Consider the following 142018-nt stretch of genomic DNA (forward strand, 5'->3'; position numbering starts at 1 on the left):
TTGCTACACGTCAACATAATTTCTAATGAACTCCTGTTGCTCAGCAGAAACTATGTCCTAGAAAACGACATGGGTTTTTGACTTTTGCTTAAAAACAGCATAATCATAATTAAAAGACCACTGAGAAGAGTCGGCCAATCACAACGAACGCTTAGATCACCCTAAGGAGTAAATCGCCTAATAAGATGAATGAACAAACAGACGGACACATGCAAAAAGAGGGACAGGATTCTGGCGCAGAAAGAGAAAAAACGAAGGTAGTCAAATGACTCAACAAGAGTAAAAAAGAAACAACAAAAAACTACTCACATAAAAAGTTTTAAAATACCATCACATTTGGGGCTAAAACACAAAATCAGACATATAAAAAAGCCCATTGAGACTGTGATATTGGGCTATACCAATAAAATTGAATTGAATTGAATTAAAACATTTTACTTTTTCTGTATATTTAATCTAGCCACAGGGGTTGCAAGCCAGTTGCCTCTGTGCCGGTCCCAAGCCCGGATAAATAGAGAGGGTTGCGTCAGGAAGGGCATCCGGCGTAAAAATTGCCAAAATAACCATGCGAATCATCCACAACACTTTAGACATACCGGATCGGTCGAGGCCCGGGTTAACAACGACCGCCACCGATGCTGTTAACCTACAGGGTGTCGGTGGAAATTTGACTACTGTTGGTCGAAGAAAGAGGGGAGGCAGAAGGGCCCGTGGCCAGAGAGAGAAGGGAAAAGGCAGGAACATAGGTTTGAGAATAGGGACTCTTAACGTTGGCACAATGACAGGGAAAGGCAGAGAGCTGGCAGACATGATGGAGAGAAGGAAGGTAGATGTACTGTGTGTGCAGGAGACAAGGTGGAAGGGCAGCAAGGCACGTAGTATTGGAGGAGGATACAAACTGTTCTATCATGGTGTTGATAGGAAGAGAAACGGGGTAGGTGTGATTCTGAAGGGGGAGTTTGTAAACAGTGTTCTAGAGGTGAAAAGAGTCTCAGACAGGATGATGAGCCTAAAGTTAGAAATCGAAGGGGTGATGGTGAATGTAGTCAGTGGGTATGCGCCACAGGTTGGCTGTGAGTTAGAAGTGAAGGAGAGATTCTGGAGTGAGTTGGATGAGGTCATAGAGAGTTTTCCCAGAGGAGAGAGAGTTGTTATTGGAGCAGACTTTAATGGGCATGTTGGTGAGGGCAATAGAGGTGATGAGGAGGTGATGGGCAGGTTTGGTGTGAAGGAAAGGAATCTGGAGGGACAGATGGTGGTGGACTTTGCGAAGAGGATGGAAATGGCTGTAGTCAACACTTACTTCCAGAAGAGAGAGGAACATAGAGTGACATACAGAAGTGGAGGTAGGAGTACCCAGGTGGACTACATCCTATGTAGACGAGGTCATTTGAGAGAGGTTATTGACTGCAAAGTGGTGGTAGGAGAGAGTGTAGCCAGACAGCACCGCATGGTGGTGTGTAAGATGACTCTGGAGGTCAGGAAGAAGAAGATAGGGAAAACAGAAAAGAAGACCAAGTGGTGGAAGCTACAGAATGAAGAAACTTGTGAGGAATTTAGGCAGAAGTTGAGACAGGGTCTGGGTGGTCAGGATGAGCTTCCAGATGACTGGGAAACTACAGCAGAGATTATAAGGGAAACAGGCAGGAAGGTGCTAGGTGTGTCATCTGGAAAGAGGAAAGACGGTAAAGAGACTTGGTGGTGGAATGAGGAAGTACAGGAATGCGTCCAGAGGAAGTGGTTGGCTAAAAAGAAGTGGGATGTAGAAAGGACTGAGGAAGGTAGACAGGAGTACAAGGAAGCGCAGCGTAGAGTGAAGAGAGAGGTGGCAAAGGCCAAACAGAAAGCTTACGATGAGCTATATGACAGGTTAGACACAAAGGAAGGAGAGAAGGACTTGTACAGGCTAGCCAGACAGAGAGACAGAGATGGGAAGGACGTGCAACAGATAAGGGTGATTAAGGACAGAGATGGAAAGGTGCTAACAACCCAGGAGAGTGTACAGAAAAGATGGAAGGAGTATTTTGAGGAGCTGATGAACGTGGAAAATGACAGGGAAAGAAGGGAGGAAGATGTGGTTGTTGTGGAGCAGGAAGTAGCAGAGATTGGAAAGGATGAGGTTAGGAAGGCTCTGAAAAGGATGAAGAGCGGAAAGGCCGTTGGTCCTGATGACGTTCCTGTGGAGGTATGGAAGTGCTTAGGAGAGGCAGCAGTGGAATTTCTAACAAGGTTGTTCAATAGGATTTTAGAGAGTGAGAAGATGCCTGAGGAATGGAGGAGAAGCGTTCTGGTTCCGATCTTTAAGAACAAGGGTGACACGCAGAACTGCAGCAACTATAGAGGAATAAAGTTGATGAGCCACACAATGAAGCTGTGGGAAAGAGTAGTGGAAGCCAGGCTTAGGAAGAAGGTGGAGATCTGTGAGCAGCAGTATGGTTTCATGCCCCGTAAGAGCACCACTGATGCCATTTTTGCTTTGAGAATGTTGATGGAAAAGTACAGAGATGGTCAGAAGGAGCTGCATTGTGTGTTCGTAGATTTAGAGAAGGCGTATGACAGGGTGCCGAGGGAGGAGCTGTGGTACTGTATGAGGTCGTCTGGAGTGGCAGAGAAGTATGTCAGAGTAGTTCAGGACATGTATGAGAGAAGTATGACGGTGGTGAGATGTGCTGTAGGTCAGACAGAGGAGTTCAAGGTGGAGGTGGGACTACACCAAGGATCAGCTTTGAGTCCTTTTTTGTTTGCTATGCTGATGGACAGGCTGACAGATGAGGTAAGACAGGAATCTCCCTGGACAATGATGTTTGCGGATGACATTGTAATTTGCAGTGAGAGTAGAGAGCAGCTGGAGGAACAGCTAGAGAGGTGGAGGTTTGCTCTGGAAAGAAGAGGCATGAAGGTCAGTCGTAGTAAGACAGAATACATGTGTCTGAACGAGAGGGATCAAGGTAGAAGCGTTAGGTTACAGGGGGCTGAGGTGAAGAAGGTGCAGGAGTTTAAGTACTTGGGGTCAACAGTTCAGTGTCATGGGGATTGTGGAAAAGAGGTGAAGAGGCGAGTGCAGGCAGGTTGGAGCGGTTGGAGGAAAGTGTCAGGAGTGTTGTGTGACAGAAGAGTGTCAGCAAGACTCAAAGGAAAGGTGTACAAGACAGTGGTGAGACCAGCTCTGCTCTATGGGTTAGAGACGGTAGCAGTGAGACAGAGACAAGAGGCTGAGATGGAGGTAGCGGAGATGAAGATGTTGAGGTTCTCCTTAGGAGTGACCAGGTTAGACAGGATAAGGAACGAGTACATCAGAGGGACGGCTCATGTTGCCTGTGTTAGCGACAAAGTCAGAGAAGCCAGACTGAGATGGTTTGGACATGTTCAGAGGAGGGATAGTGGATATATTGGTAGAAGGATGTTGGAGATGGAGCTGCCTGGCAGGAGGGCAAGAGGACGGCCAAAGAGGAGATACATGGATGTCTTAACAGAGGACATGAAGTTGGCTAATGTTAGGGTAGAAGATGTCCATGATAGAGTGAGGTGGAAAAGGATGATTCGCTGTGGCGACCCCTGATGGGAAAAGCCAAAAGAGAAAGAAGAAGACTTTTTCTGTATATTTCCAAATAATAAAATAAAAATGGAATAAAAGTAAAAATTTAATTGTCTATAGTATTTGTTAACCATAAAGTTATCCCTGATGTACAAAAAAAAAAAAATCTGGAAATCTGAGTAGAATCAGTAACTTTAAAATCTCAAATTTGCACAAGTAAAAGTAAATTTTACCTGAAAGATACTCAAGTCCAATTCAACTCATCCCAGCCAGCTTCTGCGTATTGATCAGAAGCAATCATCATAGGTTAAAATTGTTCACTTCTAAAAAGAGAGTATTTTTGTTTTTATTCATGTTTTATATTTATCTTATTTTAAATGTAAAGTACAAGGCAGAAAGAAATGTAAATGGGAAGCTATCAACACAGGGCAAAACATGGATCGACAAAAAAATTAAAAGATTTAATAGTGAGTTAAGTTAATTTTAGATCTATTAAATGAAACAATTTCTTGAGCTTGAAAAATAAATCAAACGTTCCTTTTAATTTACTGAGGTCAAAACTGATAATTGATATAATAAAAAACGGAAGGCTTTTACTTTGAAATTTCCGAGATTCCACGTTCTCTGTTATTTTGTTGGTTTTTCACAAAAAAAAGGAGTGATTTGTGTTGAGTAGTAAAATCTCCTTCCCGGCCGTTTAACACAGTAACAGCTGGGCGTTCCCAGCAAACATTAAACTGTTCAAACTGTGGGAAACTATCGGTTTTTTATGCTTTGTATTTTTTAAACTTTATTTAAAGTTTAAAAAACTAACAAGTTATTAATTTTAGGAGAATTCTAAATAAATCAGATTTCAAAATGTCCCCCATATTAGAACACACTTGTATTTGTAATATGTACTGATTCTAATTTTAAGCATGAACCTTTTTGAAATTAAAAAAAAGCATACAATTATAAATAATATAAACCTGAGGCCATGACAGAAGTGCGTCTTCAATAGACAATAGTCTGAGTACAAAAGACAGATGGTAGACTTTACCCCTCCTACACACACGTGCCGTACACACAGTTTGCAGCATCATTTAAAACAATGACACAACAAGAGCCTTGAAACCAACAAAGAGCCACCACAAATGTCCTTTCTATACACCGCACCACATGCAAACACACACAGATGAAACCACATTTCCTGAAATTTACTGGATTAAATTTCACTTTTCAAGTCTTGAAAAATCTTCTAAAGAGCAACAATCTTCTATTAGAGCAACAGAATATAGGGTGAAGCCCAAAGAGGTGCCATCAAAGAACAAAAACACCTCAAGGACCTTCCACAACTACTCTGTGCATACATTTTATTTGAAATGACCAAATACATTTTTTGTTGTTGTTTTTTTTCCAGAAAAAGCCCTGAACAATTCTGTTTTAAAATTGAGATATGAACTAACATTTCTGAAGCTACGTTCACACCGGGCATTTGAAACGCGTTTTAAAACGAGCTAAACTTGTATGTTTAGCTTATGGGTTCACACTGGACAAGCAGGGAGGGGCTTCTTGTTCTTCTTTCCCTTTTTCTACTGTTTTCTACAGCATGTGCGCCACTTACAGTTGGAAGAGGCTTGGTACTAAAGGTCAAAGAAGTCTAAATCTTGTGATTCTTGATCTAGGATTTTTCTTTCGTAGGTCTATAGACCTTTTTCACACTTCCGCATTTTTCGACCGGAAATACGTCAATGACGTGTAAAACAACTTCCTGTTAGCGTAGCAGCAGATATGAAGAATGGCAGAGTCGAAGAGTTGCAGTCTCTGTTGCGTTCCAGGCTGTTCGTCTTCCAACCAAAAACAGCCTTACCTTTCATTTCATTATTTTCCTGTGGATCCAAACCTGAAACCCAAATGGATATAGGCGATCCGAAGAGATGAAGGGCATAGTTTTAATGTAAACACAGGTAGCAACCTCTGCTGCCGGCACTTACTAACTTCGCTCCGGGATTGTGGTGCGGCTGCGTCGTTCGTCGCCTGAAGAGTGGTGTTGCCCCGAGTATTTTCCCTTGGAACAACTTTACTGATCCTTTGAGAAGGGAGTCAGTATATGACAGAACCTCAAACGTCAGGCTATGCAGCTAAGCTGTGAAGATACTAGCGACATGGTGGCTACGCTAAGACAGTAAAGATGGATCACGACTACGTGACACACCCACCTGCAGGTAAGGTTGTTCATAATGTGTTTGGTTAACGTTAGTCAACTATGTGTACCGTTATTGGATAAATGCATTTCTACCTGAACAAATTAATATTTATAATAAAAGATGTTCATGCTCTCACCTATTTTAATTACATGTATTTAATTAATATTGAGTATTTTGTCATTTTGTAATTTCCTTAACAAAAATAAATGAAATGTATTTGTAATTAAATACTTAACATACTTTTCAAAACATGATTACTGTGTTGTGTTGAAAGGTAGCATTAATATATTAAGACTGATTTTTAATTTCTTTATCTTCACAGGTGCTCTGGATGAGGCTTTGGATTACATCCATGACTTAGAAGCCAAGTTCCTTTGCTGGAGCCAGGAGACGATGTCATGGCGGACAAAAGTTCCTCGTTCAAGACCTCCTAACTGACATTGGATCTAAGATCATCATTCCACCTTTTAAGCTTTCAGCTCAATTCAGCAAGGAGGAAACAGAACAAACCGCAGCCATCACCCGCCTCAGAATTATGGTGGAAAGAGTGATCAGTAGGATAAAGTCCTTTCACATCAGGAACTCTCTGTGCCGCTCACACTGATGGGCAGTGTGAATCAGATCTGGCTTAACCGCCGTGTTTTGGCAAATTATCATGGACTTTTTTGTTTTGAAGAGTGAATTAATGTTTGGTATGTAAATAATGTATAATGTGCAAATAGTATGGAAAAATTTAGTGTTTCCACATATTCTTAAAATCTAAATATAATTGTTATATTCGTAATATTTTTCTGTTGAAATGTGACTGACTACACAAAAAAATTAGATGAACAAATAAAACAATTTTGGTCAAAATTGTGCCTCATTTAATTTTTTGGTATGCAAATAACATCAAACATTTACAATAAAAAATAACATTACAGATCAACAGTAAGACAGAAGGCTGAACTGATTGTTAAAGACAAGATAAGTGTAATTTAAGGTATGCATTCATGCATTTGCCACAATATATATCCAAGTTCTCTTTCATTCCATCTCAGAAACCCATCCAACCCAGCCATGAGAGGTTGGGGCTGCACCTGGCATAATCTGCTTCCAGATGCCATCATATGGATCTGGCTGTGGTCCTACACAAGAGAAACACAACACACAAAAGTTAGACATAAGTGCATAACTACATTTCAATTTAATTCATTATATCTGCTGTAACCATAATTTGGTTAGTCATAAGATTAAAAAAAAAAAAACTTAACTTGCTCACAAAGCAACAAAAAGTTAATCACCTGTATGCCTTGTACAGTGTGGACCTCTGACCGTCCCTGCCAACTGTTTTGGGTTTTTGCACCATCAGCTCACTAACCGGTTCAGGATGGATTCCCTTATAAGTAAAAGGCAGAAAGCAATTAAAGTCTGTAGTAACTACTTGGGGTGTTTTTATAATAATTTAGAGTTGTTATGGATACACATACGTTCTTAAAAAATAATGACAATATGATCACAAACCCACCTGTGCCATCTTTGCAAGCCACTCGTGCAGGCCAGGGGGGGTGGAGCAGCCTGCAGACCCAGCTGTGAATAATGTGCGGTCTGGAACAGGATGGCAACTATGTGATTGCAAAATCCTTTAGCAGCCACACAACTGCAGACGAAAGCTTTCAGGTTGGCACTTTCTGCGTCCAGTGATATCTAGACACAATAAATTATATAGGTTAAAATTAGGACATACTTATGTTGCTACATCAATGTTCAGAATGACATGAAACTATAACTGTCAATAGGGTGACCAGATTTGAGTTTGTAAAAAAGAGGAGTGAAGTGAGTTTGTGAGATATTTCATCGAGAGTAATTGGTGTTCAGAGCTGCATACATGAAGCAAATATAATTACATTTCATCTATGTTCAATGTTATTTTATTATATAAGTATCAAAAGAGAGGACATGTCCAGGAAAAGAGGACTTCTGCTCACCATACTTTCAGAAAAATAATACTAGTAAGTGAAGAAAGTGCCGCAACCGCAGCAAAATGAACACGCATACGGGCAACTTAACATTTCTTATTTACAGCTTCACCAAATTTTTGGGTGTTATTTTAATCTCATGCCTTTTCACTTAAACATACACACAACATATTCACTGCGATGCCTTATATTACAAATTAATAACACCAGGATTTACAGTTGACGTAAACACACAGAGTTACCGGTGATGCGGCTATGGCTAAAGCTAGCTGAAGCTTACCTTGGTAATGGTGGATAAACTCTTCGTGGACGAATTTATATCCCATGTCCAATTTGTTTCCTTTAGTGGACGATTGCATCTTCACACTCTTCATCACATCGGTGCTGGTGAACTTCGGAACACAACTCAGGCTCTTCGAAAACACTCTAGGCTCTGCCATTCCTCCGCCAGCGAAGCACAAACCGGAACTAGGTTTACACGTTGATGACGTACTTCCGGTTTTTGCGAAAAAGGTCTATTGCAGGCTGCACGGTGGAGCAGTGGTTAGCGCTCGTGCCTCACAGCAAGAAGGCCCCCAGTTCAAGTCCTGGCTGGGGGACCTGAAATAGAACATCGACGGGGGACCTTTCTGTGTGGAGTTTGCATGTTCTCCCTGTGCATGCGTGGGTTCTCACCGTCCAAAAACTTAATTAATTGGCAACTCTAACTTGTCCATAGATGTGAGTGTGAATGGGTGTGTGATTGTGACCCTGCGACAGACTGGCGACCTGTCCAGGGTGTTCCCTGCCTTCACCCATAAGTGGCTGGGATAGACTCCAGCAACCCCGTGACCCCGAAAGGGACAAATGGAAGAAGATGACTGATGAAAGAATGAGCTCTATTACAAAAAATATGAAATACTTGGTGTCATAGAATTCCGGCAAGGCACAAACGGCAATTATTAATTTCTCCCTTGTATTCAAATTTTAGACGGTTGGTATTTCTGTTAATCAAAGGGGGCATCTTTGGGCAAATCTGAGTCTCTGATTAGTCAAAGTTCAACTGATGTAACTTTCAATACGCGTGCATTAGTTACACGTTTTGTACGTAGAGCCTGAAAACACGCAATTCTGCGTATTACATAGATTGTTCAGCAATTTTTCAATGCTTGACCACATGTTGTAGAGGCCGGTGTGAATGTAGCGGAAAACTTCAATCTCATACCTTTTAACTAAAAAAAATGTCTGGAAATGTTGTTTTATTTTGCTTATTTGGTTTTTGGAAATGGGATTGTGTGCTAGATAAGATCCCACAATGTCATAAAAGAATAGACTTTGAATTACAAAGACTCGGAACATGTGACTGCAGAGAAAATGTGCTTGTCCTGCTCGAGATGTGACCCTGAGTGTGTGCTGGTGTCATTTAGCTGCAGCTGCAGCAGCTGACACTGCAGCTCTGCACAGAGCGTGAAGCCCATCTGGACTGCATCACCGTCAGAGAAAGACAATAGGTCTGAGAGGAAACCGGGGGGTGTTGTGTGTGGTTTAAACGTCCTATAGTGAGTCAGTTGAAGAGCAGGTCAGGAAAGAAAAATTAACTAGTGGGAACAGCTGCCTTCAATGACGTGATGTTTTACTTAGAACAGGGGGGCTTTGAGGAACAGGGGGAGGGGCGGAGGCTCAATGATGAAAATGACAGGACCAGTCGAGAAGTTTTTTGTATTTTTTCAAGTTAAAGATGAACTTTGAACAAGCTCTCTCCTGATTAGTGAGAGTGTTTGCTATAGAAACACTGACTCGGACCAATACTGACCAACTATCAGGGAAATGATCCCTTATTTACCCACTGTCTCAAATTTGATCCACACAGGCCGAAGTAGGGCCTGCGGTTCTGACACGGTCCGTCGCATCACCACCAGTGCTGCCGGTACACGTCGACCTATGGAAGCTGTGGTAGATCTGATGGGGAGCAGAGCAGACATTTCCTAACATGGTGTAACTGGATTATAACCAATTATCAACACTTTTACATTCTGGTAATACAGCAAGTAGTCTTGTAAAAAATGAACAACAGATGAATTATTCTCCCTATAAAGTTTTGAAAAATAGCTAAACTTCTACTGTCCCCAGTGGAATGATGAATTACAGGGCAGAAAACATGGACCTAGTTATATCCAATGGGGTTTTAAGGGTCATGCCAATGAGAGGGGGGTCTCTGAAATGTGTGGATCAAATCTATGTATGGTTATGCAAGAAACTAAACTGCTAAATGAATGATCATCAAATCATATCTATTGTCTTCCTCCTGTCTGTTTTGGCCGCCTTTCAACAAGCAGCTGTTGTCCAGGCAGCTTGATCTGCTCTCAAGAGTGCAGTGTGAAAGCAAAGCAAACCAAACTTTGATATCAAAGTGCTTTTTAGTCTTTAAAAAAGTAACTGTAAGTCATAACTCAAATAGTCAGAGTATTAAAACTGTTTTATTGGACAGAAAGAACTCAGTATTAATGTAATTTACTTTCAAGCTCAGAAAAGGCCCCACAAATTGAAAAGGAAGTTTCTAAAATCAATTAAAAAAGGTCCGTATGAAAGGCAATGTTATCCTACTATTTAACTTTAGCTAAAGCACACATAACATTTTTTTAAAAGTGTATGTCATAAATTTACTACTTCCCTGATAGTAATTTGGTCAAAACATGAAAGAAAACTTTTACTTTTACTGAGTTATCTGTACAAGCAGAGCTTTTTTCCTGAGAATTCTCCTAAATTCAGTAACTTTGCAACGAATGTTAGTTAAAACACCAACCAGTTTTCCACACAAGAGATTTAACAAACTATCAAAGATGTAAAATTGCCCAATAAAGGTTCAAACTCCCCAAATTCCTTTAGGAGAGGCAGGAATCCAGATGCTGGTTGATCTTTGGCTCCTGCACTTTGGCTTGGCACACTGGACAGCTGACCATCAAGATGGAGGATGAGGCGGAGCTGCTGCCTGGTCTCTCAGAGGTCTGAGATGGGCAGGTCAAAGGTGAGGCACAGTTTGAAGCAGCGGGTAGTGTTGTCCTGACCGGCACAGCCGAAGCTGCTGAAATCTTTTGGAAAAAATCGAAGATGCCGGCTGAGCCGCTTTGGTCGTCCCGCGACCTCTTCCTGGTAGTTTGGCTTCCACCTGCAGCTCCTGATGCTCGGATACTGTCGGGTAGAGACCTGGTGCCTTCAGAGACGCCTCGGTTTTTGGGCTTTTCAGTGATGCTGGAAGAAGTTGACAGCCTGTCTGTTGCTTTATTTTCGGGTTTAGCGCTCTGACTATCAGAATTCCGGAGGGTTGAGTTCTTGAAAAGTTCCTGTATGGACTTCTGTTTCTTTCCATCAGCCCCTTGGTCACCACTGCTGATCCTGACTTTAGGGATTTTCACCGGTGAGCCGTTAATGTTGATGAAAGCTTTGGTGTTCCCGACAGACCTCACAGGGGGATTTTTCCCGGAGGAATTGATGAAGGGTCTCTGGGTTTTCGGAGAGCCGAGAGTGTTGACTGGAGATGTAGGGGTCAGTAATTTTTGAGGGGAGGAGACAGGAATTGATAAAGGTGTTTTCGTAAAAGCTGTTGCTGCATTGGGAGGCGCAGAGGAAGATGGGGAATTTTGAGAATTCCCTCCTAAGAGGATGCCTTTTCCACTAAACGGGATGATGTTCCTGATATCCTGCGATCCCGAACCTGAGAAAGAAAGCAGAGAGCGTTAAGGTTTACAAAGAAGCTACTATAAATTCAGGTCAGACTTCGTGCCTCGCTTTTTTACGAGATGTAAAGTCAGGCAAAAAAACGGGAAAAACCCAAGTTCATCTGAAAACAAATTCTAGATTTTTTCTAAACTAAGAAAATGTTTTTTTAAGTATTTAAATGAAAAAATGAACTTAAATGAAGTAAAACCTCCACCTTTGTTTGCTTAAAATCTAAATAAATGCAGAAACAATTTTTCTTTTTGAATGGACATTTTAAAGCTTGCACTGTGGCGCTGTCGCCTCACAGCAGAAAGGCCCTGGTTTGAATCCCAGCTGCTTCCTTTCTGTGTGGAGTTTGCATGTTCTCTCTGTGCATGCATGGGTTTTCTCTGGACACTCCGGCTTTCTCTACAATCCAAAAACAGGCTCAATAGCTTCATTAGTGACTACATTGTCCCTAGGTGTGACTGTGCGGCCCTGCGACAGACCGGTGACCGGCTCAGGGTGTTCCCTGCCTTTGCCCGACTGTAGCAGAGTAGGCTCCAGCAACCTCGTGACACACAAAGGGATTCAGCGGATTCTGAAGATGGAGGGAAATTTTTTTTGAAAATCTTTGAAAATCCACATTGCACAGCTTAGATTCCCACTCTGATTATCGTTTGATCTATTCTAAAAGTGGTCTTTTGATAATAATTATGCAGTTTTTTAGCCAAAATCAAAATAAGGGTGTTGTTTTCTAGGACAATTTCTCCAGAGCAGCAGCAGTAAACCTGTCCCTAGTTCCCATCACATGCTCAACTGCTAGCTTACAGCCTCTCACAATCCCAACCTAACATTAGCGGTGCAACAAAAATGGCGAGCAATATCAGAGCTATGCAGACGTACAGTTTGGATTCAGATTCCAGTTCGGATGATCAAAACAAAGACGTCCATGGATCTATTTGTCTGACAGTGGATGCATCAGAATGGAGCAGAGCAGGTAGCTTTTTATGTTAAAAACATGGTCAATGGCGTATACTTATAGCGCTTTCTATCCTCTTTCGAAGGCCCAAAGCGCTTTACAGTCACACACACATTCACACACTGATAGTGGCTCCGCTGCTGAACACTGGCGCCAACCTCCCACCAGAGGCATGGTGGGATTTAGTGTCTTGCCCAAGGACGCTTCGACACATGGGTGTTCAAGGCCTGCAATCTTACGATCATGGGTTGACCGCCCTACCGCTGCACCACGGCCGCCCACAAAAAAAAGCCCACAATTTTCATCAGAGTGGGTCTTTGAAGGGTTCATACCAGAGCTGTTGTCGGTGACAGAAGATAAAACACGCTCTTCAAACTTCTGTTGACGTAGTAAACATAATTCCCTCTGATTGAGTCAGGCTTGAGGATGAGGCTTTGTGCTGCAATGCAACACTTTACGATAGGAAAAGCTGCAAGAATCCGCTGACTCCAGTTGATTGCTTAACCGGTCAAACGGTTCCGGTATCTCATGGAGCGTTTGTTATTTAGGAGTCACCGGCGACAGCTCCAGTGATAAAGGTCTAAACAACAGGAGAAAGCTGCTTCTGTTTAATACGTTAAAACACGTTTCTTTACCTTTAGCCGTGTTTGAGGTTTTACTAGTTCCTAAAGACTTCTTCCCGTCCTTCTTGCCCTTTTTGCCATAGCCATCGGGTTCTTTGATTTTGGTGTACGTCCCCCCACACGTCCTCCGGTGATCCTCCCACCAAGGGTCCAGGGAGGAAGGAGCTCGGTTCATGGCTCTCTTTACGTAGCCGAAGTAGGGCCTGCGGTTCTGACACGGTCCGTCACATCGCCACCAGTGCTGCCGGTACACGTCGACCTCGTCGTGGAAGCTGTGGTAGACCTGAAGGGGAGCAGAGCAGACATTTCCTAACATTCTCTAGAGAGCATTCAGAGCCTATTGAAAGTGCTGGAAAACTCACCGTAATCTTGGTCCCACTGGCCTGGTTGATACGATTCATGTGTTTACAGAACTCTGGCCCGTGGCCGTCTCGGTCTCGGTTGTTTTGGGTCACAAACAGGAGGGCGTGAATCATTTCATGGAGGAGAGTCTGCAGAAACAAGCATCTTTAGTGCAAACACAGCAAACAGGGTCAGCTCAGTGCAGCAAGTAACTAATCTGAATAAAAAAAATCAGCTTTTGGATCTTGAGTTCAAATATGCACAAAGAATGGTTTTCGAATTAAAAGAAAATAATTAACTGGGTTAAAGCTTTTGTTTGCACAGAAAAGGTTTTTTAGCCTGGTTAAAAAATTCGATAACAGGGTCCAGAGTGGAGTCTTTTCTCAAACCACAGAAACATCATTTTTCCTTTTCATCCACAAACCAAACAGTTTTTTAGTGGTTGATGGTTTTGCCGTGGCTAAATACTTTTAATTTTCAGCCAAATGTTAGTCTGTTGCACAAAAAAACTCTGTATTTACGTTTTTATTCCTCCTTTTGTAATATTGTGTATATATACTTTTCAGAACTGGACTGACTGAGTGTGACGTCACTCATGGTTTACTTCCAGCTCCAACCAAATGGAGTCAATTCAGTCGCCATATTTTTGCGCCGCCATGTTGGAGCCAGACGACATCAGTAAGCAGTGATTGGTTCAAGTTGGTCTGAGTTGACGTCTCCATGGCAGTTGCTCTGGCCAATCAGGAGTGAGGTTGCTGAAGCTCCACACCCCTACTGCTTGAAAGCCGGCTACACAAAACCTGTCAATCAAATGTTTCAAACGTACGACACATGACCATTTTATTTTGGCACCAGTTTATAATTGTAATTATTTGCACTAAAAAACAGAAAAAAGGGGTTATGAAGATAATGTTAAAAAAGGAATCCTATCATGAAAGGTTATTCTGACCAATGGAATGACTGGGATTTTGTCTCCTTGGAGCCAGCAGGTACTTCCTGCCTGGAACGCCAGGGGGAGGGGCCACTTAGTCCAGTTCCCATGTACAGTCAATGGTTGCTAAAATGCTCCATTTCCCCCTGCCGGCCCGTCACACACACTACAAGAGTCCTTTCATTTCCTTCTCTAGAACGTTCCAGACTTTCTGTGACTTTCTTTACGATTGTGTTTAAGCTTTTTATCTTTTTGTTTTTTCCCGGGACGTCCATTGTCTTTAACGTCACTTGAACATATTTCAATAGCAACTGCAGTACAACCATCCTTTTCAGAGGACCTGACGTTTATAAGACCCACTATAGGGAAAATTGTGTTTTTGGTTTAGCATTTTTATGATAATGGAGGACATTTATTAATTAAATTAAGCTTAAAATCGCATTTCTGAGTATTTCTTTATTCAATTTGTTGTCAATCAAGAGCAGAAGAACAAAACGCTGTGGGGATAAAGCTTGACGTAGAAGCAACAACCGGCAGGTCACAAGTTCCCTGCTCCGTTCCATTCTGATTCATCCACTGTCAGGCAAATAGATCCATGCACGTCTTTACAGCTGTACAGCTCCAATATTGCTCGCCATTTTGGTTGCATAATGTTAGGTTGGGGTTATGAGGGAATGTAAAGTAGCAGCAGAGCTCTCAGTTATCTATGACGGGAAAAGGGAGACCGGCTAACTCTGCACCGACAGACCCGCCCCACGACTCTGAGGGGAATTTCTAATGAACTCCCGCCGCTCTGCAGAAACTGTGTCCTAGAAAATGACACAGGTTAGATTTTGCTTGAAAACTGTATAATCATAACTGAAAGACCACTGGGAACATTTTTAGAATAGATCAAAAGATGATCAGAGTGGGTCTTCAAGTTCACATCTGGGTTCAGGTGAGCTTTAAGAACTGAGAAACCATTTGGACACAAAGCAAGAAAAACATTGCGCTGCCCACTTGACTTACTAAATATGAATTCAAATACAAAACTACATTAAAAAACACCTGTTTTAGATGTTTGATCACTAAATTAGAACCATACTGTCTATTCTTGTTGGAAGTAACACATAAACATCAGTACTTTATAAATCATTGTAACTAAAATAGATTAAGATTTTTGTTTTGAAAAGAATGTGAATATGTCAGTGATTTAAACAGAAGTGAGGAGACCAGATCTAGTTATTATCTAGTTTTTAAGTTGTGACTGAATTTTCTCCGTATTTAGTGCACTAGATAGAACGCCATTTTGTCGGGTGGAATTGGACATCGCCACAGATTTGATGGTTTTTTATATTCCAGTTCAATCCAGTTGACTTCATGGGAATAATCTGGATCTGAATAATATGGAATTATCACAGTTTTGAATAATTTAGCTCAATTGCAGGATTCTTCTAGGAATTTAGTTCCCATTGATGAAAGTAAGTCCTTCCCAGTGCATGCTGGGACATTGATTAGGGTTTTAATTAACAGAATTTCTAGCCAGGGATTGGCTGAGCTGTGCCAAAAGGTAAAGCTCTCAGTTTACTGGTAATTTTACACCAAAGATCATGAGCTATGAGTCATGATCGGATGGAAAAGATCTGGAAAACATCAGCGAGTTTCCTCCACGAGGTGATGGAGTGAGGAAAAGAGCTGGTCCTCCACACCAAAAGAGGCCAGTTCAGCCAGGAAGCCTCCCTAAAGAGGCAACTTCGGAGCAGCTCTCTGCGACAAGCACTGTTCTAACTTGGATCTTTAAAAAATGACTGATTTATTAGTAAAAACATATTGTAAAATCCCATCCACCTCCACTAGGTCTTTCCTGGGTCTGAGCTTCAGCAGAGGTTCACTGAGTCTGATGGAACACAGTCCACCTCGACCTTCATAGGAGCAAACGCCAGCACACCTGCAAGAGGAAACCAAAGAGAGTAGAAGCATTTTTTTAGACATAATTGCCATCACTGATCCAATGACATTACTTACACCCAAAATCTTCAATATAACCTTAAATTTATGTATCTATTTGCATTTATTCTATTTTATTTTATTATTTTATAAGCTGCTTGCACTGTGGGGCGAGAGGAAAGTAATTTAATCTGTGCTGTTAATCTGTATGTATGCTGCATACTTGACAATAAAGCTGACTTTGACTTATTGAGCTTTTTCTTCAAAATCTGTCCACTTTATTTGAGAAAAAAAAATTTTTTGCTTTCTCTAAAGCTTTTATTTCCCTGTTTCAACGTTTCCATTAAAAATCCATTGTGTTTTAGTTTTGATCTAAATCGGTGAGGTCAGTTTAGGCTCCGAAACAGCTTAAACCAAATGTCCAAAGTCAGAATAGACTCACAGGGTCATCCTGGGACTCCACTTGACCTCCACTCCGCTGAGTTTGCCCCAGAAGAACATGTCATTGAACTCCAAAAACATGGCTCTAACATCAGGGCTGGGATCCAGCATCTCCCAGGAATCATCCACGATGCTTAGCGGCCGCTCAACGCCGGAAGTTGGCTTTCTATCCCTGGCCCCACCGGCAAGCTCCACTTTCCGCTTTTTGCTGTTGTTTCCGAACTCCCCTTCGTTAAAACTTAGAGATGAAACCAGTGAAGATTCATATTCATGGTCAAACTGCTCCTGTAGCTGAACGGCGAGCAGAAAGTCCTCGTCCATCACTGCTGCTATTTTGCCATTTAGCTTTGGCTAACCCGAACTTCTAAAAACCAATCAGTGCGCCAGTTGTACTACATTTAGCAGTGTAAACTCATAAAGAAAAAAACGAATTTATGTCATCATTTTTTCGCAAAACGGACGCTTAAACATAAAAACGGAAACAATTTAATAAAAAAGAGTAAGAAGCTGGAGCCAACAACTTCCTGTCATCTTCCACAAACCTTCCGGTAATGTTTTATTTTATTTTTTTCACAATAAAACATATTAAAGTTTTTGTTCAAAGTATTTTGAATATCTAAACGTAGGCACGTATGTGTTTTCTTAGTATATTATTAATTGAAATTGAAAGCCGCGTAGCTTTTAAGGAAATTGTTTTTGCATCAATGCAATTTTACTCTGTCTTTTGGTCTAACCTGCTGTCAAGTTCCGCGAAGTCCCGTACGTGATTGTTTTTCAAATTAAAAAAATGAGTTATTAAAGGCGTTTTGGTCCCAAATATGGTTACTTAATCATTTTTGTCTATTATAATGATATGTTTTAAAATTAATTGTCTAAACTAAAACACTGTGATATATATATAACATGGGCACTTTTTTATGCTCAGTATATCAATATATATAGTAAAAAGAAAAATTCAATAGTTTAATTTGGGTAGCTTTGACGGTGATCTTTTTTTTATAATTCAATGTAATTATTTTGTATGCTTTGGTTACCACTTCCGGTAAAGATTGCAAGCATCGCTAGCACAAATATTAGCGATGGGTTCTGGGAACTTTAGTAAACATATATCTGATATTTAAATTAAATTATTCAATTGTTACAATTGAATAAAGTTTACGAATCATAATCAAAAATTTATATTATCTTATGCCTAAAGATAATCAAATAATTTTTTTACGATTTTATTTTTAAACTTTTTCTGATCACGTGACGTTCGGGTGTTGCTGCTTACAGCTTCCTGTTGGAGTGAAAGCGGATGTAAAAGGAGCTTCGATGCACTCGTCTTGTTCGTACATTTCATAGCCATTTTACTAATATTTCGCGTTCGTAAATAATTGCAAACACAGCTAAAGATGTCGGAAACAGGGAACCGGCTGCGGAAACTTCTCGAATCTCCCAATTTCGATCCGCAAACGTACGTCAAACAGCTGTCACAGCAGTCCGACGGCGACAGGGATCTGCAGGAGCATCGGCAAAAAATCCAAAACCTGGCCGACGAAACGGCCCAGAATTTGAAGAAAAATGTCTATAAGAACTACAGGCAGTTCATTGAAACCGCCAAAGAGATTTCCTACCTGGAGAGCGAGATGTACCAGCTGAGCCACATCCTGACGGAGCAGAAGAGCATCATGGAGAGCATCACCCAGGCCTTGCTGTCCACAGACAAGGATGAGACCTCCAAGGAGATGCAGGCTGCTTTCCCCAAAGAGACGGAGGAGGTGAAGCAGAGGGCGCTCACCTCTCTGCTGGAGAAAGTCGAAGGAGCCAAGAACATCATGGACATCCCGGGGAGGCACCTAGTCTACAACGGAGACCTTTTTGAGTTTGACGTGGACAACATGTCCCCCATCCAGAAGGTCCATGCTTTCCTCATGAACGACTGTCTGCTGATCGCCACCTGGCTGCCCAACCGCAGAGGCACCGTGAAGTACAAATACAGCGACCTGTACGACCTGGAGAGCTTCGCCGTGGTCAACGTCAAGGACAATCCCCCCATGAAGGACATGTTCAAGATCCTCATGTTCCCGGACAGCCGCATCTTCCAGGCAGAGAACAGCAAGGTCAAGAAGGAGTGGCTGGAGATCCTTGATGAAACCAAAAAGAACAAGGTGTCTAAGGACAGACACAAGAAGGAAGAGGAGGCTCCCACGTCCCCCATCAGATCTGAGGTGTCCACCAACCCTTTCGACCTGGAGGACGAGGACCCAGCAGATGCAGAGGAAAGCGCAGAACTTGGTATCGAGTGGATTCAGGAGCTCCCCGAGGACCTGGACGTGTGCATTGCCCAGAGGGACTTTGAGGGAGCCGTGGACCTGCTGGACAAACTGAACGAGTACCTGAAGGACCAGCCCTCCACTCAGAAGGTCAAGGAGTTGAGGTCCAAGGTGGACGAGCGGGTGCGACAGCTGACTGAGGTGCTGGTGTTCGAGCTGTCTCCGGATCGGTCACTCCGTGGTGGACCTAAAGCGACCCGACGTGCCGTGTCCCAGCTCATCAGACTAGGTCCTGGTTTGGTTCTTTTCTTAATTTCCAGAGAAACAGAGAAGAGATGATGTTTGACTAACTTCCAAAACATTTTCTTTAGTCCGTTAAAGCCAAAAAAAAGGCAACATTTTTAATTCAAACTTTTATTTAGGAGCATCAATGTCGTTTGTTTTGCAAAAAAAAAAAAAAGTGTTCAAAGCCCACTCTTCTGGATCTGTCAGGCGGGGAAGTGATGTTGAAAAAAAGTTTCTTTTAATTTAATTTTAGGTTTTGAAGGTCAACATTTTAAGGGACCAACCAGTGTAATCCTGCTTTACTCCTGTTTGGGGTAATGGGGTCACTGGAGCTAAACCAACAACTCTTCAGTGAAGGCGGGGTTCGCCCTGGACAGTTCGCCTTCCATCACAGGGCCACACAGAGACAAACAAGTTCACACATTCACACCTAAAGGTCAATTCAGAGTCACTAAAGCTTTAGCCACATGGACCTGTACGGGGGCTGACCTGTACAGGTGCCCTGGGTTTTTGGGTTGTCCAGGTCTGTGGAGGGGAGTAGAAAGTAGACCGGCCAGTTTAAGGCGCATCTTAACAGGAGCACAGGTGTGTCTTGCAGTTCCCTTGAAAATGGAACCTACCATTGTGTATGGTAAGCATATTGTGAAGTATTTGTAAGGCTAACATAAGTTACACGCACTGATAACATACGGGTGATGTTGCCGAACACCGCCCAAACTGCCACACTGTAGTCGTTATTAACCCTTGTGCTATCCAAGGCACTTTAACATTGGGAGTTGGGTCATCTAGACCCACTAGACAGTTCGCTGAACCTTTTTTCTTCAATGATTTGTGATCTTCACTGGTGTCCATGGATTACATGAAATCTTTCCACCTTTATCCACCTTTGTCATGGTAGGGAGAACATGTCAATGTAAGGGTGGGGTCATCTAAGACAGCACAAGGGTTAATGAGTGAGTACTGGTTCCTTACTGACTCCAAGCAAATGCTGACATGTAAGTGTCCGTAGGACAGGACACTCACACAAACTACACCATTATCATCAAATTTCTAATGCTACGTTAACACCAGGCTTGGAAATGCGTGTTTGAGTGACCACTTTCAATGAAAATTCTATGTAAGTGCTCACGTAAAAGCCCGTTTTGGGCCTCCGCGTTCAAAGCTCTCTCGTTGACGCGTCTCTACGCAGGTTTTTAGGTCAGTTTTCAGGCTCTACGTACAAAACACGCAATCGAACGTGTGCTGAAAGTTTAACTAGTTGTACTTTGACCAATCAAGGACTCTGATTTGGTAGTGAGGTATGAGTAGCATCCTTTTCAAAACACTGAATCTTGGAGGTGAAATACTAATTGCGGTTTGTGCCCGGCCAAAATTCTATGACACCAAGGCCTTCCTTTATCAAAATAGAGCTGTGAAAGAAAAAGCCTGGAGCAAGATTGGCACCGCTTCAACATTTCGCAGGAAGCATCTTATAACTGTGCGCTACTATCGGGTAGCGACAGTCCAGTATGAGCACGTATGCTGAAAGTGCGTTCAAGAACCCGCGTTCAGCGCCATGCATGCCCAGTGTGGAGTTAGCATAACAGTCAGGCTACACAGAAGGAGTGCGCACTTATCACTTGAACAGCACCGTGCGCAGGATTTGGGGGGGTAAAGAAAACTATAAAATACGTAGAACATGGCTGCGTCTCACCTACTTCACCCTTCCTTTCCCTTATGTTGTATAAGTATTCATTACCACCTGTTGCCTGCAGCATTCCCAAAGACAAAATGTGCAAGAGCACTTGGCTGTACAGCCCCACACAGGTTTGCCTATTTTTCTACCACAGGGCAGTTGTGTCCAAGGCTTTACCACCTGTGTGTATTACTGCAAAAACATGGACTCCATTTTGAGTAGATATCTATTTTTCAAGTCTATTGAAACCCGATTTTTATGGTTATTACTTTTTTTACATAACTATTGATGTAACCTAAAGAAAAGTGGATTTTGAGTCACTAAAATAGGAATCGATTTATGCCTATTACAGGCCAGTCCACCAAAGCCTGCGAACTGTTTCTGAAAAACCGAGCCGCGGCAGTCCAGACGGCCATCCGGCAGCTTCGCATCGAGGGAGCAACGTTGCTCTACATCCACAAACTCTGCAACATCTTCTTCACCAGTTTGCTGGAAACCGCCAAAGAGTTTGAGATGGACTTTGCTGGGAACACGGGTTGCTACTCTGCCTTTGTCGTCTGGTCCAGATCTGCCATGAAGATGTTTGTTGACGCTTTCAGCAAACAGGTAGACAACATGTTACCAAGAATGTTGATCGTTTTCTGATCTACTCCTTTTTTGTTTTCTATTTTAACAGCCTTTATGTCAAAAGACAAGTTCAACTCTTGGCTGATGATAGTGTGGTTTATTGTTTTGTCCTTCTGCCTCATCACGACTTCAGATTTTTTTAAAACAAACCTAACTTTGATAAGAATTATCACACAAACAAAGCTTAAATTTTCACTTAGATCATCTTTTGATATATTACTCTTAATTTTTTCTTTATAAATGCCATCCAACATCAGAAAAATGCTACAAGAACATGTCAAAAAACATCATTTTCATTGTAGTGGGTGTTTACTTATTTCAACGAGAATGTTAATCATGTTAATCACATCTGTTGCCGCCTTTCTTCCAGGTGTTTGACAGTAAGGAGAGCCTCTCCACGGCCGCAGAATGTGTCAAAGTGGCCAAAGAGCACTGCCAGCAGCTGACGGAGATCGGCCTGGACCTGACCTTCATGCTGCAGTCGCTGCTGGTCAAAGATATCAGGGCTGCCCTGCAGAGTCAAAAGGACATTATCATCGAGGCCACCAAGCACCGCAACTCCGAGGAGATGTGGAGGAGAATGAACCTGATGACCCCCGAGGCTTTGGCCAAGCTCATGGTATGTTTCTGTCGCTCTTCTATGCAGTAAACGAGGCTGATAATAACACAGGTTAAAATATATTGAGATTGAGATTTGCACACCTGGAGAGGTACAATAGGTAATATTTTAAAGTCAGGGCTGATGGTCAGGAGGCAGAACTATATGAATGTCGTGAAAGGAGGACATGAGGTTGTTAGAATATGGAGACAGGAGGAATAGAAGAGTCAAAAGAAAGTTTATATATAAATTGTCCTTGAAAATAAATATTTTATACACATTGAAATCTTTCTAATGTTCATTCTGTTTTTTGATTATAAGAGTTTAGCATCCTGCTAAAGCAGAAACTACTGCATTCAAGTCTGGTTCACTCCACAGTTGTCTATATTGCTGGTCTGACTGATACAGACTGGTACTGGATCACATGGTACTGGCCACAGAAATAAAAACTCACATTATTTCCATTTTATTTGTTTTGTGATTCTGGGGGAACCTTCAAGTTAAGGGGAAATCTATCTATATGACATTTTAATGGGTCATACATAAAATGTAGTGTACGATATAAGTTGAAAGTGGCTGCAGATCTCTGAAAATTCAATGAAACAAAGTTTCTGATTTGGGAAAACTTATTAAAGAAAAATGTACGAATTTTCCAGTGTTTCCAGTGGTCCTGCTCGGAGCAGGGAGCAGGGACCCGCCCGGCATATTTTCAAATTGCATTTGTCCTCCATCATCTGAAAAATGCCACAAGAACAGGATAAAAACACCATTTTCCTCGGAGTGGGTCTTAACAAAGTTTCATTTAAAGAACGTTTTCAAACAGTGCTGTTCATGTGTCTCTCTTCCTGCAGGAGGAGATGCACAGCTGTGGCATAAGCTTCCAGCAGTACACAGGAGACGGCTGCTGGGTGAACCTGAGCTACACCATGGTGGCCTTCACCAAGCAGATGATGAGCTTCCTGGAGGAAGGCCTTAAGCTGTACTTTCCCGAGCTGCACATGGTGCTGCTGGAGAGTCTGAGGGAGATCATCCTGGTGGCCGTGCAGCACGTGGACTACAGCCTCCGCTGTGAGCAGGACCCAGAGAAGAAGTCCTTCATCTTGCAGAACGTCACCTTTCTCCACGACACCGTGCTGCCGGTGGTTGAGCGCCGTTTCGAGGAGAGCGTTGGCAAGCCAGCCAAGCAGCTGCAAGACCTGAGGAAGAGCACAAGACAGGTGCGGGTCAACCCGGACAGCACCACATCTTTGGTCTGACACCTGGAGGAGCCTCTTCAGCTCAGTTCTTACCACAACACTTACTGATGTGATGCTGCAGGACGGAGAAAAGTCCACAGAACACCAGACACGTAACACTCAAGACTCACATGTGGTTACACTCATTTCACTTTGCACAAATGCTAGCAGGAAAGAGTGTAAACTCTTTTCACTTTGCTGTAAAAACCTTTCTTGTGATTAAAGATGTTTGCAAGCACCTGTTATTGATTTCATACATTGACGTTTTTGCTATTTGACACTTTATTGTTGTTTATTCCACAAATCCTATTCATAATGCAACAACTACTTAAATACCGCAGTATATGAACTTATCTAAAGCATTCAAATAAAAATATGTACTGAAATATTTGACAGAATGGTTAGATTCATGGTTATTTTGCTCAAATGAGTGGTTTCTGTAGATTCACACGTGGAAATGGTTCAATTTTATTTCAACTTAAAATTCGTTATTAATATCTATGTTCTTGACAAAAACTTGATGTAACTGTTTTAGGACCTAAAAGAACACAAAAATTAAAAAATGTACATCAAAATCAATTTCTTCAAATTACAAATGTTACCACTCATTTGTGGTTTTGTCGCCCTCTTGTGGCAATTCTGGAAAAATACACTAATGTTTCTACAGTGAAGTGTCTTGCTACAAAACCTATTTTAATGATTGAATGCTATAAGCACTCATTATACGGAAAAACACATTGATTAAGATGCCAATAATGATAAGAGCTGCAGCTGAAAAGTTGATGAAATAAATGTTTTTTTTTCCCTAAATGACGGCTATTCTGTTGTGTTCATCTCCATGGCAACCATTTTATGTTTTGGTCGCTTGGGGATAATAAACAGATCAATGTAAGTTTTAGATGAATCAGCAAAATGGAACTTTTGGATTTCCTTAGCAATGGAGGTTTTATGCTAGCCACGCCCCCATTGCATATATGTCAGTCAGTGATTGACAGACATATAAGCAATAATTATAACCATAATTACTCACAAAAAGAAACTCTAAAGTGGTTCGGACTATTCCTCTAAAAACCTGTGCTCTGAGCACCAGCCCCTCCCAACCCACCAAAACGAGTGGGTCCTCACATTTTGATGTCACAACATGAGAACAGCCTCCTCCAGGAATAGTCTGCGCTGCCAGTGCCAGGCTAACGGACACACACACCCTCTCTTTTTCCGTGGAGGTAATATATTATCATATATTATATATATGGAAATATATGGACATATATATATATGGAAATAGTTTATTCTGAAAGGCTTACGACAAGCATGATAGAGGCCCTTTAAAATCTATGGTAAATGGCGTATAATTGTACAGCGCTTTTCTACCTTTCTCGAGGGCCCAAGGCGCTTTACATTCACACACTGATGGTGGCTCTGCTGCCAGACACTGGCGCCAACCTTCCACCAGAGGCAAATTTACTGTCTTGCCCAGGGACACGACACGTGGGAGGGCAAGGCAGGAATTGAACCTTCAATATTCCAATTCGAGGTTGACCGCCCTTCCACTGCCCCACAGCCACCCCTATAAATGGATGGCGATGGATCTATGGATGATGATGAGGAAAATTCTTGTCTTTCACATGTAGTCCCCAACAAAGATTCAAATTAGCTCTTGTTTTGTTAACATTCATGAGAAGTCAGTTGAGTTTCACAGCCAAACAGATCTGAGGGTCAAGGAATGGAAACCAAACTGGGTTAATGAATAGAAACAGAGGTTAGTGAAGGCCCCTGAGGGACTGAAGTCACAGCTGCTGTCTGCTCAGTTTAAGGTTACAGGATTAAATGAGCTTCAAATGGTCCCAGATTTTTATTTTTTGCACACACACACACAAAAGAAACCTCGGCCAGGATCCATGTGATTTGTTGTCTCCAGCACAACGAGTTTTTACTGATACAATCAGGCCTTCTTTGTCACTGCCTGGCAGGCAATAACAAATGCAAAACTGCAGTCATACAGTAAGTACGTCAGTTAAAGATCTAAACATAGAAGTCGACTGACATTTAGCAAAGACATTTATTGAAATGGGAAAGTTGTGTTTGAACAGGAACCTTTTTTGTTCAAAAAAAAAAAAAACTCTTAGAAGCTTTATAAATGTACACAAAACAAAATTAAATAACCTGGAAAATGTCACACACACACAAAAATACATTTGAACCCAAATTAAGTCAGAAAGAGCTCTGAAAAAGGTGGACTAAAATATGTTAAAACATAGGTACATTATTAAAAGGGTCTCAAATCGTGCAGTTATAGTTTCACTTAAACTAATGTTTTCTTTTAGTATTTAACATACTGTTTCTGATATTGTTAATTCCACTCCATGTCAGCCATCTTTAAACCCTTGTGCTATCCTTGGCACTTTAACGTTGGGAGTTGGGTCATCTAGACCCACTAGACAGTGCTCTGAACCTTTTTTCTTCAATGATTTGTGATCTTCACTGGTCTCCGGATTACATGATATCCTCTCCACCTTTGTCATGGTAGGGAGAACACGTCGATGGTCATCTTGACCCCATAGGATAGCACAAGGGTTAAATGAACATTTTAAATCATTCATTTAGTAATTTTAATGTAAACAGTACAGCTTTTCTGCAGCAAACTGTTAATTCACTAACTTAGCTTAGATAACTTGCCACTTATGTCTCAGTTTGAATTTCTAAGTTTTTAACCTATGCGGGTGTTTAGCTTTTTTTGTGGAATTTGACAGTCTTGACAATTCACCTTCTTTTTATGATATTGCTCAATATTTTTGCAAATTAATTTATTAATGAGCTGTCTTACTCATTTTACACTGATTTAAATGCTTATCAGTTTTTTACTTTAAAATGTAACCTTAAAATTACACATGGGAAAGGAGGCGTGGCTAATTTTTAGCAATAATTAACAGGATAGATTCCAACTGTTTTACACCCAATTGCGGACAGTAAGTAGAGACGTCATATCAAACAAGACAGCCAATGTAAACCAAGGGGTCACGTGATCCATTCTATTATGCTCACAGGTCAAAACCACAGACCCTCTAAGGCGCATGCGCAGATCATTGCGGGGAGCTGTCCGCGCCAGTAGGTGCTGATGTGAAGCGGTTTCTCTCGAACCACCAACACGGTCGGAGCGATGGATGAAGAGTTGAAATGTCCCGTTTGCGGTTCCCTCTTCAAGGAGCCCATCCTGCTGCCATGCTCCCACAACGTCTGCCTCATGTGTGCGCGGAACATCACCGTGCAGACGCCGGACGGAGAGACGCCGGCGCAGAGCCGAGCCTCGGGCAGCTCGGACTACGACTACCTGGACATGGACAAGATGAGTCTGTACAGCGAGACGGACAGCGGCTACGGCTCCTTCACGCCGTGCCAGCTCAAGTCCCCGAACGGCGTGCGGGTCTTCCCGCCAGTCCTCCCCCAGCGGCACTGCTCCCTCACCTGCCCGCTGTGCCACCGGAGCGTCTCTCTGGACGAGCGCGGGCTGCGGGGTTTCCCACGGAACCGGCTGCTGGAGTCCATCGTGGCGCGTTGTCAGCAGAATCGCGCCTCCTCTTCCTCCTCCTCTTCATCTGGAGCGCCCAAGTGTCAGCTGTGCGACCGGAACCCCGTGGACGCCACGGTGATGTGCGAGCAGTGCGACGTGTATTACTGCGGTGCGTGCCAGCAGCGGTGCCACCCGTCCCGCGGGCCCCTCGCCAAACACCGCCTGGTGCCGCCGCCGAGGCAGGCAGCGGCGGGCGGCGCGGCGATGGCACCGGGCGGCGGTCAGCAGCCGCCCGTGGCCGCGCGGAAGCCGGCGACGTGCGTGGATCACGAGGCGGAGAACTTCAGCATGTACTGCTGCAGCTGCAGGGCTCCGGTCTGCACCAAGTGTCTGGAGGAGGGGAAGCACGGAAAGCACGACGTGAGACCGCTGGCCGTGATGTGGAAGCAGCACAAAGTGAGTGGACCCCCCACACGAATATATCTATAATTACAATAGTGAACACATGTCCTTATTATTTTGGATCCCAGCTGTGATGCATCCTCTGCTTGATCTGCTCCACAGCATTTGGCAAATTCCTGCTGATTTCCATCCAAATATCTTCGCTGACTAGCTTTGTCTGCCAGATGACATCAATAAATCACCTCCTGTTTTAATTAAAGAAGGATTAAAGTGATTTATTATCCACTTTTTTTCCTTTTTTGTTATAAAATATAAGATGATCCTGCTTTAGTGCTGAAGTCAGAGGAAGTTCCTCTTTTCTACAGTTATGTTTTGACTAAATCTATATAAATCAAGTTCAATCTCTGGCAGTTAAATTTCATTTTTTTATACTGAGGGAAATCCAGTTTTTAGTAGAAGTGAAAAGGACAGCAGGAGGGACCCTCCCACTTTTGTAATAATTTAAAGTGATTCAGATCAAAATTTAAGGACCCACTGTTCAACTCTTTGCTGATGATAATGTGGTTTATTGTTTTGCCTCATCAGGACTTCAACTCTTTTTTAAAACAAGCCTTCCTTTGATAAGAAATGTCACACAAACAAAGCTTAAATTTCCTCTCTTATAATTTTATTTATTTATATTAAAGTGTTTCCAGTGCTCTCTTAATTATGATGGTGAACAATATCGTAGCTATCCAGCCGTACAGTTTAGATCCAGATTCCAGCTCAGATGAGGAAAGCAAAGATGTACATGGATCTATTTGTCTGCAAGTGAATGCATCAGAATGGAGCGGAGCAGGGAGCTTGTGGCCTGCCAATTGCTGCTTCTATGTAACAAATATGACCTTTTTCTAATGTGTGTTTTTCACCTGACTCTTATTCACAATAATTTTAATAAAGAAATAACCAAAAATCATATTTTTAGCTTAATTTTCTTTGTACTTGTCCTCCACTATAAAAAAATAGATCATATAAAATACACCAAACATAAATTTTTATTGGAATTGGGTTTTGAAAAGTTTAATTTAATAGTTTCATGTTTTTCTATTCTAACATTTTATGATAAAATAGAGTGAAGATGAGTGAAAAAGCAGCATATTTTTTTTATAGAATTACAGTAAATGTGATTAAAAACAAATCAAAAATATTAAAATAGCATTTTCCTTTAGTATATAAAAAATCACAAGATTTGTGTAAGAATGTATCAATTTTTTGTCCATTTTAAGTAAAAAAAAACACTCACAATGACTACTGTTAAAATATTTGGAAAGATTTCATTTTTACTGTGTTAAAATTAGGATTTAAAAATATTTTCAAGTCTCTTTGATGATAGTATAGAAAATCCACAGTTTTCTTTATAATTGACCTGAAATGTTTTTGGGATGTTTTTTCATAATACACTAGGATAGTGTTTACTATGCGCTCAAAGAGATACCAGTTTTTGTGTTGCTGAATTTACCAGAAAACACAAAGAAAGAGTTTTTGGAATTTTCTGATTAACAACAAATAAATGAACAGCTCAACAACTGTTCTACTGCCTTTTTGATTGTATTGCGTCTTGCATCCATTCCTTGTATTCTATATTATTATTATTATTATTATTATTATTATATTTTTATGTTTCCAAGGTACTACTAAACTGCATTCCATGAGTACCTCTCTATTTTTTTTGGCAAGTAAAATGGTTCTTATCCTCCCAAACATTTCATGGACTTATTGACCTTGTGTTGATTCTGCATGCAACAAATAAAGCTTCATTATTATGAACCCTAACCCTAGAAAAATATTCAGGAAGAAGCTTTTATTTTGAAAAGATACAATGTTTTTGGTATTAAGTCTTCCTGTTGGAGAAAATGCAGAGAAGAAATAACTAACATGTTTTTTATAGGACACTTTTAGTGTAATTTCTGGGACATCACTTTACAGTTAAACAGTAATATTAAAGGTTGATATTTTTTGGAGAATATTTATTATAACCTTACTCAAGTTATTGTTCTCAACCAATTATTTTGCTCCATGTTTCTTACCTGTTTTGCATAAAAATTGCGTTAACATCAAAAAACTGTTTGGGTTTGTCCACATGAAGCAAAATATTAGCAAAAATTAAAAAATAAAAAACCACTGTGCTTTGGTAGCCAAAATTCAAAATTAAATACACAAAAAAAATATTTTCTGGGAAATAAGAAAAGATGAACACATGATTTAGTTGCCTGAAGGTAGGAACTTCAGGCAGATTCAAATTTGAGGAAGTACACCTAAATATGTGCTTAAATAAAGAATCAATGTAAAAGTTTTACATTTTAATCTATTACACATTTGACAGTACCTTACCTTCATACATTTAATTGAACTGAACTCCTGTATTTTTTTAAACTTGTCATGGTTTGAGTTTGTTTTGTCTTGGTTTTTGTCTTAGTTCTTGTTCTGTCTTGTTTGGTTCTGTTTCCTGTTTTATTTTGAAAGGGGTTCTTGTCTTGTCATGTCTTGAGTTGTACTTCCTTTGGTCCCCATCTGCCCTGATCGTGTTCACCTGTGTCTTGTCTGCCCAGCCTGTATATAAGTCTTGTCTCTGCCTTCCTCTTGTGCTGGTCCATTAACGTTGCTAACGTCTCGTCCCTGACTCCCTTCATGCCATGTTTCATGTTTTGCTCACAGTAAGTTTAGTTTTAGTTTTGTTATCCTGCTCTGCAGCGCTTTTTGTTTGTGATTAAATCCCCTTGCCCTTGAACCGTGTTCCTCTGCATTTTGGGTCCTTCACGCTGCCACAGCCCTCCCCACATGACAAAACTTGTATTTGAAAAAAGAGCAAAAACGAAAAATGTTGTAAATTGGCAAAACTTGTGTGAGAGAATAAATATATAGCTAAAGGGATGCATAGCAGAGGAATCAAAGTGTTGTGTGCCGCATGTTTTGTAAATAAAGCCTGAAAACAGACTTAAAAATGAGCAAAGCGATGCACAAATGTGAGAGTTGAACCTAGGAGCCCGAAACGTGCGTTTACATAGGCTTTTCATTGAAAGCGGTCACTTGAACTTGTGTTTCTGAGCCTGGCATGAACGCGACATCAGAGGAATCACAGTGTTGTGTGCACCAAACAGTGCAGTGTGAAAGCTCCCTAACGATTGTCCAAAGAGACGTTTGTCCGTCTTGTGTTGGCTTCCTCTGATTTTGTTCCTCTTTGTTTTTCATAAGATCATCCGGCCAACGTGCGGCTGTTATCGTGTGTGTGTGAATGAAAAAGCCTTTTCTGCCTGCCTTTTACTATCTGGGTCATTGTGACTAATCTCTCTGTCTGTCTTTTTTACGCAAGCCATTCTAGCTATCATTCATCCCCTCACGAATCTCCATTAGCCGTTTCAACTTGACTTGTGTGGATTCGCCATTATTTTTTTTATTGAAATATAATCATTGAAAAACTCTTTAAGACACAACCACACAACGATGCGATGCACAGCTCTTCACAAAACAAAGAACAGAAAAAAAAGTATACATATATAAAAATATAAAAAACTTTCATGAGGGTATGTATGAGGGTATGTCTTTGACTAAGCCAATTATGAAAATCTTGCCAGAATCTTTGGATCACTGGACATGAAAAGACAAATGTTGGGTTGTTTCTGGGGCTGTATGACAGAAATCACACGGATCAACCTCAAAGCCAAATCTACTCCTCAACGTCTCTGCCGATGGGTAGTAATTGTTTATAATTTTGAACTGCATTTCTTTAATTTTGGGGATCACTGGCCATTTTATGAATTTCCATAGTTGAGCACCTGATGTGACAGGTGTCTCAGTTATTTTATACTTCACTTTTCAATTAAAGTCATGGTATAATTGACATTTAAAGGATTTGTTTGGATTCACCATTATTTGTCTCCTAAGAACATCTCCTATTCTTTTTTTTTTTTTTTGTCCTGTCCAACAGCTGAGCAAACAGATGAGAGCTGAAAGGCCTCTTGTGTTGGACATATTTTACTGTTGCAACAGGGTTTATGAATCTGTCACAGTAGGTTCACATTTGATTTAACCCCTTTTGTAATTTAGGCAAAAATATATTCATCGTACTTATATTTGTAACAATTTTTTGTTTGAACTGATGGAAAAGAAAAGGAGGGAAGAAGAGAGAGGGATGTTGGGGGGGGGGGATTATAAAAGGGGGGGGTAAGTCCATGAAGCAGCATAAAGCAACAAGTTGCTGGAAGTTTATAAGCATTGCGGTTAGGTTTAGAAATAATACAAATCTAAAAAAAAGGGGGCGGGGCCTGCCCACACACACTCAAATGTTACAAACATACCTGTTGGCTCCAAAAATGTTCACATACAAACGTGTCAACATGTACACAATACTAATAATTTTCCCACACGCATACTTATGCCTTCAGACCAAAACGTGAAACATTTCATTCAGTCACGCAAACTATTTGTTCAGAGGTGAGAAAGCACCTGTGCTCGAGTGAGTGTTTATATTCTTCTGGGGTGGAGGATGGAATGTAAATGGAAGGAGAGAGAGTGCCCAGTCATCCCCACACCAAGACCCCCGACACATCAGCAGCGGGAGCTAGTACTCCCCAACACCCACATCCGCCACCAAGGCCAGGGCCAGCAGGATCGCCACAGGGGCCCCAAAGCCTGAGAGCAGGGAGGCATGGGGGGACAGAGAGTGCAAGCCCCAGCCCAACCAGAAGAGCAGCCCCCGCGCCGCATCGGGAGGGCCCAACGCGGGGCCCCGCCCCAAGAGAGCACCCCCAGCCCCAGACGAGCAGCCCACCATTACCCAGGAGTTCTGAGCATCCCCCCTCTGCGACCCCTAGGCATGGGCCAAGGCCCCCCAAGGGAGACCCGCCCCACACTCCAGGCAGCCATCCACCCATCCCACGGTTTGTCCAGGAGAGAGCGAGCCAGGGGCCAGCTACCCCTGCTCAGGAGGAAGATGCCTAAGAGAGCTGGGGGTCCACAAGGAGTGTTGTAACCGTGGCCCGACCAGGCTCACCCACAATTGGAATTTTGGAGAACGCCGCTGCTCGAGGGCAAGGGCCCACACCACAGGGACCAGGACACCCCCAGGCTCAGATGTGATGTGATCACTGGCTCCTGGTCTTGCCAGGGAACTCAGGGATCCCTCTCCCTGCGTGGAGAGAGGGTGCCGGCAGGGAGCCAGCACCCAAGGGACTCGGCTGCCATTGCCAAGGGCCTGGTACCTCCTGCCAGGGATGGGGTAGGGTACAGATGGTCAGAGGCCTCACCTTCCTTGTATAATGTATGTATGTTTGTGAGTGTGTGTATGTGTGTTGGAGTGTATATTTAGGGTGGGAGTTTAGCTCAGGTGGTAGAGCAGGTCGTCCATCAACCGAAGGGTTGGCAGATCGATCCCCGCTCTCCCCAGCCAGCTGTTGCCCCCCAAGCGTGGCCAGTCTACAGCTCACCACTCCCACTACGGGATGGGTCAAACTGCAGAGAAAAATTTCCCCATTATGGGATAAATAACAGTAAAAATATATATATTGTTGAGGTGCAGTTAAAATTGGCAGGCATTGAGAGGACATCTCCTGATTGCTCACATGTCTAAGGTGCAATTAAAACCAAGAGTGGGAGGACCTGTTTCCATACGGCAACCATGGGAGGGGGACCGCGGCCAAGTAGCTCATCCCCCCAAGGTGCGTTGCAGGCTGACCCCCCTCCCCCCATCACCCTACCAAGTGATTATATAAGGTAGGCAGGTATATAAGGTAGGTTGGCAACAGCTGGTAGACTGTCCCCCGGTGGTGAAACAGCCTCCACCCAGCATCGGGCCCTGCTCTCCTCAGTCCCGTGGGCCCCATCCCCCGAAACGTGCCGACCCCCCAGATAAAGCTTTCTATGAAGATTTATCTGTGTACAGAATATCCTGTAAAGCACAGTGTCATCAGCGTATTATTTATCTTTTGATAAACTTCATTAGTTCTCCTCTGTTGTTTTAGTTTAAATATGACAGATTTAAACTTTTTGACTCACTTTTTTGTCTATACAGAGAAGCCTTTATAGTCTGTTGAGGGCTTAATTTCAGTGTTAGCTTCTTTCTGGTTCAATAGTTGGTCAAAATCATTCTATAGACAAGGCACGGCAGTATTTCTCCCAGAGTCCCTTGTGGTCCTGCTGGTATTATGTTTTGCACACATCTTTGAACAGCTCTGAAAAGCAGTCTTGCATATTTGAACACTTTTCCAAATTCCTCCTTCCTATATGCTGCATTACAGCGTGTACAACTTTGTCTTGTTCCCTCTTCTCCATTGTCTTCATTTCCTCTCCTTTTTTGACAAACATAACGCTTTAATGGCGGTGGATCACAGTGAATGTTGTCAAGTGTGTTTGCCGTCAGCAAAATGGTGGGCTGATTAATTGCATTTATTATGCTCTGTTTGGTAGTAGCCAGTCAAACTTTTGTTTAACAAAATAGAAAATCCATACATACTTTGTAAATACTGTCAATTGTATGCTGTTATCAAGAATGCAAGACTGTCTGTGTTTGTTTTTTTCAATGCTTTTTATGCAGTCAATGAATTATGTTGTTGTTTCACGCCACCAATATCAAGATTTAGCTTGTCTGATGGAATGTCTGCATAATTATTTTTAGTGCAGAAGCATCCAGTGCTCCATCTCGATTGCAACTCTTAGTCTTATCCACTGTTTTCATACAATGCTTTTTGCAAATGCACAAAAACTAAATGTGCTTCTTGCATTCCTGCTAATCTGATGTTGATCTAAATGAGTTTGTTTGAAAATCTCAAATAAAAAAACCAGACCAAATTGCTTATGTAAGAGTTTTCTGGCACTACTCTCCACGGACTCCCTCAGAGGGCATGAAAATGCAAAAGTGAGGCGTAAGGAGTGCTAAGGAGAGACACACTGATCCACTTTCCTGCATCAGTCAAGCAGAAAACATGAAGCACACACTGCAGATATGCATGAGCTATCAGTGCAGAGCATTTCCAGAGGCAGAGTTAAATAAAAAAAACAGAAATGCAGAGTTTCAGCTTTTCCTGCTGAGTGTTCCACTGTCCAGGTTGTCATCTTAAGTCTTAAATGGGACCCTTCAAACTGGTTTTTGATGTGCTAAATCATCGAGAAAAAAGGCAAAAACAAAAAAACTGATAAGAAATGACTTTGGTTTAAAAGTTTGAAAGAAATCCTTTTTAAAGCTTAAGGAGGATAAGCTTACTTACCTTTAATACCTGCAGACACCACATATGGATGTAGAAAAAAACTTTACAACCTTAAGACATCTTAATAAAAATCAAACCAGTTTGATTTTCTGTGGATTTGCTGAATCAGGACCATAAACTACAGGTAGATCAATTTATGTTACATGTAGCATCAAAATTACATAAGATAAACAAGAATTGGACAGAAAATCAAGACTTTGAGCAAAAGTTCAGCTCACTAAACCATGGTAGCCCTTATGCAGAACACCCCTCATGTCCATATCATTTTGGTTTTCCCCCGCGAGTGTGCGCCTGAGTGGAACAGTTTATTTTGTCGCTGCACCACCAGTCCTGACTGACATCGACACAGCTGGCATTTTGAGTAAATGTTTGTCAGGTCAAACACAAATGAGATGCTGTTTGTTCATAAATCAACATTTTGGCGACTCGTGTTGAACAAGTGTTTTACAGTCAGCTCATTCAGCGTGGACGTGTGACACAAATCTGTCACATGTGGGAGAGGAAATGGAAGACGAAGGCTAATGCAGACGGTATGCCATCTGTGTGGATCATATTCCAACGCAGAAAAGCGTCATTTAGAGCTCTCAGTTAGCATTTTTGTCACCTAGTTTTATTTCGCTAACATCCTGACAAAACATTTTGACATCTGAGCTTCGTGCTGCCTGTTTGCTTAATATATGATGCATTTTGTGAGGCTGCCACAACCTGCAGCCACAGCAGCCCTGTGAAATATGTGCCATTTCATGCATCAGAGAACAGAATTCTGTAGCATCTCTAACAGATGCGTCCCCACTTCTTTGACAAACGTCTGCGGACGTTTGCTTTTAGATGAAAACATGAAGAAATCTCTTCACTTGTCTCAGGAAAAGTCACTGTGGTGGCACATTGCAGACAGCAGGAAGGGCAGTTGAGTTGAGAACAGATCTGTGCCGAGCGCCTGTGCCTGACGAACCTCATTCCAGACTGTAGATGCTTATTAGTTCGGCCTCAGTCATCTCTCACCTCAGGCGACAAGAACACAGTGGGAACTGTGGTAGTGAGCATGCAGTACTGTGTGAAAGCTCCTTAAATTATTGCAAAAACCCTGATATTGTGGTCTCCATACTATACAGTATGAGGGTGTTTTCAGACTGGAAAAGTTTGTTGGTCCTGATCGAGTCCACTTAACCTGGTCTGGATCCAGTCCTGAACTTTACATTTGGTCTGTCCTCAGACTGCCTTTCAACAAGACATTTCTGTTTTGAACCAAAGCTTGTAAACAAAACAATGTGAGTAAAAATCTCTTTGGTCATTGGACAGGAATTACCAGTACAGGGCATAGCAACGAGAGAAAGAATAATGGAAGTCCTACACTTTGCAGTCCTTGTTGACATAGGTCACTTATTCAAACTTTATATTTCACCAACCAATTCTGTATCAGCGTCAGGTTCAACACTTTATTTTCTATTTTGGTACGGTGGAGGCATGCTGAATGGTGGTTACTGAGGAGGCAGCAGCTATGAAGATATGCGGATAATGAGTTGCTGTGTTTCCTCGTTGCTTTGTCCGCCCGCGGCTTATGTTTCCTACTCTGTTTACGTACGTCCCGTAATGGCCAGCTATAGTCGTCTGATCCAGTTGTCCCGCTTTGAGAACGAAGTGAACCAAAGCTGAGTGAATGAACCGAGACCACCTCAGAAGATGGGTCAGAGTGGTTCCTGGTCACGGAACAGGGTCCGCTTGGGTGTATTCTGACTGAAATGTGTTCTGGATTATCAAGGGAAACTTTGGTTCACTTTAAGCGGAAAAAATGTGTCCAATCTGAGCAAACCCTGAGATTTAAAAGAGCTATCATGCTGTTTTTAAAGTTATTGTAATTCTAATTATTATATCAACCTAAGTCTGTCCCGCAAGGACTATGTTGCTTTCTCAATTCTTCCTTCTTACTGCGACTGTGAGTGAAAAATTAGCCCTCGTCACAATTTTGGGCATATTGACCCCCCCCCCACCACCACACACACACACAAAGTGATGACATCACAGCGGGTGATGCTGTTCAAACAATGAATAGAGCCAGAGTACCTTTAAAAAAAGAAGACACACATGTCAGGGATTTTTATTTACTGAGCATCTGCATCGTGTCTCCTTGTTTTGATGTGGTTCTGTGTTGTGTGCTTTTTCTTTTCTGTATTTTCACAATTTTCATTCATTTAAGTGACTTTGTGGGTTGATAAATCTACATTAATCTTTTATCGCAATCACATATTTGTTCTCATTCTATACTATTAGACTTATTTTTCTACAAAGGTTTGAACTTTCAGAGTTGAAACAAGAGAGAAGTGTGAAAATGTTCATGTCTGAGAAAAGCGTATCAAGTGTGTACTGGTGGATTTAACAACCTTAGACATCTGTAATAACTGTTTTAAATAATAATGACTACTTTGTGGCTTTTGGTTATCGCAGGTTATTTTTAGAACGCAACTCCTGCAATGGACAAGAGAACACTGAATTTTTTGTTTTTATTTCAGACAAGGATGAAGTTGACGTCCGCTTTGTTGCTTCAATTTTGACAGTTAAGGGTAAAGTTAATGGGTTCTACACAAAATGAAGAGACTAAAGAAAGTTTAAAACAGCTGGAGATATTTTACAGAGGATGAAGATGATTTTTCCCTTAAGAGATATAGGAAACTGGACCCTCCCCCCCAAAAAAATCAGAAGCCAACTTCATCCTCGTCCATAGCAGAAAAAGAATAGAGACTCACTGCTGTAAACCAAATAAGTCAAATCAAACTTTGAGGTTGAGTTGCAAAAAATAGATAAAAGAGAAACAAAACAAATGTAAAAATACATATTTTTAAATATTTTCTAATATTTCTTTCTTTTCCCACTATCCGTCTCTTATAATGTGAAAGTGAAAGGCAGTTCATTTGGATTTCCACTGTCGATGGTTCATTAAATGATGGAGCTCCTAAAGGTTGGATGCTGCATCCATCAGCTGATGTCTGCACAGAGCATGCATACAATCACTTTATTATTAGCAACAGCAGAAATATCAAACATGAGGGGGCTGCAGCAGATCTGTGTAGGCAGTAATGATAATAACCAAACAGGATGGTTCATCTTTATTGGGGAGAAGGCAGTGACTCAGAAGAATAAATGATGCCTATGCTCTTGAAATTTTGCTTCACTTCTTAAAAGAAAAAAGGAAAAAAAAGAAGGTTTAAATGGATTTAATGCTTAATTTACAGAGTTTTTCTTAACTGTCACTCAGTCTTCCAGTTACTGAAGTTTTATTTCCATATGGAGGTTTAGTCCTTATAATATGACTAACAGATAAAAGTTCCCAAGATGTCAGGGGCATGCCACGCACCACAGCAGCGTTTGTGCAGCAGGACTTCAGCAGTGAATGTAGGTTAATGCACTCTTTGCTGCGCTTCCACTCCTTTCTGCTAAAGCGTCCTCTGGAGAGACGCCGGCGTACATGTGTGCATGCGCCCCCGATCTATTTCGGGTAATGGCGCGAGGGCTGATGCCAGACTTCTGAGGAGCGTGTGGATATCCTGCATCGAACACTGTTACCATGGTTACTACCATCAGCTCCCCCTCTGAACGGGCAATCAAATTAAGAGTTGAGTCTTTTTTGACTATTAATACCCAGAAGCCTACATTACTACATTTACATAAACAATGTTATCTTATGTAAAAAAACGACGGTTACGTCTTCATTACCTGACATTTGAAAATTATCATTGGTTTAAAAGAAGGGTCTTCATTCTGCTATGGATTACTGCTCTCCTCCTTTATAGGCAAACTGTCTTGAGGGGCGGGGTGTTTAAAAGCGACCATCAACCTCCTTTTTTACTCCCCAATGTTCCTCTTTGGTCTGTTTTGTTGGAGAACTGGCATTTTCCTTTTCAAGTCAGTTTGTATCCATTTTTTGACTCAGTCAGACTGCTTACTGTAACATTTAGGAAAAAAGTTCACGCTCGAAGAGCTGCAGCTGCTCTGTAAAATCCCACTCCAGTCATCTTTTGATCTGTTGTAAAAGTTTTCCCAGTGGTCTTATAACTATGATTATGCCATTTTTAGCCAAAAAACAAACAAAACTGTGTTGTTTTCTAGGACATAATTTCTGCAGAGCAGCAGGAGTTCATTTGAAATTGTGCTCTACATATTTCACCTGGGGCAGAACCAATTTGGGGCTAATATTATATTTAAAAAGTAATATTGTCTTAAAGGAAAGGTTTGCTGTGTTTTTTTTCTTCAGGATTGCTGAACTTCATTGGGATGACTTCGTTTTCCTGTTTGGGGTTAAACTAAAGGATGTACGGGGGTGAGGATGGGGACTCACATTGCAATATAACCATTTATCAACATGGTTCTCTATGAGCCACAAAATAAACAAAAAAGAAAAAAAGAAAAACCAAAGTGATTGAAACAGTATCAGCATTTATTTTAGCTCTTTGAGGCAGAATATTTCTCTTTTTCTATTTAAAGCCCACAAACCAATGCAACATTTGAATCCCAAAAAGTTACTGAAATTAATGAAAATGGTTAAAGTACAGAAAAGGAAAAGCACACAGTGCAAAACCACATAAAAAAAATGTTAAATCAAAATGAGTCTCAATAGGAGTTAAGAGCCCGAACTGAGTTTTTAATGGTTAGTTTAAAAGAGTCAAAATGAAGGGGGGCAGTGAAATCAAAAGTAAGGGGAATTGAAGTGAGTCGAACAGATGAGACGGAAACAAGACAGATAAAAAGACCTGGGAATTCAAGCTGGTACAGAATTCGGAAGAAGTTTGGTGAGGTACAAGGGGGTCACTTTGTGAACGACCTTGTGGGTGAAAAGTAATATTGTGTACTGAATACGGTTGGTGATTGGCAGCCTGCAGAACAGGTGTAATGCTGCGTTCACAGCGTCAAATTCGTGTCGGCTGCCTCTCTTTCACCATGTAGTAAATTCCCTACACGCTGCCTGTCCAAAAATCTGTTCATAGCTTGATGCCCCAACCACGTGTGGGAGGAGCTACCAGCTAATATTTTTAGCCTGATCGCTACAATCACAGGGGTGTCTGTGATTATGCCATTTATAATACATGAAAGACACAGATAATGCTGAAAGATCAGGTTTATTTATCATGAAGAGTTCTACAAAAACATCGGTAATCATTTCTCCATGTCTGGTCATGAGATCAGTGTGAAATGTTCCTGGTACAGGAAGCTTTACTCCTGCTCCCAGAGTTGTCTGTATGACAGCTGCTCAAATCACGCCGTAGGACCTCAGATCGCGTCTATACCCTTGACTTAATATTAAAACTGGCCTCTGCTGCGCGAGTCACATTTGTGTCTTGCAGTTCCCTCGAGGTTCATACCTCGAAGGAGGTAGCCTTAAGATGTCCCTTAAGGCTACCTTAAGGGACATCTTGAATATGGCATGCCTGTGATAAGTGTTTTGGGAAGTATTCGTAAGAATAATGGAAGTTACAGCAAATATGATGGACTACTGATGCTGCTATACGCTGCCCTTACACCAACACTAGTCATTAGTGCGATGCAAGTACAGGCTCTTTATTGACTGTGCACAAATGCCGCATGAACAGAATGCGCAGATAGATGGTAAATGGTGCGTACTTAGATAGAAGGCCCAAAGCACTTTACAGTCACAGTCCCATTCATCCATGCACTCATTCACACACTGATTGTGGCTCCGCTGCCAAACAGTGGAGCTAACCTATAACCGCTAAAAGCAATGTGGGGCTCAGTTTCCTGCTAAAAGACACTTCGACACAAGGACGCTCAAAACAGGAACCAAACCTGCGATCATTCAGATATCGACTGCTCTACCTCTGCACCATAGCGGCCCCATAGTGATACAGTCAGGCTTCGTAAAAGGAGCGCGCAAGGAGAACGAACTTTTTACTTGAACATCAATAACGGGCTCCTTTCGCAGTGCACAGAATTTGGGGGACACGTCCCTGGGGAGGGACCATGTCTCTTGGAGAGACTATGTCTCTCGTCTGGCCTGGAAACAGCCTGGGGTCCCCCCAGAGGAGCTGGAGGAAGTTGCTGGGGAGAGGGAAGTCTGTGCATCTTTGTTTAGAATGCTGCCCCTCCGAGCCGGTCCTGGATGAATGGAAGAAGACGGATTGATAAAAAAGGAAAGATCCAAAATGCAAAAAATTGTGCATTTTGTGGTACAAGCACCAAATTTTGCATTAATAGACGGCAGCCATCTTTACAAATTGCCACCATTTTGGATTTTTTTCATGGCTAATATGCTTTTCTGAAAGAGGGGATCCTAAGCTACATCCGTGCCAAATTTGGTGCTTGTACCACAAAATGCACGATGTGTCCGAGAGATCAACCTGACCGGTTCCGCTATGACCATAACGTGTTGTACGAGTGTTCGCTACGATCTGTCGCTCACATCATGAAAAAATGTACATGAACAGGCTCATTGAGTGGTCTACAACCTTGATATTTTGAGGGGGTTACCTGCATGGGCCGTACAGGTTTGCCCATTTTTTACATGCAAACAGCCTGTATCCACCCGTAAGGGCATTTGTGACTAAGGCTTCATAAAGAGTCTTCTGGGGGAGACCAAGTTGTGCTAATGTTGTCAGTCAGAAACTTTCAAATTAAGTCATTTGAGAGAAAATTAGCAATATTCAGTGATCTCCAGATTTTCTGTATTCCTACAAAACCGATTTGATAAGTTGGCATCTCACAAAAATGAGCTGTACCTTTACTCTTTGATCTTGAGAAAAGAGTTGTTGATATCTTTTTATAATGTTGTTATAATTGTTATGATGAGTTCTTCAGTGGAAATCCTTGGAGAACAAGCAATAACTCTGCTCTGTTATCTAGAGAAAACAAGATGTTAAATCTTGAGAAAATGAGCTGTACTTTTATTCTGTTGTCTTAAAAAAAGAAGTGATACGGACACAGGACAATTGGCACTACACTTTTATTATTTTAGTATCTCAAGAAAACAGTTGTTATTATCTTGTGATAATGAATTTCTAAGTTAATATCATGACATAACAAGCAATCATTTTATTTTGTTGTCTTGAGAAGCTGAAAAATTTGTTAGCTGACATGGCTCTTCTTGACTTCCACAGAGAGGGAGAGGTTTCATTCCTTAAAAAAATCACATTTGTTCGAAGTAGATCTAAAATCACACATAGTGACGTCTGCTTGTTATGTGGTGTGATTGACAGAGATTCTGCATAGGTTCCTGTGTGGGAAAACCGTGACGCACAGAGTAGAGGCGGCTGCTTCCTCCTGCTTGAATGTGGGCTGCAGACAGACTCACCCTGCTGGGTCCTGGCTTTCTGTTTGGCTTTACATGCTTTTTTTTAATCCAACACAGTGTTGGAAATGCTTATCTTCTATATTCTAACAATAGCCGTCATTTACATGGTCCACCTGTGACCCATCTGTCATCTGATATTGTTTAAAATTGATGTCCAACATTTAAAACATACTTGTTGGAAAATAGGTCACCGTCCTCATGAATGGATTGGCAAACTGAAAAAGCTGTGCAGGTTTAAATCTGAATTTGAGAGGAAATGAAAGAGATAATGGAAGGTAACTGAAGGTGTTTGGCCCCTCCCCCTCTGCATGTCCCTGGGGTGCTATTTTTGACAAGGTCAACACTGGAATCAAACAGCTGACAGGCTGAACACACACGAGCTGCCCATTGTTCTGCTGTGTGTTGTTCTCCCAGCGGTCGCACAAACCATCAAAAGCTTCTGCTTTATTGGATTTTTTTGGACGTTGCAACAATCGAATCTAAAATTGTGTCATTAAATTACATAAACACGAAGCTTGGAACATTTTATATTTGTTTGATCAAAATTCTTTATCACATCCAGATCTATTGTTATCTTTTTGTTATTTAGCATTTAGGATTTTGGCTTTGCAGTTGGAGTCTATGGTTGTAAAGAAAATGGACGGTAAAATGTTAAGTGGGAGACACAAAAATTGGCAAACATATTTTTGAATCAGTCATGCAAAAAGATCTAATGGTTGCCATGGCCTATCAACTTTGTGAAGGCTGCCATTTTGATTGAAGTTGTGACATAACATTTGATTACGTTGAGTGCTTATTCAACTCTTTATTAAATAATATCCATCAATGGCTTTAATGGTGTATTTCCTGCAGCTGCAAAAGAACAGTGGTTACATTTTTGATAATTTTGTTAACATAAGTATGAAATTTTCTATTTTAACTCTTAAAAGATGAACAGAAAAGCCTTGACATAATGGTAGAGGCTCAGCTAGTTGTTATTTTCTGTTTCCTCCTTACAGTATGTCAAGAACAGGATTTCAGAGCTTTAACTGTACCTAAAATTATATTTCTGGAGTACCGGTAAATATGTTATTCAGACTTTGCTCCCCAAAAGCATTTCTGTTAGCAGCCATGTTTGCACCAGGGCTTAGTTGCTGCTGTTTACTGAGCAGGAGGAAATCAGCTTGGTGCTTCCATGAATGTCACTGCTTTCTGTGAATGTCACAGAGTAAATGAATAGTCCTGTGTTGGATGCATTATGGCGTAATAAGATAATGGCACTTGCTATTCAGAGCGAAGTTCAGAGGTGCTGACAGCAGAGAAAGAACAATTAGATTCTTTATTGAAGGAGTCATAAAAGATGAAAGAAAGGTCAAAAGAATGAGGACAATGGAAAAGGAAACAAGACAGCACAGCAAGAGCTTCATTGCATTTGAGATCAATCTTTTTTTGTGTGTTTTTTATTTCCGTCTCCTACACAAGCCTCCAGGATTTCTGTGTTTCTCTTTTGTTCTGAAACTCCTCAACGGGCTGCAGCTCCCTTACTGCTGAAGGGGAAATGTCACATTTCAACACCAGCATTTTTCTCTGGTGTCTGCTGTGGACTGACACATTAGGACCAAAGCCAAGTTTCTTCCTGGATCCTGCGATGAGGGAGGGCCGCCACTGACTTTTGTTAATGGAACAATGACACCACAAACCCAATTACATCTATGACCCACTGAACCATATTGAAGTGGTCTGAATGAACAGAGAGCTTGAGCCAGAGCTTATTTTATCTACCTACTGCCAGCTCAACTATTTATTCTTTCAACCCCCCTTCCTCCCCCCTCCTGCTGACCTGCTGGTCACAAGTTTATCCCTTAAGTCAGCAGCCAAGCCTGTGGCTGACCATGGTGAGAAAACTTGAAACACACCGTGAGTTCTTTCCACATGCTCACAAGTAATTTTAATAAGAAATATTTCCAGCTTAAGTTAAGTTATGAAAAACAATGTTGAGTTGGGGTTAGGATAAAAATATTGAGTTGATTTCCTGCACCAGTAAAATTAAAAATATGTTTAAAAATGTGTAATCTGTCAAAAATAATCAAGAAAAGATTGTTAGTATCTACTTCTGAAAATTCAGTTTTGGAGTTTTTAAAGTCAAATTTGAGTGTTTCCAAAATCAATTCTCTAAAGGGGACCTTTGATGCTTTTGAAAGTGCATTAAAAACAAAATATCTGGATTTTTTTTTTTTACATAAACCTGTTCACTCCAATATAAATGACTTAACCTCACAACAGAAATAGCCAATATAGTTTGGTTTCAAAAGTGTTTTTAAAGCTGTGGTTGGATGTTTTCTTCTAAAATTAATGATTTAAGAACTCTATGAATTTGAAAAACCCTGCATTGACATCTCTAGTTATTGTAAAAATTAAAGTTGACTACTTCACTGCCTTTTGAGAGTTATTTTTACAACTCCCACGATAAACGAGGGACCACTATTGTCCCTCAAACAAGAGCTAACTAGAAAGGAACAAACAACTTTCACATCCTTGTGGAAGTCACCTATGTGACATTTTACAATCATTTCCCCTTTTCATGTTTTCCCTGCTGTCAGTTAAAAAAAAAAAAAACCTAGTGCCAAGTTTGTGCGCCAGAACCAAGCCCTCAGCTGCTGCTGGGCCAAAGCTCATTTGTTTCTCCGGTTGTGGTGACTCCTTGCTAAAGCAAAGCTTCTGGGAAAAACAAAACACAAGTGGACCAACAGACCAGTGTGAGAGCGGACTGTGGTTTAGTAAAGACACAAATGCTTCCCTGTTTGGTTCTGACTTACAGTACAGACCAAAGTTTGGACACACCTTCTCATTCAAAAGGTTTTCAAAACGCCATTCAGTTTGTGTCTTATACTGTAAACCCTTTTTTTTACCAGACAGAATCAGTTAAACACACCTGCTTTCCTTTTTTGGGACCAGAACATACAGTACAGACCAAAGGTTTGGACACACCTTCTCATTCAAATGGGTTTTCTTTATTTTCATGACTATGAAAATTGTAGAGTCATACTGAAGGCATGAAAACTGTTAAAATAACACATGTGGAATTATATACATAACATAAAAGTGTGAAACAACTGAAAATATGTCATATTGTAGATTTTTCATAGTAGCCACCTTTTGATAAGATTACTACTTTGCACACTCTTGGCATTCTCTTGATGAGCTTCCAGAGACCCTGAAATGTTTGTCACTTCACAGGTGTGCCCTGTCAGGTTTAATAAGTATGATTTCTTGCCTTATAAATGTGGTTGGGACCATCAGTTGTGTTGTGGAGAAGTCAGGTGGATACACAGCTGATAGTCCTACTGAATAGACTGTTGGAATTTGTATTGTGGCAAGAAAAAAACAGCTAAGTACAGAAAAACGAGTGGCCATCATTACTTTAAGAAATGAAGGTCAGTCAGTCTGAAAAATTGGGAAAACTTTGAAAGTGTCCCCAAGTGTCACAAAAACCATCAAGCACTGCAAAGAAACTGGCTCACATGTGGACCGCCCCAGGAAAGGAAGACCAAAAGTCACCTCTGCTGTGGAGGATAAGTTCATCAGAGTCAGCAGCCTCAGAAATGGCAGGTTAACAGCAGCTCAGATTAGAGAGCAGGAGAGAGTTCTAGCAGCAGACACATCTCTACAACAACTGTTCAAAGGAGACTGAGAATCAGGCCTTCATGGTAGAATATCTGCTAGGAAACCACTGCTAAAGAAAGGCAACAAGCAGAAGAGACACACAAGGAATGGACATTAGACCAGTGGAAATCTGTGCTTTGGTCTGATGAGTCCAAATTGGAGATTTTTGGTTCCAACCACTGTGTCTTTGCGCGACACAGAAAAGGTGAACGGATGGACTCTAGATACATGGTTCCCACCGTGAAGCATGGAGGAGGAGGTGTGATGGTGTGGGGGTGCTTTGCTGGTGACTCTGTTGGGGATTTATTCCAAATTGAAGGCATTCTGAACCAGCATGGCTACCACAGCATCTTGCAGTGGCATGTTATTCCATCCAGTTTCGGTTTAGTTGGACCATCATTTCTTTTTCAACAGGACAATACGGTGGCCCAGAAGGGTCACAACACAACACATTAACTTTATACACAACACACTAACTTTACACACAACACATTAACTTTACACACAACACACTAACTTTACACACAACACACTAACTTTACACACAACACACTAACTTTACACACAACAGATTAACTTTACACACAACACATTAACTTTACACACAACACATTAACTTAACACACAACACATTAACTCACAAAACAACACAATAACTCACAACACAACACAATAACTCACAACACAACACATTAACTCACAACACAACACAATAACTCACAACACAACACAATAACTCACAACACAACACATTAACTCATGGCCCAGAAGGGTCACAACACAACACATTAACTCACAACACAACACATTAACTCACAACGGAAGTAAAGCAGCAATTGAAGTGCTTTTATTCTGAAATTTCTACTGGGCTGAGCAGCTAACTACCTAACAGAAAGTAATGTCACAGTGAGCTGTGGAGGGAGCTGGACGTGCGCTCCTCTCCTCTCCTTTTTTCCGCTCCGTCCTCTCACACAGGCACGTGCAGTCCCCAACACACACGGACACACAGGACGGAGCGGAAAAAAGGAGAGGAGAGGAGCGCGCGTGCAGCGACAGAGGGGGGTGTCAGAGCGGAGGGAGGAGTGTGTGTTCATATTGTGTGTGTTTAGAGGAAGGAGAACCGTAGTAAAGACAAAGTTTCTGGCAACACTGCTGCTAGCTTCTCTTGTAGCAATAACATGCTCCCTCCACAGCTCACTGTGACATTACTTTCTGTTAGGTAGTTAGCTGCTCAGCCCAGTAGAAATTTCAGAATAAAAGCACTTCAATTGCTGCTTTACTTCCGTTGTGAGTTAATGTGTTGTGAGGTAAGTTAATGTGTTGTGTTGTGACCCTTCTGGGCCATGAGTTAATGTGTTGTGTTGTGAGTTAATGTGTTGTGTTGTGAGTTATTGTGTTGTGTTGTGAGTTAATGTGTTGTGTTGTGAGTTATTGTGTTGTGTTGTGAGTTAATGTGTTGTGTTGTGAGTTAATGTGTTGTGTTGTGAGCTATTGTGTTGTGTTGTGAGTTAATGTGTTGTGTGTTAAGTTAATGTGTTGTGTGTAAAGTTAATGTGTTGTGTGTAAAGTTAATGTGTTGTGTGTAAAGTTAGTGTGTTGTGTGTAAAGTTAGTGTGTTGTGTATATAGTTAATGTGTTGTGTGTAAAGTTAGTGTGTTGTGTATAAAGTTAATGTGTTGTGTTGTGACCCTTCTGGGCCACCGTAGGACAATGACCCCAAACACACCTCCAGGCTGTATAAGGGCTATTTGACCAAGAAGTAGAGTGATGGGGGGCTGCGCCAGAGGACCTGGCCTCCACAGTCACCTGACCTGAACCCAATGGAGATGGTTTGGGGTGAGCTGGACCGCAGAGTGAAGGCAAAAGGGCCAACAAGTGCTAAGCATTCTGGGAAATCCTTCAAGACTGTTGGAAGACCATTTCAGGTGACTACCTCTGGAAGCTCATCAAGTCAATGCCAAGAGTGTGCAAAGCAGTAATCAAAGCAAAAGGTGGCTACTATGAAGAACAATATGACATATTTTCAGTTGTTTCACACTTTTTTGTTATGTATATAATTCCACATGTGTTATTTTAACAGTTTTCATGCCTTCAGTGTGAATCTACAATTTTCATGGTCATGAAAAGAAAGAAAACCCCTTTGAATGAGAAGGTGTGTCCAAACCTTGGTCTGTACTGTATTTTTCTGTTCCCAAAAAGGAAAGCAGGTGTGTTTAACTGATTCTGTGTATTAAAAAAAAAGGGTTTACAGTATAAGACACAAAATGAATGGCGTCTTGTGAGCACGCCATGTCTTGAAACAGAACCCTCACCCAAAACCAGTCCCCTCTCAGCCTCGTGTTCTTTGTGTCCTCCTGGACCCTCACAGTGAAAGCTACGATTCAATCTGCATTTTTGTAACGAGCAAGGAAAATCAATGAATGAATAAAACATCCACTCGGAATTGGATGCAGGGAGTCGACAGGCTGGTTGATGGAAGTAAATCAGAACTTTGACCTACATCTGCAGCGAAACAAACCAAGAATCAGGATGGATGTAAAAAAGAGGAAGGGGTGAAGCAGACGGGCCCTCACTCGGGACATCCGTCATCCCCCTCGTTAGCATCTTCGCACACCACCACACCACCACACCACCACCACACACACACGCACACATCCAAACACAAGCCGGACAGCTTGCTGGGCCAGATGGCCTCTTGCAGGAGCAGAGCGAAGTGGGGCCGGCTTGGTTTGTGAATTACGATGTCCGTCCCTTTTGACCTGATGCAGCACATGGATCACAGAGGGGCTGGACGGGGATGAGATCACCATGTGTGGTGTGGGGGTGGTGTGACTGTGGGTGCAGGGGCAGATTTCACATCGGATGTCAGACAAATGTTTGACTTCTCCGGTTGGAGAAAAAGCAGAACTGTGGTTTTAAGTAACCTCCTTTCTTAAGTTACTTAAAGTTCGTAGATTCGGAGGTTACTCCCTTTGTATCACATTCTTTTTTACTCTAGGATGTTCATGACATGTCTCTCCAGTAAAGAAAAGGCAGGTGGGTGTGGCGCCAAAGGAGCCGACTCATCACAGCTTGTGTTTCAGCGTGCCTTCTTTGTCCTGTCTTTCCTAATTTAACCGTGATGGATGAGCCTGCATATGTAAACAGTACCTCCTTCTTACACTCAGTTCCTTTTGTTTGTATTTATATTTCAAAATTTGTTTAACATCTGAAGACTTTTGTGTTAAAATGTTGCTTTTAGGTTAGGGAAATTATTAAAATCTGGCTTAGAAATTAATCTGACGGCAGATCTCATTGACTTTTCATGTTTTTAAAATGTCCAATTTCTTAGAAGTACACAGAATGGAAAGAAAAGATTAATTAAAAAAATGTTGGGCATACATTTTGAATATTTAAACAAGATTTTCTAATATTTCTTTAAATTTGAGGAAAACATAATTTTTTATTGGCATGTTCATTTCATTAAATTCCAAATAATTTACACATTTAATCACTGGATTGATAAATATTCAAAGAGCATTCCTGTCAACTTTGAGCTTAATTTTCTTAATATATGTCCTCCATTTTGTGAAAAATGCCACAAGAACATGTTAAAAACACCAAAAATACCATTTTCATCAGAGTAGGTCTTCAAAAATAAAAATTCAAACAAAAACGGTGCCTTTAAAAAAATAATATCAAAAGTTATTGCTAAATTAAAGGAGAGTAATCTTTCAAGTACTTTATGAGCTATAAATTTAAGGAAGGACAATCTTTTTATCATTTATCATTTATTTATGAGCCGTTTATAGGACCTTTAGGTCCTAAATAAAGCAAAAACGTAGCAACAGCAGGGGAGAAATGCATAAAGCTGAGGCATATTTATGAGCTATGCAGCTCAGATGCTGTAAGTGGTGCCATGAATATTTTATCTGGGATAGTAGCTGCAAGATCTAGATATCATGAAGTCCAATTACTGCTTTTACCATTTTTCAGCAAAAGATAAAGTAATATTTAATATATAAATATATCTTAAATTTTAAAATACAAATTGACTTTACAGCTTTTTATTCTTTGGATGTTTGCACAAGGATTAATATTTGGCCTTGTGTAAAGTCATCCGTTGAAACGCAAATTTAATATTTTAGAAAAAAGTACAAATTGTTCATAAATGTTTACCTATTATGATGGTTAAACACCTAAAGCTAATTTGATCTAAGACTGCAGTTATGGAAGCTGTTGTAACCAGATCTGTTCTGTTGTAGTTGTATTTACCTACATTTGTATCAATGCATTGGTGATTTTCAAAATAAAATGGCAAATGCCGTTTTATTAATTTTCTCTTTTATAATCTCATTTGATATCTGATAGAGCAGTGTGCCGTGGAACACTAGTGTGCCGTGGGAGATGGCCAAGCGTGCCGTGGGAAATTGCCCTCATTAACTGATCTAAAAACATTTCCCATCTCCAGGATACCAGCTCTTTGTTCATCCAAACAGGCCCTGATAAAACACTGGGTAGTTAGAAATATGAAAGATCAAAAAATATTTTTTTCTTTGTGTTTATTTGATTAAATTTTGATAAGAAAGACGGTACCGTGATTTAGCCGTAGCGTCAGCTGTTTTTGTAAAGGTCCCGCCCCTTTAACTGTCTCCACCAATCATTCTTGGATGCTTAATCACATATCATCAGTCTGACCAATCAGAAGTGGTCAAAGTCTTCACTTCCTTGTTTCGATTCTGCTCCTAAAGTTGCTTAGTTCCAACATAAAGACCAGCTAAAGCTCGTCTTTAGCAGTGAAGCTTTGCGTGGGATCAGGTGTCAGACCGTGGAACAAGTGAACAAAACAATGAAGCTCAGAGACCCGAGTCTGCCTGGCGTTCGGCGGCGGTTTGCATGATGCATTGGGTTAAAGTGACAGCATCTCAGCACACAATGACTCTTCCTTTGAAATCTTGAAACCACAACGAACACACATCAAGCAGTTTTTAAATCTTCTAACTGAACTTTTATTACATCTTTTAGAAAAAACAGCTGCAGTTTCCAGCTTTTTCTGCCACAATTATCAAATGCATGTGAGATTGTGGAGGGACTGTAGATCAATACAGACTATGAATTTCTGTTTATTATTTTTTTATTTTATGTTTCTGTGCTGGTGTGCCGCAGGATTTTTATCAAGGTTAAAGTGTGCCGTGGCTCAAAAAAGGTTAAAAAACACTGTGATAGAGATGGCAAAACTGATCCTTTTTAAAATAAAAAAAAATAAAAAAAGCTATCCAGAATTTTGGCTTTTAGAGCTGGTTCCCATCTAGGTTGCTTCAGGCAGGATGAGAAGCAATCGGAGCATGGAGAACGGTCAGATTACATAAGCATCCTCTTTAGGAAAGCTTCCGTGCCTCAATGGATGTGCTGGATGCATTAGTTTTAATCTTCTTCTTTCTCAGTTCGAGAGCTTTAGAACTAAACTAAGTAAGCACTGTAACTCTGAAAGATCATGTTGTGGTGACTGATCTCTTGCAGGTCTTCTTGTTAAACAGAATCTAAATAATACATTTCAATTGAATTTATATTTATAGCCTGCTTCTCTTTGGGTGTTGCAGTGCCAGCTTTCCCAGGCTCTGAATGGGGTCTCAGACAAAGCTAAAGATGCCAAGGAGTTCCTGGTTCAGCTCAAGAACATGCTTCAGCAGATACAGGTATGAAGTCTACTCACCATGTTATATTTATATATATATCAAACAAAGCAAAACTGGCCTTTACACTTGGGATCAGGAGGATAAGTCAACAAAAACTCCACATTCTGATGCCCTTGTGTGTATTTTTTCCCTGTAGTCTTTGCTGAAGTACAGATTAAAGTCTGTTTGGAAGATTGATTTATTTTTCAGCAGCACGTGCAGACTGTTGAGGGATAAAGGCTCTTTAACAAAAATGGAGCCTTACTCTGTCTGACAGCTGGGGAGATTGATGGATAAAGAGAAAAAAATGAGAGCAGAGTCGGGGAAAGATTTGCAGTTTCCCTGAGGGGACGAGGAAAGACTACAAACCTCTCAATCTAACACTTGGTCCTCTGTGCAGTCTGCCTAAAAATTCTACTTTATTGCCACAAAAACAATCCAAAATAAACCTGAATGCTGTCTGTGAATAAAGAAATTAGATCTTTTGTGATCTAAATGGTATAATGATGTGGTCAAAACTAAATAAATTTATTACACACAAACACTCGCAAACACACTCAGTGATAAACAAACTAGCACGTGAATAAAGTTTAACAGCTTCAGAATTTTCACCAATTAAATTAAGTTGCATAGAACCAAAGTTAGCAAGAAAATAATACTTTTTTTTATTATAAAAAGTATCTCTTTCTTATTGAAAATATTGTGTGCCAATTATTTTTAAATGTTGGGGGTTGATGGCACATGTTGATGCAACGTTAGCACCCAGAAGTATTGAAATGCCATATTTAGCAAGTATTGCAAAATTAGTGGCAAAGTTATGGGGCCATGAAAAATCAACATTGTGATCTTTTAAGTGTATTATAATGTTGATTCCTTACAAAAAACAACTCTAAAGCAGAATTTTAATCCATTCACACATTTCTGAGTCTTCCTCTAAAAACCTGCTCTCTGAGCAGCAGCCCCTCCCAACCCATTAAAACGTTCGGGTCCTCACATTGTGACGTAGATACGTGAGAACAGCCCCTTCCAGGAAGAGTCTGCACTGCCAGCTCCGCCCCCAGGCTAACACACATGTTTTCTCCACAGAGCGGTGTGGCAAAGGTAATATATTATCATAAACGTAGATTTACTCTGAAAGGCTTCAGAATAGCATGATATAGGTTGGTCTACTACTTTGAAATATCCCAATAAAGTAAGTTTGCTAATGGTAAATTTAGCTTGTTAGCTCTGTTAAAATATTTGTAAATATAAAAAAAAGGACTGTAATCCTAAAGTAAGCATGGAACTTCTTTAAAAAAAAACTTAAATAAAGTAACATTCTTGTGTTAAAGTTAACATGCTGCTTTTTTTAGATTGTGACACACCAACAAAAACAACTCTAGACGTCACAGTTGGTTAAGTGCGGCACTGGCACGCAGGAAATAAGGGTCTGATTCCCAGGGTGAGAACTATCCAGTGTGAGTCCTTGGGCAAGACCCTCCACGCCACTGCTCACCTATGTAGCCACAAGGGGGCCCATTTCTTCCTGTGCCGGTCCCCAGCCCAGATAAAATACAGGGTTGTGTCAGGAAGGGCATGTGGTGTAACAATCTCTGCTAAACCACCTGTGAATCAGTGAAAACTGATTTGTTGAGGCGACTCATGATGGGATATGCTGAAACAAAAACATTTTTAGTGTCATGTTGATATTCACATCAACGGTGTTGTTTTTCTTCGTAGGAGAATGGAGTGGAGTTTGAAGCTTGCTTTGTGGCACAGTGCGATTCTCTGATTGAGGCGCTGACCAGACAGAAGGCTAAACTCCTCACCAAAGTCACAAAGGAGAAGGAGTACAAACTGAAGGTACGATTGTGAGATGTTTGTCCACGGAGTTTTAGAAACTGAATTACGCTTCACCATCTAATCTAACACATCTAACACAATCTAACAAGGTCATCTTTGTTATATTTGTAATGTTGACTAAAATGCAAAAAAAGAGAAAATGCAAAGTGTTTGTTTTTATTAAACACCATATTACCATCTAGAAAAAGCTTATAATTTATGTCAAAGTTAAGTTTAGTTCTGCTTGACCTATTTTAGCATAATTTCTACAATGATGGTTTCATTTAGTAATTTAGTAGCCTATGTGAAGCATTTATTGGTAGCCCAACTTCTTTTCCATTTCTCTCTTTTGTTTTGATAGTTTAGATCAAAAATCTTTTTTATTTTTTTTATTTTTGAACAGTGATCCTTTTTATAGCTATTAGCAGAAATTTAGAGTTTCAACAGGTTAACAAAGGCTTTTTTTATTTAGATTAATGGTGTTATACTTAACCATAACCTTCCTAACATGCTAGAGAGGCAAATTATAATCAAATAGATGTGAAAAACCTGTGTGGGTGTAAACTTTGAAAGTGACTAACAATGAAAGTGATGTGGGAAAATAATAGTAGGGAAACTAAAATGAATTATTAGGAGGAAAGTTCAAATACTTTTTAATTAAACTATGAAACAACATTTTTTAAGTTAAGTTAGAAAAACAAGTTTTTTTGTGGTCTGTCTTTCTGTTTTTTATTTGCACGTTTCCTTTTTCATGATAATTTGTTTCAAAATTACAAACATATGTATCCATGAAAACAAGGAAGAATCTGGCTCAGGTTGTTATAGAGATGGCGGCTGTTTGGTAAGGGGGACCAGCGTCTTTTTCACAGACATGTGGAGCAAGTTTTTCAATGTGCATAAATGAGCTCCGCAAATGTCAGGAGAACAGAAAATAAATGCAAGATTTACTAAACGGCTTCTCCTCGTATGTCATTATGTTTACACAGGGTGGTGGGATGGAGGGGGGGGGGGGGGGGTAGGTATAACGTGATCTGCAAGAAATTTTCCATCAGCAAATAATGAAAGTGTTTTTAATTAATTTCCTCCATGGTCGTTTCATGGTTAGACAGGGATTCAGCAAACGCTTCATGGTCTTCAGTTTTAGTTTAGGCAGCACTTGTCAGGTGAATATTTGATTGTAATCTAATCAGAAAAGGATGGTAATCACCAAAAACTGTGGTTAATTATCTCTCAGATTCATTAAAACCCCTGCCTCCTGGGAAATGTATCTAAGATTCACTGAATTTAGAAAACCTTTTAGTCAAACATTTTTTCTACGTTTTCTGCTTCTAAAAAGGTTTGTTTCAATTTTGTGCTCTAAAATGCAAAATGTTGGACTGTAACCATCAACTAACAGTCTCTATTAGGCTCTATTTGAGACATTAGACATCGTCTGAGCCTGTTTTTTTAACTGTTTATTTTGATCTACTTATTAATAGATGACGTTCATTTGAAATCAGTCAACAACCTCAACATGTGGTTTGTGTCTTCTACAGGTGGTGCGTGATCAGATCACACACTGTACCATGAAGCTGCGGCAGACCACCGGCATGATGGAGTACTGCTTAGAGGTCCTTAAGGAGAACGATCCCAGTGGATATCTGCAGGTTTATGACCCACTATAGCCCACTTAAAGGAGCACACGTTCACAGAATATGTTCAGCATTTTCACACACGTCCCGTCAAGCGAATACAACAATGAATGGATCTTGCCTAAACATTTGAACATTTTGTGTTGCACTACCTTTGGCAGAAAATGTTCAGGCTTTGGTGTGGTTTTATTTGTAAAAGCTTTTTTTCCCAAAAACTCTTTTCATTTAAAAAAAACTTGTGGTTCACTTTTGTATTGGACTTCTTTTCGGACAATTTATATAGCGCTAATGGAATTCCCTCCGTGGAAACAGTTTAGAAATTTATTAGACTTGTTTCTAAAGTACAATACATCTCTGCTAAAACTTAAATAAGACCTTAGTGTCCAGGATGACATTACACCACTAAATAAATATATAAATCATTAATAATTTAACTGTTATGACCAAAGTATTTCATTCATTCATTCATCTTCTAAACCCGATTTGTCCCTTTCGGGGTCTCGGGGCCGCCGGAGCCTATCTCGGCCAATCGTGGGCAAAGGACCGGTCGCCAGTCTGTCGCAGACAAAAATAATAATAATAATGGATTAGATTTATCTGCGCTTTTCCAGACACTAAAAGCGCGTACAATGTGTCCTTTATTCATTCACTCCTCATTCATACTTGGTGATGGTAACTACTGATGCAGCCTCAGCTGCCCTGGGGCAGACTGACAGAGGCGTGGCTGCCAGTTCGCGCCTACGGCTCCTCTCACCATCACCGGGACATTCATACACATTCACACACCAGTGGACCACTGGATACAACAACAGTTGACTGGGGCCGGAGCGGGGATCGAACCGCTGACCCATCATTGGACGACCTGCTTAACCGCTTGAGCCAGTGACGCTAAATTTTTGTGACTCTAAATTATTTACACGTTTTTTAAAGCTTTTTTAAAAAACTAATTTTCTAGAATGATTTTCAACTTGTTTTATATGCAGCTATGAAAGACAAGAATATCCATATGGAAAAATACTTTCTTCAGCTCGTTTTCTCAAGAAAACAAAATTCCTTTCCCTCAGATAATAAGATCTTAAGTGGTTATCTAGAAAAAAAACTTTATTTCATTATCTGAAGAAAAGATTGGTTTTCTTAAAATAACAAAATAATATGTCATTATCCTGAGAAAACACGTGATGATTTTATTCCGTTATCACAAGAAATATGCGACCTTGGGAGCATTTCGGGGCAGGCAACTCTGGCAGGTTTTACTTCGGTTACTCCGCCAGGGCGGTTCAGTTAATCAACTCACCTGTGCAGCGTCCTATTTAAGTCCAGGTGTGTAAGCTGTTCATCCTTCTTTACTGAAGCGCCTACATTTGTCGCCCCACCCTCCCACCCGGCTTCCACCTGTGAGCTCCGTTAGAGTAGTTATTACCCAAAAATTTATGGAAACTTTTCTCATGGAATTGCACGGAGTCTTATGCCAAACTAAAGGAATGTGAAATACTGACTAGAGGAATGTGAAACTCAAAGTTAAAGGAATGTGAAATGCCAACTCGAGGAATGTGAAATGCAAAGTTAAAGGAATGTGAAAGCAAAACTAAAAGATGAGAAAATTAATATTACTACTGCAAGAGTTGTCTGACTGAAATACAATTTTCTCAAGATAAGGAGATATTAAGTGATCTTCTTGAGAAAAAAAGCGATGATTGAGATCTATTATCTCAAGAAAACATTTAGGTTTTTTTGAGAGAACAAAGATATTAAGTTGTCATCTCGAGAAAATGAGTTGAAAAAATATTAGCAGAAATAGTAGCTTCAAATTTGAATATTTCATAAGTTGGTGATGGCTGGTTAAATGGTTTGTCTTCCATTCTCATCAGCACCGCCAAGAGTGTAACCTGTGTAATTGCATTTAATTAAAGAAATGATGCAAAAGTATGCAATATCGGCTATCCTGTTACCTGTATATGGAATTATTATAAAAATGGATATTGCTCATATTATAAAGTTATAACAGCATTTCCAGAGTCAGGCTCTTTCGTATCAGTAAGTTCAGTTATGTAGAGGATGAGGGGGGCGGAGCTTCACCTCCTTCGGCTTTGTGTGTCCACAGATCTCAGATGCCCTGATCAAGCGTGTCACGTCCTCACAGGACCAGTGGGTCAAGGGGGCGCTGGAGCCCAAGGTCAGCTCTGACTTTGACCTTGTCCTCAACACGGACTCGCTCCTCCAAACCATCCTGCAGCTGGACTTCTGCCACGGCAAAGGTGAGCTCCATCGCAACAACCAAAGCGTCCTGACTTTCACTTTCAAGCATCTCCTTTGCTTCTCATGTTCTGCTCATGCAACATTAAAAAAAAACTCCTTCTGCTGCAGTCCCAGTGTTACGCTCATGAATCCATGTTTGTTTTGATGTGTAATCAACATGATGCATATTTCATGCATTTCATGCTGCTCCAGCAGCAGAAAGAGGTTGTTTTTCTTGTAGATGAGCAGTCAGCAGAGCTCTCTAATGATCTCTTTATTTGTGTGTCAAATTGATTACCAGATCTAATTACAGAAAAGAAAACATATAGTATGTTTGAAATAACAGGAAGTAGAATTCTTCAGCCCTGAGGACATGTGGCTGTGAGGCAAGAACACCTGCTGGCCGTCTGTCAGGTCAGCATGCACTTCAGTGAGCCTCTCTGTAATCTGAGTTGCAGTCAGCTTTGTAAGGAAGAAATGTGGCTTTGATCATCCGGCCTTTGTTCACCCAGGCTGGTGACATGAAACTCATTTCCTCACCTCTCACATCCCACAGAACAAAGCAACAGAGTTGAAAGGCTAACGGCGTCTCTGCTGATTTACTGTTTTGCATCCTGAGCAGCACCATGATGCAGCAGGCAGTCTGGTCCAATGAAACGGAGATTTGTCATAAAAATGGGCACAATGCTCAGCTTCAGTATGTTGTCTGAGGGATTCAGTCTAGTTCAGAGGTCTGTAACCTTTAACGCCAAAAGAGCCTATTGGTCTAATTTCATACTGACCAAAACCCAGCGAGAGCCGCAAATTCCCACTTAAAAAATTAGATTTTATTTTTGTTTTTCTGGTCATTTAGCTATTCATTTATTAAATTTAGCTTTATAGTAATTGAAATGTAACAGTTTTATAATTTTCTATAATAATTTTCTACATTAACTTTTTTTTACTTTTGACGGCATATGCAAGTTCCTTTCAAAATAAAATGCAGCCTCTGTCAAATATGAGCAGATTTACGTGAATTAAATATTCAATAAAGGTAAACATGATATTCTATTATCATGGCATTCTCCTACTTTGTCTCCTTTTATTATCATATATAAACACGACAACGCATAAACAATATAAACATGAATATAATTATAGGACAAATATCTATATGTGAAATGTAGTTATGTGCTTTAAAGCCCCACTCTGATGATCCTGTGATCTATTTTCAAAGTGTTTGCAGTGGTCTCTTATCATGATTATGCTGTTTTTAGACAAAATCCAAAAAACCTGTGTTGTTTTCTTGGACATAGGCAAGGCAAGGCAAGTTTATTTGTATAGCAAACATAGTCACAGCAGAGCTGCAGTAGTAATTTGCCTCTCGAGTTGTGGGCTGGACCGTTGGCATTGAGCAACCTTGCCCCCCTTCCCGGCCCCCATAACTGAGACTTCTTTGTTTACATTGTCTCTTGCTCTCTTACAGACCCTCACATACCCCAACCTAATGTTAATGGTACAAGGAAAATAGCGAGCAATATTGAAACTATGTTCTTTATCCCTTGTGCTATCCTAGGCACTTTAACATTGGGAGTTGGGTCATCTAGACCCACTAGACAGTGCTCTGAACCTTTTTTCTTCAATGATTTGTGATCTTCACTGGTGTCCATGGATTACATGAAATCTTTCCACCTTTATCCACCTTTGTCATGGTAGAAATAACACGTCAATGTAAGGGTGGGGTCATCTAAGATAGCACAAGGCTTAAATATGTAAGCCACCAAGAAGTCAGGTCGCTGGAGTTAGCCAAGTACGACGGGTGCGGATGCAACTCTGGACCCCCCCCATCAGCTAACGCCTAGCAGCTGCCTCAGAACTGGTGGGGATCAGGGGAATCCAGCTGTTTAATTAAAACAAAGTCTTGGCAGCGGGCGCTGACCATGGTGCTGATGCTATGTGATCTCTGCTCTCAGCTCAGAATGTCAAGGTGGAGAAATTTAATATACGTGATTGGCGTGGTTCATTTGTGATACATCTATCAAAATTTCATGTAAAGAAGACAACTTTTCTCACTTTTTCCAGATAAATTCACGAATGACCATTTTTTTTATCGTGCAATGTGTGCAAATTGTACATGGTGGCAGAGTGACACGGCCTTTAGAGAAAATGACCTTTTTTTGGATGATCTACATGAGTGTTGCTTCTTGTGAAAATGTAAACTAAACAAGAATAGTCACTGTGGTTTTGAGAAGGTAAAGATAATCCCATAGTCTATTTTGCAAAAGTGGTGATGGAAATCTTTAAAGGAGAGATGTCTGTGGGGTGAGGTTGTGGAATAATATGGAGGAAAGTATCAAAAGAAGTAAAAATGTTACACAATTTAAAACAAATCAAACTATACATTATAAAATGATAAACCAAACAGGACGATGTATGGACAATCACAACTTGTGAAGTTGTTTTGGTACCTTAATGCTATTTGGTATTTTATATTTTACATGTTTTATTTAATGCTTTTGAGTTTATATAAAAAATGATTGTTTGTGAAAGGTGTAAAAATGTATGTATTAGTCACAATAATATTGGGGGGGGGGGTGAATTATTTTGATTTTTCTTCTCCTTTTTCAATAATTTTCTCACTTAGTGTTTGTCATGTTTATTTGACTATTTCATTTTATGTTTGAAAATAGAATTATGTCAAATCTAAAAAGGAGCTCACCAGTATCCCTGCAGGAATGGAAAGTTTGGGAATCAAACTTATGCGAAGTTTTAATTTTGATGTAGAGCTCTAAAGGACAGGAAGAAAAAGAAAGCTTGGAGAGGAAAATTTGTTTTACAGAATGAATGTTTTATTATAACATCCATCAAAAAAAAAACAGCAAAGCAGTTTCAATATAAGTCATGACTTTAAGGAAAATCTCATCTCATGGGTAAAAGTTAGTCCAAACTAACCTACTGCTTGATCCAAAGTGATGAAAATGTGGACACAGGAAGTCCTTTGTGTGTTAAACCTGAAGCTCCTTGTCAGTCGCTCTGTGCCGCCATCCATGTGTATTAAAACATTCAAACTCAATCATGCTTTCAGATGTGCAAGAGAAGCCATTATTGAAACAAATGCAGGCGGCAGACAGTTATGAGGCTGAGATGGAGACTGAGAGCCCAGGAGGTATTCCCTTCCTTGAATGCCTTTTGTCCCACCCCCACCCCCTCACTCCCCCACTCCTAAAAAGCCTCACAGTCATTCTAGCCTAAAACTCAGTGGTCCTTTTGTTCTAAGAGTCTGTGGTTTCCTCTGCATGGTTATGCTTTGTATTTACCTCAATAAATGACCCCAAAGCAGAATGACTATTTTTCCCTTCCTGAGGTATTTGTTTCCATTTCTTCTGTGGTCACCATGTTTCATGCATTCTTATAGACAACGCTTATATTCAAATTAGTACTTCTGTACTAATTATGTATATATTTTTTATGATTTCTACATAATCTAGAATTATCACAAGAAAATTAACGTTTGTTTTCTTACATAAAAGTGTTTATTTCTGCCTAAACTTGATCTAATCTAAAGTGTATAAAATTATTGCTATGATAGCATCTAATAACTTTTTTGGTGCTAAAAATAAAACAATGTGTTTTTCTTTAAAGGCAACAGCAGAAATAGTCTGTGTTGTTTTGTTTAAGTTGTTTTTTATTAAAGTTTTCCGAAATGAGGTGAAAAAAGTGACCCATCATATTTAGTGATGAGGGTTTTTTTGTGTTTTTACTGTGATTTACTGTTTGATCTTCAGACGTCGTGGTGTTATCGTTCAACAGCAAACATAACTTTTTAAAAGATAAAAAAATGAACAAATTATAATTAAATGTGAATAAACAAAAAACAGTAGTTTGTATTGCCTACTATTTAATTATCTTTGACTTAACTCTAAAGGTTTTTAACACCACAGCTAATGTGGGCGACGGCAAAATAACGCACTCTTTTTGAACTACTCTTTTCAACCTTTTTTTAGCAATTATTGTAAATCTAAAGGGTTCTGATACAGAGAAAAGCGGCTTAGTATGATTTGCAAGTGAAGTGTTGCATATCGGTCCAAAGCCGCTTTTCTCTGGGTCAGAATCAGTTGATTTACGTCGATTGCGTAGAGACGTCACTGGTGGAAAGTGTTGCACATCAGCGCTAAGCTGCTTTTTTCTGCTTGCTGGAATTACGTCAATTATGTAAAAGATTAGTTCAAAGAACAGGAACATTGGAACTAAAGCTTTGGTGTTAAAGGGTTAAATTTTTTCAGCTAAATTACATGTGCAGTTCCTAAAGTTTCACATGACCTAAGATGAAGTCTCACTCCAATCATAGTTATCTATTTTTAAAGTGTCCCTAGTAGTCTTTTAATTATGATTATGCCATTTTTAGCCTGAATCGGAAAAGCTGTGTCGTTGTCTAGTACATACCGGTAGTTTCTGCAGAGCAGCAGGAGTTCTTTGGAAATTCACCTCTTAGTGGTGGGTGTGACTGTTGGCACAGAGTGAGCCTTCCTTCATTTCCCATCATCCCTTTTTTTACATGCTCTCCCACTAGCTTACACCCCAAACATAAAATTTGGGGTGCAACAAAAACGGCGAGCAACATCAGAGCTATCCAGCCATACAGTTTTGAGCCAGATTCCAGCTCAGACGAGGATAAGAAAGACATTAATGTATTTATTTGTCTGCTAGTGGAGAGATCAGAATGGGACTATTAGCATTGACAAAATTGTATAAAAATAGTTTGACAGTTTAATGTAAAAGTTCCAGATTGACTACATTTTAGTTTTGATGTTTGTACTGACTTGAACTTCTCCACATGAGCGTGTTTTTCTTCTAAGAATCAGAAAAGTCTCTGATAGAAACGAACCTGGTGTTTGTGTTTGCCCTCTATTCATGTGTCTATTGAGCAGAGAAATTCATTCATCTCACACCACAGGGTTAGACAGATATGCTGCTTCTGACAGTATTTGTAATGAACCTGGCCTTCGGAGAACTCAATGATTTCAGCTAAAAGTCAGTCGGCAAAGGTCATATCCGTCTAGCCCCGTGCACCTTCTGCACCTCCACCCAGCAGAGCATTGCACATCCTCACGTAGTCATGTTTAAGCCTTCCTCTAATTCCCAGCTGTTGCCCTCAAATTGAACCTGGAGTTATTTGCTCTTGTGCTTTTTTTAAATCTCCCAGTAGATTGTCATTGCAGCTTCTATTTCTATCCCTTGAACTGTAAAGTCCCCAAGGAAATGACGGCATCCATGTTTGTCCTTCCTTTCTCCACATCCAGTGTTTACTAGCCCCTTCCTCGTCTTTATGTTCATTGCCATTCTTCTGTGCTTTGTAACATTTCCATCAAACCTCTGTCTGCACAGTGGAGCCCGGACCTTCAGTGCCGGCAGCTCCCCTTCTTCAGCTGGAAAAGTGCTGCACCAGAAACAATAGTGCCACACTGGCTTGGAGGGTTACTGTGCCGACCAGCAACCCTATTGATGGATACATCCTGGAACTGGACGATGGCAATGGAGGACAATACAGGGTTGGTGGAAGTGCATCATCTTTACTTGAGTTTCATCGTTTCATCCATCTAGACCCGTGTTGTTGGGGAACTTCAGACCTCCACATGGTTTTTGTCCTGAATGGTTTTTAGATGCACTATATTACCAACAGTATTGGCTCACCCATCCAAATGATCAGAATCAGGTGTTCTAATCACTTGGTCTGGCCACAGATTTATAAAATCAAGCCCTCAGTCATGCAGAATTTTTCACTAACATTCATGAATGAATGGGTCGCTCTCAGAAGTTCAGTGAATTCCAGTGTGGAACTGTCATAGGACGCCACCTGTGCAACAAATCCAGTGTTGAAATGTCCTCATCCTAAATATTCCACAGTCAACTGTCAACTCTATCAGAACAAAATAGAGGAGTTTGGCAACAACAGCAACTCAGCCATGAAGTGGTAGACCATGTAAACTGACAGAAAGGTCAGCGGATGCTGAAGCACATAGTGTAAAGAGGTCAAAGACTTTCTGCACAGTCACTTGCTACAGAGCTCCAAACATCATGTGACCTTCAGATTAGCTCAAGTACAGAACGCAGAGAGCTTCATGGAATGAGTTTCCATGGCCGAGCATCTGCATCCAAGCCACACATCACCAAGTGCAATGCAAAGCGTCGATGCAGTGGTGGAAAGCCCACCGCCACTGAACTCTAGAGCACTGGAGACGCCTTCTCTGGAGTGATGAATCACACTTTTCCATCTGGAAATCTTATGGATGAGTCTGGGTTTGGAGGTTGCCGGAACAACGGTACTTTTGGGACTGCATTGTCCGGGTGTGAAAGTTGGTGGAGGAGGAATTATGGTGTGGGTTTGTTTTTCTGGACTTTGGCTTGACCCCTTAGTTCCAGTGAAAGGAACTCTGAATGCTTCAAAACATTTTGGACAATTCCAACCTCCCAACCTTGAGGAAACAGTTTAGAACGGTCCCTTCCTCTTTCAACATGACTGTGCACCAGAGCACAAAGCAAGAACCATAAAGACATGGATGACAGAGTCTGGTATGGATGGACTTCTGGTCTGCACAGAGTCCTGACCTGAACCCCATAGAACACCTTTGGGATGAATTAGAGCAGAGACTGAGAGCCAGGCCTTTCACCAACATCAGTGTGTGACCTCACAAATACACTTTTGGGAGAATGGTAAAAATTTCCTAGAAACACATTCCTCAACCTTATGGACAGCCTTCCCAGAAGAGTTGAAGCTGTAGCAGCAAAAGGTGGACCAACATCATATTGAACTCTATGGGTTAAGAATGGGATGGCACTTCAGTTCATATGTGATTCAAGCAGATGAGCCAATACTTCTGGTAATATAGTGTATTGTTGGCGGACATATTGCTAACTATCTGGATTAGGTCTGTCCGTCGTAAGGTGTGCAAGAGTTGTAATTTCTCATTAAAAGAAAATAGTGTTAAGTTTTATTTTATTTGTAATAATACTTTAATCTTCTCCTCCAGGAGGTGTATGTTGGAAGGGAGACGGTGTGCACAGTTGATGGGTTGCATTTTAACAGCTCCTACAATGCCAGAGTGAAAGCCTACAATACCATTGGTGTGGGTCCATACAGCAAGACGGTAGTTCTCAAGACGTCGGATGGTAAGTTGGTGCAAAGGAAGCTTTTACTGAACCAAAGGAGACAATATATCTGTGACGACTGTCATTCATCCAGGATGGTTCCTTATCATATAAAGTTTTGAAAATGTTCATCTGGTCGTAAGTTTTAATTCAGAAACTGACAGTCTCTTGTAAAAGAGGGAAAACGCCAAAAACTAAGTCCAGATGAGCCCTTTTTAAAAAACTTTTGGGACTACAAATGGGGCAATATTTGTATTTCTGCCTTTTAAAATGGGAATACCATTTCATGATTGGTATTGAAATAGTTCAGTGAGATAACTTGGTAAACCTACAGACGTGTATTAATGTGTCCAAACATTATACACAGGATAGTGAACAGTGCCCGGCTTATTGACTGTAGTTTACTTTGTCTAATTTGACAAACAGGCTAGTGGGCGGGACAGAGTTCAGTGGGAAGAGTTTTGTGTCAATATTCACACCCAGAATAATGAACAGACTGGAGCTTTGATAAAGTCTAAACAGGTAATTTAAAAAAAAAAAAAAAAGCTGTTGACCTCCCCTACAATGATCAAGAATAAAAGAAGGAAAAAAAGATTCAATTTTTGAAACCAGTATGTTTATCTTTGGTGTACAATCAGACATCTTAGCACAGAAGCATAGAAGTCAATCTGAGGTTTTCCATTGACTTCTCTCTCCAGTCTTCAACCAGCCTCTAGTGGCCTTTTGAGGAACTGCAACATTTAGAACTTCCTGGTTTGCCTCATATTTGAGAAAAATGTATTCAAACGAAAAAGACTTAGCCTGCAAATACATTTTAGTGAAAAATAGTAAATGTGTTTGTACTTTTTGCGGTATAGCTTGTTCTGTATTTTCAGTCACAGTGACAGTAGTACGGTTTTGTTGTTAATGCTTATTACTGTTGAAAGGTCAAAAATGTTCATGCTAGCTTTTAAACCAGTGGACTATTTTATTTGATTTAAGGCCCGTACACACCGGGACGAATATTCGCCAGGCGTTATTCGCCACGTTTTTTGTGTTGACACCCAGGCGATTTTCGCTGACGATGAGCCGACCGAACATGCAATTTCATTCCCTTACATTAGATGTAAAACAGAAATGCTCCTGTACACAAGGTGGCGCTGCGCAACTTTACGCTTCTTAAAGTCGCTTTTCACTCAGAAGGAGAGAGAAAGTATTTACACGCTTGTCAGAATCAAACAAAGAAAACATGAATATTTCAAGCACCAGTTGCTCCAACTAGTGCTTGGTTCGGGGTATATTTGAGAATTTCCGTCATTATTTCTTCGCAGCAGTGTAGACGCTACTTGGCGTCTATCTTCTTCGCTGGTATATGTGCTCAGAAAGACAGTTTTGTGTTTGAGCGCCCCCAAGTTGTGTTTGACTGTAACTCCAGAAGCTCCAGACACGTGTGCAAAAGCGCCATTCTCATTTGTCGTATAGTGGCGCGTGGCGTTTTTTCGCGTCGGTGTGCACACTTACGGAGCCCGTGTCCTGACATTAAGATATAAAAATATATCTTGTACCCACAGATTAATATCTTGTTCCCACAGATTATTATCTCGTTCACACGAAATACTATTCCGTTCCCACCAGATACTATTGCGTTCCCACAAGATACTATTGCGTTCCCTCAAAATACTATTCCGTTCCCTCGAAATGATTAACTCGTGCGAACGCAATAATTATGTCGTTCGAACGCAATAATTATTCACGTCATAAGTCATTCAGGCAGATATGCTCTCTGTACGCCGGCAAATCTAAGCCGCTTTCAGCGGTAACTTCCGTGTCTCTGTGACCCATATTCGTTCAAAAAAGGAACATGAAAAACAAAAATGATCACTTTATTACTGTCTCAATGAATATAAGAAAAATATCAAAAGATTTATGATAACTAGGCTGCTTTGTCATACGATAGCTCCTGCTAGGCTACTACTAGTGCCGCCGCAGAGCTCTTTGATGTATGCCGGCATTTGGGCAACTGGCTGGTCTGTTGACAGACAGCTGATATTGTAGTTTAGGGTCGAATAGGAATATTAATATTCAGGACTTGTCTTTTATTAACTTTAGCAGTCAGTCGCTTTACATTCGAAGGCTATTAGGCTACATGCTAACTGACTAGCCGATCATATCCTGTTATTAATTTACGTCATAGATTTACAGCAGATACCTTCACATTTCTGTCTGTGTGTGTCTCATTACATTGCATTGAAGACACGGAAGATGTTAAGAGAACAGATTTATTTATTTTCAAAAGCACAAAAGCATCCATCGTATTCACGTTCATTCACATGATGATGATCTGGTACGCCCTCCGGTCATCTTGCTGCAAAAGCCGCTTCCTGCCGCTACTTCCGTGTCTCTGTGAGCATTCAATAGGGGTAAAAATAAAAGCAAGAATGGTCGATCTGTTATTGTCTCGATGAAAATCGGAAAAATATCATATTAAGCTGGCTGCTTCGCCTAAAAAGCACTTACCTTTAGCTCGTAGCATAACAACAATAGCAGTACGTCACGTTTCCCAGCATCCTTTGGTGCCAATCATTGGCCAATCACCGTGTCCCTGTGACCAAGGTTAAACAACAAGACCAATGATTGAATGAATAATTATTGCGTTCGAACGGATTAATCATTGCGTTCGAACGACATAATTATTGCGTTCGCACGAGTTAATCATTTCGAGGGAACGGAATAGTATTTTGAGGGAACGCAATTGTATCTTGTGGGAACGGAATAGTATTTCATGTGAACGAGATAATAATCTGTGGGAACAAGATATTAATCTGTGGGAACAAGATATATTTTTATATCTTAATGTCAGGACACGGGCTCCGTACACACTCACGTTGGTGCCCTTTGTTTAGTCACGAGGCGTTAAACGTCGGCGAAAATCGCAGGCGAAATTCGTCCCGGTGTGTACGGGCCTTTACACACAGAAAAAATACTGCCATCTAGTGTTTGGTGGTATGACTACAGAAAGGGATGACCAGCTTGACTCCCTGTAAAAAAATGATCTTAAGAATTAGAATAACATTTTTTTAAAAAAAAATTCTTATTGTAATAAAACTTTAAAATTTTGTTTTACTGAAAATCAAACATAATTTTTAAAAAGAGAAGTATATTTATATATATACATATATATATATATATATATATATTTAAAAAATAAATATATTTAAATATATATATTTAAAAAACAACTAATAATAATAATTCAGCTTGTACATTTAGAGAGCATGAAAAAGAATACGTAAATCAAAAAACAAATAACAATTAATGAGAGAAGTTTGCTTAATATATGTTTTTCTTTCTTACAAAATGCTGACGGGTGTTTTTATTTTGCAGTGGCGTGGTTCACCTTTGACCCCTCCTCCGCTCACAGGGACATTGTTCTGTCCAATGAAAACCTGACAGTCTCCTGTAACAGCTACGATGACCGCGTGGTGTTGGGCACCGCCGCCTTTTCCAAGGTTACCCGTCTGTTTTGTACGACTTAAACTGGGTTAAATGGCTCGTTTTGTATAAAAGTGACTCACTCAGTTTGAGTTTGAGTTAAGATAGCCAATGTTCTCTTTCATCTCAGGGTGTTCACTACTGGGAGGTCAGGATCGATCGCTATGACAACCACCCAGATCCCGCCTTTGGGGTGGCGAGGATCAACACCATGAAAGACATGATGCTGGGGAAGGACGATAAAGCTTGGGCCATGTATGTGGACAACAACCGCTCCTGGTTCATGCACAACTCCCACACCAACAGGTAGGTCTTTGAGAGGCCATTAAAGAGTCCACTCCGGTAAACAGACTTCTTTAGTGTGCTGCCATATCTTGTTGTTGATTAAAACCCAAGTAGGGAATAAGTCTGTGGCATTTATTTTAAATAATAAAACACACGGTTAAGCCTGAGTCACAGCTGCCCTCATGGGTGGATACAGGTCGTCTGCAGTTATAAAATGGTCAAACCTGTACCACACAGGTGGCCCGCAGGAAATATCAAGGTTTTTGTCCAAAATATTTATGCCAACTTTTACTATGGGCATGCTGCGGACAACAAGTCATACCTAACACTTAACGCACAGGGGTAGGTAAGGGTGAAGCAGGTGAGACACAGGCGTGTCGTTCAAATTTGTCCTTTTGTCAGCCCCCACCAAATACTGCGCACTGCGCTGTTCATGTGATAAGTGGGGGCTCTTTGGGTAGACTATACAGGTTTTTTATCCCACTGACAGCCTGTATCTAGCAGTGAGGGCTAATATTTTACCAACGACCGGCTTGTGGGTAAGGGCACCGTACGACAGCGTCACCTGTGTGCCATAAGTGCGATATTCGTTTGCGTTAACTTCACGATACACTGTCCACACGCATGGCAAGTTTGTAGCATTTTAAAAATCTTCCATCATTGTTTAATTTCTCTTCAAGAAACATTTTTAACATTTTTAAAACCCACAACATAGAACTTTTGAAGTGTATTTTCCATGATAGAAACTACATTTTGTATAGGTTTTTTTAGGCTGCTTTTTTCCTTAAACCTGCCAGAAACAAGCGACTGTGTGTTTCTCCATCCATCTTTGTGGCTTTTGGATTCAATCTAAATCACAGAAGAATCTCCTGACATGGATGACACTAGGACCTGTGTGTTCAAACACACCGAGCCCCAGAGAGCAGCAGAGGTCGACTCCACGAGGCATTAAACCCACATCAGCATATATGGGACATATCATTGAGCTTTTATGTATGAAGAATGTCAAAAATGACGGATAGAGCTATCGTTGCAGAAGAAAAGTCTGATTGGGGCCGAAAAACACAAAAAACACATTTCTTTGTGGTCATAAACCATCTGTCCAAACTTCTGGTTTGATGTTTTGAATGTTTCCTCACAAACTGTCTGCCTTTGCGTTCAGGGCAGAGGGAGGCATCAACAAGGGCTCGACGGTGGGAATCTTGCTGGATCTGGTCAAACGCACGCTAACGTTCTACATCAACCAGAAGCAGCACGGACCGACCGCCTTCGATAGCCTGGACGGCGTCTTCGTGCCGGCAGTCAGCCTCAACAGGAACGTGCAGGTCTGTAATACTGAGTAGGAGAGACCAAATTTAACCTGTCAAGTTTGGTGTGGCCCTGCGACAGACTGGCAACCTGTCCAGGCTGTACTCTGCCTTCCGCCAACAGTAGCTGGGATAGGCTCCAGCAACCCCATGACCTCCAAAAGGATTTAGCGCGTTTGGAAGATGAATGCAAGGATGGACATGTAATGTTTTACTGGACTTTTTAAAATCTATGCAAAAAAATTCTCTCGACAGTTCAGACTGAGAATGTGGTGTAGACCCATCCCATGATGCATTTCAAAAGCAGGAAGGACTGCAACACTGTGCGTGCTTATACATTTGAAGGTAAAATGTAAAAGAGGTATGACACTCGCTCAGCTATACCCCAGCTACTGTCACACCGAGCATCTGCGAGTGGGTGGAGCCTCATGGTAGCTCCTGCACAGTAAGAACAGAAATGGCTGAACAACACAAGTTTCAAATTTGAGTCACTAAGTACAATCAAAATTTGTCACTAGGTGTTTTTTTTTTTTAAAGTTGTTGCAGAAACTTTGAAAAGTCGCTAAATGTAGCGAGAAAGGAAGGGAAAAGGGTGTCCCGCCCACAACTCAGAGACAAATTTCTAATGAACTCCTGCCGCTCTTCAGAAACTATGTCCAAGAAAATGACAGGCTTTTGATTTGGCCTAAGAACTGTAGAATCATAATTAAAAGACGACGCTTTGAAATCTAGTCTAAAATATGATTGGAATGGGTCTTCAATAAGCAAACATATGTTCTCTTCCCTTTCTCCAGGTCACCCTTGTGACGGGCCTTGAGGTACCAAAGAATCTCAACCAGTGAAAGCCCCCCCCCCCCCCCCCCCCCCCCCCCCAGGTGACCCTTTGACACCAACCATCAAGTTTAGCCTCGGTTCAGCCCCACATGGGGCTTTTCCCAGAACGATGGGCTGCATCTTATGTCATCTAGAACAGCGGTCCCCAACCCCCGTGCCGGGGACCGGTACCGGTCTGTGAGTCAATTGGTACTGGGCCGTACAGAAAGAATAAATAACCTACATTACTTCAGTTTTATTTATTTTGGAACCTGAAAGATGTTTTATTTTGAAAAATTGCCCGATCCTCTGTTCCATCGGTCTATGTTACTGTTGGCGCTCTTCTTGGTCATGTGATAAGTTACCACTAGAATAAAACCCAGGAGCTAGCAAAATGAGGAATTTAATTTTATGAATCCTAAATATTTGGGTGTGCGCTGAGGTTTTTATTTGGTGAACATGTCCGCACAGATAAGTGACATAATTTGGGGAATTTGTAAGATTTTTGCCCCAACAGCTCCTGGATGAGTGCTGGTTTTCCTATTTTTCCAGCTTGTGACATTCCGGTTCTTGTAGAAGAATGTCTGAGACCAAACTGACAGCAGACATGCTCACTGTGCAGTAACGTGACACAACAGTTTTTGCAGTTAGAGAAATGATTCGACAACATTGGTTCTGGTTGTGTGTCATTGTCGGGTTTGTTTAAGCACAATGAATGGAATTCTCTCTGCTTTTCATTGGAATCTTGTTGCCATCCAAAGCTTCCTCCGTACAACAAAAAGTCAAGTATGAAGACCGCTTGCTGTTCTTGTCAAAAATCTTCAGAGAACGTTGGAGCTGAATTCTTTTTTATCACTTTGACAAACCTACAAAACCTGGGAATTGAGCTCCTGCAGAACATCTGATTCTTTTTCTTAAAGGTTCCCCAAAATTCTCCAAGATGTAGGAAAATGTCACATTCCAACGGAAAGGTTAGCCAAACCAACAATGTTTATGTGATGGCAAAGTATTAACGATAAATTCCTCTTTGTGAGCACACAGGACAAGTAAAAGAAGAAATAAAGATTTTCTCAATTTTTGATTACCATGGCAACACGACTCAAATTCAGTGAATACATAGACTTTATATTTCCTACAGTTTCACTGCGTTTAACCTCGCCAGTTTTTTTTTTTTAAATGTAAATGTAAAAAGCAAAGTTTGATCTTTTTAGGGAACAAATAGAAATAATTGTTAGGTTTTTTTTGCTCTGCAGGATTCTGGAAAATCAAATACTGGCCTTTTTTTATGTTCTTTGAGAGACTGACAGCTACAGTGATGCATCCAAATGAATGAAAACTGTGTTCATTTCTCTGAAACATCTCACAGTTTTGGCACCTTTGACGAGCTGAAACGAAGATTTCTGGAGGCCTCATCAGGTTAAACTGCTGCTACGGGTGGGAGGGGCTAACAACCACAACACTGTGACTGCAAGGCCATTAGAAACACACCGTTTATATAAAGTACGTCCTGTCTCGCTTTCATGAGGCAAAGACAGAAATGTTTAGACTTAATGAGTTTTGCTGAAGGTGGTCTGTGATGTGTTTCTGTCCCGCACAAAGCATGAGTGTGAGTGTGGTGTAAATACTGACATGTGGATCATGATGTCAAATGTTACGCATGGACTAGGCATAGAAAAGAGTTTACAAACTGTTTGTGTTTTAAATATTGACTGTTTTTCTAATAAGTGATGTGAACAAGAGAGATTAGCTCTCCCTGCTGTTCAGCCATGGATTTTGACAGATTTACCAAACCTGATATAAAAAGGAAAATTGCAACCGTTTAGTAATTGGTTTTCTATGGAATATTTTTTTAAATGATGCCAATAACCCAATTTCTAAACTTATAATCAGGAAAATAAAGTTATTATTATTATTATTATTTTAGTTTTTAAATCTTGATTTTAGGAATTTTGAACAAAACATAGAAGGGAAACATGAAAAGTATTGATTACTTCTACAAGTTCCAGGGTTTTTTCAAAATAAAAGTCCCTAAATTAAGGGTTTAGCTTCAGACCTTGAGGACTCCTCTCCTATTTTTCTAGATATTTTCTACAGTCAGAGTAAAAAGTATCAGTTCTGTAAAACATCACACAGCATTCCCTTCATTCCCCAGAAGTATTGAAAGCTTCTTTTAATACTTTGACTCATAAATGTATATATTTATGTACAGTAATCTGCTAAGGACTTTCCCCCATGGATCAAATAATTCTTGAATACATTTATTGGTAATAAAGAATAGGAATAAACTGGAAAAAAAAGTTTTATTTTTGGCCTTTTTAACTCCAATAAGGGTCTTTTGCTGCTTTGATTGTATTTAAAGTGAAAAAAAAGTGATCAAATTGAATGATCATTTATTCTCCAGGAATTCTGACAAGCTCTGAAAAAATAATGAATGCAGCTGACGTCAAATTTATTAACGACTTTTTTATTATTATTATTTCCACATTTTTGATTATTGATTTGAAAAAGACAATTTTCTAAATGTGTTTTTACAAATATGAGGTTCTAGAAGATTTGATTCTACCTCTAACCTGTAACTACGTAGTTGAGTGGTTATTTTAGTTAGTGTTTGGTTCCTCTCCCCTCCTCTTCACTCTGCTGGTTACCTGAAGCAGCAAAAATAGGGGTGGTGGTTCCCTCAGGGTCTGGAGCTGCCCACCCCTGCATGGAAAGAACAAATACTGAACATTTTTAAAGATGGCTAAAGGAGGAAAAAATTGTTCTTGTGTAATAAAGTTGTGTTTTGAATGTGGAATTAGGCGAAAATCCAATGTTTTCTTTCGATTTCTTACTGTTTTAACTCAAATCATATTCCAGGTATTTTCTTACAAAACATTTGATTATTTTTTTATTTTTGTTCACATTTCCTGCTGAAACTTCTAAAAGCTGAGAAAATAAAACCGAAACAAATGTGAACTTCATAGATATAACAAGTTTATGTATTTGTTCAGTTATTAATGTATATATAATTTATTATAAAAAATATTTATTGCATGTTTGAAATGTAACTTTTTATTTTGGCATCTCTTAATTTGTACAGTAATAAAATGTACATATATGGAAAAATGAAATTAAAAGAATTCAAGGTTGAGGGGAAATGTTTTGCTGCCCTCAGGTGGTCAAAAGGAGAACCTGCAGGTTTCTCTCGAGCAGTAGACGCCCTTTTTTTTTCAACATTTGCGGTTTTCATTCCCTTTTTTTTCCCTCTTCATGCATGTTTAACATGTGACACAACCCTTATATTAAAGCAGGAGTCAGGAAGGAGGTCCATCTTGACCCTAAAGATGAATCGGGGGGCATTTCCTCCTGTGGCGTTCTTATGGTCACGTCCTTGCTGTCGTTGACCCCAATGTGACCTGACATTAGTCAAACAGGTCAAACCTCCATCCAAACTTGTGTGTGTGGATGGTCAAAAAAGCACAGTAGAAAATTGACTTATTTTAGGATTAATATGGCTCTATTCGTGGTTATAAGACACGCCCACTTCTTCCTGACATACGAGTACATGAATGTGACATTTTCCTGATCCATCTCCAAAATATGGTGCTGATTTAAAGCATGTATGTCATTGCCTTTTTCTTTAGAAAAAAAGATATTTACCTAAAGACATTGAAGAAAAACTGTTTTCTCTTTGTTTTGTAAGTTTAACTTCCTGTTTTGGGTAAAGAAAACTGCAGAAAACCTTTATCAAATCCACAAATGTTTCCCTTTAAAGTCTTTTACATAAAAACCTTTATTCATTTCAATCCCCTGATGTAGAAGTTTTGTATAAATACATGGTTTGTACATCAAGAATGCAGGAAAAAAACGAGTGTCAAAACAAAAATGTCTTTTTTTGTCATTTATAATGAAGCCAATAAATTAACTGTGATAAAATTAAAAATGTTGTTTTTTTGTGGAGCGTTGCATTCAGGGTCCATTTGGAGAAAAACATGAAAAAGTCTTGGGTTCCATTTCGGGTTGTTGGTGCGAATGCAGCTGCAGTTTTACTGGATTAATCCTCTAACCTACAAACAAAACAAAAAAAAAACAGTTTCTATTTTTTCAATTTAAGTTTACAAAATAATGTCTAAAGGCTCTGGAATGCACCTCTTTTCCTTTATCTCCGGCCTTTGATTTTCTGGATCTCCTTGGAGCTCAGGATCAACATGCCGTTCTTGAAGCGGCCGACCTGACCCGATGCTGAAGCAGCAGAACCAGCGGCTCCTTTTTTCTTCTTCTTGTTATCTCTGAAAGAAGCGGTCAGAGTTTAGGATCCCTACAAAGATCTGTTTTTAGAGACTTAAATGGGGCCTTACCCACCTTTGACTTAGCTTTTTCTTTTTCTTGGTGTCCTTCACATCAGAAGAAAACGGTAAGAAGTCTGTTTTTTTCTAGAAGGGTCTGTGAATCCAGCACTTACCGGCTGAGGCTCCTCCTTTGCCTTCTGCTTCTTCTCCTGGATTTGCTGCTGCAGGGTTTTGTAGTTCACGTATTCCCTCTTTGGAGGCTGGTTCAACATCAGTTATTGGTGGGGGGCGGGGTCAGACACATTCGGTTGAGATGCAGGTGGAGCGAGTGTCCTCACCTTGGCTCCCAGCATCACCGCCCGGTCCTGCTCGAAAACCCGCTGCTGCTCCTTCTTGTAGCCCGTGATTCCGAAGCGGTGGACCTCCAGGCGAGCCTGCAGACACAAGGACAGGGATCAAACCCACGGTTCCTGCACACCGAGAGGAACCGTGAAGACTGGGAGATGGTAGACCTTTTCCAAGCTGAGCTCCACGGGTGACGATTCTCTCTTCTCTACGACCTGAGGAGCCTGAAGCTAACAAGATAGAATCAGAAGAAAACCAGAGGACACGTTCACAACAGATCCACTTCTAAATATCTGATCCCTTTATCTTTTACCATCTTTTTTTGTAGCTTAATTCTCTGAAAACACCTGAGCTTGTTTTTGAACCCGTTCCTCGTTGGGACTCATTCTAAAAGCCATTCGGAACCCTTAATGTCAGGAAATGTCAGACTTGAGGGTGAAGCAAACCACAGATGGAGGTGAGACATTAGGCTGCAGGGTGATGACCCAGCTTTAACTTGGTGAAAATCCAAAGTGCGTCTGCTGTGCTGCTTAGAGGAAGAAACGCTGCATTCTAGGATTCATCAAGGTTCTTTAAGTCATTTATGGTCCCCGAACAACAGGCAACAGTGGATGCAGTTTCAGAAATTCTACTAACTGTACTCCATGGAATAAAATTATTTCTTAAAATGTGCGTAGAAGTGCTTCATTTTTAAGACAGCTGCGGTAAAACTATTTCAATTATGAACAGCAGGGCTGAAGCACCGCCCCCATGTGATGTCATTGCGTTCTAGCGTGATGGCGCAGATTTCTGCAACACCTTTCAGGCTTCAGCCATAATTACTTTGCCTTAAAAGACATTAAAATGCTTGTCTAATGGCAGTTAAGTTATTATTTAGTAACAGGTTACTTATTGGCAAGTAAAACTCCTCCCCCTCAGCTGCTTTGGTCTCCAAAGCTGCCAATGTTTGTGTCGAATTTTGCAGCAGAAGTAAAATTTGGGAAGTGGCGCCATCTGGCGGACACCTAAAAGACTACCATATTTATCATCACTCAAAGCAACTGAAGTTCTTTTGTGGTGTCTGTGTCCAAACTTTTGGTCTGTACTGTAATTCAGATGTCTTAAATTATTTTCCTACAAATTTTCTTTATTCAAACATTTATTCCAAAATGCAATTTACCTTCAACAAATGTATTTTATAGTTTAAAATGTCTAATTAACTGTTCACGTTTAAACATTTTCATCTGCATCTCTCGTCTGAATCCCTCAGCTGCTCCTGTTCGGGTGAAAACAGTGAGTGTTAGCAGAGCTAAAGCTGCTTACTGCTGGTTTTCCCTGAGCGAGAGCCTGACGGCTCTTCCGTTTCTTCGTTGGGTCCTGGAAGGTCACCACCTCCACCTGCTTCTCCTGCTGGACGTTTGGACCTGAAGATTTGACAGAAGAGGAAGATCTGAGCGATGAGACAGTCCTTCAGATCAACCTGCAGACTCTGACATTCACTACCTGGTTCATTCATTTTGTGTTTCTGTCCATCTTCTGCTCCAATTTCTGTGCACTTATTTAAATTCTCCTGCAATCCTGTTAACTCCTCCTCCTCTTCTTCTTCACACCTTTTTCGTTTCTTCTTCTTCTTGGGTTTCTTTTTCTCAGCTGGCCCTGCATGATAAAACAACAAGATCACATATACAATCTGTGATCTACTTCAAAATAAAATCATTGGCTTTTGTGTTAAATTATTTCACATTAAACCCTAAAGTTGATCCAATCTAAATTTTATTTAACCAGAAAAAAAAACACATAAAAACACCAACTTTTCAAGATAACGTTAGCAACTAGCAATAAATTAGCCTAAAATCAGGGAAAGTCTTTGCAACTGGAGCTGTATGCTGGAGTAAAATGTTTTTATAAACATCAATAATATTTAGCTAAACTTTTAAATTATGCGGACCAGCAACAAAACCAGCTCTCACTGCCAATCCACTGGTGTTCCCCTGGGTTGTGTCCTGGGCCCCCTTCACTTTTCTGGTTAGTAAACAAATCTCTGAGCTCCATCGTTAGTTCAACACTAGCGGCTCATGTTTCTTTTCCCCCCCACCAGGTGATATCTGTTACCCGTCTAACAAATCAAGAAACTCTACAGAAAGAAACCCCACACATATACGGGGAGAACATGCAAACTCCACACAGAAAGGTCCCCCATCAGTGTTCTGTTTCAGGTCCCCCAGCCGGGACTTGAACCGGGGCCTTCTTGCTATGAGGCATGAGGGCTAACCACTGCACCGAGCAGATTTCACAAAAGTACAGAATTATTTAGCAAGAGCACAAATTTTGTAAATAACAACAACAAAAAATAATATTGCTCATGAACTTCAGTATACCATTAACTAACATGTCCTAATAAGGACCATTTCAGTCAATTTTACTATTTATATATTTTTTTAAAATGACGCACATTTTACAGCTACACTAATATTGTACAACAACAATCTGATCACTTTCAGATATCTTAAATAATCAGACAGTTTAACTGATAAAGATGAGCATCTGAAAAACATTAAGATAGTTTCATTCATCTCACTTAGAAAAATCTGATTCCTAAACCCAGATGTATCCAATATAATTAAATTATTTTTCCTGCATATCTTTCAATTTCTCTGATTTACTTTGTTTTTTTACATCTGAAAATGTTTTAAAGTGATCACAGCAAATGCTCCTAGTTAGTGTTAACACAACAAGATCTGCTGTGAAGGAAAAAGACAAAAAAAGTACAAACAAACCCTGAAACGAATCTAGAAATAGACTAAAAAGTGGTGATTTTTGATGCTCAGATTTATTAATGGATCTAATTATTGCTGTTATCGAATTAATAACAGTTCCCTGAATGTTGGAGTCATTCCTACAGTTCCTAGTTATAACACTAGGGGGCGCCACGTACACAAGCGTTTGATTTAAAATGTCAAACTTATTTATATAGACTCTTTTCTTAATAGACTGATGTCTTGAAAACGTTTTATTTGAAGAACTCGTCATTTAAATACATTTTAATATTTGCGTTTCAAAAATAGTTCATATTTCCTCAGAGAGCGTAGTAAAACTAAAAACAAACTATCTAAAAAGATTTGCCTGTGTTTATTATACATATTTTAAAGAATTTACTTTATTAGCTGATTAAGAACAATTTATTAGGCTATTATCACAGTTTTTACTGTCAACATTGTTAAAAACAAAACACAAACGCCCATCATCTACATCATCTACTAGCTGACTAGCTGAGCTAACATCGATTAACTAGCTAAAGTCGCTTACCGAAGTCGTAAACAGCATCCAGCAGACGTTCAAGACACCACGAATGCGGGTCCCCTCTTTCCCCTGAACCCGAGCTCATTTCTACGAGCACAAAGTCAATTGTTTTACAGAAAAAAATGTGTTCTTGTTGTGATGCATGGGCGCACGCGAGGGAGTCTGTGTGATATGTATTTTTGACCCTCTTCGGCGACCGTAGAAGGAGATGTCACTTATTAGGTTTGCACTCGGGTTTGTGAAAAGTTATCAAAGCTCATTTAGCAACCAAGTCACCAACTTGAAACTGAGGAATTGTCGGTGGGCGTTAAACCTCACTGGATGCTAAATTTTAGCGCTTTAGTGTGACACAGAATGGCGTCAAAAGTTGTTTATTCGGTGAGTGTGTTGTGCTGTCTTGCTACTAGCTTTAGCTAGCTTCCCTCCCTCTGACGATCAATAATTGACGTTTCATTGATACTAAGTATTACATTATCTTTTTTTGTACGTGATAGTTTGTATTTAGTCTGAACTGCTGTTAAGGGTCGTTTTGTTTCAAACTGGCCGTTAAAGCAACTAAATCAGCGTAACTAGTTTCAATCAACAGCTTAAGTTTTTCTCGAATAGTTAATGATTTCAGCTTTTCTGGCTCCTATATCTGATTGGATCTATTTACAGTGCACTTTCAGAACTCCTGTGTTATTATCAAGGAAGATTTGTTGTCAGGTAGAACTGGATTACACAAGTATAGTTTTTTTTTATTCAAACGTGCTTTTACTTTAATTTTCACTTAAGTGTAACTGCTGGTGTAAAGGCTGTTGCAGGTTTTCTTCTGGGGATCCTTTGTGCCAGGGGTTGTCGCTTCCGTCTGGGGTTGTTGCCCTTTGTGGGGGTGGTTGGGGTCCGGCTTTGCAGCCTCACGGCTGTGGAGTAGACCCCCATTGCTGTCCCGGTCTGGGTGGGCTCTGTCATGTGGGGATGTTGCTTTGGCCGAGCTGGTTCCTGGTAGGAAGATATTCCCTAAATACAGTTTCCTGACAGCAGAGAGCCTTAAGTTTCATTTAGAAGCTACGTCTATAAGTAATCATTGATTGTGTGTGTTAATGGAGGGGGAAAGGCTGGACTGGATTTCTCTCTTTTTTTATTGATTTATTTATTGTCTGATTCTATTTTTAATTGTTAACGATTTGGGTTGGAATTTTATGAATAAAGTTTGACTGGCTGTTATCGGGGTTAATTTGTGATTAAGTCATACTATATGACGTGGTATTAGCTGCTGGATTTGATCATTTTTACAGTTTTTTTCCCCAGATCTTTGCAGATTTTAGGGAGGTCCAGATTGAGTCCTCATGTCATTTTAGATGTTAGGAAACCGAAGCTCTTAACCTAAAATTACAATTTAACGTCAGAAAGCATAAATCATTATCTTTACGCTGTGATCCCAGACAGCAAAGGTTGTTTTAGATGAAACTACAGAAACATGCAGTCGTTGACTTCACTGTTGTTTTTTCCTGAGCAGCCCAGAGATCCCATGCTGAAGAAACGAGACGACTTTGTGGACGTTTTGGAGGAAAGGAGGCGTTCCAGCGACCTGAGATATGCCCTCAGATGTTACTCCCCGGTTCTGTACAAAGGACCGACTACCAGCAAAGCCAGTGAGCTGAAGACGATGGTGCTGCAGTCCGATCAGCTGCATTATGTTGTCAATCAGGTACATTTTGTTTCACCTAATTAATGACTTGAAGGCATGTATGTATTTACTGAAAATTGGGTTCAGATGTGCAAACAAAGTGGGGAATGTCTAGTGTTTACCTTTCCACCATGTCAGATTTTCTTTTAGTATAAATTGGCAGAAAAAACATAAAAAGCAAAGTTTGAATAATCGCATACGTTAATATGAATTCGACAAATCATCTCTAACGTCACACATTTGATTGTGGACAGAGAAAATGAAGCCAGAAGTGGTACAGCCATGTTTTCTTAGCTAAACTTAGCAACGGGAAAAAACAACATGAGATTTTCCGATGAAAATTGTGTTTTTGGTGGACCACAAGCTCCCTGCTCTGCTCCATTCTGATGGATCCTCTTGTAGACATGTACATCTTGGTTTTCGTCAAAACTGTACGACTGGATGGCTCCATGATTGCTCACCATTTTTGTTGCACTGTTAATGTTAGGTTTGTGTGTGAGGGGCTGTAGGCTAGTGGGAGAGAGTAAAAACAGAGAGCTCTCAGCAATGGGTGATGGGAAAAGGGGGGTTGTCCCCATTCTGAAGCAATTTACTAACAGTGTTTAACTTCGACCCTTTAACATGGAAATGATGAAAAATTGGGTCATTTTCAAACCAGCCTCCTGTGGTCATTTCAGGAACTGCATCAATAGTGCTTCAAGGTCTGCTTTTAACTTTCCATCCATTTCCTCTGATTTACAAGATCATTTGCAAAATATGTAACATATGTAACATTCATATAATTCACTGTTTGTAGTATTTTGGGGTTTTTCTTTGTATTTTACATGTGTTCCCCCCCCCCCCCCCCCCAAAAAAAATCCAGCAATAAATCACCTTTCCATGACAGAGAAACATGAATTTGAAGTGGATGATGAAGAAAATGAAACGATGTTACAAAGACTGAACCCTCATTTTAAGATGTGCTGCTTTTCATGCGTTTGACCCGACTGAATGAAGCTTTTCAGCGACTCTAAGGCTGGTTTGATAAATAATCGGAGCCTTTTGATTTCCACAGCGAACTACTGTGCGGCTTGTTGCATAATCAAGTCGACTTTTCTTCTTTTTTTTTTTATATGAAGCATTTATTCTTTGAAATCCTAACCTGAAGTGTCTCTTGGTGCCTAAAAAGGCTCTTTAATGAAATTACATTTTTAGTATTTAATTACTGCCAAGGATTTGAGGCTATTGGATTTGATTTTTTTAATACAGTTGACTAAAAATCATTATTAGTCAAATTTTCTTTTCAAAACTAGTTGTAGTTTGATTATGGAAATGTTTTTAAATAATCAATAATTTAAACAAAGGTGGCTCTTATCTAAAATAACGTCATATTTTAGAAACCAACAAACATTTGACTTAATGCACAACAAATGGATTTATGGATTTGTAACTGAGTTTCAACACATCCTTCCTTTTTTTTTTTCCAAAGTAACTTTATTGTTCCAAAACACTGGGCACTTCTCGTCCAGGTTTCCAGAGAGTCGGGCGTTCCTCTGGATGACGTCCAGGCGGAGGCATCGGTCATCCTGGAGGAGATGGCCCACCGCCTGCAGCTCAGCACCGTCCGCTTCTTCGCCTTCACCCTCAGTAAAGTCTTCAAGGCGATATTCAGGAGCATCTGCGTCAACGAGGAGGGCGTGCAGAGGGTGAGCTGCCACCATGTCACACGCTCACAGTCTAGAAGGTGCGCTTTCTGATCTATCTTCGTGTTGCGTTTAGCTTCAACAGGTCGTACAGGAACACCCGGTGGTTCTGTTGCCGAGTCACCGCAGCTACATGGACTTCCTGTTGATGTCGTACCTCATGTACACCTACGACCTGCCTCTGCCAGCCATTGCTGCTGGCATGGGTGAGAAACCTTCTCTCTGAGAAACTTTGAGGTGTTCCCGCCAGCAGCTGTCATGCGTTTCCTCTCCTCCAGACTTCATGGGGATGAAGGTCGTTGGCGAGATGCTGCGAATGTCCGGAGCCTTCTTCATTCGCCGCTCATTCGGCGGGGATAAGCTCTACTGGGCCGTCTTCAGCGAGTATGTCAAAACCATGCTGAGGGTAAAGATCTCACACGTCCCCGTCTGTGTCCCGTCTTCCCCCCACGGGCGTTTATTCACTTCCACTTCTGCTGCTCTAGAACGGATTTGCACCACTAGAGTTTTTTCTGGAGGGAACCAGAAGCCGAACGTCAAAGTCTTTGACTCCAAAGTTGGGTAAGAGCTGGGAAATTCCTGTTTTTGTTCCATCTCCTGGTCTGATATGAAGAAGCGAGCGTCTGCGGACTCAGAGACATCCACAGAAATCCAGTTCTGTTGTTGGGTGCTGCTCAGACTACACGGTCTCTTAAAAAACACCTCATCATTTTTCCGAAACGTAAAAGCTGCTTTAAGAACATGATTTCAGGAATTTTTCTGCAACTGTTTTTACTTAAAAACAGTTATTTCTGCATGGCCGAAAGTTTGCACCTTTTTATTCCTCACGATAGCTAGGACTGTCGATCATTGATCAGGTGGTGATCCAATTCACAAATCCAGATCAATGATTCACAGATCAAACTGTGATTCTTACTTTTTAATATATTGTTGAATGGTTGCTATGTGTGTCTTTACTGGATGTTTGAAAATGTAAATATTATGTATTTAATCACCATCATTTATACCTTTTTTATTTAAAACATTAGATCAAAATCAGCCAAACATAACAGATAAAAGACCCAAAGATTTAGAAACAATAAAATGATATTTATCGCAATGTCCCATTTAAAAAAACATTCTGTCAACTTCCTGGTTAACTTCAGCAGTGAACAAACCATAAACATCGCTGATGTTTTCTATCATGGAACAACAAATCCTGAAAATGTTCTCCACAGTTTTTCCGTCCTCAAAGTTAACTAGAGAACTCTCAGTCCTTTAATCTAAACTGACGACGGTGTTTCCAACAGACGACATTTATAAACAGACTTTTTTCACTTTTAGTGGAAAAACCTAAACATGCAAAATTTCACGGAAAAAAATCTGTGATGCTGCAGAAGGTGAGCCGTGATACAGCAAGGCACCACTGTATTCTGCAATTTTAGAGCAATTTACTACATAAAGTGCATTTGTGGTAGGGCTGTGACGATGAATTGATAAAGGGATTAATCCAACCAGATTTAACTGTCTGCAAGTAATTTTTAATTAAATCAAATCAAATTCACCTATACCACTTAAAAAAAAAAAGTTTCTAAATTAAATAAATCCATAATTAATGATAATGGAAAATCCCATTGGACTGAGACACAGTAGGTTTATTTTGTCATACCATAAAAACCAAAAAGTGCATCACAGCGGACAACGAACATACATGTGATGTCATCAAAACTGATCAACCGTCATTCCAGTCTAATGTGTGGAAACACTTTGAGTTTAGTAAAGTCATGTGACCATACAGTGTCTACCATGCTCCCTTTGGATTCTTTGGATGTGAAAAAACAACAGTGGACTGAACTTTAGGAAACTAAAATGTGAATGGATTTGACATTCAATCTAGTTTACTTGTTTGTTTGGACACATGGCGTATACTTATATAGCGCCTTTCTTCCTACAAGGACAAAGCGCTTTACAGTCACAGACCCATTCACCCAGTCACTCACACAGTCACACACTGGTGGTCGCTCCGCTGCCAAACACAGGCGCCCGCCTACCACCAGAGGCAAGGTGGGGTTCAGTGTCTTGCCCAAGGACACTTCGACTCATGGGCGTGCAAGGCGGGAATCGAACCTGCAACCTTACGATCATGGGACGACCGCCCTACCGCTGCACCACGGCCGCCCACATAACTAATTTAAACTTGATTATCTTGAAGAAAAACAACGAATCTAGAAAACTTCACTGTTCAGTAGCAGGAATTTCTCTGGTGTAAGTTTTGGCTAAAGATGTCCTGGATCCACTTTTAACCACAAATTAAGATATGAATCAAATCGTTGTTGAAACAAATCATTACATCTCTAATTTTTAGTATATTCTACTGCAGGTATAAAGAACAGCGCTATATGGCTAGATACCATTTTTGAAACACAGATACGTCTGTTATTAACGTTTAACCTCCAGCTCCCGGCTTGATGCCTCCAGACCTTTACCTGGAGATCGCAGACCAGCATCCGCTCTCCCACAGCGCTGTGTGTTTTTGTCGCGGTGAAAACGGACGACCCGTTTCCCTTTCATCGTCTGTTCCCTCCAGGCCTGTTGAATATAGCCATGGATCCATTTCTGAAGGGCGAAGTGTTCGACGTGAGCCTGGTTCCTGTCAGCATCAGCTATGAGAGGGTCCTGGAGGAGACGCTGTACGCCAGAGAGCTGCTGGGTGTCCCCAAACCCAAAGAGTCCACCTCAGTGAGCCTTTTATCAGTGATAAGCTGCAGAACAAAACATGTTTGTGTTTTTGGTGAAGCTAACATGAAGGATCCTCGTTTCCTTCTCCAGGGTCTGTTCAAAGCCAGGAGAGTCCTCAGCGAGGACTACGGCAGCATCCACGTCTACTTCGGCCCGCCTGTGTCCGTCCGGTCTCTGGCCGAGGGCCGAGTGAACCGCAGTCAGTTCAGCCTGACCCCGAGGTGCAGCTCACTTCAACCGGGAACCCAAAGAACCCGTCTGCAGAATGTTGACGCCAGTTCTGTGTCTCCAGGCACATCCCCCGGAGGCCCAGTGAGGACGTTCACAGCTTTGTCAACGATGCCGCCTACAGGCTGGTTCGAGCGCAGGAGGAGAACATGGTCCTGAAGCCCTGGGTCCTCCTGGCCTCCCTGCTGCTCCAGAACCAGGCTGCGGGGCAGAACCGGGGGGTTCCTCTGGACGAGCTGATCCAACAAGCTGTGTGGCTCCGGGATCTGTGTCGGCAGTTTGGAGCCTTCCTACACTGGCCAGGTATGGCACATATAGAGAGCCGGGTTCAAGTCCCTGCTGTAGGATCCTGCTTAGACCACCACCGCCCCCTAATCTGATTCTTTTAGTCTGGTTAGAGCATCAAACAGACGGTTCTGGAGGTCAGGATGTGAGTGCTGGGATCTGTCTGCTACACTTTTAAAATCCCACTCAGAGCTTTTTAGATTAGCACAAAAACAACTACAGTTTGTTAAAAAAATAAGACTTAGGGAACGTTTTTATTAAAATTAATAAGATTGAAAAATACATTTTTTAAAAGAAACAGAAAATAAGCAAATAAGTTAAATAATGTTAAAAACCTCATTTGACTTTTTTGACTTGTTCTGTTTCCTTTGAGTTTTTTTTTTTGTGTTCCTCAAACCTCACAGTAATTCAATTGTTTCCTACGTTTGATCTTTTCCTGCTCTTTGGTCAACTGGAATACATCTGAACCAGTAAAAACAAACTAACAAAGTTAATCTTAGTTTTTTTTTTGGTCTTCCTTTAGACCACATTCCTTCCTCTGAGGTGGTCTCCTCCAGTCTTTCCCTCCATGGGGGTCTTGTGAGGGTCTCTGAGGACAGAGTCTACCTGGCTTTGGAACAAGGTTTGTTTAGGTCTTGGTCTAGATCAGTGCTACACCTACACATCACCTTTGTTTCCTTTTTTCATTCAATAATGGAGATTTTTGTTTTCAAACGGCCTCTAAACTAAGTTCTGGAGTAGAAGTGAAGCAGAAGCCCTGATGTGAATCTTGCAGAACCTCACTGCAGCCTCACAGCGGAGGAGGAGCTCTTGAGCCAGGCAGTAGTGGTGCTCTCCTGCGCCTCCTACAGGAACCAGGTGCTGCACGTTTTCTTGCGACCGGCGCTGCTGGCGGCAGCCATCCACACGGCGTCTTCCTCGCAGAAACGTAGGTCCCCGCCTTGCTGCTCCGCCCATCGGCGTGTTCGCCACTTCAGGGAAAGCCGTTTGCTCACGAGCATTTGTGTTTCCAGAGGAGGTCTACAGCAGCTTCCTGTTTCTGAGAAACATGTTCTCCAACGAGTTCATCCTCTGTCCCGGTGCCGCAGTGCAGGTGAGGTGGTGGGAGGAGCTTAAAAGAGGAGCTAAAGAGCCGCTTTCATCTGAAGCCGTTCACATGTTTCAGGACTTTGAGGAGGCGTGTTACCTTCTGACCAAAGTCGGCGCTCTTCACATAAACCAGCACAAGGTTCTGACGGCGGAGAGAGGACACAGAACCCTGGCCTTCCTCACCAGCATTTTGGATCCATTTCTGCAGGGGTACCAGGTCCGGATCAACGCACCATTTAAACAAATTCAGTTTCGAAACGATCACTTAGTTCAGGAAGTTAAGGCTCTGAGTTTTAACGCTTTAATTTTCCATTTTGAAAACTTAAATCCTACAAAAATGTTTTTCTTCTCGGGTCCAGAATCACATTTGAATTTTTGATCCATTTAGAAGTTTTTGGTTCTTACAAAATCTCCTCATTTTAGTAGATTTTTTCTCAGATTTTCTGTTGGATCATCTCTAAAGGAATTTCCTATTATTAAATATTCTTTAGCTTGTTTAGAAGCAGAGTGTTTATTCATCATAACATTTAAGTCTTTTTAGCACATCCTTATTTATTGATATAATGGTTCAGCTTTTTTCAAATTTAACTTTTTTTTTTAAATAAAAGTATTTATGATTATCATGTTAGCTGTTGTCTAACATTAGTTAAGCATTAAGCTCAGTGTGTTTAAGCATCATCAAAATGAGGTTTTAAACAACACCGCTGTAGTTTTTAGGGTGTTTTTTCCCTCTAACTTTCTTGTTTTATCTTTAGATATATCTTTGATAGTATTTTATTTAATTTTATATTAAATTCAGTATTTTTGACTAAAGCAAAACCTTTAAAAAAAAAAGCATTTTTATAATCTCTGTTTTTTGTAGATGCTTTTTTAAAAAGTATCCGACACTTGTATGCATTACTTTGCATTATTGTTCTATATAAAGTTATTATTACATTACTTGATGCTTAACAAAGAAATAATGAAGTGCACTTTTCTTATAAAGTGTTGCCGTTTATTCAAAAAATCCAAATGGGTAAATTTTTTACCTTAAATTTCCCCCTTTTAAGTTCTAAATAAAAGTTTTGACCTCAATGTTTTTAAAAGTTGTTAGTTGATTGTGGTTTGTGCTGCTGGTGTTTGTGGTCTCAGATGGTCTGCAGCTTCCTGTGTGAAGACGCCACACAAGCTCTGACTGAAAGACGGTTTGTTCCAGCTGTCCAGGCGTTTATCATCAAACATCTTCTCAAAGGTTTTTTACTTTTCTTTTTGTCATTGTGAGTCTTTGTGTGTTTTTGAAAGTTAATCCTTAGTGTCTTCAGGCAGACTGAGGTACCCTGAGGTGTTATCGTCAGACCTGCAGAGGAACGCTCTGGCAGCTTTGCTGAGACTTGGAGCGGTGCAAAAAGTTCAAGGGTGCGTTTTTTTCCCTTCACCTGTGTGTTTGATTTTTAAATATGGATGCGTTGACTTTCTTTGGGGAAAAAAGATGGCTTCTCTGCTCACAGATGGTTTTTTTCTCTTTCTAAATAACTGAATTAGAAAGAATCTAGGTGAAAATGCTGTAACGCAAATTGTTTTTAGGAAATGAAAACTGCCCCCCCCCCCCTCTGTGATGTTTACCACTGAATATTTTAACTTTTGGACTGATGGAATGAGAAACTACAAACTCTGTCAGTTATAAAGCTTTAATTCATCCCATCCATTGACTGTAGAAGAGAGGTGGACTGAGCAAGTGTGACATCACTCATAGAAAATGGATTACATCTGGTTCCAAGTGTATTCAGTAACCATTTTTTCACAATATGGACGTCGCCATGTTGGATCCAGACGTCATCAGTAAACATTGATTCATGGTTTCTATGGTGACCACTCTTGGAGGGATCCTGTTAGAAGTCCACACCCCCACCACTTGAAAACAGGCACCTGGCTGGTCAGTTTATATTTTGAATAACTTGCAGAAGAAAGAAATGAGGATTTTTCTGACCAATAGAATGACTGAGTAACAGCTGTTTATTTCTCTATATAAGGCTATGGGATTTTGGCTCCTTGGAGCCAGCAGATACTTCCTGTTTGCACGTTAGGGGGGGAGGGGTCACTCAGTCCAGTTCTCATGTACAGTCATTGATCACATCTGAAGGTGGTGTCTGCTGTGAATGATTTCCGTTTCAAATTTCTTTAATATTTCCCACCTGAAACCTTTGTGTCCTCCTGTTTGCTGCTTTTAACCCTGATGGTTCGAATCGACTCAGTTTCACTGAGACCCCTCACCTCCACAGTCCCCTCGGTGCTGAAAGACGCTGCAGAAACCGTCTATTGTCTTGTCTGTCCAGTCGGAGCGGTTTGACTCTTCTTTCTGCAGCTGTTGTTAGTGGTTGTTGCTGAGCTGAAGCTCCCTAACAAAGAATTTAGTTTCTCAACTGTCGTCTTCCCGAGCTGGTTGTGAACGTTTGGTTAGTCATTTCTCTTTCACGTAGACCTTCTGGATGATTGAGGGGCGGGGTTTGGGGGGGGGACATGATTTCAGGTGCACAGCAGACTCCAGGTTGCTGTTTGTGCATGAAAGCTTTTGGAAATTTTGAACATTTTCTTGCATTTGAATATCTTCAGATTTGGACAAACGTCATTTTTCAGCTCAAAATCCATCCAGACTTTATGAATGAGGCCCGTCTGTCTTTCCTTTGGTGGGATTGTCCAGTTTAACTCTGAAAATAAAATATTTTTTATCAGTTTATTTGTCTTTACAGGGGGGAGGAGTCTGGCACTCTGAAGGTCAACCGCATAATGCTGAACTCCCTGGAGGACACTCTGGGTATGAAATGAGATGCCCATAAGCATCATCTTCAGCTGCAGTTTTCTTTTTCTTTTTTTTTTTAAATAATAAAAAAAAAATAAATTAAAAAATAAATAAATAAATAAATAAGAAAAATAATAATAATATAATAATAAAAAAATAAAATAAAATAACAATGATAAAATAAATTAAACCCACCCAAGTGAGCCCCTTAACCCCTGCTGTGAATGCAACGTCGACCCCCGGGAGGCCAGCTGCAGTTTTCTAACAAATGTCACTTTTGTCTTCTCAGGAGGAAGACTCTCCACGCAGAAGGCTCTGCGAGCTCACCTGTAGCTGCCACCTCACAGGCCGAGGAGAACGCCACTCAAATCTTTGCTTCTTCCCTTTTTTTCAAATACTTTTTTTAACCTAAAGCAGAATTTTCTAAAACTAAGAGCTTTCTTCAGAAATGCTGGTTTACTCTTTTACTTCTCTGTCTGACTTTGGTTTGTGGTTTTTTGCACTTTATTCTTTTAACTCGCTGCTTGTTTCTCGGTTTGAGGCAAATAATTGAGGTCTGTTGCCAACAAACTGCAGATGAATGGAATACACTGGAGGAACAGTTACCGCCTAAATGCCAAACTGATATATTTCTTTGCAAATCTGTTTCTCATATTGTAAGAAGTTAACATTGATATTGTTTATACTTATTTTGTACTCACAGGAAGTATATTGTGCAGCATTTCTGTGACTGATCAAATGTCTCTGAATGAGGGATTTTAACACTCAGGTTTTCTCAGTGAAGTTTCCAGAATTTGTTTAAAACGTGTAAATGGAGGTTATTTTTCTGAGGATTTTTGCTGTTAACTGAACAGATGGAAGTGTTCTGAAGCAAATGGCTTGGAGAAAGAACAATTTTTCCAAAGAAATTCCTGCAAAAAGCAATTTTTATGAATCCCAAAAAATGTAAACCTATTCAACTTTATGTTGATGACTTTATAATGTTTCTTAACATTTATTCAGACGTAGGAGACGGAACAGGTTCCCTTCATGGTACTTTATTTGCATAAATATGGGCTGAATATCACATCTGATTTTGATTCCTGATCATTGAAAATGAACTAAAACCTCATAAATTCCGATGGAGATATTTGTAAAGAAAGCGGTATTAAATGTTCCAGAATGCACAGATCTACTGGTGAACGCATGGCCAGTGTTCAGGTTTGCTTTGACTTGTTTTTGTGTGTGAATGTGTGCCTTTAATTGTTCAGGTTCTGAGGCCTTTTTATGTTTAATTTGGAGAAAAGCAAATGTGTGTTAATAAAAATGGTTTGCAATAATTTTTCAAGTGCCAGAAATTTCTTCTTTCTTCCACAGAATACCATAATTGATTTTTTTTTTTCTAAATAGCAATGACAACTTCTTTGACATTTCTTCATTGAAACATACACAAAGGAGAAAAAAAGCATGGTTTTTGCAAAGGACATAAAAAAAGAAATTACCAAACATAAATTGGTACCTCGTATTTCAAGGTGCAGGGGTTGTAAAACAGTCTTAAAATGTACATTTGTCAATTTCTTTTTTTTTACTTATCCTATGGGAACGTAAGCTGAATTTCTTTGTTGGGGAAATAATAATGATCTATTTTCTGTTTACTGTTTTGTATTTTTTCTTATTTTCAACAAACAAAAAAGTATTCATCCACCGATTGGGCAAGTTCTCCCACTTAAAAAGACTAGAGAGGCCTGTAATTTTTATCACAGGTTTACCTTAATTATGAGAGACAAAATGAAAAGAAAAAAAATCCAGAAAATTACATTGTCTGATTTTTTAAGAATTTATTTAGAAATTATGGTGGAAAAAAGGTATTTGGTATCCCCAAAAGGTGTGATTCATCACTCCAGAGAGGGAGTCTCCACTAGTCTAGAGTCCAGTGGCGGCGTGCTTTACACCACTACATCCGACGCTTTGCATTGCTCTCAGTGATGTGTGGCTTGGATGCAGCTGCTCAGCTGATATCCCATTATCTCTTTGTTTACAGACTCTCTTGCTTGTATCCAGCCCTTTACAACCCATACTTAACATTACCGGTGCAACAAAAATGGCAAGCAATTCTGAGCTATCCAGCCGTATTTGGATCCAAATTCCAGCTCAGATGAGGAAAACAAAAATGTGCATGGATCTATTTGTCTGAAAGCAGTGAATCAGAATGGAGGAGCAACAAGACTTTGGCTCGCTCACTTCAGTCGCCGCATCACAAGTGAACTTTTTCCAACAGCATTTTTTCCATCTGCTCCTGAATTATCCCGGTTTGAATAAAGAAATACTCAGAAATGCTGTTGTAATCTTCAATTATTTTATACATTTCCTCCATCGTGAGAAAAATGCCACAAAAACACTTTAAAAACATCAAAAACCCAATTTTCATTTGAGTGAGTCTTTCAGAAGGAAGTGTTTGTCTACTCCTTTAGTAAAAAGGGATATACATGTAGTTTATTTTATTATGTAGAGAACAAGTAGACTATGACAAGTATACCGTTTATAGACCATGGATGTGTAGTGAAGTACATTTACTAACTAAATAGTTGAGATTTCTCATTTTAAGTTTCAGTATTCATGAGCTTCAAGTATACTGGGCCCCTTTAGTAGAGGCAAAGTACACTTCTAATATGGAGCACTTCACCTTGTCATGCAAAGCATCAGTTTTAACCCTTGTGCTATCTTAGATGACCCCACCCTTACATTGACGTGTTCTCCCTACCGTGACAAAGGTGGATAAAGGTGGAAAGATTTCATGTAATCCATGGACACCAGTGAAGATCACAAATCATTGAAGAAAAAAGGTTCAGAGCACTGTCTAGTGGGTCTAGATGGCCCAACTCCCAATGTTAAAGTATCCAGGATAGCACAAGGGTTACATAAATGTTTAGCAAAACAATTGGAGGAATGTAATTATTTTACAAATGTATAATTTCATTTTTCATGAAAATTTAAGATGAGTTTTTCCTCAAGAGGTTCCACTTACTTTGCTGCATTTTCATTATTTTAAATCATCACAAGCTAAACTTCTGAAGAACGCAGAACTTTTTCTAAACACTGCAAACCAAATGAAACAAAGACGAGCCTCTGTTTTTGGTTTCCTTTATTTGTACATTCAGCAGTTTACAGAAACTCATTTGTTCAAAGGAAAAGGGTTATGATTGATCGTCTCCAGACTGTGAAGACCAGAACCCCCCACCCTCCATACTCCTGAGTGTTCCTGTCCTTATCTCACCTCTGTTCCCTTGCATACATAAAATTACCCCTTCCCCCCTCTTGATCATTAGCATGAGCACAATAGCTGGAAAAAAAAGCGCTGTTCTTTCATTCCCCTGGCGAGTTTGACCTGTTCCAAACAAATCAGTTTCATTTTTCATAACTCAGAAGATCCCTCGGGTCTCTAGGGACTAAATACCAAATGTCGTTGAGACGATCAAGTGTTAGCAGCGCCCATTTACAACCTGCGGTTAAAAGAATAAATACATGTGAAACAAAAGCAGCTCAAAGCTAGAATAGGTAGTTTGGAAATTAAATGAAAGAGGGTACAAAAAATAAATCTGATCTACATTCAGTTGGACAGGAGCTTGGAAACACGTCCATCAGCGTTTGCATCGGATAAAACCTGCTCTTTAAACCAGAAGATCCCCGAGATGAAGAACCTACAAAGTGATGGAAACCCTGCTTGGTCTGGGGTGAAACTGGTTTGTTCCAGTTGGGGATGATATACTGTAAAAAGGAATTCCAATGAACGAGAAAGGCCTGGACTGAAAGAACGGAGAAGCAGCTTCAGACTAACCCCCCCCCCCTCTTTAAAAGACTGCTTTGAACTGCTTTTCGCCTTGGGGGGGGCAGCATGCAGGGTTTCAATGGCCCCGACTCAGCGTCTTTTCAAACACGTGCAAATGTTCAGGAGGGAGGAATGGTCTGGGGTGGAGGGGGTAGAGGAGGGGGACACATTGCTGCTGTTTTTCATGGGCTAGTAGGTAGTTTTTTTCAATATTGGGGCAAATTATTACAATTACACCTGGCTGGGGCAGGTTTCTAGTGCACCAGAAGCTTGGCTCACCCATGGACCAGTGACACGCCGTGGTGCAGCGCTCGCTTCCACATGTAGTAGGTGGAGCGTGCAGTGAACGGGAAGTATGAACGGAATTCCTTAAAGGTGGGGAAGGACTTCTCCTCGAAGCGTTGCTGCAGGAAGAGCTTCGCCTTGGCCTTGAAGTTGGCCAGCGCCACAACATCCATGCCATACACATGCTCATCCACTGGTGCATTTCTTTGAAAGATTTGCTTTGAATGCGCAACATCAAAAGAGGGGAGCGAAGAAGTCTCCGGGTGTTTGTGGGCCATGGCGACTGGGAGATGAACGGGATTCTCCAATATGAGATTTTCCTTGGACGAGCTCTCCAGACTCTCTGGAGCACTGGTCTCCACACTTTGGCCAATCCTCCCTTTGGCCTTGTGGTTTTCGCTGCTGCGCCAAAGCCAATAGAAACAAGAGGACATGGACGGGAACTTGAGCTTGAACTTTGTCAGAGACCATTTGGACTTCTGAACGTGTAACTTTGCCAATTCTCGGAGCTGCTTTTTGCTCAGGTACGCCAACCTGAAGCTCCTGTGTTTTCTCCTGAAAATCCGAGCTTTGGGCACAAGGGTCTGGGTCTCGCTGGATATTGCTGTTGCCCCGCTTTTAGGACTCTCGCTTTTGTCGGCGTCCGAGCTGTCCTCGCTGCTGCCAACAGTTCCTTTGTAGCCCTTGTTGAAAAGCATGGCTTCTCTTCTCCAGTTGTAGTAGGTTGACCTGGAGATTCCTGGAAAGTTTCTCTTGAATATTCGGAAAGGGAAGGAGGTGTTCATGGTGATGTAGTTCTGCAAGCAGCGCTTGGCTTCCTGCATGTGCGCCACATTGTGAGCTCGCTCTACGTCCAGCTTGCCGAGGTTGAGGCCGAACATCCTGGCAACGTTGTCGTGGTGCTCGGCTTCGTCCTGGTTGGCTTCGGGCGATGACCAGGCCTCCTGCTCCGTGCTCTCTCCGGGGCTGATCTCTCCAGCTGAAGAAGACGTGAAGTTCCCTCCGGTTTTCAGCAGCTCTTGCTTCCAGTTATAGTAAGATGACCTGGAAATCTCTGGGAAAAACTTCTTAAACTGGTGCAAAGGAATGAATTTGCCCTCCAAGTAACAAGCCTGTAGAAAGTACTTTGCCTCGTACCGGGCTGCTGACTTCTTACAGTGTTCCTGCGTCTGCCTCTTCCAGCGGTAAAAGGTCCTCTTGGTGATGTTATACTTGTCCTTGAGGTTCGGGTAGGACAGCGGCTGGTCACGGCTCGCCTGCTCCTTGCTGTTAATCTGAGTCGCCCTGTGTTGTAGGTCAAGGGTGACAGACATGTGGGAACTCAGCTGAACTAAAGCCACAAAGTAATTTGGCCGGAACAATGACTCTGCCTGCAGCTCGCCGGACCACATGACATGTATGGTTTGAGGTTCCGAGCGTTCAGGTCTGGCTCTAGGGCGTATGAGTCTGTTGAAATAGGGTCTGATCTTGAGGTTGAACATAGGGTAGATGGAGTAGATGTTGAACTGAAGAACCGACGACAGGGCGTACACGTGCCACATGTTAGCATAAGAGCCAGGGAAGCAGGAGGCCTTGACATCCGCGTCAAAGATGGCCTCCAGGACGGCCGCCGGCAAGTTGACCATGTCTTCAGACTCTTCTGCACTTAAACTGAAGCGAACAGCCTGGAGCATCATCTTTGAATCGATCATCCCAGACAAGTAGTAACTCTTCCAAAGCACCATTTCCACCACGGTCCGCACCTGGCAAAAAAAAAACCCAACATATTCCAGAGCTGAAAACACCTTTAAAGACATAATTTGGGACAAAAAAATGTTCAGAAGGATCACAAAACCGAAAAAGATAATATTTTTGGGAGAACCATAAGGCTCAGTGTTAGAATAACTTTATTTTTTAACATTTACATAATTTATCTTCTACGATTTCCCAAATAATTCATGCTTTCCCATACTGAATCTGTTTGTGTTGTGTTTTGAACTTAAAGAAAAAATGCCAGATGCCACCGTTTGATTTAAAAAAAAACTGAAAAACTGTAGCAAAACATGTGGATTGATTTAAAGAACGGCTGAGTCAATTCTGACCCAAATACATATTAAGAAAAAGGGGAAAATGTAAATATAATGTTGCACATTACAGAAAAATAATAAATACATCCATCAGATGAACTGTTTAAAGGTTGAATTATGTCTAAGTGTGAATCACTTTCTGCTTACCTGTAGCTCCAAGCTTAGTGCAGTGGAACCCACAAGCAACATGCTCACAGCATCAAACAGCAAGTTGCCTTCCCCATTGCAATTCAGCGGCAGGAGACCCTTGGGTGCATCAGCAGGGTACAACCCCTGGGCCTTTTCGTCCACGCTGACCCACTCTGGCAGCTCCTGACAGGGGGCTGCTGGGAGCTGGAAGGGAGCAAGGAGTTGCTGGACCTCCAGAGCGAGTCCGGTCACGGCATCCAGGCCGGAGCTCTCTGTGGCCTCCTGGAGCTGCAGCAGGACGGACAGCACCACATCGTTCCTCTGGACCATTCCTGCAGGTCTGGTCAGACCTTTGGGCACTGCTGGTACAAACAAAACAACATGAAACAAAGACTCATAAGATCTGTAAAAAATATATATATAATAAAAAAAGGATTTTAGCAGAATACCATTTAGCATCAAAACAGAGAATAAAAGTGACACTTTTTTTCACATCAAATGTTAATGAGGAACTTGAACATCAGCTATTAACATCAGTGAAATAAAACTATCCTCTTTTGTTAAATGAGGGCCCTTTCAGGCTGAGGGACCCCGGGCCCTTTGGCCTGCACACCTTTACAGGCCCCAAAGCAGGGCAACTGTGACCACAAGGCTTCAATTTCGAACAGTCCACTCACCCTAACTACATAAACTAATACAATTTTAAAAATATATATTTATACATATATATAAACGGTAATTTTGTTTTGTGTACAGGTATGCAGCAATGTGACTGCGCGGAGGAATACAGTCTACTTTTCTTAGACCAAATTTATAAAATGAAGTCAAACATCCCAAAAGCATCCGCTTAAATGTAAGAAAAGGACAAAAAAAATGTCTTTAAATGAAACGAGTCGCGGCGGGGCTGTTTTGGGGGGCACGCGCGTCTTACCTGGGCGTCCGCAGGTAAACATGGGCGTCGGCGGAAGCTTTCACCGGCACGGTCTCTCCCGGCTGCTGTCCGGGTTGTGTCGTCCTCCGCGGCGCGCGGCAGGTTTGGGGAAGATGAGCGGCGCCTCCCATAAGGAAATCGGTGATCCGCTGCGTGGGTTTGCCCCCCCTCCACCCCCCTCATCCCTCAGTTTGAGAAACACCTCCATCTTGAACCCTCCTCTTCCTTCAAACAGCCAGGGTCAATTTCAATGTGAAGTGTTAACAAAAGTTAACCAGTCAGGGGCCACGGAGCCACATTGGGGGGGGGGGGGGGGGGGGGGGGGGGGGCTGCTGAGCTTTTTGTGTGCAGCAGTTCACTGTCAATGTTATGAATGATTTTGTTGTTTTAAAATAAACCTCTGAAGGATTGAACATGGAGATCAATGTGCACAGAAAGGCCACGGTTCATGTAGAGCGGAGCTCCCGGGCTCTCTGGAGTTTGTGGATTGGGGGCGATGTGTTCAGACAGGGTGTGGACATGAGCTTCATGAGACCAGATGAAGGGCCCCTGAGCTGCAGCTCTGCATTGTATCCCCCTTTTGACACCTCCTTCTCTACCTTTTGCAGGATTTCAGTAATCAAGGCCTTTTGTTCTGAGCATGCACAACAGCACCCCCCCCCCCCCCTCAATGAGTGTCCTCCAACCCCCCACAGCATGGCTGTAGCATGGACCCCTGACACACATTCACACACTGAGGACGGCAGCATTTGGCCCCCGGTGATGACTGCTCTGCAAACACTCTGCAGACAATCTGGTGCCTGAGTTCACTGGAGTTCAAGTAAAAACAGATCCATAACACAAACATGACGAGGCTCTTTTTTTTCTTCCTTTATCTCATGAAGTCAGTTTGTTCCTAATTAGAACTGTTTTTTTATTTTCAAAACTTCAACAATTTTATCATGAATTGTTAGGTGAACACCTTAACCCTTGTGCTATCTTAGATAACTCCACCCTTACTTTGACGTGTTCTCCCTACCATGACAAAGGTGGATAAAGGTGGAAAGATTTCATGTAATCCATGGACACCAGTGAAGATCACAAATCATTGAAGAAAAAAGGTTCAGTGCACTGTCTAGTGGGTCTAGATGACCCAACTCCCAACGTTAAAGTGCCTATGATAGCACAAGGGTTAAAAGACCCCCTCTGATCACATTTGGATCTACAGTATTTTCAAGCATTCCCAATGGTCTTTTAACTATGTTTAGACTGTGAGGATTTGGCTAAAAAGAAATTTTAACATTTAATTCTGTAGGACAGTTTCTGCGGGGCCGGTTTAGCTCGTGCTGGTTTGCAGCGCTTTCCGTCCTTGAAACTAGGGTTCGATTCCGGGCCGCTCCCTATTCCCTTCTCTGCTGCTGTGCCAGTCCCAAGCCCAGTTGGATTGAGAGGGTTGTGTCAGGAAGGGCATCCGGCGTAAAACATTGCCAAGTTAACCATGTGACTCATCCTCAAGGGAGGGTTGTGTCGCTGTGGCGACCCTTGATGGGAGAAGCCAGAAGTGAAAGAAGGACAGTTTCTGCAGATCATTAGACATTTGCCTCTGACTTGTGGACTGTTCCCACTAAGTAAGTTGACATCCATAACTGAGAGCTCTCTACAGCCTACAGCCCCTCACACCCCCAACCTAACATTAGCAGTGCAATAAAAATGTTGCACAATATTGGAGCTATCCAGCTGTTTTGAGCCAGATGCCAGCTCAGATGAGGACGTGCACGGATCTATTTGTCTGAGAGTGGATGGAGAGTGGGGCAGATCAGGGAGTAGCTTCAATGTCACAACTGCAAGCTGTTTCCAACGGCATTTCTTTGCTCCTTTTTACACCTTTTTACACATTATTTGAATGAATACATTCTCAGAAATTCATTTTTGAGCTTAAGTTATCTTCATCTTCATCCATCATCAGAAAAATGGTGGAAGATCTTGTCAAAAACACCAGAGTAGCTAAACATTTCTTGAAAAAACATCTTCTTGAAACAAATATGGCGTGTTAGCCTCGATATATTTACTTAGATACGTAGAAAAAGTTGGATCCTATGTTTGTTTCCTTAATTTCTTTTGTTGTCTTTTAATATTGGCTTGAAAACTTAAAGTTAAGATTGTGAGTGGGGTTGATGAGTGTGTTCCTTGGTCTTAAAGCAGACGTTTGTGTGTTTTTGTCTATTTTCTGTCCTCTGTGACCTAAAACTGGTTTTCTCTTCACGTTATTCCTGTTTCACTGTAAGTGCTGCAGGAGATATTTCAGCTTTTCATATTGAAAATGAATAAATATATAGTTGCTTTTTGAAGTTCAGCTGATTTCTTAAATTGTAACTCCCATCTCTTTCCTGTGGTGAGCCGTCAGGGCCTCCAAGGCCTTCTCTGAAGGCCTAAAAGACATATGAATCATATGTTCATTATATTGTGTCCATGCATACTCATGAAATCATTCCAAATGGTCTGTCCATTCCATTTTATTGTGTTTATGATGGTTATGCTGCTTCCAGACAGAGGTAGTTTCACATTGGAGCATTTAACCAATCGCATTTCAGCTGTCCTTTGTTGCTAGACAGAGTCAGAGTTAAAGAAGCCTTCACTGTCAATTCTGAAGGCCCTCTAATGCGAAATCAATGTTGGACATTCATTTCCAGATTTTGAGTTGGTGTCAGCAGGGCCCTCTTAACAGGCTTCGGCAACGTTAAGTATTCAGACCCTTCTGATGGGACGTGCTCTCAAAAACTTTTGGGGAAAGCAGAGTGGATCTACAGCTGAACGAGCAGGTGGGCAGGGAAACAAGCTCCATAACAAAAAAGGTGAAGAAAAACAGAGAAATCTTAAAAAGACTGAAGCTAGAACTTTCATTTCGGGGACACGATGAAAGGGCTGGATCCAGCAAGATAGGAAACTACTTGGAGCTCCTTTCTCTCATTGTTGAGAGCAACAGGGATTTGCATTACGGCCCGTCTACTAATAAAGTGTTTAGTGGGACTTCAGGTAAAATACAAAACAAACTGATCAGTGCAATTGCTGAATTAATAGAAGCACAGTTTGTCTCTGTGATGGTGATGAGACAACAGATGCGAGTAATGCTGCACAGCTGTGAAGGTGAGTGAAATGATAGATATCACAATAAATAATATTCCAAATAAATGTATGTGGTTATTTTCAATATTTTTTGCTGGCTGTTGTTGCATGAAAAGATTTGTTTACTGTTTTGTTTGTTGAGTTGATTTAGCGACATTTATTGTGGCTACAGGAATTTCCAATCTGCAATTCAAAGCTGGTTTCTGCATCGTAAAATGCTCAATGAGGGGTTGAGGGATTCAGACAAAGAACTGAAGGTCCAGGTGTGTAATGCACGGTCCAACACTGTTCTCCTTACACCTGAAAAGCAAGGGTCACTGAATTCAATTCAATTTTATTTATATAAAATAAAATATTACAACAACGGGTGTCTGAATGGGCAACAATTGTGTAATAAACCTGAAATCATAAAGAGCATGAAGTCATAGGTAACGGCTAAACTGACCTAAACAGACTAGGCTAAACTGGACATCCCTGCACTTAGACCCTCCCTCTCTGAATTCATGAAATTTTTTCAGCATTTCAATTTTTCTAGTTGTGTGAACACCCCTTCATTTGGACTGTCCCTCAGCCTTTGTGTGAGATGTTTCAGGCATGTCCAGCTCAGAGGACGCCCCACAGCAAACCCAGGAGAAGCTGGAGAGATTAAATCTCTGTTAGCCTGGGAATTCCTAAATGTCCTCCTAGAAAGATCTGGAAGTGATGGCCAGAGGGAAGGAGGATGTTTATTGAGACTCCAACTTGATAGGAATTGGACAAAAGCATTGAAATGACCTGGATCAAATACATGTAATAATGTTCCGTTTTTTTTATTGGGTTGATGTTTTCTTCATGAAGCGCCTAAAGCTCTCTGTTTTCTTTTAACCATCATTAATTCTTCTTATCTTTAATATTCCTGCATCCCAAACCAAATGCAGCCATTCAAGCTCATACTTGCTCTTTTTAAAAGATGCTTTGCTGCTTATGGTTTTGAATTATTAGGAAATAAGTAAGAAAGGTTCCAACTAAAGACGGGAGCGCTACCCGCCGACGTCGCCCGCCTCTATCTGCCCGCCTCTATCCGCCACTCTATCCTCAACGTCCACCTTTGATCGAAGCCAGTCAAAGCTGCATGTGACTAATTGGTGTAAAAAAAAAACATTTTTCAAAATGGCGGCTTTTCTGTTCGTTTTATCTCCATAGCAACTATTTTATGTTTCGGTCGCCTAGGGGTACCTAACAGATCGACAAAAGTTTCAGAAGAATCGGCAAAAGTAACTTTTGGATGTCCTTAGCAACAGAGGTATGTCTGAATAAACCCCTTTTGTAATCGAGGCCAAAATTTATCCATTTTAATCATATTTGAAGATCTTTTGTGTTGGACTGGACGGAAAAGGAAATGAGGGAAGAAAAGAGAGGGATGTTAGAGAGGGGGGGGGGGGGTAGGAAGGTGATTATACGGGGGGGGGGGGGGGGGTGTTAAACCATGAAGCAGCATAAAACAAAAAGTTGCTGAATGTTTATCATTACGGTACGGTTCAGATGTAATACAAATCTAGAAGGGGCGGGGCCTGTCTACACACACACTCAACTGTTACAAACATACCTGTTGACTCCAAAAATGTTCACATGTCAACATGTACACAATACAAATATTGTTCTCACACGCATGATTATGCATTCAAATTAGTGTGAAACATTTCATTCAATCACACAAAGTATTTGTGCAAAGGTGAGCTAACACCTGTGCTCAAGTGAGTGTTTATGTTCTTCTGAAATGGATGATGGAATGTGAAAAGAAGGAGGGAGAGTGTCTAGCCATCCCCACACCAAGACCCCTGCTGGTTTTAACATTGTCATAACCTGTCATGTATCATTTTGTTCAGCTTGGGCCAGGGAGCAGCATATTGAATTTTTACGACACTAATGCTGAAAACTTTTAAAATAAAGTTAGATCATCCTCTGCTTCCAAAAGCTGTTTTTCTTGAAAAGAAACAGAAACAAATGGGGGAAAAAAGCAGATTTCCCCACAAACTCTGCTTTTTGGTCCAGTTTGGGAAACTTTAGATTCAAGAACATTAACTTTATGACCTTTAACTGTTTGATTTCCATTCTGACATGGTTGTACTTTCTTTTTCTTCTTCTATTTTCCAAATTCTCCCCACCGTTGAGACTGTTGAGGACCACCCCAACCACCAGCATCAGACAGTTCAACACCTGCAGCAGCAATGTTTGCAGCTTTCCCATTTTCTCAACCCCCACAGACTCTTGTCTTCAGCTAATCTACACACCTAAGGTGTGTAGATTAGCTGTGCTGCACTGCAATGTGAACACAGTAGTGGGCCTCCTGTAAGCATTTTAAATGCAAATAGGTCAACACTGGCACCGGCTCCGGCTGTCTGTTACCTGCTGCTGCTGCTGCGTGTGTGTTTGCACATGTGTGTGTGCGTAGGAGCGCTGCTGGAGGGAAACAATGATGTTTCAGCTTCCTTCACACACAGAAGGTTGGGTTTGTCCCCCAGAAAAGTGTCTTCTGCTGCACAAAGAGCATGTTTTTGATGGCAGAATCTTGCATGTGATGGTTTTGATGTGTACTTGTTTTTTTTTTAAGAGTTAGAATTAAATGCGTGTGTAATGCTTTCCATTAATCATATAAAAGCATCAGAAATGTAATCAGCAAATTCGGATTAGGTCTTTATCTTTTAAATAACACCATTTAGCCTAATTTTGACAATCTGAAATATTTAGTCTTAGTCTAGTTATAGTTAACTAAATATTATAGGAGTTTTAGTCCAGTCTCAAGTATTAGTATTTTTCCACATTCCCATAAGCAATGCATTAAAGTTCCCTATGTCTAGAATATCAGGTAATATTTGATTTAATCTACTAGGTGTAAGATAAGTGTGCATCATCGCTTTATCAACCATTTGTATTGTATCACTGTGGCGATCCCTGACGGGATATGCCGAAAGGTGAACAAAAACAAAATGCAGTAAGGCATCTAACAACAAAGAAATGAAATCATTTCACAGTTCAGGAGTCCATCTCCTAGGTGATGTTTACCTTGTTCCTATAAAATCTGTGTGAATATTCACCTGATCTCAGTTTGGATATGAAGTGCCCCTCTGATAAAACGTCTCCCACAGAAACAATCTGCCTGCAGCAGAAACGTTTTATTTGAAACTTTTTATGCGAAGAGTAGATGGTGTAAATCTGAAAGTGTGTACTGTACACAACACAGAAGTTTGAAGGTGTGTTGAATTGAGGAAGTGCAAGTGATAGAAATACACAACTGTCAGGGGACTGGGGGTATTTTGGTGGTATTTTATTTAAGATTATGCCTGAAACCAAAATGTAAACAAATATAGACAATATCCAAAAGCCTGTGTCGTTTTCTAGGACATATTTTCTGCAGAGCAGCAGTAGTTCATTAGAAATCCACCTCTGAGTTATGGGTGATACCTAGCTGATTTCCCATCATCCCTTTGTTTACACTCTCTCCGGCTAGCTTACAGCCCCTCACAACCCCACGTTAACATTACCAGAGCAACAAAAATGGTGAGCAATATCAGAGTTATCCAGACGTGCAGTTCAGATCCAGATGCCAGTTCAGACGAGGAAAAAAAGACATATATGGATCTATTTGTCTGCAAGTGGATGCATCAAAAGGAAGCAGAGCAAGGAGGCTTTGGCTCTTCTATTTGAATTACTGCGTCACAAAGCAGAGATTTTTCTAACCACATTTTTTCATCTGCTCCTGATCCATCTCGATATAATAAAGAAATATTCAGTGGTGCAATTTTAAGCCTAAATTAATTTACAATTGTCCTCCATCATGAGAAAAAGGCTACAAGAACATATTAGAAACATGGGTTGTGTCCGAATTCCCACCCTAACCCCTAACTAATAAAAACTGTAGTATAATGTGTGGCAATATGTAGTGCCGTGACTTTTAAAAGCAATTCGGACATCATGCTCACCACTTTTTTATTTTAACGGTGGATATGACGTCATTGATTTCACAAAGTTAAAATCTAATTAATATGAGCGTTTTACGACAATTATTTATGAGTCCACTGTCTTCTGAAGATAAAAACGTTGATGGTTTATCAAAAAAATACTTTTAAACAAATTTTTTGTGGTTAAATATGTATCGTGCAATGCATTGTGGTCTATTTTTGCCGATCAAGTGAGGCAGAGACTTCTGGGAAATTTCCAGGGCACTCGATTTTGGAATTGTAGATTCAGACAGCAATACAAAATGATGAACGCACTACATAGTGCACTATACAGGAGTTAGGGTGGGAATTCGGACATACCCATGATTTTTTTTGGAGTGGGTCTCTAAGCTTCTCCTTTCTTCCTTTTTGATGAGCAGTGCTGTCCCCTGGTGAGCAGTTGTTGTAACTGCAGGATTTTCTAGTTAGTTTGGTCTGTTAATCTATTTGGTTCACTCATGAGAGTCTAATCTGTGGAAGCAAACTAAACCATATGGAGTTTAGCACCACGTAGTCTGCAGAACTATCCTAATGTGAAACCAACCTCAGTGAATGACGTGACTAGATCATAACAAGAGATTCATTTTTTATAGAATTAATTGACACACTTTCATAGAAATGGACAGAGTTAGGCTGTGGGTTCAATTCTACACTTGTGCAGCTCCATTTCTTTTTATTCCATCATATAACCAGGCAATCAAATGACCACGCCCAGATTTGTGTGCAATAAAAATGAGTAGTTCACTAAATAACAGTTTACAACAAAGTTACTGTGGATATTAAATCTAACAACAAATATGAAAAGTATCAGATTATGTACTTGTGATGTCAGACTGTTTTATATTGAAGTGAATAGGGGCTGACTTATGTAGCAAACCACCTAGTGATTATCAGGTAAACTGACATGACACCAGCTATATTTGTTTTTTTAACAGGCTTCAAACAGGAAGTCATTGGCTTATTGACTGACGACCAAGAAAGTATCAAACCCTAAACTAAATAAATTTAAAGAAAAAAAAGCTTATATTAATACAACAAAATTCAATAAAAATCTGCATATTGAAAAACCTATTAAGTGTAAAAAAAACGTATCAAAATAACTTTTCACTGCAGATACTGATGGATTCTTTTTCAGCTCTGGTTTTTTCAATCAAAAAGTTCCTCAGGAAGACGTTATCATGATGTGCCAGAAGAGTTTGGGAATGACATTGGAATTTCCATCTTCTTTGATTTTTAGGCAGTACAAACAAATCTTTCCAAAGTGGACTTCTGCTCTTCAGTCAGTTGACAGGACTCAGAAATCTCATGCGCGCTTTCAGAATGTCGTTTGAAGCACCAGCGGACTTTGGCAATACCAAAAAAAAGAAGAATCCACCGGTTTCTTCTGAACATACTAGTACTTAACATCTAGACAGAACTTTCAGCTTTACAAGTATTTCGTGTGATTTTAACTCATTTGAGATTTGGATTTTCCACCACTGACCAGGAAATTCTAATTATAAATCAAAGTGTATTCACTCACTTAAATCAGAATTTCAATTGAATTAAATCAAGTGAGTGTATTCTCAGTGAGAAATAGGAATGTCAAAATGTGCCACATTTGGGAACCAAGACGGCTGCCAAAAAGACCTTGAAAATGTTGGCATTGGTTTCTAAAATCCTTGTGTGATAACTTTTCCAAAACTGCATAGTTTATATATAATCCTCTAAAACTGCAGACAGATCTGTTTTTCTAAAAACCCCACAGACCTGATGATTTGGTCCACTTTCATTGTGGGTCCAGTCTTACGGGTGCAATGTGAATGCAAACACGTGAATGTGGGATATTTCCCGACATTCTTTCATCCAAATATTTATATGCAAATGCATTATAAAAACAATCAATAGTCCTTTTTTTAAAATCACAATCTGCTCAAGAATTCAATTTTTTGTTTATTTTCAACAGATTAATAGAGAAAGATTTTCAGATATATAGACTTTAATGGAATAGCTTTTTAACAATTACAGTTCAATGAAAAATATGGTCTTTAAATATAGAAATTATATGTTCTGTTCACTCCTGTACAAATTGCATCTTTCATAATGAACTCTGCTTCTTAACTGGGGATACCAGCCAGTGTTGAGACAGAGATCCAGCAGAACTAAACAGGTCTTTGGGCTTTCAGAACCGCTTACATTCAAAGTAGCTGGTTGGACTTCAGACAATGACACTTGTAAATAACATCAGTTCCTTTAGGTATGAACTAAAGAAGATTTTTAAATTAAAGTTAAGTGGAAAATCATTTAGAAACAGTGCATCAATACACAACAATGGACCGTTCCATTTCATAAATATCTTCAATCTTTGACCTTATTGAAGTCTAAAAACACTTAAATAACCTTAAATGTTATACTTTACAACTTTTAACCAGATATCCCCAAACACAAAAAACAGTAAAATAACCGTTAGTCTGGTTGGAAAATCAGAACCACAACAATCTTCTTATTCCTAAAATGCAATACAGCAAAGGTGGAGAAGCTGAAGTTCTGTGTGGGCGGAGCTCGCTCACTCCTCAGTGATGAAGAGCTACATGTTTTGATTGGAGATTTGGCATTTTTCCTCTGCTAACACATCACTTCATCTTCTTCACACCAAAATGGAATTATAAAGAACAGGTATGTTACTTAGATTGGTCATTTTATGGAGACATATTGCACACTTTTCTTCTTTAGGGTATACAGTCGAAAGGGTATGGAAGAGAATACTTTCCAGCGTCGATACACAATAAAGGGTTAACTATAGCCTTAAGGTTCCACGCCTTCAAAAACATTTAATACTTGGAAACTTATAACTTTAATTGTTACTTAAAGACAAAGTAAGGAATGAGACGTTTGCTGCTTCCCAGCTGGACTGGTCAGCAGAACACAGACGGGTCATGCAGGTCTAAAGTGCAAAAGGTTTCAGCTGCCGTTACATTTTGGAGTGCTGGTTCTGGGTTCTTCCTGTGCCTTCACAGTCCGGACTGCTGGTTCTGAGGCGCCTCCTCTGCCCCCCGCACGTACATGAGGAAGAGTGTGACGGTGGCGAAGGTGGTGGCGTTGACTGGAAAAGCCCTCAGCAGGGTGGAGGTGAGCCCCCGCGTAAACACCATGTAGCCCTCTTTCCCGATGCTTTGTCGTACGCAGTCCATGATGCTGCTGTAGCGCTGGACCCCGCCTGCCCCGTCCATCTGCAGCCGTGATTTGATGACGTCTGCGGGGTAGGTGACGATCCAGGAGGCGATGCCGGCCATACCGCCGGCGAAAAGCAGTTTGGGGATGATGAAGCGGCTATCGGGCTCACAGCCCAAGCTGCGAGTCAGCACGTCGTACGACCAGAAATACGCCCCGAAGCCGGGGGTCTCCCGGATCAGTGTGGTGACCATGCCCCTGTTGACCCCCCGCACACCCTCCTGTCTGTAGATGTGCACCAGACAGTCCAGCGAGCTCCTGTAGGTCTTCCTGGAGGCCTTCTTCTCCCCTATGCCCTGCATCTGCATGCGGGTTTTGGCTAGTTCCACAGGGCAGCACACCACGCACTGGATGGCCCCCGCTGCTGCCCCGGCAAAGAACTGGTTTGTGGGCGTGTCCTCTTCGAGGAAGCGCATGGTGTTCCCGTGCACGCCAAACACTATGGCGTTGATGACGGTGAGCCCCATCATAGGAGATCCGATGCCCTTATACAAACCCAGAACCTGCAGTGAAACATGGCGTCACTAACAAAACCACACGTGTCCCCGCCTAGGCCCTACCTCCACCTGTCTGCGGCATTGACTGTATGTGAGGACTGGACTGAGTGATCCCTACCCATGGCGTTCCAAACAGAAAGTACCTGCTGGCTCCAAAAAGCCAAAAAGTCTATTGAGAAGCAGATGAGAAGCAATAAAAAAAGAAGTTAACAGTATTCTATTTGTCAGAACAACCATTCCTGGTGATCTTTTTAACTTGTTTCTGATAACCCTAATATCTTTTCATGATGTTTTTTGCTGTGGTGCAAGTTATTCAAGCTACAAACTGACCAATCAGGTGCCTCAATAAGAGTAGGTAGCCTCGCATCGAACATTCGAAGAGTTTAACAGATTCTCTCCAGCCCACTTCTATTGAAAGGGACGTGGCCTTCTACTATGATCACTCCTAAATTGAGAGTGGTTGCCATAGCAACGTAGCCTCAGACCAACACGGAGAACCTCTGGTCCAACATGGCAATGGACATATCGTGGTAAAATGACGACTGAATTGACTTCATGTGGTTGGAACAGGAAGTGAGTCGTTTTCTATGAGTGACATCAAACTCACTCAGTCAAGTTCCCCGATACAGTCAATGCTCTACATGAAAAAAAACTAGCCTTTATTAATTCACAGCGTGAGAAAAAGAAGGTCAGCTTTGCTAAAACCCTGCTAAACTTGACTGTGTTGCTAGGAGACCACAATCCTTTCATCTTTGTGGAAGTTTTCCTGTCGTCTGGCTGCTACATTTCTGAGTGTGACTAAAAATAACAAACATGGCGGAGAGAAGGCTAATTAAACAACATTTTTTACCAAAATAAAACTACTATTAAAGAGTTTTTTATTCACATGACAGTCAGTGTGACGTGTTTATGCTGAAGTTAACTTACAATAGGATTTTTTATAAGTCAGTAATGTCCTGTGAAGAAAATGAGACCTAAAAGCTAGAGAAGACATAAAAACGTTAAATATGGGCAAGAGGTAAAGCTTTATCAACGTACAAATGTCGATAAATATTGAAATGTAATAAATCTAAATGACTTGGATTAGAAATGTTAAAATAATTAGAAAATGATTAGAAAACAATCGTTTTTGGTTAATTAGGGAAAAAAAGCTGCATACCGACTCCTGTCTGATGATGCTCTGGAAGCAGTGGTAGGTCCCCCGGTACAGCGGCTTATCAACAGGCTGGACCTGCAGTCTCACCTGGAGCCAAGCAAACACACTTTTCAGCCGGAGGACTCAGCCAGCAGCTTCATGGGTTGGTAAGAAGGTTAGCAGCACAATGACAGTCAAGGTGAAGAAATAAACAGGTAAGAAGTTCCTGCTCACCTTCACTGTGTCGAACGGGTGTCCGACTAAAACGCCAGCAGCACCTGATGACCAGAGGAATCAGGGTCTGATATTAATTGTCTCTGCCACATCCAAAGCCAACTCCACGCCGACGCCATCAAACTTTAAGAGCACGTCCTCGATTGCTGTTATGCAAACGTGTCCTATGTGAGCCCCCTTCTTTTCTGTCATGTCCCTCTGCAGTCCTGGACTTTAGGGACCTTTTGGAATTCTTCTTTTTGGGATGGTCACATGACATACGGGTTGGCAGCCATTTAGTTGTAAAGTGTGAAATTTGTCCATCTTCAGATTTTCACACAATTTGGGAAAAGAAACGTTTTGTTTGAGCTTCACAAGATTTCACCCACACACCACCATGTTAAGCCTATAGCAACAGGCAATGTTTTGTTGATCTTTGACCTTGGGAAGAGGCCACCATCTTGGATTTTCAACAAAAAAAAGCGTCTCTAGTACCAGCTGTTACAAACCCATCTCCTCCTAACTCCTTCAGCATCCTCTACCGAGGAAAAGATGTTGGTTTGAGAAGTTGTAGATTTTGAACCGTGTCAGCGTGGCGAGCTTGCAAATTAAGCTTTTCCTTGTTGTGCAGATATTTTTTTAATCGGAATATTGTTAAAATTCAATACATACCTTCCTGGCTCAAGCTGAACACAACCAGGTGACATAATATGAACATTTTAAGAGTCTGGGCACAGTTGACAAAAAACCTCCACTGTCACGAAAATCCAAAAGTTTTATTTTGACAATTATTCTAAAAATGAGATAGACCTGTTCATCACCTGCGGGCAACCAGAAGATCACGCCCCCTCCTGCAACCAGGACCCCCACGAACCGACAGCTTCAGTTTCATTTTCAAACTTGCTTCAAACAGGAGTTTCCATTCACACTAAGAGAAGACACTCAGTTTATAAAACATTTTTTTGCAGTTGTTTAATTTTTTTTTAATTTGAGTTACATTTTAGGAGAAGCTTTAAGTTTTTTTTCTTTTCTTTTTTTCATATTTGACATCCTAAGCGTTTTCTCAAAGGGGTGGGGTCTTTTGATTGACAGGTATTCAGTCAAGTATTCAGTTTTGAAGGAGTGGGTTTCATCAAAGACTAGTTAGGTCAAGTTATGAAACTTTATTTTGCTGAAAACAACACTTTAAGTTAAAAATAAAATAAAATAAACAATAACTAGCTTTAAATCCTCAAAAAAAAAACAAAGCAAATAGTGAAATTCCCACAAACTTCTGGTTTAAATCCAGTCATTGGTAAGGCAATAAGGATTACTAGACACCAAAATGTCAATCAAAGTAAAACCAATTTTATGTTTTATTAATAAAGATCAGTCACTACATCTAGCTGAGGAGAATCTGTCAATCAAACATCTCAAATGTTTAAGGTGGGGGGGCCAGCGGGCACCACATGCTGTTATTGAAGCATCTAATGGCCAGTTTTTAACTTGAATAACTTCAATAGAGAAATAATATCGTCAAAAATATTTAGATTATCGGGAACGTGTTAATAAAATGTATCAGAGCAAGAATGGTTATTCTGACAAATAGAATGAGTAACAGCTGTTTATTTCTCTATAGAAGTCTACGGGATTTTGGCTTCTTGGAGCCAGCAGGTACTTCCTGTTTGAAACACGAGGGAAGGCATCGCTCAGTCCAGTTCTCTTACAGTCAATGCCCCAAACATTTACTTCATAAAATGTCGTAACCAACCCTGCGCTTCTTAGTGGTGAAAAACATCACATTTGATGATGATACAAACTCCTCACTGGCAAACTTACCTGCAACAATAAATGAGTGAACGACAGGGAAACTGGGTTTTAGAGGGGGAGGGGCTCAAAGTCAGAAAAGGACAGTAGAAAAAACACGCTCTGCTTTTTTTGTCCTTTAAACAATAGAGAAATTTAGTACACTTTAAAAAAAAGTACTAATAGATAACTACTCTGCTATTAGACCTGTAAAGGTGAAATTGTCATTTTTTATGTAAATAAATTATTGTTTACATGAGTTTATTCACTTTATCATAGACAAGGAGACATCTAAGCAATAAAACACTGGATACTATTTATTTTGGCACAATTTACTGCATAGTCAACCTGAATCAAATTTAATACAAATGGTAATAGTTTAAACACAGACATCCGACAACTTTCCTCTCCATAATGCTGAAAGTAATAATATTTCATAATATACTGTTGCTGTTTCTCACCGTCTCTCTCAGGCGGCTGAGTCTGAGTTTTATTTTTTGTATCACTAACAGGAATTTCTTAAGGTTAGTGAATGAAAGGAAAGAGTGGATGAAACCATTGAAGTTCTCTTTTGCCGTCAGTGGATGAAACCTACCTACCTCCAAAGCATCCAGCCAAGAAGTCCATCCTCGCGGTCGAGCGCCTCTAGCGGGCGAGTCGAGTATAACACAACCGGCAGACCCGAGTTTTCGTTTCCCGCCGTAGCACTACGACTCTTACTTCAACCCGACCACCTCAGTTGTGTCGGACTAAAACGCTGTGATTTCCCCCCTGTCATTAACAGAGTAGAGTGTGTTGTTTATCCTCCGTTTGTCGGTGCGCTCTTCCGCTAACCTTCAAGGCTGCCAGAACCGCCGATGGGATGACAGTCGAGGCAGACACCCCTGTGTTTTGGACGTTTCTTCTTCCTCGGTTAACTAATTTTGGAAGCGTGTTTCAGAAGCAGTACCGCCACCTAGTGGCAGAAAGACGTAAACAAAGAAACGTCTATTATATTATGTTATATTATATTATATTATATTATATTATATTATATTATATTATATTATATTATATTATATTATATTATATTATATTATATTACATTTTTTCAATGTACTTGTTCAAAGTCAGAAAACATATGGTCACAAACTATAAAACAACTATAATCTCTAAAAATTAAATACTGGAAAAAAGACCAAGCTGCAGGCATGAAAATCAAAATGCAAAAAAGAGCAAAAATGATCTGCAGAAATATTTACCCATCAGTTTGAGACTGTTTCACATTGTTGAAGTTTTTGGACTGAAGTTGTGAGTATTGATGATTGTAAAGCAAGATTTGGTTACAAAATTCTGATAATTTGATTTGAAGTTTAAACTGATTTTAATCACATTTTAGTAGAAAGTCAATAACCCTTAACCTCTTACAAAGATATGTCAGAAAGGTGAACTATGGTTAGAAAAAAAGAAGTTATTGTGCAGTTATTCTTGTGAACTTATTATAATTTATTCACTTTGATATTGTTCCGGGTTATTGCCTGTTACTCCCAATGTTTTTTTTAATTGAATAAAAAATTATTTTGAATTATTATTACAAATTTTCAGGTCATTATTTTTTCCCTACAAAATTTAAAACGTAAAAAAACCCAAACACCATTGGTTTGTAGTCTTTTTCAAAAGAAGTAGTCATCAGTAAAAGATAGCTTTTTAAAGAAAAGAAAACAAAGCATTTGTTAAAAAAACATAGCAGCATTTTTTTAAGTAAAAATAAAAATAAAAGACTACCATGTATCAAAATGATTAAAAAAATATGATTTCATTGTTTAGGTTCCAAGACTTTCATTATTTTGGCATAATAAATACATGTTTATAAAACTATATTTTTTTTGAGTTTTTGAATAGAGAACCGTTCCAACAAATGGTAATTTTTAGAGGAGCCAAATGCATTAAACTATCTTGATGGAATAGATGCCATTTAATAAATAAACAAGAACAAAAACCACTGGTAATCAAAAACTAAAAATTCTGTGAAAAACTGATATTACAATGTTCCAAAGAGCTAAAGACAAGACGATCTGGTACCAACTAAGGAAAACCATTCATTTAACTACAATAAGTCATAACTCACTAACTAACTAAAACTGAAACAATTATGGATGATTACCATGGAAACCTGATGTGACTGGAGGGCAAACACAACAGAAACTCAACAGAAGATAACCTGCACACAAGGCATGACATAATAACAAAAAATAAGAATATTAAATTAAATTTATGACAATATTTTTGGGAAATTTGTTTAAATTTGTGATTTTAAAACCACCTGAACTACCCCCAAGGTTATAGTTATTCGTAGTAGCTACTTACCTACTTCGAACATTAAATTAAAACGTCTATTCGTGGAGTTTTACTGAAGCTGAGAGACAAAAAGAAGTGTTGGAAGCTTGATGATCACTATGGCTGTAAAGGGCTCAGAGTGCGTTAAAGACATACTCTGATCATCTTTTGATGACCCCCCCCCCCCCCCCCACACACACACACACTTTCCTCTCCCCGATGCTGAGAGCTCTCTGTTTACATTCTCTCCTGCTACCTTACAGCCTCTCATACCCCAATCTAACATTACTGGTGCAACAAAAATGGTGAGCAATGATGGAGCTATCCAGCCGTAGAGTTTTGATCCAGATTCCAGCTCAGACCAGGAATACAAAGACGCACGCGGATCTATTGGTCTGACAGTGAGTGCATCGGAATGGAGCGGAGCAGGGAGCTTGTGACCGGCCGACTGTAGCTCCTGCGTCACAGGGGTACAGGTTTTTTCAGACGGCATTTTTTTCATCTGCTACTGATTCACAATGATTTGTATAAAGAAATATTCAAAATACAATTTTAAGCTTAATTTTCTTTATACATGTTCTCCATGAAAAAAGGTCCAAAACACCATTTTCATCAGAGTGTATCTTAATATAGACATTAGCCAACTCTAAAAAAACGTTTAAACATTTTTTTGTGTTTTAAGCATTTTTTCTTTTTTTTGGGCTGCTAATCATGTAAATTTCTTTATTGTGCGATTAATAATGTTATCCAATTTTCTTTAAAAAAATGCAGCCCAGGAAGCACAGCATTTTACATTTCTTTTAAGGAAGCACAAAGTAAACGTCGCTTATTGGTCGACCGCATTTAAAAGAACGTGACGTCAAGATGCAAGTTGATTAAAAAAAAGGCTAAGAATGACTTTGGACAATTGATGTAAAGATTGTTATTCAAAGTTTATGAACTCTTTATTTTTTTATTTAGAGAAGTATATAAAACAGTCGCGTGCAGCACTCGGCTTCTTCTTCGGCTGTCGTTCGGCCAACTTCGAAGTTCGGGTTTATCCGGAGCCACCGTTGACGCGGTCGGTTTTCTGTGACGCTTCACTACACTGTCACGTAACAGCGATGCATTGAAGGTTATCAAACGCCAACGCCGTGTGTTCACTACACGGCGCACCTCGCGTGGAATCTGGCCGGCGGACAGCATGCACATTGCGGATTTCTTGTCTGGGTCGGTAGCAGGTAAAAGACTCCTGGCATTCTTTCCTTCAGCCGAAAACTGGTCTGGTTCTGTCGCAAAACTGCCAGCTGCTTATGACAGAAGAGGTCAGATAAGCACTCGCGGTACTCACAGCCATACACCAGCACGGATTTGACTCATAGAATTATACAATAAAAAGATTTAAATTGAATCATTTTCTATGTAGTTTATTCAGATTATTTTAGTGTAAAACTTTCTTTCAATTTAGAAACTCAGTTAAATAAAAACCTCCAGTCTTGCCTTTAAATGATTATATTTTTCAGTCTGTTTTGCTGTCCTGGCTGATGCTCTTCTCTGTTCTCTCCTGCAGGAGCATGTGGCGTTGCCGTGGGCTACCCTCTGGACACTGTAAAGGTTCAGATCTGTTCTGTCTGCACAGGCCAGCACTGAAGTATATTCCCTAACATGATGCCTTTCCTCCCCTCAGGTCCGGATCCAAACCCAGAAGCAGTTCACGGGATTCTATCACTGTATAGTGGAGACACTGTCAAAGGAAGGGGTATGGAGATCTATAGACCTACTGTGCTGCACCAAGTTATTTTGGGGAATCAGTTTGGGGAGCACTATAGCGTGGAGTCAAAACTTTGTTTGAAGGACAAGAACAAACTGTTCCAGGGAGTATGCTGTGGATTTACAACATGCACAACAATCAGTTCTCTACCAATATCCTTTTTTTATTTAAATGAAAGATTCTTATGGAAATAGAAAGAGACTAAAAATTCTTTCTATTTTATCTTTTTTAACAGAAATAAACCCACAACTACCTTTTGAAATGCTAAAGAAGATGGTTTAATCCCACAATTCTTTGCAGCGACAACATAAACAACATAACAGCAAAAAAAGAACAATATGTACGTTACAAATTTTTTTTTTTTGTAGTTACGTTGCTCGGATGATTTTCCAATTGGCATTTCTGAATAGATTTTAACAGAAAATAAAATCATCATGGCCTATTTTTTACACAAAAACGCAGAAATGGGCTCAAAAAGTGGATTTAACAAGCTGTTGTACAGATTTATACTCGTATTTTGCATAAAGCGACCCTTAGCACTAAGCACAGAATGCTACGTCCACACCGGGCTCGGACCGCTTTCAATAAAAAGCCTATGTAAACGCACAAAATACTCGTTTTGGGCTTCTGGGTTCAACGTTCACGTGTTACTACCCAAGTTTTTAGTTTTTCAGCTCTACTTACAATATATGCTGCGACTGAACGCGTTTAATTCTGACAAATATAACTGAGTGTTCGCTGTTTATTTCTCAATAGAAGTCTATGGGATTTTTGTTTTTTGGGACCAGCAGGGACTTCCTGTTTGGAACACAATAAGAAGAAAAGATATTTGGCAACTTTAGAGCTCATAAAGACGAATGCAAACCAGCTCAATACAAACCAGGGGCTGATTTCACCAGATGAATGGATAGAATAGAATAGAATAGAATAGAATAGAATAGAATAGAATAGAATAGAATAGAATAGAATATCTTTATTTCTATAGCACTTTTCCCAGAGCGAGTCACAAAGTGCTTTACAAAGAGCATAAAATCAAATCAACACACGAAAAAACGCAATAAAATACAATAATAATAATAGTAAAACAAAACACAGTAAAACATGGCAAAACTAGGACTAAATCAACTAAAAGCTCTTCTAAATAAAAACGTCTTGACCTGAGATTTAAAACACTCACACGGAGTCAATCTGACGCAACGACAATGGGAGGGAGTTCCAAAGACGAGGAGCAACGGCTTGAAATGACAGATCTCCTCTGGTCTTAAAACGGGTTTTTGGAGTGCTTAAAAGAGGCCCGAAGAGTATGGGGTTAAAAGGTCAGATAGGTACGTGGGAGCTTGACCATGCAAGGCTCTATAAACTAAAAGTAGAAATTTGACAGGTAACCAATGTAAAGCAGACAACATCACATGATCAGTTCATCTAGAACAGTGTTTGGTTCAGACCAGCCTCTTCACACCAAATGTATCTGTAGTTGCAAATCCTTAAAGTAAAGCTAAAAATGCCTAAATGTATTTGAACCAAATGAGGTCTTAAAAAATAAGTGTCTAAAGCTCAAAGGGAATTTCCTTCATGTCTGTCAACACATTTAACTCAATTTAAGAAGAAAACTTTCCCAGAAGGCGCTGCTATAAGGTCAGTAGAGGTTACATGCTAGCTAAACAGCTAATACATCTACGTGGAAAAAATAAAGAGGAAGAATGTTCTAAAAAAATGTATATTGGTGGTTAAAACTAGGGTTAAAATCTCTAAAATGCTAACTTTATTGATTGCTTTAGGTGCTAACATGATCACTTTTTTATTTTTTATTTATTCCTTTAGTGTCTGTGACAGATTTTTTAATCACAAAATGTTACAGGAAAATAAAACCCTTTCTGAGTCTTAAAGTTTTCCTTGTAAGTTTTTCCAACAAATTCTGTAAAATTGTGAAATTTTGATGTAAATTGTGATGCTAATAAACTATAATAAAAACGTGAATAGTTCAAATTTAGTAAAATATTTACAACAAAACTTTTCTGTACATAGTAATCAAACACTAACACGATCACTTCCTCATATTTTCGGAACAGAAATGATGTCACTATTTCTAAAAGTTGGACATTAAAGGCTTTGTTTTTTTTGTCTTTACTTAGTAAAGGATTGCATGTACTTTTGTTAAACTTAACATCATGTGCAATTTCTTTAAATTTAAGCTATTTTTTTTTTTTTTTTAATTTTACTTGTTTTTTTGGTGCCTTATTATTATTAATTTTGCCTTTTGTTTAATTTCAGGTCCATGGCTTCTTCAAGGGGATGCTTCTCCCCATGACTACAGTCTCCATGACCTCCTCGGTGGTCTTCGGCACATACAGGAACTGCCTGCAGTGCCTGAGACAGGCCCGCGGGGGCAACAGGGGCACAAACACAAAAAGGGAGGTCTTCCTGTCTGGACTGGCAGGGGGCGTGGCTCAGGTAAGAGTATGTGCTGTTCCCCTCAAACCCCCAACTGTTGACTGTATATGATAACTGGACTGAGCAACCACATCCACTGGCATTCCAAACAGGAAGTACCTGCTGGCTCCAAGAAGCCAAAATCCCATAGACTTCTAAAGAGAACTAAACAGCAAATACTCCATCAGAATAACCATTCTTGATCTGATACAGTTACTTCTTCTTGATAATCCTCGTTTTTAAAATGATTTTCTGTAGTGCAAGTTACTCAAGTTTTAAACTGACCAATTGGATTCTTCAATAAACGTAGGTGGTGACCACTAGCCTCCACATCAGATATTTAAAACTTTTGATTGACAGAGTCTCCTTCAACTGGTAGGGGTGTGGACTTCCAACAAGCTTCCTCCTGATTGATGACAGTGGTTGTCATTAAAAGAATAGTTAATACAAATTTTGGACCATTTACTGCTTACTGGCGTCGTCTGGCTCCAACATGGCGATTTCCGTGTTGTGAAAAAATAGAAACTGAATGTACCTAATTTCGTTGGAGCCAGAAGTAAATCATCTTCAATGGATGACGTCACACCCACTCAGTTCATTTCTCTCACGGTCAATGGCCCCATCATAGAAAGGTGTGCACATAATCTTTCTTCCTCCCTCTCAGGTGTCAGTCATGTCACCTGGGGACATCGTCAAAGTGCGCCTGCAGTGTCAAACAGAGTCCAGGCAGCGAGGACTCCAAAAGCCTGGTCCAAAGTACCTGGGTCCAGTGCACTGTCTTCTGCACATCATCAGAGAGGACGGCCTCAGGGGGCTCTACAGAGGAGCCCTGCCACTCACGCTGAGAGACGGTCCTTCCTACGCCACCTACTTTTTGACTTACACCACCCTCTACGACTGGCTGTCAGGCAGCAGCAAGAAAAAACCACGTGAGTGGAGAACCAGCATCCTCCTTTTCAGTAAAGACGCTCCATCATCAGCTGCAAACCTGAAGCAGACATTTCAGAGGATTCAGACCTCCAAGTCTTCTGCCTTAGTCACAGCTGCCCTTACAGGTAGATACGTGGGCAAACCTGTACGGGGGACACGGGTGGGCCACACAAAATATGAAGATTGCATAGTCCCGCACATTATAGTTTTTTAGTAGTTAGGGAGTGGGGAGTGCCCAAGACAGACCTGCACTCCTCTTAAGGTCCAGCCACTCCTCTCTGCGATCCTCCACGGGCCGGGTCAACCCAAAAACCTACCGCACCTGTACGGCTCAGTGTCCTTATGGGTGTATACGACTAAAGCATATGCAGCAGGTGGTGATGATCAATGTCCACGTCTTATTTTTGCCATGTTCTCGCTTCCAGACTGGACAGGTGTGATGCTGGCCGGTGGGATAGCAGGAATGGCGGGTTGGACTGTGGCAACGCCGATGGATGTGGTCAAAGCTCGCCTGCAGATTGACGGCATGCATGGGACGCAGCGCTACAAAGGCTTTGTCCACTGCATCACCGAGACCCTGAGAACCGAGGGAGCTGGAGTCTTCTTCAGAAGCTTAGGCATCAACTGTCTGCGCGCCTTTCCTGTCAACATGGTGGTGTTCTTCACCTACGAGGTTCTGACCGGGTTCCTCACGTCTCCTTCTGAAAACGTGGGCTCGCCTCCTTTGGGGTTAGAATAATACCAGCAGGGAGTCTTCTTCACTCTGCAAGGACTTCTGACATGTTTGTTTGCACAAATGTTATAAGAGATGTGACATAATCATTCAGGAGAAATTTGAGCTCTGGCGTTACCAGACTGTATGAGGATCAATCTGACCACTAGGTGGCAGACCTGACCAACCTTTAAAGTACATTTTCTAAAGACACAAAAATTCTACAGTTTATGTGTCCCAATGGATGAATGTTATGGCCAGTTTGATGCAAACATAGTGTTGCATTAAAAACAGGAGTTACATTAAGGAGAAAAAGATTATCAAAATAAGAGTTTATGTATTTGCTGTCTGTGGACTGATTCTGCTGTCCTGGGTTTGCTTTCAAAGGCTTTAGGAAAATAGAAAACTCTGGATTCAGAATTTTTGTGTATACTGTGTGTCTGAATGTCATTTTTTGTGTAATTTATTTTAAAAAGGATTTAGCTTGAAATCTCTGTTGTGCCTTCCAAAATAAAAGTTTTGTTTTTTAAATAGTTATTTTAATGGAGTGAAAGAGAAAGAGGAAGAAGCAGATGAGTTTTAGGACATTTAAAATATTAAAGCATAATTTACTGGTGTGGGGGAGAAAAACTTTAACCCGTTCAGGCCAATGGATGCTTTAAACTGCCCCAGCTCCAAAATTAGCTTAATTTACTGTAGCATCTACTTGAAAGCAATATATGTGATTTTTATTTTATTTCATTCAGGTGTCAAGAGATGAACAAAAAATTAGTTAAACATGCACTTTTTTTTAATCTTAAACAACTAGATAGCAAGAGGTCAACAGTTTATAACCTCAGGGTGTTTTTTTCTTTTTTACATTTTTGACTCAATTTTGATTTGGCAGGAATTCTTAACACATTTCTCAACTGCCTGAATCTAGCACCAAAGAAAAACTGAGACTATTGTTTTCTGGAGAAAGGATCAGGTAAGCTTTAACACCTGTCAGAATCAAACAGATTACCGAACAGCTTAGTGTGAAACCACTTTCAAAAAGCAGCGTCACAGGAAATCACCCATCAGACTTCGGTTTGTCTACGCCCAACCAGCTCCTTGAGATTTACCACCTGTGCTTTTTTCAAGAGAAACTTTGTCCTGCGGATTGGATGGTTCAGGTGATTCTAGATCCCGACTCAGTGACCACACCTGATCCAGGTTTTCAACAGCAGGTAGAGGAAGGATTTCTGGAAAACAAGTTGACTTTTTCAATCAATCTCCTCCAAGCCATGTCTTCTGTTGCTTTCAGAATGTGTTCAGTTTACCGAATTTAGACAAATCTTAGATCACAATCAGATCTTTGATCTCATTCCTTAATATGGACAAATTTTTCTACAAATGTTGGAATTTTCAGGGTTTAAAATGTATAAAGTGTGTAGTGAAGGGTTTTAACGGGTTAAAACATCTGTAATTCTACTTCACAGATTTCACCTATTGTGGGATATTTATGGCACATATCCAAAAAATATATATTTTTCATTTAAAAACTGTAAAAATTAAGATGTCAAAAACTAAACATTCAAAACCAAATATAGCTAAAACAGCTAAAAAAATCTTGGTTTAAATTCGCACAAAAGAGGGTTACTGAAGATAAGAAAAAATGTAAACCTCAAAAATGAAATATGCAAAATTCACAGGGATTTTTGTTGATTTAAAGCTGTTTATTCCTCTGAGATGAAAAAAAAATGCTTTCTTCACCTGCTGGAAATATTAGTCCTGGCTGTGTGGTAACCTCATGCAACAAAAGCCGTCCCAAATCTCTTCTATTGCATTATAATTGTGTTTATTGTAATTATGAATCATAATGTCCATTAAACTAAATCGCAAGGAACCAGTCTGTCGTAGTAAACGGTTGAATGTGATGTAAAATTACACAAACCCTCCGGTAAAGTTTCAAGCTAACTCCTGTGTAAATATCTGAAAATATGACAGTTTTTTTTATAGTGGCATGGGATCTGGTGACGTCAATGGCTACAAAATTGTGACTTGTTGTTGAATAACGGGGAACAGATATGGGGCTTTAATTAAAAGCAGTGAACAAAGGCAACATTCAATGGTGGTGTTGTTTCCCAGCGTGCGGCACAATTCCTAGAATTTTAGCAAGTATGCCATTGTGGAGGAGCTCAATTCATCAACCTCAGTGCCGGCTTGGAACTGCATTAAAAGGCTTGGCAAACTCCACTCCGCTCTATGTTTGGCCAAACTGTTAACCCGTGCAGCTTGAATGCTGTGAACTCCACATAACTTCTCATAATTGCTCTGTTGGATCACTTTTAATTAACTGCAACATCCAGTCTAATGAGCTGTGCACGTGTGAGAGTGGATTCGCAGATGCACAACAACAAACCAGAACTATGTCTAAAAACACTGCTGTTTTTTTGTTGTTCTTGTTTACAACGCTTACTCCAAAGGCTTCGCACCCATGGGGTCTCATCGAACATGACCTCACCTCAGACGCTCACTAAATCCTGCCTTAAATTAAATCATTTCAGCTGAGTTGTTTATAAAAGATCTTTATTGCTTTCACAGCGGGAATAATCTTGAGCCAATTACACATGTACGACAGATGTAATTATTACAACCTCGACACATATTTGATGTGGATTCGGTTCACTCACAGAGTTCCCGAATGCAGAGGCGTCCTGCTGTTGGAAAATCTGTGAGCTGCTTGGTGGTTCTTCACATCTTTTCCTGAAAAAGCTTTTAGGATCTGGTTGTTTCAGCAGTTGGCGGTTTTGGTTTTGTCCCCCTGAGAACACAAGCTTGGGACAGAATGAAACAAAGGTTTTGGATGAACTTAGAAAGATTTGAAGTTTGCCTTTAGGTTTTCGACTTTAGCAACATTTTTTTTTTAATTGTTGTTGCAAAAAATAGTTAAAGTCCTAGTAGTTGATTAACACCTGAGTGTGAAATTTGCTCTCCCTGAACCACTCCTCTGGATGAACTGCCCATATCATAATCCCACCACCACCATGCACATCTACAACATCTGAAAACCAACATGCTGTCTGCCATCAGCCCTGAACGGTGTAAACCCGGATTCCCCTGTGAGGAGAACACCTCTCCAACGTGCCAGACGCCATCGACGAAGGGAAATCTGGTCAATACCCCGAAGAGGACAACGTGCATGCAGATGAGCTTCTCTGAGACGGTTTCTGACAGTTTGTGCAGAAATTCTTTGTTATGCAAATGGATAGTTTCTCAGATCATCTTAGAGGTGACCCTGCTGGACGTGGAGGTCCTGGGCCGGTGTGGTTACACATGGTCTGTGAGGCTGGATAGATGTGCTGCCAAATCCTCCAAAACGCCTCTGGAGACAGCTTGTGGTAGAGTTATGGACATCTAGTTCATGAGCAACAGCTGTGGTAGTGTTAGGGGTTCAACCACCTGCAGCTCAACAAAAGAGTTTGGATCAATGACAGAACGTTTACTTTTAGAAAACTGATTCTAAGTCTTGCATTCCTCATTTAAACTGTTTGATACTGAATGAAAACACCAAAAACACTGTGCAGTTACTAGTTGCTATGGAAAATCGTGAAATGTAGTTTGACGAAGCATCATAAAAATGTGGTAGAAATACATTCTTCAGTTCTAAATGTACTATATGCTGTGGTTGATATGGGATTTTTGAATTTTGAAAGAGGTGTTCAGTCTTATGTAGAATGACAACATTTGCTTTAAGTGTTTAATTTGAAACGCACATTAAAAAAAATACAAATTTTGAAAGAATCCTCACTGTTCAGTTTGTGAATCATAAAACACTGACTGTTTCCCAAAACCTCTGGAAAGCTTCATTTTGTTGTCGAAAAGCGGTGCTTGGTAACAACCACTGAGATCCTCTTACCAACTGTCATTTGGGCTATTTCAGGAGCTCTGCACTCCCCTGTTGCTGACGTGTGCTGCTGGGTAAATCTGCAGCTCCGGCAGCCTGGGCCTGCAGCCTCAGATAACATCAATCTGAAAAGAAAAAAAAAGAATAAAAGGGGTAAGGAAGAAAAGGTAATGTAAAGAAACCGACGTTAAATGAATTAGCAATTGTTCACAGGGACAGAAAATGTAAATTTAGGTCTTTGATAAAAACAGGGTAATTAATGTCAAATTTTTTACAAACCTGTTTTAATAAGAAATAAAGCATGGCGTGCTGAGTACGAGGGAGAAGTTGAAGTCTCATCATTCTGCAGGTGCTTCAGTTCCCTTTAACAAATCTTAGAAAAAAAAGCTCTGAAGATGCTAGATGAATAGTATTGTAAAGCTGGATGATTCAATTTTTATGATCTTTAATATGGTCAGAATATTATAGAACAAGCAAAGCAATTAGCTGCAGATATTTACAGCACTATGCAGGTTTTCATAAAAAAAAGGAAACATGCATATTTGATTATTGGGGGAGATTTTAATAACGGTCAAAATAATCGTGTGGACAGGTTTCCAGAAAGAGCTCAAAACTCACATTTTAAATCGTCTGCTTTCTTAATTAATTACTTTCCCTTATTGAACAATTGCGTTTTTTCAATCCGCATAGCAAAGAGTTTACCTGGAGTAACTCTCATAAAACTCTACAATCAAGAGTAGATTTATGGTTAACATCCTGTAATTGTCTACAATATTTAACTAATATTTCACATGGTTATGCCCCCTTTTCTGATCACAAAATGATATCTATTCAACTAAATGGTTTAAAACACAAAACTAACATCAAATTAAGAGGATATCTGAAATTGAATAATAAATTACTTGAAGATGAACCTTTTGAAAATTCACTTGGACAAGAAGCAAGACACATTTGGAAATAAAAAGATGAGTGCTACGCAGGAATGGGAATTTTTAAAAAATTTAAAGTTAGATTGATAGCAACTAAATGTAGTAAAACTCAAAAAAAAGAAAAAAAAATGCTGCATAGGGCGCCGTCATGCGATCTACAACAAAATGGCTTGAAAATGTTGAAAAAATACTAGCTACTCGTTTGCTTTAGAAAAATGAATTTATAAAAGAAATTCAATTACCAAGTTGAAAATTGATAATGGTATTTGGACTGACCCCACAGAAATTACAAAACATGTTAAAATTCTATGAAGAATTGTATATATTAAGATTTAACCCTTGTGCCATCATAGTTGACCCCACCCTTGCATTGACGTGTTCTCCCTACCATGACAAAGGTGGATAAAGGTGGAAAGATTTCATGTAATCCATGGACACCAGTGAAGATCACAAATCATTGAAGAAAAAAGGTTCAGAGCACTGTCTAGTGGGGTCTAGATGACCCAACTCCCTATGTTAAAGTGCCTAGGATAGCACAAGGGTTAATGTGAGTAATCAGTTTGGTGTAATTCTGCCTATTATTCGTTTTTCTACTTTAAACCTTTTTTCTTCAATGATTTGTGATCTTCACTGGTGTCCATGGATTACATGAAATCTTTCCACCTTTATCCACCTTTGTCATGGTAGGGAGAACACGTCAATATAAGGGTGGGGTCAACTAAGATAGCACAAGGGTTAATGAAACATTTGGTTTCGTAATAGATATAATATAAATATTCTCTGTAGATCTAATGATAAAAAGGTTCAATCTTCTTAAAAGTTTTTGTTCTGCGACAATTTTAATGTGGGGATAGATTCATAGCGGCTTCCTGTAAACATTATCGCAGTTTCATTCATTTTCGTGTGTTGCTAGGTCCGAAATGGACACATCAAGAGAGTCCTTGATGATGAACTCCGGTCACACGTGATGGAAATTGACAGAGCAAACGTTTGGTGGGTTTTTTCAATTCCTTATTTACTGCAGTACAGATTAGAGATGTTAAATAAATAAACATGTTGTTGTTTATAAAGAACAACCAACTCATCCTTGCTTCTTTCATGCATTTACAATCTCCGCCTTCCTGCAGCACCACATGCATCCCGTGTCCTGCAGACCCCAAGAAGACAAGACCTGTCTTGTGTTGCTGAACGCCGTAATTGCCATCATTCATTGCAATGCCTTTGTCTCCAATTGACTACTCAGGTCTAAGATGACCAAAACGTTCACCGGTGGATCAGAGCGAGTACCGGTGCCTGTCAAAGTAAGACCAAAGTAATTACCTTCAGTTACACCATGCCCTTGAAGCTAGACGACGGCTGGCATTTTAAAAAATAATTTCTAAACATTTAGAAGTTTCAGACCTCTTTGACATGTAATTGAAATTATTGAGAAAAGCCCAACAACAAGTCAATAATAATAATAATAATAAATACTAATAATAAATCGATTATAAGTCAATAAATAGTAATAGTAAATAAATAAATAAATAATAATAAATAAATTAATAATAAGTCAACAGAAAGTCCAAAAGTCAACAATAGATTTAGACCTGAAAAAAACAAAGAAAAACAATAGATTTACCGATTCATGTGATTGATCAATTTGTGTAACACAGATGGTATGGTGCCGGGTTTCAAGCGAACAATCTGGCCTCTTATCAAAATCTGTTTCCACATCATGTTTTGAACATAGCCAGACTGTATTGTTAGTTGGTAACCACAGTGATCCATCTGGGTTAACTCTTTTTATTGCTAAGGCCCACTTTTTCCTGAAGTCTGAATCCATTTGAAACCTGCAAGAAAAGTTCAGTCACTGAGTCAGAAATTTATAAATCTTTATTACTATAATAGCCTAGTCATAGTATACTGTATATAGGTTTAACAAAATAAAGTTTACATTTATGTCGACAGCAAATTATACGTACATCATGCAGCATGTTGATAATAGCACTGCAGCATCATACATGTCACATGTGTACTATTAATGAAGCCCCTGCAGCTTTAAAACAATAGAATTATAGTACCTACCTGTGAAATGTTATGCCTTCCTCCTTCATGGACTCATTTATCCAATTTTGGCAGTTGAAACAGGCACTATGAACTGGCATTTTGCAAAAAATGTGTTCACATGCATGCACTGCAGCAGTGACTTGACCTCACGAAGATGGCGGTGCTCTCTTTCCATGAAGAACCACGTGATGTCTCCTGTATAGATATAACTCATTGCACAATGCATATCTAACTCCCCCAGCGAGCAGCACCGGCTCCACCCCACGCCACTGCCCCCCACTGCCTGGAAGTAGACCAGCACCTGTCACAGGAAAGGTGAGGCGGACGGTGAAGCCCACGGCTAGCATGGGCAGGACGAACTCCAGAACCGTCAGGTAGAAGTGGGCCGGCAGACCAGAACAGGTAGAGCAGAAGCTCAGCGCTGCTGTCAGCAGAGGAAGACAGAGGTTGGTTTGTTAGTCAGACCGCTGCTCCCCAACAACGTTTTCAGGAGTCCTTTTTTTTTTACTTGATCAGTCGTTTGTCTGCTGAAAACTTTCAAAATTTGTCCTCTGCTTCCAAAAGCTTAGTTGTTTTTTTTTTCCACAAAAGAAACAGAAACAAATAAAACAAAATGCCGATTTCTCCACAAACTCTGGGTTTTGGACCGTTTGGGAAACTCTAGATTCTAGAAGATGACCTTTATGACCTTTAACTGTTTGATTTCCATTCTGACATAGTTGTACTAAACCAAAACTCACTGTCGTCACAAGATGCTGCTTTTTGGATGTCAGCAACAAGCTAGAATTGCCCCAAACTCTCCTCTGTCCCAGTTAAGGCTTTCAAGTCCCACTCCAATGACGCTTTGGGCTCAGCTGCTTTTGTTTCCTGAAAAAATACATTCTAGTTTCCTTCTGTCCTTCCATTTATAGGAATGTGAGAACAAAAGTGGGGCCATTATTATTCCTAATTGTTGTCGTCATTTCGTGTTGGGATTGCTAAACACAAATATTAACGCTAATTGACTCTGACTGAATTAATTTGTTTTAGGGGTCAGCCCCACTTTGCATTAGACTCGCTCAATGAAGCTTCGTCTCCATGACCCCATATAACCTCAGCAGAAATGCTCTGTTTATCTGGCTGCTCCATTTTCACATGCAATGCTTTGTATTGCAACAACATGACTCTAAGTTTTTTTTTCTTATTACATTTGGAGACCACCCGTGCAAACATTTTTTTCCAAAAGAAAATGACATCGAAGGGAATTTTTACCCAATTACCATTTGTCAAAAAAAGCACAAAGCTGCACGCACAATGAGATTAGTCAGTTTGGCCTTCTGTATTGGGGTTGTTGTTCTGCCAATAGGCTGTTGTGCACTTTCCTAACAAAAAGCAAATGTTTATGCAGAAGTTGCTTTGTGTATCCATGTCAAGATGGTGAACCCCGATGATAAAGTGAAACCAGAGGGAAATAGATTTAAGCTGGGGTCGTTTGGTCCACAACATTGGTGCCGTTTGTCCAAAATTTAGCTTAACTCAAAACAAGATGTCACTCAGTTCAGATGCAATGTGAAAGCAACCTTTTTTCAGACCAAATGAATGCCCACAGTAAGAAGCTCCGGGTTCAAATCCCAACTGGGACCTTTCTGTGTGGAGTTTACATGGAGTTTGCATTCTTTATTGGTTAATTGATGTTTCTAAATTGTTCCTTATGGTTAATGTGTGGCCCTTCAATGGACTGTCCAGGGTTTACCCCGCCTTCGACCAACAGTGGCTGGGAAAGTAATCACATGACCCAAAATGGGACTAAACCAGATTTAGAAAATAGATGTCCAGTAAACTAAGAAGCTGAGGATTTTAGATGAGAACAGCAACGTGAACGCAAATAAAACAAACAAATGATGACATTGCACCACAAAACACCAAAACGGAATGTTTTTACATGCAAACAATTATGAAAAGAATCCAGCTGCACAAAAGAAGAACGTATGAAACTCCATAGAAAGACAAATTTCAATTGAACTTATTTTTTTTTATTATTTACTAAAATTAATACATCTAAACACATTCAAAGGTTTGGTTAAAAAAAAGTTTATTAAGCCAATTAAAATGCAAAAACACAACAAGGTCAAAGGTCAGCTGAGAATGATCCAGGAACAGTTTAAAAAAGCATTTGTGACGGCATGCTGTTGCGTTGTAAAACTCATTTCCTCCTCAGAGCTCTGGGGAATCGCAGCATCAGCCATCTGTTTGTTAATCTGATTTCATGCAACACGTTGGTCAACAGTTAATGTTTTGACGTCTGCGATATAAATACTTGGAAAACTGCTTTGAAGACACAGAGGAAGCTCACACCATGTCATCCGGTGCTGTCATAAATCAAGGATTTGCTATGGTGTTTACGTGATTCCACCCTGTAGATAGAGCCTTAGGTTCTCCACCACTGAGTGGGTTCAGGTCATGAAGAAGATGAGGTTGAACTTTGTTTGCGCTCAGACATGTTGCATAAATACATCTTAATCTAATAAAAGACAAGCAAATGCCTCTCCCCTAAAAGGTCATTTTCAACTAAAAGGGGAGGTTTTCTCAAGATATTTGCAAAAAATATTTCTTTGGTTTCCAGACATTGATCAGGTATTTGACTCAAAATATTTGCAAAAGTTTCCTGGACTTTTAAACAATCTATCTGTCTGGATTCGTAGACCCCGAGGAAGACTGTGGACCTGACTGATGTGATGGACTCACATGACTCAGTCCCTCACATGCTTGTGAGCTTGACTGACCAAAGATAAAACTTTACTCTTCCCACAAGACAAAATGAGTTTTTTTACAGCAGCTGTACAAAAATGGGTAGAATAAAAATGTTGGATCAACAAACACAAGTGTAAGTATTAAAGACCCCCCCCCCCAAAAAAAAACCATGTTTTTTTAACATGTTTTTGAAGCATTTTTCTGATGAAGGAGGACATATACTGCAGTAAGAAAATTTAGATTAAAACTGTGTTTTTTAAGATTTTTATTTTTAATTTTATTGTGGAGAATCAGAAGCAGACGAAACATGCCGTTTGAAAATGCTTTCAACAAACGACTCACCAAAACAGGACAGTAGAAGATTGAAAAAACGTTGTCTGGTCTTATGAGTCCTCATTTCTGCTGCCGCATTCAGATGGTAGGGTCAGAATTTGGCGTCAACAACATGAAAGCATGGATCCATCCTGCCTTATTTCAATAGTTCAGGCTGGTGGTGGTGGTGTCATGGTGTGGGGGATATTTTCTTGGCCCACTTTGGACCCCTTTTGTACCAACTGAGCATGGTTCCAACGCCACAGCCTACCTGAATATTGTTGCTGACCATCTCCATCCCTTGCTGACCACAGTGAACCATCTTCTGATGGTACTTCCAGCGAGATAAGGCACCATGTCATAAAGCTGGGATCATCTTAGACTGGTTTCAATGAGTTCACTGGACTGAAATGACCTCCACAGTCACCAGATTTAGACAGATCATCTTTGGGATGTGGTGGAACAGGAGATCGGCATCATGGATGTCCAGCCGACAAATCTGCAGCAACTGTGCGATGCTATCATTTTGCGGTCAGTAAAGGGCCAGTGCCCGCTCCTTACTAACAACTCGGCGTAAGTACAACACAATTGCCTGCATGTCATAAGTGCGTACAACTGACAATATCTGTAGAAATATTTTAGGATACACTTACCACTCGCAAAACAATGGTACGTTCTATTTTCAAGAGGTCTCTTCAGGTGGTCACATGAGCCTCAAAGGAACTGCAAGACACACCTTTGCTCCCCTTAAAATGCCCCTCTATGGGCCCAGATTACCCAAAAACCCACAGCACCCCATTGACCGCTCTATGACTCCATGTGACTAAGGCTTAAATAGTACACAGAACGGATTTGCACCTGCAAGCTATTACGCACTCTGCTTTTGGTATCTTCGTAAATCAGCATTGTGAAGAGGTAGATTAAGACACAAGAACCAGCAAAAAAGGTTACCATCAGGAACGCCTGGGCTTTTATGACACTTCAGCAGAGCCACAGTTTAATCATCATGTCCTACTGTTGCAGGGTTTCATGCAAAGGGTGCCCAACTAAGTAATGAATTAAGCAGCTGGTTTGGACTGCGAATGGTCTTTGAAACAAACGATCTGTGCAGTATGGGTGAAGAGTGGGGAATTCATCCTTTTAAAGAAAAATGGACACCAATGTGGAGCTCATTGATCCACAGCAACCATATCATTTCCTGCTTGTACAGGGTGGACAAACATGTTAATGAGTTTTCTTTTAATGAAATTAAACCTATACTAACAACTGACACGCCTGCACAATAAGCAGTGTTATGTCACATGATATTTTTATTATTGTGGCACGCACCTACATTGTATGTTTGACTGTAAATCAGTTTTCTTCCTGTCTGGTCAGATTAGACAAAGCAAGTATGATGTTCCTGTTTTGACCACAAAACTGCTGTGATAGGTCTTGGTCACAACTGCCTGCAGTTATGTGGCTGTCTGTGGACGAAAAATGGGCAAACCTGTACAGGGCACGTTGGCAGCCTGCACAAAATATCAAGGTTGTGGTACGCTCAGTGAGCCCGTAGAGTGTAAATCTTCATGCACCATGGTAATGAACACTTACTGTCATGAGAAGGCCTATCTTGGGTTTCAGCTGTAATCCTTCCTGTAGGCCCTCTTCTTCCTGAGGTCTGATGTCCTGATGGCCAGCTCTGAGGTCAAAGCCGTCCTAGAGTGTCCTGTTCCATCTGGGCGCAAACAGCTCCAGCATTTTCTCGGGTTTGCCTATTTTTTACCGGCGTTTCATCAGAGGCTTCAGTGGCGTTGCTGCACCCCTGCATAAACTCACATCAGCGAAGGTACGTTTTGTCTGGAATGAGGGGGCAGATAAGACCTTTACCGAGCTGAAGAGACGTTTCTCTAAGGCTCCTATTCTGACTCAGCCTGACCACTCCAAACAATTGAATTGGTTATTTCAAAAGGGGTCCAAGTCCACAATTTTTTCAAAATAGAGATATTATATGTTCTATGGTCTTCAAGGGGAAAAGCTAACTGATTATGTGCAAAAAAGTCCCAAGTCCATTGTAATGTATTGACTATGCTTGATATTTAAAATGCATTAAGTGCAATTCCTGGACTTGGGCCTCCCTTGCATGAGTTTTGCTTCATCCCATAGATGGCAACACTAGTTATCCAAAATGGCAGCACCCCTGTTTAATTCAAGAAGGGCCCAAGTCCAGAGACTTTAGTTTGCTAGTCCTATGAAATGATAAAAGTGAGGTGCTTCATATTATAGCATTTGTAAGCTATGAACTGGCGCCAAATCTGGGTAAAGTATTAATCATTTGGTGTAGCCTCCCTCCCGCTGACGCACACATAGTCATTCTACAACACCTATACAACACCCACTATATAGTTAGTTCATTAGTTAGATAGGTAGTAGTTAGTTGTTACTGTTATTTGTTAATAAAGAACACTGCGTTGGGGGGGGGGGGGGGGGGGGGGGTTAACCGCGACACTGCGCCCCCTGCTGGTTCATCACCGCAGTGATAAAAAATCCCACACCGTCACAGCTCGATGCACGCCATACCTCTGCAGAAACTCCCATCTCCCAAAGACCTAGCTGTCTCTCAGCATTTGTTCCGTTTGCATGGACTTCCCCAGAACATCACCTCAGATAGTGGACCCCAGTTCATTGCCACCTACTGGAAGGAGTTTTGCAACCTCCTTGGGATCAAAGTTAGTCTGAGTTCCAGTTTCCATACTCAGACTAATGGCCAGGTAGAGAGATATAACCAAGATTTGGAGACGACATTACGAGCCACGTGCAGCAAACCCCCCCGGACTTAGTCATCTCAGCTCCCATGGGCTGAGTATTCCCATAACTCCCTGGTCAACACTTCTGGCTACACACCCTTCCAAGCTGCTTTTGGTTACCAACCCTCTTTGTTTCCTCACCAGGAACAATTGGCTTCATCCTCGAGTCCTGCTGCGTTTGTGAGACGCTGTCTGGACTGAACCTGGAGCAAATACAGGCTTGAGCTTCTGCAGAACCAGGAACGACTCTTGGTAGTGGCAATCGTCTCCTGTCTACAAGGTGGGAAACAAGGTGTGGTTGTCCTCTCCAGACATTCCTTTAAAGGGAGGGTCCAGAAAGCTGCTTCCCCGCTACATTGGTCCATACCCCATCACTCGGATAATCAACCCTGTGGCTGTACGATTGAAACTGCCCCGATCTCCACGAGTCCACCCAGTGTTTCACGTTAGTAAGATCAAACCTGCCAGAGTCCCCCCTTGTCAACTCGCTCCAGCACCCCATCCGGCCCCCCGTCTCGTGAACAGTCGATACACCGTCAAGTCTCTCCTCGCCACCAGAAGGGTGGGTCGTGGTCCGCAGTACGGATCTCCAATGGGTCCCTGACCATAATCTTGTTTCACATTTTCATCGAGCTCACCCTGATCAGCCTCGTCGTCCATCTGGAAGCCGGACGTGTGTGTGTGGGGGGGGGGTTATGTCATGGAAAGGCCTGTCTTGGGTTTCAGCTGTGATCCTTCCTGTCCTGCCCTCTCCTTCCAGAGGTCTACTGTCACAGGTGTTCTGCATTATGTTGTCTATTTAGACTGTGGCTGTTTTGTGTTCTGTGTCGGAGCATCTGCTTATCATGCTTCAGTATGTGTTTGAGCTTCTGGCATTAAAGTGATAAAAGCAAGTGATTAAAGCATAAATCCACATCACCTACCACCTTTATACAGAAAGATATGCAAACTTTTCGTTTTTTCAACCCTTCCAAATCCTGTGCACAAAGCAAGGAGCCTTTTCGTGATCATCAAGTGATAAGTGAGCACTCCCTGCATGCAGCCATCCTGCTAGAATGTAGTTGACATCCTATGTATTACATGCACATCACATGCATGCAGCATTTGCATGTGGTCATTAGGTAGCAGGAACTCGCCCCTTAATAAAAACTAAGTGGGCAAACTATGGCCCGGGCGCCATATGCGGTACATCAAACTGTTTAATATGGCCTGCCAAACCATTGTTGTATTTTCCCTGTAGTTCTGGTGTCTCCCCATAGATGGTGGACTACAAATACACTGACTTTTGTTCAGATTTAGAAAGTTATTCTTCATTTATGTGTTGCCAGAAGAACTGTTGTTTTTTTGAGTCAGACAGGCATTTTTCCAATCATTCCAGCAGCACATGAAGCCATCATTGCGTTTTTTCATGAGAGACATCAACCTATTGGTACAATTGCCATTAAATTAAGAAAACAAAAAAATCCAAAAACTTTAAAATACATATATCATTTACCAAGGTCAAAGCATGTTTTGTCCAGATTCCATGTTATTTCTTTCTCTTAATCAATCGATGAATCAATCAATGAATCACTTTATTTGTTGAGCACCTTTCATCGTACATATGTAGAGCACAAGTTGCTTTAACATAAAAAGAAAAGTGATATAAAAAAATCAGTTTAAAACAGTGAGAGGTCAGAGAACGAATCCACCCATAAGACACCGCAATTAACACAATCATAATCATCATAATCATAATAGTTCATTGAAGAGGTACTGGTTTAAAAATAAGAAAATATTAACTCATACAAAGCTACATACATTTATAGTCCAGAAGGTGACAGGATTTTCATGATTAGGTGTTTTTCAGATATATATATAACAATATAATCAATTTTGTTAATTTACAAGCAGCTTATTCTTCCTTGGTTTTATTGTAAAATTATGGGATGTCACTGAGCGATGGGAGGAGTCAAAGATTTTAGATTTTGTAGTATTTTTGCCTCTTAGTTTCTATTTGGTCACATTCAGGGTGTCAAATTGGACGATTTTTAAAGTTGAGAAACTATAAGAAATTCATAGAATTCAAATTTGAGTCTTCAAGCTTTTTTTTCCAGAGATTTCTGATCACGAATGAAAGAAACACAGAGATTCCTCTGAGTTTGGTTAGTCTTTCATTTTTGGGTGTTCTTTCAGTCATGTTTTTCTCTAAATCCAGCAGAGGGAAGTCACCACTTAACCACGCACAGCTCTGCTTAACTGCCTTATCTCTGATACACAGTAGGTTACCTGCGGTGTTTAGTCATTACTTGGCCTTGGGCCACAGAAATTTTACCTCAGCTTTAAGCCTAAATGCAGTTTTGTGACGCATTTCCTGTGTTCCCCGCTTCCCTTGTTTATGTGCTTTTCTGGGTGGGCTCAGGTGAATAATTTCCCTGTCAGATCAATACAGGGCATGATCATAAACAGATCAATTAGGCCAGAGAGTGTGTTTCGCAGAACTCTATTCCCTCGCGTGTGCGTGCGTGCTCTGCGTTCACCGGCTCCCCCGTCACACAGAGCGAGTTCTTCAAGCCTCTGTAAGACTGAAACCGAGTAAGGTGACATGGGGACACGATAAGAAGGGAAAGGCAGTGACAGGGGGAAGACAAGAAAAGCAAGCCGGAGAGGATGTGACCGGACAGACGAAATGAGGACAGGGGGTGGAGCAGGGGGCTGCCAGAAAAAAAGACAAAGACTAGGTGGAAAGCATGTGTGCTTTGTAGACTTCAGCATTGCAGCTAAGTAATTGGTTGTTTTATAAACCACCTGCCCACCCCCCCACCCCATTCTAAGCACAAAAGAGAAGGAGCATTACGTAATAGGAGGATCCACATGTAAGCAGGCTGTGGTGTTAATTATCCTTTACAGTAGCTGACCTACAACAACTCATTTAAATGCCTCCTTTGTGATTCCTGGAAGGGCTTTAATTGTAGCCGTGCTTAAAAATGACTCTTTGGATTCTGTGTCATTCCACCACTAAGGAGCTTTACTGCCAGGCCCCGATGGCTGGGGCGGGCTGGGTGGAGGAGCAGTTCAGGGCACCCATAAAGTTCAAACGAGGTGATAGATTTACTCTAAGCAGATGGAGTTTGCTGAGGTCAAACGGTGATAATGAAAATGCACACGTGTCATGTCCTCAAACTCAGAACATTCTGTCTCATAAACAGGAACATATCAAGGGCGGATGGTGTTGTAATGTGTGTCTGATATACGACTGAACTCACTCGCAGTCCTGCATTTTGAATTGCCTTTTGCTTCCGGAAAGTTTGAAATCTGTCTCTTTTTACAGCGTTTTAAGATCGTTTTCATAGTTTTGATAAGACTTCACAGCTAAATACCACCTCAGATCAAAAAACCCAACTCATTGTTTATAAAACTGTTGATTTTTGATATACAAAATTAAGAAAAAATGCTGGAAAACACCCATTTGGTCCTTTTCATTGTTGATCCCCAATGTGCAGACATTTGTTTTTGTGTGCCATTCTTAGAAATCCTCTCACTCTAGTTTGTGGTCTGGACTTTGAAAGCATCATTGCAACACATGGGTTCTTTTCTTTTTTTGCATTTCTATTCAAAGTTGTCTTCACTTTTTAAGGCTGTGTTTCAATGACCTGACCCAGGCATATTCTTTTTGGGACAGCTCTCTCTAATCTTAGCCATAAGTGGTTTTATTGAAAAGATTGGATTTTGAATCAATCAATTGTTGTTGGTTAGGCAAAAGAGACTTTCACAATTGTTTGGTTCACACCAGTTCATTTCCCCTTAAGATGTTTTGCTTTGTTTGGCCTGTAAAGCAGTTTTACTCTGCACACGGTTAAATCCTCTAATTTGGTCCTCCAACATGATAAAGGATGTTTAACCCTTTGACACTGGAGATGTCGCCGGACATACCTAAATAACATACACTCTTTCATGTACCATTACTCTTAGACTGTTTACGCGATCAACATGAGTCAGATGATTCTGGCTTTTCATATCAGGCATTGCCCCTTTATGCAACACGTTATTAATTAAAAAGCAGCTATTTTTTCGGCATCGGTATCAGTTGATTTATCCAATCACTTTGCCACTGTAAATTGCTGTATAACAGCACAAAACCTATTTTCTCTGCTTCAGAATCCACTGGAATTACATTAATTGCATAAACCGTTGAAGAATGATGGCAGTCCCAAAGAATGTCGACACGGAAGCTAGGGCTCTGGTGTGATAGGCTTAACACATCCTTAATTGTTCCAAAGCTAAAGAGGTTCTATTCCATGAGATGACACTTCTTACAAAGGACTGCTTGGATCCATCATATACTGCTCTTTAAAGACACAAATATCACTCACTTCTTGCATATCCCCAACTGTAAAGACTGAAATAATAGGAGTGTAATGATTAATCAAGTAATCGATTCATCTATTTCTATTCCTAAGATCGAAACAGATCAAGCTTTCTCTGGAAGAATCCAATTAAAGTGACCAGTACCGTTAAAAAAACATTTCAAAACAAGATAAATCAATAATCGAATCGATATTGGGAAATGCTATTAGGATTAGAAGATGGCAGTTTTGTTTAACTATAACGAAAAAATGACCAAGTGCATCACAGCAGATTATTCTTCAAAAAGTCTTCTAACAGATCAAAGGGCGCTGGGTTACTGGGTTTTGCTGTGTTCGGCAGGTGTAAAAGCTCATCTGAATTCTGATGTTACCCTATTGACACCAGGGGTGTCAAACATAGGGCCCGTGGTCATCCGTCACGTCGTTTAGTTCGGCGCACGCATGAAGAGTAAAAATCACAAGGATGTTTAAAAAAGAAAGCACGTTTCTAGTTCATTCCTGTGGCGAGTTATGATTTTTTTAAAGAAATTACCGAAATGCGCATTTCTGCCACTAGGGAGAGCAAAGGAAAAGCAAGACAGGTGAAACAGCATATCTCTGCACATGCCAAAAGCGAAACCTAACAGCTCTGCGTATGGGTTAGCAGTAGTTTGGTTCCCTGCGAGCCTCACCGCTTTTCTGTTGCTATAAGAATGATCAGTGGTGACACCCTAATGACCAAAATGTTGTCAAAAAGTAAAAAAGGTTGAAGTGGAGTGCTGAGCTTTCCAGGAAAAATGGACAGAGTTTTATTTGTTCACGGAGCTGAATGCAAAACCTGCATGCTTGGTATGTCATCAACAGGCGGCAGTGCTCAAGAATATAACATTTATCACCACTATGAGACTCACCATAAAGAAAAGTTTCACCATTTGCAGTTTAGAAGAAGATTTATCAACCATTAGCTGAATGGAAAAAACAACTGTTTGCATTTACTGCAGCCGTGACATCAGTGATGGAGAAGTGACAGACACCTTATTGCGAAGAAGTTGGTGCAAACATCCAAAACGTTTTCGGACAGTGAACTTTTGAAAAAATGCTGAAGGCTGCAGAAGTCTTGTGCCCCAAAAAGCAGTCTACCTTTTCCAAAACAAGTCTGTCAAGGATTACAACTGCAGAAACAACATCTCTGAGGAAACTTGGGCGCCCAATGAAGGAATCCAGTCATTTGTTGCATTTTTGCTATTGATGAAAGCACAGACAACACAGATGTGTACAACTGTGCATATTTGGTTGAATGCTGTAAAGCATTCAACCCTTTGTTTTCCTCTCATGCTGTCTTCCGCCGTTTTTCGGCACTTAACTCCTTCTACAATTTTCAACCTATTTTAACCATTCCACTATTAAACTGTTCAGCTCTTTCAGCTTATTAATGCTATGACTTTTGGTTTTTCAAATCCTTGAACTTTTTAAGATTTTCCAGGACTTTCCAGGATTTTTGCTCCATTGAAATACATGGAGAATTTTTCGTGCAGAAGTTCACAGTTAAACTACTTCTACAATTTTTCACCTATTTTAACCATTCAACTATTAAAATGTTTAGCTCTTTCATCTTATTCCAGCTATGACATTTTGTCCTTCAACTCCTTGAACTTTTCCAGATATTCCCGGATATTCCCGGATTTCCAATATTTTTGCTCCATTGAAATGTTCACAAGGCTTTGGACTTCAATATAAGGCTCAAAATTATTATGGGATGGCAACACCACCTACAGTTTGGGGGCCATTTTGTGCCAAAATGTGAGGCAATTTTAAACTTCTTCAGACTTTCACCTATTTTAACCATTCTACTATTACAATGTTCAACCCTTTCAGCTTATTCCTTTCAGCTACGACTTTTGGTCTTTCAAATCTTTGAACTCTTCAAGATATTCCAGGATTTTCCAAGATTTTTGCTTCATTTAAATACATGGAGAATTCTTGAAAACCTTTGGTTCTTTCAAGCATTATAACTTCAACATGCTTTTGGCTAGAGACACTGTTCAAACATTGAAATGGTCACAATGCTTTGGACTTCAACATATGTTTTGAAATTATTATGGGATGGCAACACAACCTACATTTTGGCGGCCATTTTGTGCCTACATGTGAGGCGATTTTAACCTTCAGTTTTTAACCTATTTTAACCATTCTACTATTGAAATGTTCAACTCTTATAGCTTGTTCCTTTCAGCTATAAATTTCGGTCCTTCATTTCCTTGAACTTTTCAAGATATTCCAGGATATTCCAGGATTTTCCAGGATTTATGCTCCATTTAAATACAAGGAGAATCCTTGAAAACCTTTGGTTCTTTCAACCATTATAACTTCAACATGCCTTTAGCTAGAGACACCGTTCAAACGTTAAATTGATCACAAGGCTTTGGACTATAAAATAGGTTTGGAAATCATTATAGGATGTCGACACAACCTACTGTTTGGTGGCCATTTTTTGACAAAATCTGAAGCAAATATTGCAATAAACTTCATCCATGGCTGGAACTGAACATATTGAAATTAACTGGATCTGGACATATAAGGAATGTGGGCGTGGTTAGCAAACAAACTTCGTTGCTAAGGTCGTCCAAAGGTTTACTTTTGCCGATATGTCTGAAACTGACGTCGATTTGTTCGTCATCACCAGGCAACCCAAAAATAAAATGGTTTCTATGGAGATAAAATTAATAGAAAAGCCGCCATTTTGAAAAAAGTGGATGTTCTATCAACTTAGAGCATGTAGCTTTTACCAATATGATACTCTCAAACAATGTGTTTTTTTGAGTCAGTTGATGATGCTGATTCCAATGCCAGCCCTTTTAGCCATTTTAGCAACATCTTCAAATTTTCAACAGTTCATCCATTTTTTCAACAATTTCAGCTTTAATGATTAACTCCTACAAATTTTGACCTATTTTAGCCATTCTACTATTACAATGTTTAACTTTTTCAGCGTATTCCTGCTAGGACTTTTGATCCTTTAACTTTTAAAGGTTTTTCCAGTACAGTTCAGGCATTTCTTCAGCAAATTTAGCTTTAATTCAGCAGTACAACATTCAACCCTGCATTTTCTTCTGGAAATGCAGCTCCTTCTAGTTATTAGAGGTGTTGAACAGACCTTCACAGCGGACACAGCAACAGCTGATGACATAGTCAGCTCTTTAGTTACTGCACTGGACAGTGTTGGAGTGAACTGGTCACGTAACATCAGTCTTGTCACTTATGGCGTCCCATCACAGGTCAGGAAGAAGGCAGGTGTTGCCACAAAATTCAGGCAGCAACCAGGAAAAGATTCTTGGACATTTCATTGTGTTCTGCACACGTGAATGACAGTAAATGTGTTTCTGCACAGGATTTAAATCCTGATACTCATGGCCTAGTGAAGTTTCAGGAGAGAAAGGGTTAATTCCAAATTTTTATGTTCACAAACTTTTGCAAGTTTAATTCATCTTATTTTTTAATGGTTTGGACATTTCCATTTTAGGCAAGGTGTTTCGTTTTTTTCTGGAACCCCTCTTGAGTTTATTATCGGGATTGATTCAGTGTCAGATGTAAAATATTCAGTCTGTATGAAATTGAATAAACCTTTTTTTTTAAAGTGAAATTACTTTTATTTAAGATCCATTGCCTCCATGAATGAATGTGTGATAATAAATGATTAGGCTACCATGTTGGTTGAGGCATGTTTTCCAATTGAATTTACAAAAACAAAGCTGTTATTTTGCCTTTATGTTACTGGTCCGGCCCACTTGAGATCAGACGGATTGAATTTGGCCCCCAAACCAAAATGAGTTTGACACCCCTGAACTAGACTCTACTCCTCCTGAAAATGAATGTCTTTAAGTACTTGCAAGTGAACTCTGGTGCAGCTCAGCAATAATGTAAATTTTTATGGCCTCCTAAGGAGATCAAAGACAAGAACAGTTAGGATGCGTTCACAGTATGTCCTGTTCTCATTTGATCTGTACCTGTCATGAACTGGTGGTGGAGGACCCAAAATGCAGGAGACCAGGATTGGCGACAGGAAAGAAAACACTTAATTAACAAACTGAAATATGACAAAACTATGGGGAGAAACAAACTGGTGACACAGAGCAGATGACCTGACAAGGATGAACAGAAACCAAGACACTTAAATAGGCTGAGAGTAATTAACTGAACTGAAAACAGCTGTGTATCATGAACCTAAAACTGGAGTGACTTACAAAAAAAACAAAAACAGGACCAAGAACAAAACCAAACCACTGAATGCTTATAGTACCAGAGCTCATTCCCTTCCATTGCCCTTTGGGTTCATACAGCCAAATATAAACAAAGCAACCTATGAAGTTCATTTGTAAGTAAACTTTAGTGTTGTTGACTACAGTGTGAATGCAGATGAACTATTTAGCCGATGGAAGAGTGAAACTAAACCAAAGAAAATAGTTGACACAATACTAATCTATTTTAATTAAGAAAAAGACAAGCTAACTGTGTGAATCAAACTTGGTGAATTAGAAGAAAGCAAAAAAATGTCTCACTAACACTTGTGCTATCCTATGGGGTCAAGATGACCATTGACGTGTTCTCCCTACCATGACAAAGGTGGATAAAGGTGGAAAGGATTTCATGTAATCCATGGACACCAGTGAAGATCACAAATCATTGAAGAAAAAAGGTTCAGCGCACTGTCTTGATGACCTCAATCCCAGTGTTAAAGTAGCTAGGATAGCACAAGGGTTAAAAGATTTACTCCTGTAAATATTTACACATGTACTCTGATTTCACAGAAATTGTTGAAGGATGAAATGTTCTGTTGTGTTTTTGCCATTTGTTTGTACAGACACATCATAATTGGTAACCTAGTACCGGCTGTAGTGTGGCTGGGTACTCCTTTAGAGATGGGGAGGAGCTTGAAGTAGAGCCGCTGGTCTTCTACATAGAGAGGAGCCAGTTAAGGTGGCTCGGGCTTCTGGTCTGGATGGAAACGTCCCTTGGGAGGTGTTCCAGGCATGTTCACAGGGTGGAATCTGGTAGTAAGACCTAAGACATGCAGGAGTGACTATGATCCTGGAATGGTCTGGAAATAGCTCAGGATTCCCCCGGAGGAGCTGGAAAGTCTGGGCGTCTTTGCTTGGACTGCTGTCCCCACATCCTATCCCAGATGAGTGGAAGAAAATGGATGGACATAAAAAAAAAGATAGGAAGGGAGTAGAAAGAGATGAAGTTAAAAAAAAAGGAAGGAAGCTTATAAATAAGAAAGGAAAAATGAAAAAAGGAGGGGAGGATCATACCATTTCAAAATTAAAACGAATTTTGCTTCCTTGTTGTCCCATGTCAAGTCATAAGTCAGGCATAAAATACTGACTCTACTCTCTTCTTTATGTTGACACATTTATTCATTTTGCTATTTGTAAAGAAAATACCACTAAGAATATCAATGTGTGATTTGTGCTACGAAACGACTGTTTCTGTTTCTTGAGTCACTTTCACCTTTAAAGCAATTAGCAGAAAAAGAGTATTTCAATTGAAGTGGTTTAAACATTTTCTCCTTCTACTTCATCTTTATTTATTCCAGTCAGTCAATGAACATGCAGTGGTTACCTGAAATTCATTAACCTCTCTGCATATCCCCTAATAGGTGGCCACAGTAACTCAGCTTTCACTGATCCCTACACTTGGTTTGGCAGAGATTACTTGGCAATAGAGTGAAGGGTCTTGCCTAGCGACCCACACTGAATGAAGCTTATCATGCTTCCTGCTAATCGAACACTGGTTTCCCATGTGCCACCCATGCACACAGCCAACTGAGCCATCCAGCCACACTGGTCACCTGCAGTATGTATGTTATAAAGCCTCATCACCAACTAGTGGCCTGTGATGCATACCTCAGCATTTTCAATCATTTCAGTGTTGCAACAGTTTCACTTTGTCTGTCAACCCAGCACAGGTAGGGAAATACCATTGAGGTTTCAGGGCAGATTTCTTTTTTTATCATCCAGATTTTTCCTGAATAATCAGATTGACTTGAAGATGACAGTCAGAAATGATGACACCTAAACCGCTGCAAGGTAGCAGGTGCTTCAGGAAGCTTTGTCACAAAAACATGGAGAGAATGAAATGTGAAGTAAATGTTCTGACACGCCGTAGACAGGAAACGTATATGCAAATAGTACCAATACAGGAATGTATCCTCTTTTGCTTTACGGATACATACCTGTGTCTCATTCGATTTCCTGTTTCAGAAAAGCTATCATCCTACATGTTTTTGGAGGGGATGATGTAATCACCTTCTAACTCAGCTGTACTGATGTATAAATGTTGTCCTGGGTGTTGCTTTTTTTGTTGAACTTTTTAATGATTTTATACGACCATAACCACTTCCGCTTGTAAAGATATATAGGTTGATGAAAAGATAAAGCTGCAAGAAAAAAGTCATAAATCTGAGATTGCTCCAGGTTACGAGCATGTAAGAGTTACAGGTAAATGAATGAGGCATCAGATTGAGCAGACAACTAAAACACCCACCAGCTAAAACTGGAAGGAAACTATTAAACTATTAATTTAGTTAGTCATCCTAATACTTAGAAACGTAGTAAACTTCCTGTTATTAGCGCCGCAGGACCTCAGATCGCATCTGTACCGTTGACTCAACATTCAAACTGCTGCGTGATTTGATTCCACAGAAGTGTGATTGACCTGCAGTAACATGGAGTTTTTAAAGTGTTCCCTTTATTCCTTTGAGCAGTGCATCATGGTTTCAATGAGAAGTTGTGGTTCCTGTTTTTTGGATTGCTAAGAAAAGTGTTCCTACTGTTTTTGGATGTTTTTAATTAGAGCGTTCTGGATTTTTTGTTGTTGTAATGTTTGAGATAAAAAATCCTCTGTGTAAAAGTAAAGGTTAGAAATATGTCGTAATAAAAAAATGTCATAAAAGCCACTTTTATGTTGTATTTTAATCTTGCGCCACAGTGTCACAAATTTGAATGAAAATGCCTCAAAATGAGGCTTTTCACTGTAATTATTAAGTTCAACTAACAATAGATTACTTCGATGAATTAATAATAAGTCATGATAAATTGAGGGCTGCACAGTGGCGCAGTGGTTAGTGCCCCGGTTCAAAACCCAGCTGAGAACTTTCTTGTTTGGAGTTTGCATGTTCTCCCTGTGCATGTGTGTGTTTTCTCTGGGGACTCCGGTTTCCTCCCACTGTCCAAAAAATTTTTCATAGGTTAACTGATTACTCTAAATTGTCCCTAGGTGAGGTTGTGAGTGTGTTTGGGTGTGTGATTATGTGGCCCTGCGACAGGCTGGCAACCTGTCCAGGTGTACCCTGGCTTTGCCAGACAGTAGCACAAAAAAATTTACCACATAATTACACTAGTTTTTGAACAGTTGTGACCCTGAATCTATGCGTTTCCACTCCAATAATAGTCACATATGAGAACAAGGCACGTTAAGAAACTTCCAGTTCACTTCTCTGAAGAGAGTTCTTGGAAACCCTGCTCAAATGCCTCCCTAATTGAAAGCTTTAATGAATATTTAGCCAAAGAATTAACCCTAAACCCATTTTTAGAGGCTGTAAACAAATTCACAGATTTTAGTTGACAGTTTTAAAGGTGATGCTGAAAAAAGGGCATTTTTTTTCTTCCTTTTTCGTAAGTATGACTCATGCAGGCTTGGAGCATTTTC

General features: G+C 40.4%; 8 protein-coding genes and 1 long non-coding RNA gene across 13 annotated transcripts; 4 read left to right on the top strand and 5 right to left on the bottom strand.

Moving 5' to 3' along the window:
• Positions 1-10116: 10116 nt before the first annotated feature.
• Positions 10117-17152, bottom strand: sprtn (SprT-like N-terminal domain). Its single transcript, XM_004083879.5, has 5 exons — positions 16601-17152; positions 16060-16159; positions 13322-13450; positions 12972-13242; positions 10117-11370 (listed from the first exon to the last, which is right to left on the bottom strand). The coding sequence occupies exons 1-5, from the start codon at positions 16918-16920 to the stop codon at positions 10541-10543; spliced, it is 1650 nt and encodes a 549-aa protein (XP_004083927.1). The 5' UTR covers positions 16921-17152; the 3' UTR covers positions 10117-10540.
• A 709-nt stretch (positions 17153-17861) lies between these two features.
• Positions 17862-24084, top strand: exoc8 (exocyst complex component 8). The gene is made up of 4 exons (XM_004083776.5): positions 17862-19143; positions 21167-21420; positions 21812-22060; positions 22891-24084. Exons 1-4 carry the CDS (start codon positions 17994-17996, stop codon positions 23293-23295), a joined length of 2058 nt encoding a protein of 685 aa, XP_004083824.1. The 5' UTR covers positions 17862-17993; the 3' UTR covers positions 23296-24084.
• Positions 24085-25314: 1230 nt separating this feature from the next.
• On the bottom strand, positions 25315-27109 carry LOC144990067 (uncharacterized). Its single transcript, XR_013654000.1, has 2 exons — positions 26737-27109; positions 25315-26602 (listed from the first exon to the last, which is right to left on the bottom strand). It is a non-coding gene; the product is annotated as an uncharacterized LOC144990067 (long non-coding RNA).
• Positions 26432-73622, top strand: trim67 (tripartite motif containing 67). Of its 2 annotated transcripts, XM_023952765.2 has the most exons (12): positions 26432-27238; positions 50938-51033; positions 52732-52854; positions 54369-54479; positions 56566-56719; positions 59764-59844; positions 62064-62227; positions 63707-63845; positions 67188-67312; positions 67426-67601; positions 68743-68905; positions 69682-73622. In XM_023952765.2, exons 1-12 carry the CDS (start codon positions 26432-26434, stop codon positions 69727-69729), a joined length of 2187 nt encoding a protein of 728 aa, XP_023808533.1. In that variant the 3' UTR covers positions 69730-73622. The 2 variants fall into 2 exon arrangements, with proteins under 2 accessions (XP_023808533.1, XP_023808534.1); XM_023952766.2 differs by lacking the exon at positions 59764-59844.
• Positions 73454-77733, bottom strand: fsaf1 (40S small subunit processome assembly factor 1). 2 transcript variants are annotated; one of them, XM_020714444.3, is made up of 9 exons: positions 77599-77733; positions 75796-75948; positions 75616-75716; positions 74481-74537; positions 74307-74402; positions 74142-74228; positions 74042-74073; positions 73829-73968; positions 73454-73746 (listed from the first exon to the last, which is right to left on the bottom strand). In XM_020714444.3, exons 1-8 carry the CDS (start codon positions 77675-77677, stop codon positions 73839-73841), a joined length of 735 nt encoding a protein of 244 aa, XP_020570103.2. In that variant the 5' UTR covers positions 77678-77733; the 3' UTR covers positions 73454-73746; positions 73829-73838. The 2 variants fall into 2 exon arrangements, with proteins under 2 accessions (XP_020570103.2, XP_020570102.2); XM_020714443.3 differs by having other exon boundaries at positions 74481-74543.
• A 70-nt stretch (positions 77734-77803) lies between these two features.
• On the top strand, positions 77804-89358 carry gnpat (glyceronephosphate O-acyltransferase). Of its 2 annotated transcripts, none has more exons than XM_023952767.2 (17): positions 77804-77970; positions 79091-79282; positions 80770-80946; positions 81020-81149; positions 81222-81349; positions 81429-81504; positions 83510-83661; positions 83752-83882; positions 83954-84192; positions 84698-84796; positions 84950-85102; positions 85188-85267; positions 85340-85480; positions 86395-86494; positions 86565-86658; positions 87990-88054; positions 88329-89358. In XM_023952767.2, the coding sequence occupies exons 1-17, from the start codon at positions 77947-77949 to the stop codon at positions 88370-88372; spliced, it is 2025 nt and encodes a 674-aa protein (XP_023808535.1). In that variant the 5' UTR covers positions 77804-77946; the 3' UTR covers positions 88373-89358. The 2 variants fall into 2 exon arrangements, with proteins under 2 accessions (XP_023808535.1, XP_078798723.1); XM_078942597.1 differs by lacking the exon at positions 77804-77970 and adding an exon at positions 78167-78297.
• Positions 89359-91147: 1789 nt separating this feature from the next.
• On the bottom strand, positions 91148-95466 carry vrtn (vertebrae development associated). 2 transcript variants are annotated; one of them, XM_011491967.4, is made up of 3 exons: positions 95256-95466; positions 94343-94686; positions 91148-93871 (listed from the first exon to the last, which is right to left on the bottom strand). In XM_011491967.4, the coding sequence occupies exons 1-3, from the start codon at positions 95275-95277 to the stop codon at positions 92120-92122; spliced, it is 2118 nt and encodes a 705-aa protein (XP_011490269.1). In that variant the 5' UTR covers positions 95278-95466; the 3' UTR covers positions 91148-92119. The 2 variants fall into 2 exon arrangements, with proteins under 2 accessions (XP_011490269.1, XP_011490270.1); XM_011491968.4 differs by having other exon boundaries at positions 94343-94683; positions 95256-95433.
• An 8787-nt stretch (positions 95467-104253) lies between these two features.
• On the bottom strand, positions 104254-110085 carry LOC101155318 (mitochondrial basic amino acids transporter). Its single transcript, XM_004083876.5, has 4 exons — positions 109774-110085; positions 107411-107454; positions 107201-107284; positions 104254-106047 (listed from the first exon to the last, which is right to left on the bottom strand). Exons 1-4 carry the CDS (start codon positions 109799-109801, stop codon positions 105325-105327), a joined length of 879 nt encoding a protein of 292 aa, XP_004083924.1. The 5' UTR covers positions 109802-110085; the 3' UTR covers positions 104254-105324.
• A 2278-nt stretch (positions 110086-112363) lies between these two features.
• slc25a47a (solute carrier family 25 member 47a) lies at positions 112364-117843 on the top strand. The gene is made up of 6 exons (XM_004083774.5): positions 112364-112710; positions 113040-113083; positions 113157-113228; positions 115512-115691; positions 116335-116599; positions 117026-117843. The coding sequence occupies exons 1-6, from the start codon at positions 112674-112676 to the stop codon at positions 117337-117339; spliced, it is 912 nt and encodes a 303-aa protein (XP_004083822.1). The 5' UTR covers positions 112364-112673; the 3' UTR covers positions 117340-117843.
• Positions 117844-142018: the final 24175 nt, after the last annotated feature.

The sequence above is a fragment of the Oryzias latipes genome, chromosome 24 (genome assembly GCF_053564925.1).
Source record: "Oryzias latipes strain Hd-rR chromosome 24, Olatipes_Hd-rR_3.1".
NCBI lineage: Eukaryota > Metazoa > Chordata > Actinopteri > Beloniformes > Adrianichthyidae > Oryzias > Oryzias latipes.

What these genes read in the sequence shown, in the direction of transcription:
- sprtn (XM_004083879.5), bottom strand. Translation starts at nt 16,920, where the DNA reads ATGGACGAGGACTTTCTGCTCGCCGTTCAGCTACAGGAGCAGTTTGAC. An exon ending in TGGAGTCCCAGGATGACCCT is followed by an intron (nt 16,160 to 16,600) that starts GTGAGTCTATTC and finishes TTCCTCTTGCAG; the next exon opens with GTGTGCTGGCGTTTGCTCCT. An exon ending in CCAGTGGGACCAAGATTACG is followed by an intron (nt 13,243 to 13,321) that starts GTGAGTTTTCCA and finishes GCTCCCCTTCAG; the next exon opens with GTCTACCACAGCTTCCACGA.
- exoc8 (XM_004083776.5), top strand. Translation starts at nt 17,994, where the DNA reads ATGTCGGAAACAGGGAACCGGCTGCGGAAACTTCTCGAATCTCCCAAT. An exon ending in TTGACGCTTTCAGCAAACAG is followed by an intron (nt 21,421 to 21,811) that starts GTAGACAACATG and finishes CCTTTCTTCCAG; the next exon opens with GTGTTTGACAGTAAGGAGAG. An exon ending in AGGCTTTGGCCAAGCTCATG is followed by an intron (nt 22,061 to 22,890) that starts GTATGTTTCTGT and finishes CTCTTCCTGCAG; the next exon opens with GAGGAGATGCACAGCTGTGG.
- slc25a47a (XM_004083774.5), top strand. Translation starts at nt 112,674, where the DNA reads ATGCACATTGCGGATTTCTTGTCTGGGTCGGTAGCAG. An exon ending in TGGCAGGGGGCGTGGCTCAG is followed by an intron (nt 115,692 to 116,334) that starts GTAAGAGTATGT and finishes CCTCCCTCTCAG; the next exon opens with GTGTCAGTCATGTCACCTGG. An exon ending in CAGCAGCAAGAAAAAACCAC is followed by an intron (nt 116,600 to 117,025) that starts GTGAGTGGAGAA and finishes TCTCGCTTCCAG; the next exon opens with ACTGGACAGGTGTGATGCTG.
- vrtn (XM_011491967.4), bottom strand. Translation starts at nt 95,277, where the DNA reads ATGTTTACCTGCGGACGCCCAG. An exon ending in GTTTACCTGCGGACGCCCAG is followed by an intron (nt 94,687 to 95,255) that starts GTAAGACGCGCG and finishes TGTTTGTACCAG; the next exon opens with CAGTGCCCAAAGGTCTGACC. An exon ending in CACTAAGCTTGGAGCTACAG is followed by an intron (nt 93,872 to 94,342) that starts GTAAGCAGAAAG and finishes TTTTTTTGCCAG; the next exon opens with GTGCGGACCGTGGTGGAAAT.
- trim67 (XM_023952765.2), top strand. Translation starts at nt 26,432, where the DNA reads ATGGATGAAGAGTTGAAATGTCCCGTTTGCGGTTCCCTCTTCAAGGAG. An exon ending in ATCCCAGTGGATATCTGCAG is followed by an intron (nt 54,480 to 56,565) that starts GTTTATGACCCA and finishes GTGTGTCCACAG; the next exon opens with ATCTCAGATGCCCTGATCAA. An exon ending in GCACCGCCGCCTTTTCCAAG is followed by an intron (nt 67,313 to 67,425) that starts GTTACCCGTCTG and finishes CTTTCATCTCAG; the next exon opens with GGTGTTCACTACTGGGAGGT.
- fsaf1 (XM_020714443.3), bottom strand. Translation starts at nt 77,677, where the DNA reads ATGAGCTCGGGTTCAGGGGAAAGAGGGGACCCGCATTCGTGGTGTCTT. An exon ending in GGATGCTGTTTACGACTTCG is followed by an intron (nt 75,949 to 77,598) that starts GTAAGCGACTTT and finishes TTTATCATGCAG; the next exon opens with GGCCAGCTGAGAAAAAGAAA. An exon ending in CGGTGATGCTGGGAGCCAAG is followed by an intron (nt 74,229 to 74,306) that starts GTGAGGACACTC and finishes ATGTTGAACCAG; the next exon opens with CCTCCAAAGAGGGAATACGT.
- LOC101155318 (XM_004083876.5), bottom strand. Translation starts at nt 109,801, where the DNA reads ATGGACTTCTTGGCTGGATGCTTTGGAG. An exon ending in ACCCGTTCGACACAGTGAAG is followed by an intron (nt 107,285 to 107,410) that starts GTGAGCAGGAAC and finishes GCTTGGCTCCAG; the next exon opens with GTGAGACTGCAGGTCCAGCC. An exon ending in GCATCATCAGACAGGAGTCG is followed by an intron (nt 106,048 to 107,200) that starts GTATGCAGCTTT and finishes GTTTCACTGCAG; the next exon opens with GTTCTGGGTTTGTATAAGGG.
- gnpat (XM_078942597.1), top strand. Translation starts at nt 78,202, where the DNA reads ATGATTTCAGCTTTTCTGGCTCCTATATCTGATTGGATCTATTTACAG. An exon ending in GTCTTTGACTCCAAAGTTGG is followed by an intron (nt 81,505 to 83,509) that starts GTAAGAGCTGGG and finishes TGTTCCCTCCAG; the next exon opens with GCCTGTTGAATATAGCCATG. An exon ending in AACCCAAAGAGTCCACCTCA is followed by an intron (nt 83,662 to 83,751) that starts GTGAGCCTTTTA and finishes TTCCTTCTCCAG; the next exon opens with GGTCTGTTCAAAGCCAGGAG.